At 44.0% G+C, this 144179-nt stretch overlaps 2 protein-coding genes and 1 long non-coding RNA gene across 4 annotated transcripts; 1 reads left to right on the top strand and 2 right to left on the bottom strand.

Annotated features, from left to right (window-relative positions):
• Positions 1 to 22001: 22001 nt before the first annotated feature.
• Positions 22002 to 34684, bottom strand: LOC111849423 (noelin-3). Its single transcript, XM_023822272.2, has 6 exons — positions 34342 to 34684; positions 27456 to 27599; positions 25049 to 25204; positions 24174 to 24393; positions 23616 to 23722; positions 22002 to 23412 (listed from the first exon to the last, which is right to left on the bottom strand). Exons 1-6 carry the CDS (start codon positions 34408 to 34410, stop codon positions 22735 to 22737), a joined length of 1374 nt encoding a protein of 457 aa, XP_023678040.1. The 5' UTR covers positions 34411 to 34684; the 3' UTR covers positions 22002 to 22734.
• Positions 34685 to 35093: 409 nt separating this feature from the next.
• Positions 35094 to 37461, top strand: LOC111849406 (uncharacterized). Of its 2 annotated transcripts, XR_002839516.2 has the most exons (4): positions 35094 to 35203; positions 36053 to 36141; positions 36251 to 36477; positions 37057 to 37461. It is a non-coding gene; the product is annotated as an uncharacterized lncRNA (long non-coding RNA). The 2 variants fall into 2 exon arrangements; XR_002839515.2 differs by having other exon boundaries at positions 36053 to 36477.
• Positions 37462 to 55561: 18100 nt separating this feature from the next.
• Positions 55562 to 139703, bottom strand: col11a1b (collagen, type XI, alpha 1b). Its single transcript, XM_023822278.2, has 67 exons — positions 139305 to 139703; positions 131467 to 131631; positions 130084 to 130297; positions 127627 to 127789; positions 117720 to 117845; positions 115354 to 115455; positions 114575 to 114670; positions 111990 to 112280; positions 110395 to 110460; positions 110051 to 110092; positions 109681 to 109743; positions 106950 to 107024; positions 106364 to 106447; positions 105623 to 105679; positions 104358 to 104411; positions 104134 to 104187; positions 103615 to 103668; positions 103299 to 103352; positions 101251 to 101304; positions 101118 to 101162; positions 100539 to 100592; positions 100405 to 100449; positions 99570 to 99623; positions 99068 to 99112; positions 98549 to 98602; positions 98067 to 98111; positions 97704 to 97757; positions 97577 to 97621; positions 95016 to 95069; positions 94400 to 94507; positions 94062 to 94115; positions 90911 to 90964; positions 89707 to 89751; positions 89552 to 89605; positions 89401 to 89445; positions 87047 to 87100; positions 86632 to 86685; positions 84544 to 84597; positions 83963 to 84070; positions 82678 to 82767; positions 81557 to 81610; positions 78855 to 78962; positions 78279 to 78386; positions 77369 to 77422; positions 76952 to 77005; positions 76186 to 76293; positions 73182 to 73235; positions 72967 to 73020; positions 72737 to 72790; positions 72116 to 72169; positions 70651 to 70758; positions 70449 to 70502; positions 70004 to 70057; positions 68832 to 68885; positions 65291 to 65344; positions 64349 to 64456; positions 64078 to 64131; positions 63944 to 63997; positions 62913 to 63020; positions 61528 to 61581; positions 61400 to 61435; positions 61228 to 61281; positions 60733 to 60973; positions 60090 to 60202; positions 59881 to 59949; positions 59127 to 59360; positions 55562 to 58299 (listed from the first exon to the last, which is right to left on the bottom strand). Exons 1-67 carry the CDS (start codon positions 139417 to 139419, stop codon positions 58153 to 58155), a joined length of 5442 nt encoding a protein of 1813 aa, XP_023678046.1. The 5' UTR covers positions 139420 to 139703; the 3' UTR covers positions 55562 to 58152.
• Between the last annotated feature and the right edge of the window lie 4476 nt (positions 139704 to 144179).

The following is a 144179-nucleotide window of genomic DNA, read 5'->3' as shown; positions in this document are numbered from 1 at the left end:
CATTACCTGTCTAGTGAAAGTTTTGTGAAAATCGAAATTCTCGGAGCAATTTCATTTCGTGCCATCGCCTTATTTTGACAAGGGCTGTCGCACTCGTTTCAGTGCCACCTGACTGGCACGTCACACCAGATACACCAACCTGCCGCTCAGATTAATTTACGGACTTTTCTACGGCAACTTCCTGTTAGATAATAGGCCTAATATAAAGGCACCTATCACCGGAAACGCCACAGGTTGCACGTTTATTACAAAACGACAAATTACGAAGCTGAAGCACGGACAATCCAATTGCATTTCAAACTGTCAAGACAGGCATACAAACGAGCACTTTAGTAAAATACTTAATCTGTAAATGCTCAGGATTGATTTCCAGCGCATTGATCTTGCAGACTCCTGAAAGACTCACTCCCAATAACACTCGTAGGCCTACATATTCAGGATGTAAGGCGAAAATACAACAAACGCCAGACGGGAAACACTGACAGCTGTCGGGAACTGTCAGTTTGCACAGAGCAACTGATTATCTGAAACGTCTCCAAGAAGATTTATAAATCACCCCGTGTGTGCAGCAGAATATTCTAATAGAGCAATTTAGGTTAGGACGTACGTTTACATATACTAAAGCATTACCCTCGCTGGACACGAAGCGGCACCGTCTGGATTACATGTCCTTAAACATATTTTAATGTACAATCCATTTTCTCATGGTTGATTTGTCCAAGCACTCCAGTGTAAACAAACTGGAAGCCCCTGGAAGACGACAAGCCGGTCGGAATTTCATATATACTTCAGCAGTAAGTGAGATAAGACTGCTCCATAAACACTAATACAACGCGTTTGAACAACAATGCTAGTAATACTATTGACATAACAGCTGGATGAAATGGAGGATGCACAGGAGATTATTTCAGCGCCAAACATTCCAGTTTATATACTAATATAGCCTACTTTAACAGGTATACTTTACTGTAGACATCAAACTTTCTATTTCCTTTTCAGACGTATGTCAGTATGCAGATAATTTAACTGAGCTATGTTTTAAAACTTTCATATACTTAGAATAATGTGTCAAAATGTTATGTTCTCCCAAAGAAGCATTATCACACATTGCATTGCTTTGGACGCACATTACAGTAAGTGCCCAGATTACAGACAGTTTACTAAACTTTCAAAGATCAAAACGGCCTTTGGTAGGCTACAACCTGGAATTACTTCCTATCCGCTTAATATTGTGGTCCCTGTACATAAATCGAGAGAGGGAGAAAAATAGCTACTCCATCAGTATATCTGAAGAAAAAAACACTTCAATAAAATGTTTTTTTTTTTAGCCTAAAAAGCAGTATTGAACATCTGTCACCAAACACTGATCTAAGGATGGAAACTATTTACTCATGTTGGATAAATAAACAAACGGGGGGAAAGTATTCTCTAGGACACACTCACTCAAAGTTAATTTTAAGGCATCCTTGGTCAGTTACCGTAAAGGCAGCTTTAATGCTCCATCACGATAAGGCGGCATTTACCTCGAAGAAGGTGACCCTGCTCATGGTGCGCTCCCCTCGGATGTCCACTCTAGAAGCCCCCCACGGCCGATCACGCCAGCCCACTTTCCTCTGGACACTTGGAGCGCTGTGGCACGACCTTCTTACACGTCGGCCAAGGGGATGGGGGGCGGGGGGGATCTAGGGAAGAGCCGCCGCAACTGAACTGAAAAGCCGTCCAAGAAGGTGTCGGGATTGTGCTACGTTCAGCAGCAAGTAAAGGGGCGGCTTTCTTCTTTTCTCCGCAGTGGGGCTGGGGGGGGTAACCTATATAGTGCGCAGTTTCTTTGGGCATATTCACTAAATTAGCGCTGACACTAATTTAACATCAGCTGGGAAAAAGTCATCTCTTGGTATTAATCAATGTAGCGCAGGAACGTTTCGTATGAGAGCAGAGAGAGTCACTGCTTTTTCCCGTCATAATGCATTTACAGACACGTCGAAAGTTTTGCGCAAAATAATTATTCTGGGATTGCGCGTCTGTGTAGTGGTGTGTCAGCACACTCCATACGTGATCAGTATCTTGCAGGTAAATTCAGCTTGTACAGGAATATGCGACTGACGTCCAATCGAGGCTGCTCCGGGCCTGGGATAGGATCCAGGCTCTCTATCACCCTGCACTGGACAGGCGGCGCTGGAAAATGGACGGATCGATGGATATTAATACGCATACTGTTGCTGGAAAATCAGAACAAATTCTCCAGCCCAGTTAGGTTAAGCCGGCAAGTGTTAGTCAGTAATCACGGACCATTTAACTTAGGTCAAAATAGTTATAATCGATAGAACCAGTATGACGTATTGATTTTTTAAAACATGCAAAGCATAAAAAAGGGGCATCAAATGTATAAAAACTGACAGAAAATACACAAAGACAGTGGCTAATGACGTAAGCATTATTACACAAATATAAGTAGGCTATTTTATTAGATTAATTTCATAGCCATATATCGCATTTCCCACAGTTACGCAACAAATACAATAATTACAAAATGCAGTTGTAGCGGTGTCAGCAGTTCCTCTTTTTGGCACAAAAAACTGCCAAATAGTATCAATCAGACAAGAATTGATAGTGGCTACTTTAAGGACAACTGTGAAGTGCAAAATGTAACACGATGAGATATTGTCCCGGAGTATGAAAAAGCTAATTTGAGTCCAGAATCGGTCATTAAAAAAACGGCCAGCAAAACAACAACAGATATTCGCTCAACGAGGCCCAGGGAAAAAATTATGACTTTTGGCCCGCGAGCCTGAATAGCATGAGCGGTTTCAATGTCTGGATGGATGGACTTTTGGATGATCAGAAAATTTTGACTTTTGTTGCCACGAGATGGCAGCATCTGTGAGCAAGGTCATTAATGAATAATGCAAGGTTTCTTATGAATGGTGGGCACGTCATCTCGGTAAGCATTAAAAAACACAATAAACCCCAGATGTAGAAATAATTGTTTGATGCAGATAAAACATCTGTTTAGTATAAACACAAATAAATGCAGGGAAGCTTATGTTTTGGGGTTCCAATTTTGTGTACCTGTAATAGGATTAGTGTTTCATTAATGGAAATCTTTGTTCATACATGCACACACAAGTAGAGTAATTGAATTCAACTTTTTTAACAGAAAAATTGTGTACCCAAAAACATACACGAGGTTAACTCAGAAATGTAGTTTTATGTTCTTGCACAAAGACCATGGAATATTTTGTCTATTGTTTCAATATTATATATTAAATGGGCAAACATAGTAAAATTCATGGAAAGTACAATATTTTTCATGGATGGCTGTATGGGTAATGCTGTAAACTCATATCGCCAGCGCTGGTGGTTAGAATCACACCCTAATTCTATGGACAGGTTTCCACTAGGCTTGAGCAAGACAAGACCAGTCTGGGAAACAACTGGGAACACTTTACTGGACCATGAATCTCAATACAAAAAAATCTAATTGAAGATTAAACAAAAACCGCAGATCTTTACGTTTAAATATTTTTTTTTAGATGGCCATAAACTAAGAATGATCTTAACTAAGAAATAAATGATGTGTCGATTACAAAGGAATGGACCATGACATAAACATTTGGCAGCATCATTTTAGGGGATGTATGCATTATTTAAAATACTCTTGGGTATCCATGTTATAGCCGGTCAATTATTTTGCTCCAGTTGGCCATTCCAGATGGATGATGTCATCGTCAGGCCGCTAATGCTGAAAGCGTCGACTGTACATTTATTTCAGCCAATTTACGTACAGCTGACTAGTGACGTCACACGCCCCATTTATTCTGACAGCACTATTTGTAACGTCGAGAGAGAAAAACAAGTACATAATGCCATTTTGTTAGGAAAACCTTCCCAAACAGTCGCAAAGGCTGATGAGAAATACTATGGCACCTAATTATTCTCATTACGAGGGTGCCGAGACTTTACTGCCCCCCCCCCCAAAAGGTCTCAACCACCCTAAAGTTTGCAGCCATGTTTGATAGCGGCTCCTGCAGCTTCCCTTACTGCCTTGATGGATGTGTTTAACCCTCTAAGGTTAACTTCTTAAAAAGTCACACGTCAGCTAAGCTGGGCTGAATTGTCATCCCACATTAATTTGGCTGTTGTATACAAAATTAACCCATATTTGGTGAGCAGTTTCATTTGTGCCATGTTCAACACAAAATTGCTTAACTTTTATCTTTTTTTCTTCGATGTGCGGTAAGATGCTGATGTCCTCACCACTGTCATCGAATTCTACTTCACTGATGCACCGCTGTTGTCATCGAACTCTATTTTTTCATCATTACTGTCATCATTTTCGACCCATTCTGATATTAATTTAGCAGCATTTGCAGCTGAAAACTTTTGAGACATTTTACACACAGATTATCTACAGCAGCAGATGTTACGGTATGCGATGGTTACTGATGGTTTAACATCAGTCACGTGACCGTGCACCAAAAAATAAACAAAGGAGAAATATGAAAGTATGTCAAAATCATCTAGGAACAGAAGGACCAAAGCGTGTAACATAGATCCAAAGCTGTAATACGCTGCAGTACAAAAACGGGCAGTGGGGGGGAAAATTCAGCCCAGGTTAGCATCTAAAGGTTAATAGCATATTTCATGCTTTCCAACGGCCTGTTCTGTCACCCACAAATTAAAAACAACTGAAGCTAGGGTTAGGATTAGAAAGGTTATGGTGTTTTGAGGCCTGTTTCTATGAGCAGGGCAACTGTATAACGGGAGTTTAGCTTGACAGTTTAGCTCGATTTAATAGCGTATTTCATACTTCCCAATGTGCTGCTGCATCATCCTAACTCTCCGAATTAGGGTTAGCCAGCTGAACCTAGGGTCAGGTTTAGAATACTCATGACATCAAAAGGTGTTTCAGGGCTGTGTGGACACAGAAATTTGATCTTTTCAAATCAGATTTCAGTGATATGAGGTCCTAGATCAGACATGTATCTAATTCATGGCTGTGTGACATTAACGGCAATGTGTTTTGCCGATACGAATGCACTGGGTACTGTCGTCACCAGCCGGCACCGGCAGCTGGTAAAATAACAATGGAAGAAAGACACATCTGTAAGAAAACGTATCAATGTGCGATCTTGCAAATCTGACCGAGCAGAAAATTTGAACTGGACCCTGCTGGAAAAAAAACAACATAGACCAGTATGAATTCCAGGCTGGTCTATGCTGGTTTGGTGTTGGTTTAGCTGGTGAGCCAGTATAGGTGTGCTGGTCTACCAGCATGGTATTGCTGGTGAACTTGGATTACCATTTTAGCTCATGACATATTTATGCAGCTAGTATTTGCAAGACCTTGGCAGGTGAACTTCATTGTTTATTTCTAAGTATAAAATAAATGAAATACAAGAGAATTGCAATAGAAATGTTTTGACATTAATAAGATAAATTGCTGTCAATATGGCCGAACATGCGTTATGTATATTTAAGGTGGCACGAACATGCGTTATGTCTATTTAAGGCAGCACGGATCTTGCAAGTAAGACACTAACTTCAGCCTTGTCAAAACCAGAGGATGGCTGTAAAACTCAAGAGAAACCCAGGAAAATCAGGAGTGTTGGCAGGTGTGCAAAGCTAGCCAGGCCTCAGTGATGCACGAGGGACCAAAGCGAATGCTTTAATTCAACCCGACTGTGATTCAAATAATATCAATAAGGCAAAAATGATGACCGACCTGCTTTTTTTATTAACCTTTGGGTGACTTTTGGATGCTTACAGTTTTTTTCAGCTGACCCTCCCGCGAATTAACCGAATATCATTACAAATATTTTTGTTTGACTCGAAACCATTTCCACCCGCCTATTTCAGAACGGCCCATGCATTCCTGTTAGATCAACTGGATTATTGTGGAGCCAAGCAAACCCTTTGTAGTGATCACAGCTTGTGTTACAGGATGATACTACAAACTATTTTCAGCATAACATTAAAAAGGATCACAAAAATCCTCAAAGGGGCCCAGTGTCAATGTTTAAAAACATTAAATAAATACCAATATACCAATATCCCACCCAATGTTTAAAATATACTGTGATATTAATTTTTGGCCAGACAGCTCAGCACCAGTTTGAAGCAATATCCATAATTCCAACTAGGGACATACTGTAACTGTAGCTGTCGTAGCTGCTGCGTTTTTGTAAGCTTTTCCCTCCTAACGACCTTCGGACAGACTGTTTTATTGTGATGTTCAACAGTGACAATGCCAAGAACAAGTGAACCCCTAGTATGATAGACCATTCCTGTTCTGAACATACTTGTTGTTAATCATGTGATCACTTGAAAGCCTTACAACTATATAGAGTCATTTTATGAATGTCTTACTATACACTTCTAGAAAAGAACTTCGTTACTGCAATGTTGGCTCACATACATTGTAATTCTACTAATTCTGTAAGTATAGACCCTAATACAAGTGTGTAAATTTAGGCAAGGTGCAGCTGTTCAGTATCTTTACATTATGCTCCGTATGTTTGCAGAGTCTGCCAGTGAGAATGCAATGGAAATTCTGTATCTCCAAAAGTTGATGAGGTAAAACATATGTTTACACTTCCAACTAGAAGCATAGCTAGGTAACATAAAAACCTAAACATACAGTACGTAGAACTAAAAAACCTCTGCACCTGTGTGTATTGATTAACACCCCAAGTATGTTTAATTTGTGTGCATGTGTACAATGTAATTGCTATGGATCTTTGTCAGATTCACTTGGGAGGAAGTTGAAAAGAATCCTGGTCTAGGATAAAAAATAATACTTGAGATTCCTTGTTTGCGAAGGAGCTGGCCGTGGCCATCTGTCCTTACAGGGAAGACAACAAACACAGAAAGGTAAGATATCCCTGGCATGCAGGCAGGCAGGCAGACAGGCAGACAAGCAGACAGGCAGGCAGACAGGCAGGCATGCAGACAGGCAGGCAGACAGGCAGGCAGGCAGACAGGCAGGCATGCAGACAGGCAGGCAGACAGACATGCAGACAGGCAGGCAGGCAGGCAGACAAGCAGACAGACAGGCATGCAGACAGGCAGGCATGCAGACAGGCAGACAAGCAGGCAGGCAGACAGACAGGCAGGCAGGCAGACAGACTTTATTGAACCCACAAGGGAAATTGTAATTTTCTTGTTACTGTTAATATTGTTACTGTTATTTATTATCCTTGTTTATTAAATATACATGCTGTTATGAAATTCTTCATTTTGGTACGCATACATGATATGAAACACTAATATTTTCATGTGTCAAAATACCAACATTCACTGTGGTTGTCCAGCATGCAAGCAGCCCACCTTGGGTAGCAGGATACCATCCTCAACATCCAGTACTGCTGACCAGCATCCAATCACCAGCCACCCATGCTGATCACCAGCATCCAGTCACCAGCATCCAATCACCAGCATACCAGCACCAAAACACAACACATGCTGGTATTGCTGGTATAACCAGCATGCATCATGATGGTCATGCTGGTAACCAGCTATGTTGGTCTAGGCTGGTTTTTTTAGCAGGGAGAAATGAGGTCTTCAATGTGAATGTATCCAAAGATGCAGTGTGTGCATTTGTCGACATGCTGTGTTACCACTTTAAGGCAATACAAAATTTAAAAATATATTTACAGCTAACGGTTAAAAAACACTTAACCGATGTCATTCTTTTTAGTTACTGCAGAGGCCAGAGTTGAACGCCTGAACAAGTTACAACACCTTCACCAAAACAAAGAGATTTAAAATCTGACACTAAGCCCTTTAAAGAATGCTATTATGACAGTTGTAATATTTGAAATTTTGCATTTTAATAATACAAAAAGAGATTTTTGCTTGCCAGTGTTAAATTGGCAGGGCAGAAGTAGGAGGGGCAATTTGGGTGAAAAGTAAAGTGGGGTAACAGAATCTGGATGCAAAAAATGGGTATCCTTCTGTAGACACTTGGAGCAATGCGATTTCACCACGTAAATTGTTTAAATGACATCTCCCCATCCAACATTATTACGATATTTTTAGTTCAGCCGGCAATAGAAAATGGAAACTCGCTGGTTCCGTTACACCATGATGTTAATGGGTTTTAGTTATATCAGGAGGCATGTAGCATTGTTAAGCCATGATGTTTTTCTCTCTATGCACTGCAAACCAAAATGCAGTGTCATTTGTAAAGGGGGAACAGGTGCATGTTGATGCTTTTTGGAGTTGTGGAGGGGTGACTTCTGTTGTTTTATCCATGCTGCTGTGACCACTCATTCCATGCCAAGGTAGCAGTGGTTGTCCAGCATTTATTGGTAAGAAATTTACTGAAGAAACTGAATTACAGCTTCTGTAAATGGCACAGACTGAGCCTAATGGGGCTAATGAGGGGGTTATAAAGCCCCCTAATGTGCCCAAGCAGCAGAATTACGAGATCTTAGCTTCCGCAGTCACATTTCTGCATATTATACATTCAGTTTTCACAAATGGACCTTCACCCTGCTGTCTAGAATCCAACTACCCTAAGATCTGCAGGGGATCATTGAAGATAGAGTCTAATAAGACAGATTATGCTCTTGGTAATATTTCAGGTTACATTAACCTGTGACATCCATTAATCATTTACATTAGTGTATCCATCCATCTTTACCATCCATCTTGGTCCGGATTGCTGGTGGGTCTCAAAAAGCACCAGAGACAAGGCCAGGGTACACTCTGGATGGGATGCCAACCCACTGCAGGGCACACATGCCCACAATGTAAATGTAAATATGTGACCGGATTTGGACTGCAGGAAGTAACCAAATATGTAGAGATAGAGGACATGCAAACTCCGTGCACACATACATGTAGTAGAAGTGGGATTCGAACCTACAATCCTAAACGTGTAAATCATCAGCACCCCATTTGTTAAATACGACCTCCTTAACGCGATGTGTTGAAGGGGGTGGGGGTGCCCATCATTGCCTGCGTCATGCTTTCCCGGCCATCGGGGGGCAACAGCATCCCTTCATATTGTGAACTCACTGCGCCGCGATTCATGTTCGCCTTATATGTATCCCCGGTCCATTCAACCTAAAAGCACATGAGACGCGACCTCATCAGTAACAAACAACTTCGTTAGTGTGCAAATGTTCCCCTTGTGGCTGAACTGATAAATTTCAACCTGTCAAGTTCCCGAGCAGCACAATTTCACTATAACGATATAACAAAGACATATCAAGTTTAATATAAGGTTTGCAAAAAAAGAAAAGAAAGAAACCGTTTTTCAATTGGGCCAAGGCTGTCAAAAATGTCACTCTATTTTGAGGTAAAATTGGAATAAAACGTCCTCATGGCTGATCAAACGTTGGAACCATATCGAGGGTCTTTTAAAACTGAATTCTCCCAAGCCGGAGAGAAATCTCTGTTCAGGTTCGCCTGAAGACATCATTCCGACCATAAGGAAAATAATCGAGACGATCGATAGGATCCAATAGGCATCAGCCGGCTTCGGCGTCTCTCTCCGGCAAACCGCGGTGTCGCGCTGCACTGCGCGGCGGGATTAAGACGCGCAGTGGGCTGGTCAGATCACAAGCTGAGGGTTAAAAAACAAAAATCTGCTCCCATTTAAGTATTTATTCATCGCCACTGCAAATGCGACATGGCAAAACGGTGACACCACTAACATGATTAAGGAAAATAAATATGTTGCGACAAAACGATTTAATTAACTACCGTTTTACAGTTAAGTTTGATTGCAATCAGTGGTAATGCATTGGAATAATCTCAGCATTAGCTGAGGAAACTACCAGTGGACCATTTCAGTTGGGGGGGGGGGGGGGGGCAGACAGGGGGCATTTGTTCTGTTAGGGGGAGCAGATGCGTTTTACCTTAATGTCCTCAAAGTATTACTTACACTAGATTGCCAGCATTAAGAAGCAAAAGACAATTTTGAAAACCGATAAGTTATTTATGCAATGCTTGCAGTTATATTTTTCAGTTTTTACAAACATGTAACTGTGTGTGCAGGGGCGGATTAAGGTGTACAGAGGCCCCTAGGCTACAGTAGTCTGTGGGCCCCCCAACCCAGCCCCGCTCCGCGCCAATGGGGGCCCCCTTGCAGGCTGGCACACGTGGGGCCCCTAGGCTTAAGCCATATCTAGCCTGTGCGTTAATCCGCCCCTGTGTGTGTGGGACCCTTGAAGTTTATGAGCCCTCTGTTGGCCAGACAGGGGGCATTTGTTCTGTTAGGGGGAGCAGATGCGTTTTACCTTAATGTCCTCAAAGTATTACTTACACTAGATTGCCAGCATTAAGAAGCAAAAGACAATTTTGAAAACCGATGTTATTTATGCAATGCTTGCAGTTATATTTTTCAGTTTTTACAAACATGTAACTGTGTGTGGGACCCTTGAAGTTTATGAGCCCTCTGTTGGCCACAAACAGTCACTACACTAAGCGGGGACTGGGGGTGAAGTATTTGGGGACTCAGAAACAACAAGCCTGTCTGTGGTGGTGCCCTCCCCCCCCCTCCAGAGTAAGTTCAGCCCCCGTACAATACCTGAACGGCACAGGGAGATGGCATTTGACAACGTGACGTTGAAGTCTGGGAAAATGCATTGCCTAAGCAGTGCCTCTCATGGACGTGACGCTGAAGACATTCCCGCTATGTTCAGCTGGGAAGGGTGGTGGGCGTGGGGGGGGCGGTCATAGAACAGCAACCTGGATTCATAGAATACTCTGAGAAATGTGATGCCTTCTCATTCAGCACAGCAAAAGTGTGTACTCGTATATCATACCTCAACATATATAATTTATTTATATTAGCTTATTTTTCCAGCACATATGATTTTTTTCCAACCTTGGCTTATAATGTCCTTGATGTCTGGTTGAACTGAGACCTAGTGAGTAAATATTCTAATTAAGTGGTACATGCTCAATTAAACCCTTCCCAAGTGACCAAGGAACTGTCTCTCTTAAACAGTAATGCATAATTACGCTTAATGAATATGCATTAACTAAATGCAACCAATATACTGTGTGCTGCAATAGTTTTTAAAAATGATATCATTAGCACTTAGCATAAGTACTTACCTTAGCATGCATATTTCCGGTGGAACATTTATCACAAAGGAGTCGAGGGCAGACGTTGGGGACAACAAAGAGGGATTTATTGCAAGCAGATGGGGGCAGAGAAACCAATCAGATCACACGGGGGGGGGGGGGGGGGGGGGTCACAAAAAAAGGATGTAAGTTACGGGAAAGACTCGTGCATAGAAACATTATAACATTAACATCGGGACTAGGGAACACAGGACTGGGAAGCACTTGTTATATGCAAGATTGGCGGGGGAGCAAACAAGAAGCAGCTGGAGTGATTAACAGGGACGTGACGCAAGACAAACGATTAACAGGCGTGGCCCGTTTGGGCTGTGCTAGGAAGGGAGCAGGAGGGGCAGAGGGCCAGGGCCTGACAGCATTATGGGGAAAACTAAATTTCTATGCGAAAGAGTGCGACAGACGTAACACGTTCTGCAACAAGCAAATAGGCAGGAAACATAACTGTGATCACCTCCATTGTTTGGTGTTGCTTTTTAAAATAAGGTTGTTAGTGATTCCGCCTGAACTTTGTAAAGCTCTGCCTAAAAAAAGGAGAAGATACGGTAACTAATGAGGACTGACAGCTAGCATAATGAGATCTACTCCAATGAGATGTATTAATAAATGAGAATGACTGTGATAGCCATAATTGAAATGAGTTCCAAATTAGGTGGGTTTGCGTATTGCGACTCAACCCGCCGGAGCGAACTGTACAGCCTTGCCTGGCGCAAATTATATTTTATTCTACTCCATAGTTAGGCTTTTTTAAGCTTCATAATTTTGGTAATAATTATTTCCAGTATAATGTAGCACATATTACCCATCTATGTAACCAGTAATAGCATGTCCTTTTCTCTTAGCATTGATGTTGAACTTCTGTGAAGGCGGGAGAGTCTGTCAAGTAAATATTAAAATGCCAGAATATGTAATCAAGGATACAAATTTTGAGCATGAAGTAACAAATATTAGATAAAAATGATGTAGGGCTTTATGCACATGTTTTAACATTACTGTATGTGGCATAAAGCAGTCCTCATTCCAACCCTCCCGCCCCCCCGCAACGAGGATTGAATTTCAGTTTCAAAGAGGCAAATAGATGGACCCGGATCCAAGGTTTCCATGGCGACACAAATGTTTCACCCCTTGAGTGCCATTCATACATTTAAAACGCACACACATACACACATAAGCATGCACAGAAAATACAATCAAAGTGACTAAACGAAGTCCCCCCCCCCCCCCCGCACTTTGGTGAAGCGCTTTCCTGCTTCTCCCACACACAGAACATCAATCCCCTGTTTTTTTTTACTCTCCCTGCAGCTGAAAGGGAGAGATAAAGGACAGAAACAAACAACGACAAACACGGGAGCCGGGCCCTTGAAAAAGAGGGAAAAAAGAGCAAACTGTCAGGGAATTGAGTTTGTCTCCTTCACAGCCAGCCCCATCCAGAAAGATATCGGCCCTGTTTTGTTTACAATAGTGATGAGGGCTGCAAAAACAAAAGGGCAGTAAATCTGGCATGAATCTCTGCCGGTTTCCAGGCCAGAGGGTGCTTTGTAGCAGGGAGGTGAATCGGGGATGCTTCTTTGCAGCCATCGGGCCCAGCCGTTTCTCCCCGGAGCAACAGTTCGCCTCCTCCCCTGCCAAGGTGCCGTCACTCAACTGGCTCCGCAGGGACGGCGTGTTTTGAAGCCAGGGGGCGCCATACCCGACAGACGCTTGGCTCAACACCTGACACGCCGTAATGGGATTGGCGGGAAGCACGTCAAGCCCCTCTCCATTGTTTTCTGGGTGGCGCAGTCCTGATTGGCATAGCTTTTACTGTCCCGGCCCACGCTGGCGGGGCGTCTGCCGGAGCGACGGTGTTTAAGCTCCATTCATATGGTCACAGCCGGTTCCTGCTGGGTTCTAGTCCCTGTGTTCATCCTCAGCCCACAACCAGAGCTTATAGCTGTGTCATGTCACACAATTCTTATAGGATCCCTGTATTTGTTTAAACTCCATAAGAACGGATGAAAACCCCCACAAAAAAAATGAAAAATAAATAACATTTTATGCTCCCCCCCATAGTAATATAACCATTCCTTTCTGTCATCGAAAGAGTCTTTGTGGGACCATCATACCATCACATAACATGTCAAGCTCGGCAATTATAATGATCCGAGTGCTGATAATGGCAAAAATAAAGAAATAAAATGATTGGCACAACATATTCCACCAGCTGAAGAGGATGGCATTTACCGAAAAGATACTCCGATAAAATAAATAGCCTCTTTCGGCCCTGCGGAATAATTTGGAGAGATTGCTTTTCAAATTAACATGTTCTGCGCATCTACAGGGAAAAAGATGTACGCACTCAAGAGAACAATTATGTGGGAATATACAGAAGATAGAAGTCCGATAGATTGCTTTCAGTGACTTCAAAGGAATGTTCTAAAATCATATTTTTTCCCATCTACAGAAATCTGTGTTAATTAGGCAAGATTTTGTGCTCCCAGGCCTCAGTGCTGCCATTTGTAAGAGAACATAAACAGAACTGTTGTACGACATAGACGTAAGTTAACTAAAAAATTGATGGCACCCGGCAAGATATGTAAATTGTGTTAATTACTAACACTTCATTCCACGGATTTTCTTGGTCTGAACATGTCAGAATGTTCTGGAGGGCGTTTGTTCTGCTTCAGACTGGAAACAAGCAAATATGTTTTATAAGAGTCAAGCGGAGTGGAGATAATGGCAATGAGTTTAACTGCTTTTAGAAAGAAATTAATAGGTAACACTACTTGATGGGGCGCAAATAATACAGTATTATGCTATTACTTATGTAACAAATGAAGTCTTAGTTACATACTGATTTCATGTTAATTCATCATTAATGAATCGTGATGCATCTCCGGATGCAGTTACTATATTTGTTACTATATCTGTTAATTCTGTAAACCTTTGTGAACTACTGCAGGAACTACTGAAGGAAGAAGTAAAGAATAACACAAGTGATGTCGTGTTTGTTCATCATTTCTGAGTCGTGCCGCATCTTTTATCTCAAGTAGCGATTATATTTGTTCGTGATTTGTTCGTGATTTGTTCGTGATTTGTTCGTGATTTGTAATTCAAGTTACTAAGTATTTGTGCCCCGTCAAGTAGAGTATTACCAATGAAATACAGTATTTCTTCACTCCTGAGAGGACAGAGAAATAGTTGTGGATTGCCTGCTGCAGAGTGAGCCTCCCGCACGCGTGTGGAATATTCCAGTAATGGAGGGGGGAAAGTTTCACCCCACAGACACTGGCTGGGACGGCCGGCTTTCATCCTACACGGTAGCTTTGTTGAAAGTGACACTTTGAGAGCTCACTGACTGCAGCACCACTTCTGTAAGTAATTGCCGATGGGGGGATAATGAATGAGTGTAGGAAGAAGCACGGCAGGCTGACAAAGCCCCTCTTTCATCTGCCTGACAGGCGGCCGGCAGACACACGCATGCGTAGACGACGAGCTCCTTCGCATGGACCACTCAGGACAGCCCTTCCAGGTCCGAGGCGAAGCAGCTGTCTGGCGAGGGAAGGGGAGATGTTTCTGGAACGGCCCATCTCATGGATCGAGGACCTGGGTGCGGGGGGGAGGCACCCAAGGCCAGGTGACACATCATTAAGAATGCAGCAATGACCTAAAAACTGTCAACGAGTAATTTAATGGCAACCCCTAAAAGTTTATAAAGAAAAGCCTGAATTATATGTGTGTTCTTAAAAGTTTTTAAAAAGTAAACGGATAAGTGGACATAACTTTATGCCCCCAAGATGCCAATTACTCCCAAGCAGTTGAACATGCACCTCACAGTGTCCCCACGTGTTGAGCTGAGCTACTGAACTCATCGATTCCTGCCCAGAAAACGGCAAGGTTAGATAAATTAATAAATAAGTTAGTAGGAAACCAAAAAGAAAACCCCTTTGAGCTCAGCCTTCTGAACTAATTTTTCATTGTTACTCAGCCGTTTAGAAATCAGATTCCCGGCTCCTTTTGTTGTGGGGGTATTGAATTTCTGCACAAATATACGCACATCTGAATTGGGTGAAGTTTTGATCTTAATTGCATGCAGAACGGGCCACTGATTCTTTATTTCAGAATTTGTGTTCCATTTAGTTCGCCTCGTTTTGAGATCATTGTACTTCTGTCTGACTTCTTTGCTCTTACGGTCAACCCTCACTGTTGTAAGATTCCGGTTCTCCTGGCTTTCTATAGAAATGCTGGTTAACCTGACTCACTGTGGACTTGATAGCTGCTGTGATGTATCAGTCTGACTGGTACTGTAGACGGGGAGTTTGACGCTTCAGAACACCCTCTTGGCAAGTCTCCACAGCCAACAAGAGATTCTCAGCTGCTTTCTTTGGCTGACTAACTCCTGTTGTTATGGATCTTCCTATGAGACTCACAGCTGTCAAAATCCTCACACTGTGTATTCCGGGAGTCTCCTTGGACTGACTCTGACTCGTGTCCTTGGTTCACATAGAAGACGCTTTTCCTAACAACACATGCTATTTTCATAATTCTCACAACCTTTCCATCAGATCACTTCTATTTATTTCCTGTTAATAATAATTAATATAATTAAACGAGTCGTTGTGGTCAGATAGAGAGGTGTCCTTTCCACTTCCTGATTTCAGACCCTGGATGTGGAGAAAGCTTGGTACCCTTGGCTTAGCAGTTGCCCCCGTTCATCTGCTGGAGAACGCTTATGGTTTGTGAGGACAGTGAGACATCGGTTGAGCGATGGAGCATAACTGTCTTTTTCTGCAGTGACGAGCTTTTGTGATGAGCCTCGAGTTGCGGTTTATCGTTTAATGTCCACCGTGACCACTGAAGCTGGAGCCACGGATCACGGTCATGGATCAATCCTCTGGCAGAGAAATTACCAACTGCAGAAACTACATGAAAAGTTTCTATTTTCATCTGCCACAAACATGGAATGTGCTGTGTATGATTTCCCTAATAAGAAATAACATATCCTTTGTCTTATTTGTATGCATTTTTGCATCCATCATGCAATTTATTACTGATAATAATATTACTGTCACAATGTCATTAAACATAGTGTGGCCCAGATTTTGAAGTATATGCTCTGAATTCTCTTTAGACTACTTTTATTAAAACCAAGAAGCCTAATCCGAGCATTAATAACTTATCGAACCTAATACCTTTTTATTACGTATTAAAGGCTGTCTATCTTTTTTCCATCCAGCAATATCTGTGATCTGTTTCAGGTCAGCACCACCATACTGAATCGGCACTTGTCAGAGTAACAGGTGACTTGGTCCTATTCTCTCACTATAGTTGTGTCTTTGAGCTTCAGGACCTCTGATATGCTGTAATTGACACCATCAGTCACCACAGTTTTTTGGACAAGCTATGAAATCTCGTTCTCAGTGGACAGGTATTTTCATATCTGTCAGACCATTACTGTTTTGTTCAGGAAAATTATCATTTTTTGACAGTCAGGCATGGACTCCAGGGCTCTGTTCTGGGATCATGACTCATACCTCTGCATGTTATTTCCCTTGGGAATATTATTTCAAGAATAGTATTTAAAACCAGCACCATGCTGGTGGCCCACAGCTCTATGTACAGGACAAACTTAAAAGTTAAATATTTCCTTAATCCTGAAACCTGTGAAATAAAAGCACATTTTAAACTGGGTGACATTTTCCTACTGAACCACGGTAAGACAGAAATGATGTTAGCAGCCACGAAGTTATGTAGACATACTTTGCTGTTACGACAAATAAGACTCTAACAACTGTCTCCAGCATTAAAACACCCAAAGTGCCTTCCTTTCCCTCGCGAATTATAGTTAAGCTCAGAAAAATGTTGCCCATAAGCAATGCAGGAAATTCAGGCCATGCAGTCATTACCTCAGGACTAGATTATTGTGAAGTGCTGCTCTCCGCTATAGCAGAAATGTTCCCGTTCATTCAGAATGCGGCTGTAAGCAGTCTTACTTGAAATGTAATGCGTGAACATCAGTCCTCGACTCGCCTCTCTGTGCTGGATTCCTAGATTTTACAGTAGTGTATAAAACGCTGCTTCTCACTTTAAAACCCTGACTTGCAGCAGTGAATTCACCTCACCTACACCCAAGCCAAATTACTTCCTTCACAAGACTCTGATTATCTCGTCACACTAGAAGTTAAGGGCAGGGCCCACTCCTGCACAGCTCCAGCTTATAGAATAATCCAGCTGCTTATGTCTTTGATTCAAACACACTGTATTTGAGTTTAAGGTAAAAACCTACCTGATCAGTCTCTCCTGTTGCTAATGGTGCAGAGCTGAAGATTGGTCTTGACCACAGAGCTGTCTGTGAGCCAATCACAAAGTGCCATCATTGACACGTTGCATGCCACTCTATGGCTTATTTTGGTTTGCTCCCTCGCAGGTTGTGATCACATGATCACATATGTCCTTATCTTTTATTTAGGATTGTCAGGGTTCTTCCATATTACATTTGGTTAATGGTTCATGTAAGCAAACTAGTTATTGTCATGGAACTTGGCTGATTTTATATCCGCCTTTCCTGCCTCCCACTTGGGACTCATGCGGACAGGTGGGTCACTGGGCTTCCACCATCATGCCGTTCTTATCTACTATTACATTCTATACCATTACATTATATACTATTACATTCTATACCATTACATTATATACTATCACATTCTATACCATTACATTATATACTATTACATTCTATACCATTACATTATATACTATCACATTCTATACCATTACATTATATACTATCACATTCTATACCATTACATTATATACTATTACATTCTATACCATTACATTATATACTATCACATTCTATACCATTACATTATATACTATCACATTCTATACCATTACATTATATACTATTACATTCTATACCATTACATTATATACTATCACATTCTATACCATTACATTATATACTATTACATTCTATACCATTACATTATATACTATCACATTCTATACCATTACATTATATATTATTACATTATATACCATTACATTATATACTATTACATTCTATACCATTACATTATATACCGTTACATTATATACCATTACAAATGCCTTTGTTATTCCTGCTTCTTATAAGCTCTTCTTTCCCGGTTAGTTGCACAGTTGCCAATGTCAGGGTGTAATTTTCAGTTTTTCTCTTTTTTTTCGTTCTGTCAGTTTTCTCTGGAAATGGTCTTTCTTTCTTTCTTTTCTTTTCTTTTCTTTTCTTTTCGTGAAGTGCTTGTGAAAATGTCCGATGCCAAATATAACACCACTGATAAAATGCAGAAACAAGGTCTAGGTAAAAGGAGGCAGAATTTAAGTGAGAATTGACAGTACAATATTACACCCAATACTGGGGGGAAAAAACTTTTTATAAAGTAATAAAATATTTTTATTACTTCAAAGCAAACCTCTGTTGTTGTGGTCTGGCCTTTTCATTAGCCTCTTGTCTGTAATTCTGACATTAATAAAGTACAGAATAAGTAAACGTCACATAGACATATTTTACTTCACTGCAATCCAATAAATTCTCCTAGTTCTTCTTGGGTCCTTCTTAAATTAAATAAAGTATGCTTAGTCAATTTAGCCCTTAGCAATAAAATAGAAGTATGAGTTTGGAACGTGTCATCTGTCATATATTTTGACATCTATGCTTGCAATCTCACATTAACAGGCTGTACTTAAACTCTTCCTCATTTTGCCAATAGTTAGTCAAGAACATCCAAGTCTTAAAGTACATTAGTAATGAGCAAATTTAAATTTAAATATCCATATATTATGTTTTAAAACATTTTTTAAATCTGACTAAGCCAGACAATAAATATGACATATTTTTTCAATATCCAACCACAAAAATGTGTATAATTATAAAATTGTGAAATATGTAGGAAACTATTGGTAGGACTGTCTTTTGTAATAAAAGGGGGTATGTATAAGGACAGGAGGAAAGAAGACATTAATTATAGATTCATGCAACATAATGTCAAAAGTAGTTAGAAAATGGATGGATGAATGGATGGATGGATGGACATTCTTCTTTGAATCAGCTGTTCTGTAAGGACTTAAATTACTAACTTCAACACATAAACTTTCCACACATAGTCAGCTACAATCTCATTTTGACAAATGCTGTTATCTTTGTCCCATTCTATCTTAGAGTAAAATATTCATTCACCTTTAATAACTTAGTAATATGATATAAATTCATAATTTCTTATAAAATCATTAATTCTAAACCATCTTAGGCTCTTTCCTGAAATGAGCATTTAAAAAAAAGTTTTTTCTTTCCAAAAAAAAAAATCGATTTTGACGTGAAATGGAAATATATTTCAAATTGCCGTATAGCAGTTTTCAAATAGCGCTTCTGATTATGCTGCATAAGTGCTTCCCCTGCGCATATGACAGGTGAAGAACATGTGGAAAAAAATGGAATAGAAGAGAATTTTATTTACATTTTTTTGTACTATTTTTTTTCTTGTTTGGCAGCGCAGAATTCAGTTTAATTGGCATTTTAGGTCTGAAGCCTTAAGATGGAATGTTTAGTCCTTGAATCGTCTTTGGAAAGAGGCATTTGAACAGAACTAAAGAATAAAGTAGGCCTACATTTAACTAGGTATTCATTTTCAAATTAAAATAAGGTGTGAACTCTAGGGTGATCGGCTCAAATCTCAGCCCTGCTCACTGCGCGTGGAGCTGCAATATTCACCTTGAGTTTGGCTGAATCTCCTCTGGGTCTCCTGGCATCCTTCCAGAGTGCAGCATGGGGTGGTTTGGCAGGATTGGCGCTCGCGGGGGGAGCATGGACCGCCTGATGCCCTAGCATCGTGCCCAGGCAGCACCCCTGGACCGTAGCCAGAAATGAATTTTGAGGGGGGTCAGAACTTCTTATTTACTGCCAGGCCTACATGCCTGGTCGGGATCAAACAAATCTGGGGGGAGTCAAACCCGTAATTTTACTATGTGGCTATGTGCTTGCTGTCCCGCGTACTTCCTGGTTTTCCTGCGCTGGATAAGCAGCATAGAAGCAAAATTACTCAAGCAAGAAATATACACATTTGTCAAATAAATCTAATTTTCTATAGGTAAAGTTAATTAGTATTTTGCTATTTCCATTATTACTGTGCTATAAGCTCTAGTCATGTAATTTTACCTTAACGATCATTTAAGTTTGAAAGTCATGACAAGTTCTTAGTCACTTCTTATACATTATATTCTGGTCTGTTTTCACAGTGTGAATAATTTTATGGACCGTCACCCTGCTTTGACACCGAATCTTTAAAATTTTACGGAGAAAAAAAAAAAAAGAGAGATATCATAGCATTTCTCTTTACTCTCATCCTTCGCTTACATGAGTTAAGTTGTTTCCTTGTGAGTTATTAAAGTGGCAAAACGAGAATGAAAATTAAATGAGTGCAGCGATCAAACTGAATTAAAAATGTAAGGCTTTTGTAATGTTGTGCTTTAGGCATAAGATGTTTTAGCCCTCTGTGAGACTGAATATAGTGAAACATTTACTTGAAATGCAAATCAGCCCCCCTGAAAACCTGTCCTCTCCTTTGTTATTACTGTGAATATCAGCTGCTGTACATACTTCATCCTCTGGGAGAAGCGGAAGGTGTAGAACAAGGACTCGGGGTAAAAGTTTTGCATGATAATAAGGGGTTTCTGAATATTTTTTGACAGGCAGCCTCACTCAAATCTCCATTAAAAGTGCATTGTGGGTACAGTGCCTGTTTTTCATATACCAGTCCTGACCCAGCAGTCCAAAACAAAATTGTTTCTTAAGATGGATGCTTGTTACCTGGCACAAGATTAGGCAAGACAAATATTTGGCCATTTCCCCAGATTCGCGTACCTGGGTGTTGGAGGCTGCAGAGTCATTATACTATAAGAATATACAAAGGAGACTGGTCAGCCAGCAACATTGTTGTTATTCAGTCAGCGCTATTTGGGAATATTCTATCATGCTCAAAGTAAAAGATCCAAACATTGATATTTCTTTAAAATTAAAATCAAAATCCATCCATCCATCTTCTGTAACCACTTGTCTAATTCAGGGTCACAGGGGTTCTGGAGCTTTTCCCAGAGGCTACGGGCACAAGGCAGGGAATAACCCAGGATGGGGTGCCAACCCATCGCAGGGCACACTCACACACCAGTCACTCACACACACCTACCTATGGGCGATTTGGTAACTCCAATTCACCACAGCGTGTTTTTGTATTGTGTGGGAAACCAGAGTACCCAGAGGAAACCCCACAATGACATGGAGAGAACATGCAAGCTCCACATGCACAGAGTCACAGCAGAGACTTGAAGCCTGGTCTCAGGGGTCTGAGGTAACAGTGCAAAGCACTGCAGCATCGTGCCGCCCCGGAGCACGATAAAACGCAGCCATTCCTATGGAACAGCCATTGCTTGTCAAAGAACATACGGTGTGTTGGGAAAGTTCCACCATGCAGTGGCGTTGGCCCAAGACAGCTGCCTATGTGCAGTGGGATCGTTAACATTTTTCCTGATAACTGGTGGGTGACCTTTCCTGATTAATGATAAATACCGTCGTATGATTAAGCCCCCAGTGGCAGTGAACCTCTCCGGCCAAGAAGATCCTGAATTACAGGCCCGGATATCTGTGATCTGAGGGAGATGTCTTTCACTGTTTCACGTTCGGCTTCCCAGAGCGGAACACCGAAGAGACCTCCCCGGCTCGGCTGACGTGAAGTCTTTACTTGGCCACTAAAGCGACGTCCGCTTTGCAGCATTGCTCTGTCGCTGCTGTAAACTTGTCACACTGAGCCCCTGTAACCCCTCTTTACAGTGAGGTGACGAGCTGGATCACCCACGACAAAAGGCGGGAAATAAAACACAGACAAACCAGGCCATTTGACCCTGTTCGTTTTTGAGTATAATAGATAACCAGAGGAATGTAGGTACAAGGTAACGAAACAAACAAAGACTTAACATTTCACATTACGCTTTTTCTTTCACCAGCTTTTTGTGTGTGTAATGTCAGTGGTCAGGGTGACAAAGTCATGAACACATTCAGCTGAGCATGACAATATCTATTCACTTAAAATATCTCACATTAAAAAAATATACTCTGAAATAAAACTGAACAGTGTAATGGGAAACACACACAAAATAATACCATGTGCTATTTCATATTTTAAAGTGGTTCAACACTTTAAAAAATATCGGTATTATATTCTGCATTATATTACCTCTGACAGTGGAACCTTATGAATTTCTTCCTCAGTTTGGCAGTAGTTTCGGGGGCCAATAAATGTTACGTACAAATAACAGAAATATAGGCCTACTGTTATAACTGATAAGATGATTTGTTTTTACATACATGCATACAATTATCTACAACCAAACGCAGTAAGTCAGATGTTCCATTGCAATGTGTAGAAAACAACAGTAAATGTATTTAATTGGCTCTATAATTATAACATATTGCATAATTTTTTACAATTCAGTTTTTAATGTCCTTGAAGCAAACATACAAAAGGGATTATTTTAAAGACTGACAAACTGAATGAGGTCTATGTTGGAGGGGAAAATTAATAAATAAAATTCCATATGGACTCCAAGGAAACGACCAGGAGCGTCAGCCTACGAGTCATCGGTGGTTTTGATGACGTGGAAGAGCGTGACGTTGAAAAGCACTTGATGGCCATTATTCCACGCATATAGCGCCCTGTCCCTGGCGTTGTAGTCGAGCATGGAAATGTGAAAGTACTGGTTGTGGAAGGGGATGTCCGTGTACTCGTAGGTTGATGTCTTGGTAGAGTAGGAGTAGTAGACTTTGGCACCAGTCAGGTGGGAGTTGGTGATGTAGAGCGTACCGCAGATCATGAAGGACTCGCCCGCATTCCTCTTGGAGTACTCTGTGTTCCACGTCTTCAGGACCTCCAGGGTGTCGGGGTCCAGCTGGCTGATGACGACGTTGCCGGCGTTCTGGTTGGTGGCGTACACGGCCCAGAGGCCCAGCTCGTCGGCCATGAGGTCGATGTCCGAGAACCCCCCCCAGGTGTACGGGTAGACATTGTGGAAGCCGGCGTATTCCAGTGCCCTTTGGGTGAGGATCTGGCCTGTCTCAAAGCTGTACTTCACCATGATGTTGCTCTGGTATTTGTTGTAGTACAGAGAACCATTGTAGACCACGTGGTTGGTCCCGGCCCACTTGAAAGGAAGGTTGTAGGTTCTCGACTCTACTCCAGAAATGAAGTCTGACATAGATTTGTATTCACGGACAATCTTGTTATTGGTGTAACTGTCCATATACCAAACCTACATAAAATTGAATAAATATTAAATCTCTTTAAAAAAAATTCTCTACTCATAAACATAAATAGCAGAGGACCCTCAAAACAAACCAAATTACATGCTCCCAGTTCGTCAACATACACATAAAAAAAAGGTAATACCTTCTACCAACTGAATAAGAGAATAGACATGAAAGGTGATGCGGCACTAAAATACACACAGCTTACCCTGTTGTTCCTGTACGACGCCTGTGGATCAGTCATCCAAGCTCCAAATCTTGTGCCAGACGTCTTTATTGTTACGGGGCCTGTGATTTTCATTAACTTGCCACATGCTGTTAAGAGACCAACATAATATTTCACGTCACGCCATGTATACACTAACATGCATACAAATTCCTAGCATTTCTATTATATCTTAAAATTATATGGTATGGCTATGTTCTCAATCCTTCCCACCATCTGTCAGTTTTATGCATCTTCCTCCTCCAGATATTTTCACAATACTGTATATATTAAAATAACCATAAATACTGTATTGTTTGTATACTGACAGCCGGCCCTGCCTCTCTGTGTTCAACATAGCATCTGTTTCCAGACAGCTGGGTCTGTTCCTCATCAATATTAATGTTTCCTGTATTAGCATGCTTCCGTAGCATGCAGGCTAACAGGACTGTGAATGTTGGTTGATGGCTTTATTATATGCTAATTTAGCTCGAAGTTGCTACACATTCCGGGTTGCACTTCAACACCTGCTCCCGCAGAAGATGGAGGGGAAGGCCTTACTGAGTTTGCTCATGCACTCCCTCAGCCTGGTTTCCAGACTGATGACCCTCTGGTTGAGCTCATCGTAGTCATAGGCGCCGATCTCTTGCTGGATGCCTGTCAACACGGCCGATAGGTTCCGGATCTCCTCTTTGAACTGCGAGATGAGCCGGGCGTCTGTTTTGTACTGCTCCAGGACGGGGATCAGCGGCTGCAGCTCGTCCATCTTCTCCTTCAGCTCCTGCCGGCGAAACGGGGCGGTGAGTCTGACACCGTGGGTCGCTGGCGAGTTGACCGGAGCATGCTTCGGCGTCAGACCTGAGGCTTAACTGATCAGTTTACAGGGCTGGCCGGCTGCTCAGCTGCGTCAGTAATGTGTGCAGTGATAGAGCACTTCCCCACATGGCTCAGACAGCAAAACAATCATGTTTCAATCTATTCCTTACCCGTGAAGTCAAACAGACCATCTGATTGGAGGTCAGGGGATGGCCTAATATTGCACAGTAGCCATAAACTACCTTTCTTTTTCAAAACCATAAGTGGCAGAAAAGGATTTGATCAGAAAGTTGCTTTATTGCTTTATTTATGTGTTGAATTTGTCACATTTTCTACACTGCTTGTAACCAGTGACCTATAAAGGTGATTTCCAGGTGAATGATCTGAATTTGTCTGTATGACTTTAACTTATCTGCCAGATTTAGACAACAAAAATGTCCAATACTGATGCAATTCAGTGTGTGTCAGCATTTCGTTTGAATGATCAGGAAAAGAGTCTTAATCTTAGTGATATGCACTGGGATGACCTTGCACTGGGATGACCTTGCACTGGGATGACCTTGCTGTACTATTAACGACAATAGCAGAACTGCAGCCAGTTGAAAGCAGAAAAGACTTACTTGGAATCCTTTAGTCATTAACGTTTTCCTGTCGGCCTCAATCTGCCTGAACTTTGTCCTCAGTCCTTTCATTTGGTTCTCCATTTTCATGACGTACTGAAAATCCCGCTGTGTCCGCAGGTTCAGGACTTCTATTGACTGTGACATGTTCTGTACCTGTAAGATACAATGTTACTCTATGTATGTATGTATGTATGTATGTATGTCCAGCTTTTGTAGCTACTTCTGCATCATGAGGAGTCAATGCCCGGAAGCACCAGGGCGCCAGTCCATTGCAGGGCAAAGCAATTCAAAGGCAGCGGGTCACATAACTGGTCCGTTTCTGGCGGAAACCTACAGTATGTTGAATAGGCCGACACAGATATGCAAACTGCCATCCCAGGAGGGATGAGGTAATATTGTACCCACAGAACCACAACACTGCTCATGTTATATAATTACTTAGGACTTCATAAAGAAAAATCCGTGAATATAACAGCTATATATTTTTCAAATTATCTGTTGGATTCAAAAATTTCTTCCATCTGACATTTATTTTAGCTTAAGGTACAGTTTTACTCATCGAGCAGTCCATCCATCTATTATAATATAATATATCTGCTTATTGGGTAAAGGCTGTAATATTCCAGAACCTTCCGACGTGAGAGTGGCATGTCAGGTATGGGACAGTTCTCTGCGGGGAAAGCCTTCACTCTCTCAGGGTGACCAATTAATTGGAAGCGCATGTTCTTGGACCACGGCAGTAAACCACACCCACAGAACTGGGGCTGGACTCAAAATAATGATCCTGAGATGTGAGGTGTCAGCGCTGCCTGCTGAGAGGCCGTGCCGCTCCCCGGTGTTCAACTCTGCAAACCGATTGGACATTGATTGGTCAAAATCCACTCAGATTTCTTTAGCTGGGGTGACAAGACAATACAGTGACCAATTAGGCTCTGGCAGGCATAACTTCAGGTTATTTTGCAGCTTGAGGCCTATAGACTCTAAATTTTTATGACTTTTCTGGAATTTTGTAAAAAGGGGAGATCTGAGCATCTGACACACATGGCCACCTGCATCAGTTTAGTGCAAAATATTATATATCCAGTTACACTAGTGACAGGTTGAATAAAACGTGAGGAAACCACTTTGAAAACTACATCTATAGCCCATAATTTAAAGGGGACCCGCTTTGCTGCTCCGAAAATCCGACTTGGATTTGGTAATTCAATCAGCCTCCCCCTGGAGATTCAGCACGGAGCCCACGGTGCCTCACAGGGAATTCCGCAGCGGAGATCGCTGTAGGTGGCCCCTCCCGGTGCCTAGGGATTGGTGAACGCTACTGTAGGTTTTCCGTCTCGGTTAAACTCTTAAGCATCCACTTAACTGACTTAATCCCCACACCTAAGTGAACGTGGGCGCTCCCTCAGCACCGGTGTCGATAGCATGTTCTGAAAATTAAGGCACTTTTAAGTCTTCAGAAACTCACTGGGCGAGTTTACTGTCGACATAAACTAAAAATCTAAATTAAATCAACACCTTCTTTAGAGTGGCTTTATATCAATTTCAGTTTGCCAGATGCTGATCGTGGCTTGCTGGCACAGTGGTTAGCCTTGTTACTCCGGAATCAGGGTTCGAGTCTCCACTTTGCATGCTTCCCCCATGTCATCGTGGGGTTCCCTCTCACAGTCCCAAAACATGCTGAGGTTCATTGGAGTTGCCAAGTTGCCCGTAGATGTACCCTGTGATGAGTTGGCGTCCCCATCCTGGGTTGTTGTTCCCTGCCTGGCACCTGTAGCTACTGGAATAGGCTCCAGACCCTACATGACTCTGAATAGCAAAAATGGTTACAGAAAATGGATGGATGGATGGTTGGATGCCAGGAACTGAATTATAATGACTTTTCAGGGGCTTTGGTGTGTGACTCAGTGAGCTCGGGCACTGGGCACTGGGCACTGGGCCTGTGATCAGAAGGTCACACACCAGGGTTGCAAGGCTGATTTCACCACCCGGCGCCAGAGCAAGGCCCTTTACCCACCACTGCCCCTGGGATTGGCGCTCTCAAAAATGTAAGCAGCTCTGGATAAAAACATCCATCCTCTATACACACTTGTGCTATGCAGGGACACATGGGTCTGGAGTCTCTCGAATGATACGGGTCCAAGGCAGAGAATAACCCAGGATGGGGAGCCAACCCATCGCAGGGCACACTGGCACACTGGCACACCACTCATGGACAACATGACAATTGCAATTCCCCCCAGCATCATTTTGGATACATATAGACAAAACGTAAAAATGTGCTCAATTGTTCTTTTTAGATGGTAAATGTGCATGATTTGGGTGAAAACCTTGAGCCGACCTCACACATGGTGTGTGTGTGCGTGTGAGTGTGTGTGTGGCTGCGCGCGTGTGGCTGCGCGCGTACCTTCTCCAGCAGCTGCCGGAGCTGCCGGCTCTTGGCATCGCGGGAGCAGAGGCCCTGCTCTGGGGCCACCAGGGTGCAGAGGCAGCGGCCGTCTGCGTCCTGCGCCGAGCTGTACACCTGCCAGCCCTCCTGGGGCCCGATGGTCTGCGCAAACGGACACGCCTGTCAGCACGCAGACACGTCCCAGTCCGCCAGGGCCCACCCTGGGCAAACAGCAGCGAGACGCCCTGCCATGCACTCAGAGAGTGAATTCCATGGATGGATGTCAGGGAAGAATCCATTATATCTTGGAACGAGTTGATTTCACTCAGGCATATAGTATATCAATCACAAAGTCATTGCAGATTCAGTAGGCAGCTACGGTATTCCGTCCTCGTCGCGTACAAGAACAATAATAACATTAACGACAACAACAATAATAATAATCAGTGGAGGCGGAAGGATTCCAAATTGGGGGGGGTGGGGGGTGGGGGCTGGGTTCATCAATGAAAATAAGAGCAACCCTGTTTAGCGTAGAGTTTCACAACTAAACAAAACGAAGCTACATAAAATAACTAATGCATATGATGTAATTACTTTGTTTGATGTAGCACTACGTCTTCCACAGGTGTACAGTATGGTCCACCCTCGCGCTTTGCATGCGCAGCTATTTGGCCTCAATAATGTGTGGATTCATATTAAAAGATAAGGAACATGCTCCTGTTTATTTGGGGGTTGGGGGCTGCTGTTTTTTGAGCCGGGTGTCCCCCCCCTGACCCCCATTTCCAATGATAATAATAGTGATGATTACGCCACATCCTCTGCATGGTATTTTTAAATTCCTGTGGTCCCGAGGACTAAAAGTGCCACAGTATAGCAGACTGAAGTGCCCCCCGGCGCAGTCTGAAGTCTTCGTTACTGCATGAAGCGGCGCTTTCTGAGTATGATTGAGGACCTGGCGGCTGTGACCCTCCGCCCGCTCGGGGCACACACCTTTCCTGCGACTCCTAGCGGCCCGCAGTGGCAGGGATCATCCGACGGTGCCTAAACGATCCGATTAAGGAATCTGATGCGCAATTTAATCACGCATTTCGCTTTCCTATTGTGCAGTTCCATTTAAATACAGGCTTATAAACAGCCTACTTGATTTTTCTTCACCTTAAGTCATTGATGTATGTAAATGGAAACTGACCCATGTTGTAATTTCCCAGTGATTACAGCACAGAGATCTTGATGTGTTAACCCACATCTAACTTTAGTCAGTCATCGCAATAAGAATCTAACCTTATTTCCAGCTCTGGTGACATGTTCATTAGTAAAAGCTCACTGCACCCCAGTATTGGGAACTGTTTGTTCTCACCTGCTCCAAACTCACCCCAACCCAGTGAAAATCACTCCGACACTCCAGGCCAAACATTTTAAGAAAGCGCAACTGCTTAAAGCTAGTTATTTGAATCTGATGCAATATGGCTGTTAGAGAGGAAAAGGACCTAATGATCTCCACCATTCTACTGCGGAACATCCAGCTTCATCAAATGGCAGGAAACATTTGTATCACCTTATCCACTGGATGGTAAACACCCATTTTATAGGGGTGAGGAAAAAATGGATCATACATATAAATAAATCTGTAAAAGGGCAACAAACAAAATATCCATCAGTCATCGATCCAGCCTGCTAAGGTAGAGAGAGCGAGTATGTGCCGGTGATGATTCCTACTCCATCAAGCTCTCGGTGGGGGGGCTTCCACCAGCGATCTCCTCTTTTGTAAACATTAGAGTCCGGGGGCCGTCTCCACATCGACGGTAGCGGGCAGGTGATTCAGTGGCATGCTAGCGTTACAGGTGCTACAGACACGTTACCATCAGATATTTGGTTGATTGTGAGTGATGTAACTCTCAGTAAACTCCATAGAGCCAAACCAAATAGATGTATAATAATACACTGTTCTGGGACATATCTCATCACGACTACCCATGCAATGGCCTTTCTACACTTAGCTTACGCCTGATGATGAAATAACAATGAAGGAATCACTACGGCTATCATACAGACTAACACCACTACTCCTTATGCAATCAAGCATTCTTCTCCTGTTTCTAAAAATAATATTAATAGTGGAAGCATTATTTATGTGATAAAGAGCAGTGTTCACACTCTGCTTGAGGTCTGACCTGTTAGGGTCACTGTACGCAACGCAGAAGCACAAATACTCTCCAACGCTCATCTATTCAGCCAAGTACTTCAGCCATTCAGTTTGGGTTTGGAAAATGCAACAAAGAAACTTGTCTGTAACAATAGGCATGAAATACCTGGTTTAATTGCATGTTTCAACAGAAATATGGAGAGTTACACCATCTATATGCTTATCCAGTACAAGGAGGCCTGAAGAAACACAAACTGTGGAACCTGCAGAAACTGTGGAGCCTGCACAAACTGTGGAGCCTGCACAAACTGTGGGTAAGTTAGAGGCACTGATTAATCTGACAGTTAGAGGAATCTCATGTAACTCGGGCAGAACGTGCAAACTGGCAGGTTTCGAACCCCCAACCCTGGGTGTATGAGACACACGTGCTAAGCAAAGCATCACCATACCAACCAACTGTTCCATAATCCCTGTCTATATTAATTATACTTCTACACTAATCCAGTTTAGTGAGCTACATGCATAAATGTGAAAAAGCCAAAGTAGCACGAGCCCCTTTTAAGGTGCTGCTGATGCCCACACCCTAGTCTGCCATTTTCTAGGTTTAAAGTTCTAATGTCAGTGACAGGTTCCATAATCCTGCCTTGTTCATCACGCGTGAGCCTTGTCTGCTCCAAGCTAAAGGCAAACCAGACACCAATTACAATCTACGCTTATACTCAATATCTATCTTCAGAAGCATGATAATCTATGCTTTATCTGACAACATGATTAACAGCAATGTGCAGCTCCTTATACATGAAATTCTGGAAAGTTCCCCTACAGCTTTCTACCTGCTATGAGATTAATCTGCGCGAATTGACTTTGCGTCAACGCGCAGAATCATCACAGTTCTTTTGGACTTGGAATCTTCATATACAAACGTGTGCATTATTCATTAAAACAGATACCTTGTTTCCAAGAGTTTCCCCAATCTGTTTGCTCAACAATAAAAATAAGGTCAAAATATAAACATGGTGCCTCGAAGCTGAACCTGAATGGATATCCTGAGACTGTGCTTTTGTACATGAGTCATTTTCATGACATGCTTGTTCAGCTGGTATGACACGGTGCTGAACTCCTGCCTGCATTTTTATTTCATACCAGGAAAGCCAGATGTCAGAGAGAATAAAGATTAGGATTGAAACCAAAGGTAAGACTTAGTAGATCTGCTGACAACACTTTGGCAAGTGGATCAGTTTTGCCTGAACATCACAACAAATATCACAATGTTACCATGCAATATTTTATTGGAGGAAACTGGCATATTAATCCATTAGGAACCAACTTTGTTAAATCAGGAGTCTCCCTCCCTCCCTCCCTCCCTCCCTCCATCCATCCATCCATCCCTCCATCCAACCATCCATCCATCCATCCATCATTGCTTATTCAGTTCAGGTAAGCCTAGAGTGATCCCAGAAACACTGTAATTATTTTAAGGTGTTATGTTCCACTATTTCATATTCCCCAGGCCTGGAATTGTTTTCATGGTGTCATAAATAAATTGACATATGCATCCATGATGTTATTACCTATGGCAAGAAATATGAATGAAGATTCATAAGAGTGCTGCCATGTTGGCTCACACCACCAGGGTTAGGGTTCAAGTCCCACCTCCTCTGGCATGTAGTTTGCATGTCCTAGCATCTCTAAATAAAAAGAAGCCACAGTGTGTGTGTGTGTGTGTGTGTGTGTGGGTGTGGGGGTGGGGGTGGGGGGGGGGTAGTGCTCCAGCCTGCCTCCCCCCAACCCTGACCAACCTAAACAGCTGGAAGATGAATGGATTCACATTAGATAAATGCAACTAACTAAAGTTATGAATCCACAGATTAATTATATTCATAATTATATACATGCAATTCAATTAATATAAGGGACATCAGTCAGGGACCACAAATACATTGAGAATACCGGTAGTATATTCAAACTAATACTTGCCCTTCACCTTTTCATGGTGTGTGGATACAGGTATCATTTACAGACAGAACTGCATTGTTACAAGCCTATGCAATTTTTTTTATATGTGTCAGGAAACCTATCATCCACTTGACTTATATAATACAATAATGGAGTAATATTTTTAAGGTGACACAATCTATTTTATACCCTGTAGTGCACATGATGGGGGGAAATTTATAACCCACAAATAATTGTATTTTTTCCCCCTTACACAAGGCTAGGCATTCAATACAATGCACATGAAACCTTAATTCCAGTTTATCACGTTAATAGCCGCGATGACAGATTTCCGTATTACACAGCCAATTCACTTGAGGATACTTGAAAAACGACTGACTGTAACTTAGGGCCCCGTAAGATTTTTTTTTATTAAGAAAATGCACTTGCACATCAATTAATCCTTTCAACGGCTGAGAAATGAGACCCAGCACACACTCTGTATCACTCTTGTTATCTCACTCTTTTTTCCCCCTTAGGTGAAATAGTTTTTGATCTTAAGACCAAGTCCACATAATTATGTGTGATACTGCTGTACTAGGTAAAACTAAACTGGTTATTATGAAGTTGTTGACTGGTTATTACAATTGGTTAATAACTGCCTGTGCAACCAAAATATTTTATATGTACACACACACACACACACACACCATATATATGTAAAGACACACACAATATATACACACGCACACACATTTATATGAACATTAAAAATGATCACGACCTTTGTTATTCATTACACTCCCCCTGCACTCACTGCAATCGTAGGTGGATCACATGATGCATCCTAGTACCAATCACATCTTATAACTTATAAACAACTGTGCACTATGACACACCTGTGAGGAATTCTGTGCTACAAACCAATGACTTCAGCAGGCAGCTCTTGTCTTACAGCATCCTGTCCTAGACGATTTTTCAGTGGTTGCCTATAATTAGTATTTTAATTGTACCAAAACAGCAGAAACACTCTTCAGAACGCGAGTCCCTTTATTCCTCTGTGCGGAATGTTTTATTCCTCTGTGCGGAATGTTTTATTTCCAAACGCCTTAATTTTTTTCCTCTATTCTGCAGCCGCATTATAAAAGCCAATTTTTAGCAACTTCGGCTGCTCTCAATATCAATACTCCAAGAAACCAGGAAACAGTTCCACTGTTAAAAATAAGATACTACAGTAGACAATACTGGAAACTCCACTAGGCAACACTTAACTAAGCATCCCGGTGGCGAAAAGGTGTGTTTCCTACATTTCATACAACCGTATTAGAGATTGACTGTAAAACTGTTGGGATAGGCACCATCGTTTCGGAATGAAATTTTAGATATTTTCCACCTTAGCGGTTGTGAAAAGACAAGTTTGTCAAGGTTCCGTCACCAAAAAAACAATGATAACGACAGCACACAGGTAATTATAGTAATTAGCACCACTATGGATAATAATTATAATACACTATGTGAGTCATAAGTGTCAGAAAACTACTCTGATACAAAACTTACTGATACATTAAAGGCAAATTTAAAAACAGTTCCCTATTTGCAAAACGCCTCCTCCGTCCGCTGAAGCAGGCTCTCTGTATTTACGTCTAAGTGGTTTTATATGTAGTTTTTTTTCAGCACCACGTTGTGGACAGCTCCATTGCGCCAAGACAACACTGTGGCAAAGCACGGGCGGGAGCAAAACAGACGAATGTGGCGCGGCATAAAATGCACGCCGTGTCGCCTAAGTGCGGCGTTATACCCGGCGTGCAGAGTTAGGGCTGACCGTGTGGAAATGAATGGAGCGACTCTCGGTGGGTGGGTACCACTGAATAGCGGACACTGGAGAACTGAACTAGGAAACTTGTCCGCAAGATCACGGATAGTCTACTGTTGCAAACATTTTTCCGTCTATATTTCTGATATGCATTCCCAACCGATCAGTCATACATATTTTTCCAAATATAATCACTTACTGCTTCCTAAGGGAATACATACGAATTAATAAAATCTTGCTTGAAGCAGAAATGCTTTCGTTTCTGCCGTGATTTTTTTCATATTCTAGTTCATTACAAATAAAACGATTACTGTTTACTCTTGTAATGTATATCAAAGGAAATGCGTCACAGAGCACAATGCATAGAAATACTTACCAGCAGCACTGAACATTGATTTGACATGAAGACCTTGACTATGAACATAAGTGCTACACAATTCGCGTTTAAATATTTTCCATGATTAAAAACGAGAATGTTGAAATGGGAAACTATTTCCGATACTGTCCTTTTCAGCAACCGCAATTTTGTAATAAAATAAAAATACACCTCGATCTGTTGGGTTTTTACAGAGTATTGCTTGCTTTTAGTTTACGTGTCCTATGAACTGTATGCGCATATAAAAGAATATCAATAAAATGTCATTACACTATATTTAATTGATTAATTATTGCCGTCACTCCCAGGGCATATAATTTTGCTCTCATCAACGCACGTGAAAGCCTGTTACGTATACAAATCAACAATATTTAAAACATAACCTGAATATGTGAACCATAAATCATTCCGAAATGATGGTGCCTATCCCAACAGTTTTACAGTCAAATTTGTTATTTATTGCCATCTGGAACAAAAATGCGGATAACTAGGATATTACCTTCCAGCGCTCATTGAAACAATTGAAAACACGGCAGGCGTTATCACTTTTTAATTCGCTAGTTTATTTAGTTAACACTTTTTTGCGAGTCAACTTATGTCAGCGAAACGATGAATGGAAATCGTCGAGGAAACTCACCAGGGAAGGATAGCATCCGAACAGCAACATTAAAAGAAGAGGATTCAGGACCCTAAATAGCGCCCGCATTTTGTCCAAAGGCGGTTTTCCGTCCGAGCTTATTTACTCGCAGCTTTCACTGCGGGAGCCGGTCAGTGCAAAACTACTGCACTACGGTGCGTGATCGAAGCCCGCCAAGGATGAAGAAGAAGAAGAGGAGGAGGTAGAAAAAGAAGAAAAAACTAGCAGCCACACGTGCATTACCGCTCCGCAGGCTGCGCGCTGTCGGCAATGCGGACGCGCCTCGTTACGCTGTGCACAGAAAAGTTTCCAGCAAAGGGGATAAATCTGCAAAAGGAGACGATGAAACCCGAACGGAAATGACATCATTTGGCGTTTCACTCTGGTTTTAGGAATAGATCACCATTATCGATAAGTAATCCCTCCCTGATCTGCATGCTTACACGCAGACGCACGCGGAACGGCTAGCAGCGCTTTTTGATTAAAATACTGCCGTGTGTCTTATCCCGGCTGCTGGGACAAACTCATTACACTAAATTTAGTAGGAGTTAAAATAACATTAAACCTATTAATTTGTGCGCAAAGAGCAATGACTAGTCAAGAAAAATGGAATTATTTTCTAAGCCCAATTCCCATATACAGTGTATGGATGCATTTCCTAATATACTCCACTCAAGTCATGATACCACAGAATTGTGTACATCTGAATATCGTGATAGCAGAAAAAAACGGTTGCAAGGCTAGGCATGTAACAATAATGTCAGCATAGTTAGGGCTGCACTGAGGAACAGTGCCATTATTTAAATATTATCCGTAAACGTGTAAGAAACGAAGCTATCTGTTTTCAGTTCAGCTGTCACAGGTGAGCTGTCTCCTAGTCTTATTCATTGATTTGTAATGTTGCCATGAAACTATAAACAAGATTAACATCTCGTCACCTGCGGAAAATTGTATTCTTTTGCACTGATGCCAGCGGAAGGGGGAGGCGGGCGTAAACTGCACGTTAAGCGCGCCGGGTGGCACCTCGGCCATCTATAGGGCGGCGAAGCCAATTTCAATTCAACTCAATTCGATTTATTTCTCATACGGCGCCTTTCACAACAGAGTCCCACCGAGGCGCTTTAAATGGGTGCGTCGTATTACACCACAGCATCATTAAGAGAGAATGAAGACAGTGCCGCAGTTTATAGCATCTTAACGGCAAGGCGGGAAGGGACATTTACATCGATGTATTTAAGGTATTTTCTTTTCAGCCCAGATAGCTTTTTATGTACTTGTTTATGGAGCCAGGGCTTACTATGTTCACTTATACCTTCTACCACTCTTTGGTTGTGTGATTATACATCTGAAAAGGAAGAAGGGAAAACCTGCGAGTTTTACTTTAAATACGGAGCATGACTGGAAGAGAGCGTAGGAAGTTCATGGGGGACCTGAGCTCAGGCGGCACAGGACTGGGGCAGACCCTGGATGGATGGCTGTGCAGTTAAAGACCCATATTCCGTCACTTCAGGGAGGCAAAGTTTTGGGGGAGTCGACAATGCTGTTAATTGGCATGACCGATATTGTGCATATGTTCTATGCTGGTACTTTACACCTCTACATAAGAGGTTTGTTGGTGCCCGTAGGCAAAATATAGGTAATCTGTCCATCAAATATATGCATTAACACATAAGGTAAGCATTAATTAAAAATTTTTTTTTTTGCCCAACAGGAATTGCATGCAAGCATCAAACTCCATGCATGGTCGCGATAAATCAGATCCTGTTTCTGGGACACTCAGGCAACTAGCTGGATTGTAGGGTAAAGGAATTACAGGACATTCACCCAATGCATAGCAACCTGCTGCCCCCCCCTCCCCCCCCAAAAAAAAAACACATTCATAGATCTTAGGGAAACCTCATCTGTATAGGCCAGAGCAAAGATCCCCAAGAGGAGACCGTAATCATCAGAAGACCGACATCATCAAACAGGGTCTCAGATGTCACAACAGGAAGGTACCCAAAAGCCTACCTTTATCTGACTTGTAATGCAGCAATGACCCAAAAACCTCTGCAAAAATCAAGCTGAGGCACCTCTGAGGTACACTCCAGCAAGGATGCACACCTCTATCTGACTGACAATCCTCATCGCTAACAGGTGAGACTAATTGTTTTCACTGCATCACAAACAACTGCACCACACTACATGATTAGCAATAAAATAACACACGGTTTATAACTAGATATATTTTATATCTGCATTTATTAGCATTGCTTTTAGTGGTTTAGTCGATGTACCATAATGCAATTACAATCTTAGCATTCCAATGTACCCTAATCATGTAATTAATGTGTATATTTCAAACGTGGGCCAGCAATATGTCTGACTTCAGCGGTTCGTCACCAGTTACATTAGTCATCCTCCACAGTACGTTATATTCAAATAAACAACCATAGCTGGAGCCTAGATATTGTTATATGAAATGCATAAGTAGCCCGAATATAGCGTGATAAATAATAGAGTGGCGATGCATGTCGAATCAATACAGCTGAAATATTTTTTGCGTGGCGTGTGGAATGAGAGCAGGCTGTGGGTGGATTTCCCGGAGATTCCGGCTTGGGGGTGGGGGTGGGGGTGGGGGTGGGGGGGTACCCCAGGCAGAGGCTGTCGCGTGACAGCATGGCGGGAGCGTTCTTCCAAGCTGTGATTTTGATGTTGCTGATTCTGTGTTTGCAGGCAGCCAAGGGGAGGGCGGAGGGGGGATTCCCGTTGCAAGGTGTCCACCACTCAGAGCCTCCTGCTGTGATGAGACGCTTGTAAAAGGAAGCTCCCGGATTTGATCAGTCTAATTATACCTGGTCCATTGACACAATTATCCAGCGACAGGCACCCAGTTACACTTATTTGGTGAGATTTCCTCGTTCTCCCGGTTAAGCCGTTTCCGTTTTGACCGACTCCCGCTGAAGCTGTCTGCATCACGCCCCAGATCCTGCTCACGTGCCCTTTCACATACTATCAAGCACGCTACACAGTTTGAGTGGCTTTCCCACTCAAATCATACCTTTTTACCTCTGTTTTGGGTTGTGTACCTCTGTGTACCTCTCTAGCTCATATTCAAAAGGTCAGCAACAGAACTTAGTACAAAATAATATCAATAAAAATAACGACAATGACTGTCAAGAGGAGTGTTTTATTCAAGTCAATTTACAGTTTTATTGCTTTGAGACTGGAGATTGTGCTGAAACAATACAGATGAAATACAAGCTAAATCAGGGGTGCCAGACTCCTGTCCTGGGGGGGGGGCAGAGCCCTGTACATTTTTGGGTTTCCCCTCATTTAACACACCTGATTCACCTCTGTGCTAATTACCGGACAGATCTTGAGCTGAACCATTTGTGGGAGGAAAAGGGAAAGAACTAAGCTACACAGGGCTCCGACCCCTAGGACTGCAGTTTGACACCCCTGGGCTAAATAAAGTTCATTGTAATTGTATTTGTAATTGTAATTCTAAACACCAAATGTAAAGTTTCACTAGAAGATCGACACCTGGGAGATGGACCAGCAGCCTTTTGGTCCCAATTCTGCTCCCCCGACCTGATAGCTGAACCCCCCCTCCCCTTTACTCGTTGGGGGTTCGCAGAATTGCTGGATATTGGGAGACTGCCTGGTCGGGGTGGAGTTCAGCCTGCCCCCCCCCCGAATAGAGCAGCATTCAATTTGTCTCACTTCTGTCCTTCAGCTCCTGAGAGCGCTGGTGAGTGTATGAACTGCCCGCCTTCTGGGCCTAGTTGCTCAGCAACGCCCACTGACGACACCCGTTTGGGAGTTAGGAAATAGTCGCCGTGTGCATTTCATTACTGCAGATATTCACTATCTCCGCTGCCTGAAAGGCTTTTGTTCTTATGCAGAATTCGCACTGCCTGCTAATTACAGTTATTTTCCACATCTTTCCTGATAGAGGCTTTTTATGTATAGATGCCAGTGCAACTCTAGCTCTTCTTTTTAACCCCTCGCTACACCGATTGATGCCTTTTTTTTTTTATCACATTCCTTTTTGTTTTTTCAACATGCCACCAAACTTCACGTGACGCTGTGCTCTGCCTTCTTTGGGATTACGCTGGAGCGTTTTTCTCAGATCTATACATACATATATATTTTGTCCCCTTATATTGATCTGTCAAATTTGCTGCCACAATATACTCGATTTATTTAAAATTACAGTTTATTTCTGAACAGATTTAGAAAATGACTTCCATCCCACCAGAGCGTGTGTATGTATTTTTCCATTGTCTGGGATGCAGATCTAAATGCCAAACCTTTTTTCTGATCTCAATACATAACTTGCAACAAAACTCTCCCCTTTTCTTAGGGACCATCTTTCTGATCATTGCAGACTCATGGTGCCTTTATTGCAATGTTATTTGAGTGCTCTATAGACTGCTACTCCCGCTAAACCCTTTTAGAACTAAACACCATATTTTCTCTTCCAACCTGCCTTTTCTTATTGTGTAGAATCGAAGTGTGCAGGTGGAATCTAAAATCCGCTGTGTTGCATTGCTTAGTCATAACTGCATTCTCCAATAGTTAGTTAGTCATACCTGCATTCTCAACACATGGTCCAATCCACCCGTCTCTGCCCCTCATTAACAGTCCACATCTCAAAACACGTTGCACCGCCGAGCTCTCACCCCCTTCCGACTAAACTTTAAGATATCCCCATCCCCGGTTTGACTGTGGAGTTTGCCCAAGTACGCTCAACAGAGTTCATTTTAAGGGTCGATAATTTGACTTGACGTGTGGGCGGGGCCAAATGCCTACCTTACAGAGGAGCCCTGTCAGAGAAGGAGCCGTACTTAAAATCTGACTGTTAAAGGTGTCCAGTAAGACGTCCCAGTGAACATCCTACAGAAATCCAGACAGACACCACCCACACCAGTATATGTCATTTTTACTTCCCTTTGCTTTCTGCATGTGTAGCCCTACCAAAGAGTAAACATCCATTTCGGTGTGTTCCGTCCTCACAATTAAACGACGGAGCCCCAACCAAATGAAGCCCCCTCTGTTTGAAAAGACCGACTTACCGAGTCATACTGGGGGCCTTCTGGCTGTGCTATTGAGCACTGAGTCAGCCCTCGTTATGGTATTATTATTAACATTAGTATGATACACCTCTTAGACATCCTTGCCAAGCATTATGACTGGTTAAGGACACGGCTGATGGTTGATTTTTCTTTTCTGCGACTTTACCTAATTGTCTGGCTTCCTAAGCTTCCTAAACACAAGTTGCATATTCCTATGTATCCATGACCCAAAACGGGCAAGGTTTTAATCAGAACACTTAAATCAATCAAGATATATGGAAGTCATTACATTCCGGACATGTGGCTGGTGGAGGGGGGGGGGGGGGGGGCAGAGAGATCCTTTATTAATGTTTGTGCTCAAATATTGAAGCTTGCCAACATTATTGAAGTGTTTTCTCGCTTGAATACAATGCAGAGTAAATGTATATGTTCCAGAAAGCTCCTGGCTTGCATTTCTGATGGCAAAGTGCTATGCTACTGTGTCATGATGTGTCTGATGGCCCAGGACCAGACGCCTAACTGGGGTCCATCAGAAGCTGGTCACGTCTCTTTGTCTGGCGGCCAGGCACAGCTGCCGACTGCCACTGTCTGGATTCATAGGTGTTTCCTCGCGGAGACAAGAACAGTGTGAAGAGGGGGGTTGGGGGGGGGGGGCTCTCCCTCATTGCCAAGGAATGCTACCCAGTAAATAAACATACGCCGCACAAACGGCACGCTGGGTGGTCAGTCATCGCTCTCCGTAGCGTTTTTGTAAAAAGTGCACCTGTTAAAATCTTTCGAGGTTGTCACTGCTGAAAATCTTCAGTTCCACCCCCCTGGAGTTGGGGGGTGCAGGTAGGTGACAAATAAAAAAGCACGCACTGGCTCCTACTGCAACAGAGAGGGGGCCTGACTCCAGTGACCAGGTGCAGTTAGAGGCGGGCAGGCTCGTGCTCGCTGACTCCTCTCCTGTTCCATACGTCCATGTTCCTCAGAGAGAGATACAGATGCTCCTGCCTTCTGGGGACCACATCAGGCATCTTTGGGCCCTGATCTTCTCTGCTGACCAGCCTTAGATCCCCAAAAAACCCTCAAAGCCAATAATCCTTTGTTCCTGGTATTGAATTTACCTGGGCTGGGAGAATATTGGGCCAGCAAACAGGAATATGCTCCAATGAAACATTTATCAGACAAAGTGTCTGGATAGGAAATACTTTAAATTACATCACCGCAAGCTATTTGAATGGATATATTGTTGGATTTATTTCAGATTTTGGGAAATTACATGCATTGGCCCCTGTGAGTGGATTACACATTGGGGTAAATAATAGGGGAGCGGGTTGTAACCTCCCACACGTAATGAAAACGGGCCAATACGACCCCCGGATACCCTCAGATGGGTAGTACCCTGTGTAGCTGCATCACGGCCCGGTACAGGACTATAGAGAGTGCCCTGTGTAGCTGCATCACGGCCCGGTACAGGACTATAGAGAGTACCCAGTATGGCTGCATCACGGCCCGGTACGGGACTATAGAGAGTGCCCTGTGTAGCTGCATCACGGCTCGGTACAGGACTATAGAGAGTACCCAGTATGGCTGCATCACGGCCCGGTACGGGACTATAGAGAGTGCCCTGTGTAGCTGCATCACGGCCCGGTACAGGACTATAGAGAGTACCCAGTATGGCTGCATCACGGCCCGGTACGGGACTATAGAGAGTGCCCTGTGTAGCTGCATCACGGCCCGGTACAGGACTATAGAGAGTACCCAGTATGGCTGCATCACGGCCCGGTACGGGACTATAGAGAGTGCCCTGTGTAGCTGCATCACGGCCCGGTACAGGACTATAGAGAGTACCCAGTATGGCTGCATCACGGCCCGGTACGGGACTATAGAGAGTGCCCTGTGTAGCTGCATCACGGCCCGGTACAGGACTATAGAGAGTACCCAGTATGGCTGCATCACGGCCCGGTACGGGACTATAGAGAGTACCCTGTGTAGCTGCATCACGGCCCGCTACGGGATTATAGAGAGTAACCTGTATAGTTGCATCACGGCCTACGACGGGACTATAGAGAGTACCCTGTGTAGCTGCGTCACGGCCTGGTACGGGACTATAGAGAGTACCCTGTGTAGATGCGTCACGGCCTGGTACGGGACTATAGAGAGTACCCTGTGTAGCTGCATCACGGCCCGGTACGGGATTATAGAGAGTACCCTGTGTAGCTGCATCACGGCCCAGTATGGGACTATAGAGAGTACCCTTTGTATCTGCATCACGGCCCGGTACGGGACTATAGAGAGTATCCTGTGTAGCTGCATCACGGCCCACTACGGGACTATAGAGAGTGCCCTGTGTAGCTGCATCACGGCCCGGTACGGGACTATAGAGAGTACCCTGTATGGCTGTATCACGGCCCAGTACTGGACTATAGAGAGTACCCTGTGTAGCTACGTCACGGCCTGGTACGGGACTACAGAGAGTACCCTGTATGGCTGTATCACGGCCTGGTACGGGACTATAGAGAGTACCCTGTGTAGATGCGTCACGGCCTGGTACGGGACTATAGAGAGTACCCTGTGTAGCTGCATCACGGCTATGGGATGGTACGGGACTGTAGAGAGTACCCTGTATAGCTGTATAGCGGCCCGGTATGGGAGTATAGAGAATACCCTGTTTGGCTGCATCATGGCCCGGTACAGGACTATAGGGAGTTCCCTGTATGGCTGCATCACGGCCTGGTATGGGACTATACGGAGTACCCTGTATGGCTGCATCACGGCCTGGTACGGGACTATAGGGAGTACCCTGTGTAGCTGGATCACGGCCCAGTACGGGACTATAGAGAGTACCCTGTGTAGCTGCTTCACGGCCTGGTACGGGACTGTAGAGAGTACCCTGTGTAGATGCGTCACGGCCTGGTACGGGACTATAGAGAGTACCCTGTGTAGATGCGTCACGGCCTGGTACGGGACTATAGAGAGTACCCTGTGTAGCTGCATCACGGCCCGGTACAGGACTGTAGAGAGTACCCTGTATAGCGGCCCGGTACGGGAGTATCGAGAGTACCCTGTTTGGCTGCATCACGGCCCGGTACAGGACTATAGGGAGTTCCTTGTATGGCTGCATCACGGCCTGGTATGGGACTATAGGGAGTACCCTGTATGGCTGCATCATGGCCTGGTACGGGACTATAGAGAGTACCCTGTATAGCTGCATCACGGCCCGGTACGGGACTATAGAGAGTTCCCTGTGTAGCTGCATCACGGCCCGGTATGGGACTATAGAGAAAACCCTCTATGGCTGCATCATGGCTCAGTACGGGACTATAGAGAGTTCCCTGTGTAGCTGCGCCACGGCCCGGTACGGGACTATAGAGAGTACCCTGTGTAGCTGCATCACGGCCCAGTACGGGACTATAGAGAGTACCCTGTGTAGCTGTATCACGGCCTGGCACTGGATTATAGAGAGTTCCCTGTGTAGCTGCTTCACGGCCCAGTACGGGACTATAGAGAGTACCCTGTATGGCGGTATCATGGCTCAGTACGGGACTATAGAGAGTACCCTGTGTAGCTGCATCACGGCCCGCTACGGGACTATAGAGAGTACACTGTGTAGCTGCATCATGGTCTGGTATGGGACTATAGAGAGTACCCTGTGTAGCTGCTTCACGGCCCGGTACGGGACTATAGAGAGTACCCTGTGTAGCTGCTTCACGGCCTGGTACGGGACTATAGGTAGTACCCTGTGTAGCTACATCACGGCCCGGTACGGGACTACAGAGAGTACCCTGTGTAGCTACGCCACGGCCTGGTACGGGACTATAGGGAGTACCCTGTATGGCTGTATCACGGCCTGGACGGGACTATAGACAGTACCCTGTGTAGCTGTATCACGGCCTGGTACGAGACTATAGAGAGTACCCTGTATGGCTGTATCACGGCCTGGTACGGGACTATAGGGAGTACCCTGTGTAGCTGCATCACGGCCTGGTACGGGACTATAGGGAGTACCCTGTATGGCTGTATCACGGCCTGGTACGGGACTATAGAGAGTACCCTGTATAGCTGCATCACGGCCCGGTACGGGACTATAGAGAAAACCCTGTATGGCTGCATCATGGCTCAGTACGGGACTATAGAGAGTACCCTGTGTAGCTGCGCCACGGCCTGGCACGGGACTATAGAGAGTTCCCTGTGTAGCTGCATCACGGCCCGGTACGGGACTATAGAGAAAACCCTCTATGGCTGCATCATGGCTCAGTACGGGACTATAGAGAGTTCCCTGTGTAGCTGCATCACGGCCCAATACGGGACTATAGAGAGTACCCTGTGTAGCTGTATCACGGCCTGGCACTGGATTATAGAGAGTTCCCTGTGTAGCTGCTTCACGGCCCAGTACGGGACTATAGAGAGTACCCTGTATGGCGGTATCATGGCTCAGTACGGGACAATAGAGAGTACCCTGTGTAGCTGCATCACGGCCTGGCACGGGACTATAGAGAGTTCCCTGTGTAGCTGCTTCACGGCCCGGTACGGGACTATAGAGAGTACCCTGTATGGCTGTATCATGGCTCGGTACGGGACTATAGAGAGTACCCTGTGTAGCTGCGCCACGGCCCGGTACGGGACTATAGAGAGTACCCTGTGTAGCTGCATCACGGCCCGCTATGGGACTATAGAGAGTACCCTGTATGGCTGTATCACGGCCCGGTACGGGACTATAGAGAGTACCCTGTATGGCTGTATCACGGCCTGGTACGGGACTATAGAGAGTACCCAGTATGGCTGTATCACGGCCCGGTACGGGACTACAGAGAGTACCCTGTGTAGCTGTGCCACGGCCTGGTACGGGACTATAGGTAGTACCCTGTGTAGCTACATCACGGCCCGGTACAGGACTACAGAGAGTACCCTGTGTAGCTGCGCCACGGCCTGGTACGGGACTATAGGGAGTACCCTATGTAGCTGCGCCACGGCCTGGTACGGGACTATAGGGAGTACCCTGTATGGCTGTATCACGGCCTGGACGGGACTATAGAGAGTACCCTGTATGGCTGTATCACGGCCTGGTACGGGACTATAGGGAGTACCCTGTGTAGCTGTATCACGGCCTGGTACGGGACTATAGGGAGTACCCTGTGTTGCTGCGCCACGGCCTGGTACGGGACTATATAGGGAGTGCCCTGTATGGCTGTTTCACGGCCTGGTATGGGACTATAGGGAGTACCCTGTGTAGCTGCGCCACTGCCTGGTACAGGACTATAGGTAATACCCTGTGTAGCTGCGCCACTGCCTGGTACAGGACTATAGGGAGTACCCTGTGTAGCTGCGTCATGGCCTGGTACAGGACTATAGGGAGTACCCTGTGTAGCTGCGTCATGGCCTGGTACAGGACTATAGGGAGTACCCTGTGTAGCTGCATCATGGCCTGGTACAGGACTATAGGGAGTACCCTGTGTAGCTGCGTCATGGCCTGGTACAGGACTATAGGGAGTACCCTGTGTAGCTGCGCCACTGCCTGGTACAGGACTATAGGGAGTACCCTGTGTAGTCGCGTCATGGCCTGGTACGGGACTATAGGGAGTACCCTGTGTAGCTGCGTCATGGCCTGGTATGGGACTATAGAGAGTACCCTGTGTAGCTGCATCACGGCCTGGTACGGGACTATAGGGAGTACCCTGTGTAGCTGCGTCATGGCCTGGTACGGGACTATAGGGAGTACCCTGTGTAGCTGCGTCATGGCCTGGTACGGGACTATAGGGAGTACCCTTTGTAGCTGCTTCACGGCCCGGTACAGGAATCACTCTGCTTCGGACCGCAAGACCCTGCAGCGGATAGCGAGGACAGCAGTATAGACCATGGGGGCCTCCCTCCCCTCTATCGCAGACATTTACACGTCACACCGCATCCACAAAGCCACCCGTACTGTGGACGAGCCCACACACCCCTCCCACACCCTCTTCTCTCCCCCTTCTGTCTGACAAAAGCTTCCGTAGGACACGGGCCTTCAACGCCAGGATGGGAAACAGTGTATTCCTTCTGGCCAGCAGACTTCTTAGTCAGAACTGAATCATAAACTGTACCCCCCCCCCCCCCCCCCACACACAGACACACACACACACATTCATTATGCAGCAACAGAAAAAATTAAGAGACCACAATTTTTTGTTTCACTCATTTCTCAAATTTTGGGTGTGCATCTGTGGATAATTTATATAATACAGATGCTCCTCTACTTGAGATCGAGATATGTTCCAAACAGCCATTCGTAACTTGAAATGTTCGTAAGTCATTATTCAATATCATTTTAAGGGTATACGGAAGTACAAGGAACTACGATGCTGGCAGTACGCACGCTATGCTGCTGGTGCAGCAGGAGTAGCGGCCAAAATACTAGGCGGAATTGGTGCGCAGAAATAAAAATGCCCAATGAACACAATTTGGACTTACAGTCCTCTTCGTTCATATGTCTTAAAGTTTGTAAGTTGAAAGTTCGTGAGCAGAGGAGAGTCTGTATTATCTGTGAGTTTTTTTGTTAATATTTTGTTCCAATCTCCAGCCTGGCTCTTCCTGTCATGAGTTACGAGGCATGGACCAGGGATGCAGGCAAAGGAGATAAGGACTGGGGTAAGATAAAGGGGTTTAATGGGCAAACGAAGTGGCATAGGGAACAAACAGCATAACAATACACAGCACTACAATGACAAAATTAGGGAAGCAAACTCTGACGTGGACTTAAATACACCAAACTAACGAAGACAACTTGAAACAGCTGATAAACACTGGGATTCCACATGAGGTTAACGAGGGGGGCGTGGCACAGGAGGATCGGCGCGATCGGGGTGTGACACTTCCTGCTTCTCATTAATGATGAGCTTCTTCCTTGCTTTATGGGGCTTCAGTCCTGCTTCTAGGAGCCTGATATGAACTGTCCTAGCAGTGCTCTTCACACCTGCACTTAATGTTTCCCATTCCTTTTGAAGGTCACTTGATGTCATCCTCTGATTCAGAGACACTGCCAGATAAGTTAATGGTCATCTCTGGCATTACTTCCGCTCCCTTCCTGTCTGGTTTCTGGTCATTCCCAGTGTCTCCTGCTTCACCTTATTCTTGTGTCCTGCTGTCTTACAAACTTTGAGCCTGGAAGCATCCTGCTGCTCAGCGTAGCCTCTGCCAGAAGAACCACAATTAAGCCAGGATATAAAAATGCAGATTTGTTTGAAAATATAGAGTGGTCTCTTAATTTTTTCCATGACTGTTTATACCCTTTACGGTGCCACTTTTTATTAATGTTATGAGGTTATGAATGGTTTATAATCTGGTTATTAATTAGGTTGTAACACTTTGTAAATTATTAAACCATTTAAAACAAGTTATAACAGTTTTCTTTTTATTAATGAGTTACTTTCATTTACAAGAAGCAAAAGGGAGCCTTGTTATAAAGTGGTGCCCCCTTTATTATATACTGTCCTGTTGCTGCTATTGTTTGCACAATTATTTATTGCTGTCTACCTGAATCTTGCATTTTGTTGCAATTTCTGCTGCTAGAATACAGTGTCTGTTGTAATACTGTATTCATTCAAACTAGAACTGCTACTGCTTTTGCCGGCTGCACTGTGTCGTCTTGCCCTGTAACATTGCATTGTTGCCTTTGTGTTTATGTTGCACTCTCTCTGCTCTTCTTGCACTTTGCACAGTGCTGTCCTGCCTGCACTTGTGCAGTTGTTTCCGTTTTTGTTCTTTGTGTTGCCCCATGGTCCACACGTAACAATGTTTCGTTTCACTGTGTACTGTGTATACGGCTGAAATGACAATAAACCTACTTGACTTGATTCACCTTCCTGTAAAATAACTAATTTTACCTGCAATCATTTTCTCCCTGAAGAAATTCTAACAGCATATAGACGCTGAAATGTTCCAGGCAAGAAAAAAAGGGAAAAAAAAATCAAACACCAGAAAGTAATGAAAACGTTATAGTTTGTGTAGGTATGAAAAGGGGCTCCATTTTGTGGATCAGGGAGATGGTGAGAGTGGAGTAAAGTACAATGCGTATCCTTTTTAATTTTAACAAAAGGTTTAGGTTTTTCTCTCCCTATGGAGATGTTAATGGTTGTAGAACACCCCCTCACTCTAGATATTAAGTAGAGACTTAACACAATGTAACAGAAAAGATGTGAGCGGCCAGAATTGTAGGCTTCGACTATAATGGGTAAGAGATCTTAAGGCGGCAGCTCCCTGAGGACATGACACCTGTCTTATAAACAGTTGGCTCACTTTGTCACAAAATGTGCATTAAGCTACTGGCACCATGCCTGATAAGTCATTACATGAATGAAACTTTTAAAAATCTAAAAACAAGACTATTTGATTTTGCACCTTAAACGTTTGGTAACGCTTTACATTCAGTGCACCTTCATAATGCATTCATAGAAGATTCATAAGCAGCATGCACGTACACCTTAACATCCTAACATCCCCTAACAGCTTTAATATACATTAATAACAAACATTACATGATTATACAATTATAATGTTCGTTATTATTATATATTGTTTGTTATTAATGTATATTACAGCTGTTAAGGGATGTTAGGATGTTAAGGTATACATACATGCTGCTTATGAATGTTTTATGAATACTTAATGAATCCATTATGAAGGTGTACTGAACGTTTTATGAATGCAATATAAAAGCATTATGAAGGTGCTGTTAATGTAAAACGTTACCAAATGTTTAGTCTGGGAGAAAATAGACACAGGGCTTGTTTTTTAAAATTTCCCATTCTTATATAAACTACTTTTCCAGGAGAACCAAATAGTACGGCTGTCTTCGCCTCACTGCCTTGCTGATTGCATCTCAGGTCCACATCAAGAAAATATGGATTGTTTAAATAGTCTTAAATCAGATACTACATATATCAGGTTTCATGCCCAGGAACGAGAACTTCAAATAAAGAAACTGGAAGATTATATAAGGTTTGGGAATGAGAAACAGATGCACTAAATGAATGGCATTATTACCTGTTCGCTGTCTGCACAGCAGAGCCTCCACACCTCAACCAATCCTGCTCTTTTACGTGAAATTTTATAGCAAAAAAAAACACAGGTAAGGCACATTTAAAATAGTAACATTCGGTTGAGCTGTTTGTGATCCTAAACCGGTACCGACGGTTACCGTTAGCAGTGATTGTGCTCAAGTACTTAATCATATCAAGTTGAGTTGTTTGCCCAATGAGTAGACAAGTAGTAGCTGGGTCAGATTGAAGAACCCCTCAGAAGAAATAAAAAAAATGCCCAGGAGGTGTCCTGCAATTTGATAAACACCAGGCCATGTCTATACAAGAGTTTATAACAGACATGGTTGTTGTGAGGTGAAACATCAGAGCTATGAACTTATATAAGAGAATAGCCTGTATTTATACTCCACTGCTACACGGTCACTTAAAATTCCTGTCCATTTCACAAGCTGGTACGAGTCGTGTTATGTCCGATAGTTGGCAGGTATGATAAGAGCAGAAAATGACCCGGTGAAAAGGAAGCACTCAAACCTGCATATTTCCAAGGTGCATTTCAGGACAGCAGCCACTGAGATAAACAGCCGACGGTGGATTCATGACAGGCAGTTTAACGATATGTGTCTGCAGTTATTCAATCATGTCATATTAATTGCCCACAGAAGGTTCTACTAAACTCAGCATTTTATAGCATTAATTATGCACAGTGTCAATAATCAAAATATGGAGCCATTCACAATGCAGACTCCCTATGTGGAGGGATGGATGGATGGATGGATGGACGGACGGATGGATGAGCAAACCACAGGGCAGAGGAGTTCGCTAGCCACAATGGACTGGGAAAACTTCTTCAATAGCTTGGTGCACATATCAATAGACCTGACCTGTGCCTCCTCAGGAGGTAGAGTCTGCTCTGGCCTTCGCACAAGGTGGCCATGCTGCTGTTCAGGTAGATCCTCCTGCACTGGTAGCCCTGCTCCAGGTCTCAGGAGCACCACCTCCAGCGCCACCTTTGTCTTGCTGATGCTGCATTGCAGGTTGTTCTCTTTATGCTACAACGTCCTCCACTAGGCCTCTGTACTCTGACTCACCTGCATTGTCGACGCGCCTTATGACGGAGTCGTTGTCTCAGATCTTCTGCCAGGCGACACGAGTTGCTGATGTACATGAACCCTCCAAACTGATCTGAATTACAGGACAGTAGATGACTTTTTCTATAGGAAACGAGAGGATCAGTTCTGCACATAGCGCTTAGCTATATGTACCAGCGATATGCAGAATTAAGATGTTAGATGTGTACCCTGGGGGACACTTTGTCATTCTGCCTTTTCCCCCTACTCAACAAAAATTGAACCGCTCGTTTGTGAGCGAGGTTTTACGTTAAAAGATTAGGCAACAATCAATTTACCCAGTCTAATTAACTGAGCCGTGAGCTTTTTAGAAATTGCATTAGTAAAACATCAATCTTTCCATCATCCAGTAAACAATGATTCAGATGTTAGAGCATATTTAGAGATGTAAATTATGGGTTAAATGTTATATGGCTCATAATTACAAAACAGTTTTGCTGAAGTTTTTTGGGGTTCCTGCTCTCAGGAAACTTGTTTTGTTTGTTGTTTGTTTTGTTCCTGTGTGAGTACAGTAATGAGCATCTCATTTGTTGAAGCGAATCGCCACATGTGCCCGTGGAACAAGCCGCTCCCACTGCATGTGCATGAAATAATTAGAGGTGTGACCAGACGATCGGTCACCCAAGTGCAGTAACTGGCAATCGGGCTGCACAGTACCGAAAAGGATCCCCTCGTATCAACCATGGCTTTGAAAGGCGAGGGGGGTGGTTTGGGGGGGGTTCAAATTTGTTATGCAAGCTCACGCGGCTTGTTGACAGTTGCCCGGGACATTGATGGGGAATCTTCCAGCCCCCCCTTAAGGCTCGTTCAGAACCACTTTTGCTGCATCTCTGATCAAAGTTCTCCAAGGTACCCTTGAAGTCTCTTGTAATGGTTTGAAAGACAAGAACGTAATGGAACCCTACAGTACGTCCGTTAGCAGGAGCCGTATCTTCAAAGCAGACCGAAGAACACTGGCTAAATACAGTCGTTTCGGTTCATTACGACTCTAAAGTGATTGCCAGTGTTAATGCACAAACAGAATAAACTCGAGAAAAGCACCTTAATCATTTCTACATGGATGTAAATTACAGGGCTGGGGGGGAGTAGATGGTAACCCCCTCCCCAATAATTAAATCCAGCCAATACAGAACCCTAGACCCCATAAAAGGGGTGGAGACCTCAAACCCCCTAAATTACAACCCAAAGTTACACCCTTGCATTTCTGCTATAGGTATTAGGAGATAATTAAGAAAATGCTTCTTTTAATTGTGTTACTGTCTATCAAGAATCCACATACATTGTTGGAGAATCACAATGATATCTCTGATTCTTATGAAAATACACTACTTATGAACTTTCAAATTATGAACTTTCAGACATAAGAACGAAGAGGACTGTAAGTCCAAATTGTGTTCACTGGGCCACCTAGTACGACTCCTGGCCGTTACTCCTGCCGCGCAGCGGCGTAGCGTGCGTACTCCCAGCATCCTAGTTCTTTGTACTTGCGTATACCCTTAAAATGAATAACGACTTATGAACATTTCAATTTACGAACGGCCGTTCGGAATGTATCTCGTTTGTAAGTAGAGGAGCGTCTGTATTACATACATATTTAGATACATTTATAATAGCATAAATGTAATATTGATTATGGCCTATCTATATACTGTATTTAGAAATATATACTCTTTATATATGTCTATATATGTATAGATTTTGCAGTTTTCTTAGTACATTTGTGAATTTCTGATACTAATAATTCTTTCGGTGAACTCTTGTGGGTCTTTGAAAGACCAAATGCGTGATGCAAAGCTACGCTAAGCTAAGTCTTAAAGCTTTGACTGAGATGCTTTAAGAGTCTCGAGCTATAAATTAGTAATTAAACTTCAGCAGATGAACGGGTGTTTGAGTGCTGGCTTTTTAAAGACTTAAAGGCCGCATGCAATTCAAAGCCAAACTGGATATCATACATCTTCTTGGTTCTTATTACAATATACATTGGGGGACACAAATGCTGGAACCAATGTATTATTTAAAGATGACAAATAAAAAAATATATTTTAACTTCATAACATGTTAATATTAACGTTATTAATGAAACATAGATTCATTTTCTTGTGTCTTATTTTCCAGGCGATTTTCAATTGTGCCTGTATTGTTTTAGGTTCAGCTGCTGCCAAATTGTAGCAATGACAAATTAATGTTTCACCCATATTAAAATAAAATTTGCGAGTGATCTGTTTAAACCTCCGTCCACACCGGTGCGCGGATTAATGTGGTTGTCATGGGAGACGAGTCATTGTAGTCGCTCACAATGCAAACGTGATCCGCTTAAAAATAAAGACGGGCCAGGCATGCTCCTGTCCGCAAAACACGAAGCAGGGCTGGAGATAAATATGCTTATGGACGAGGCGTCTCCCAATCCGCTGACCCAGCATTTCCAAGAAACAGACAGAAAAGGTTAAGTGGGGGGATTGAGACCCCTGGTAAATATTCACCTGCCATTTACAGCGTATATGAGAATCCAATAAACAACCTTGGTTCATATTAAATTTTGAAAATATCCGTCTTTGTGTAAAACTGGAGCCTCCTGTGCTATTTAACATTTCCAGAGGAAATTTGAACCAGCTCCTTTGCCATAGCAACTGGTCTTTAATCAGACTCTCTCCTGTGCAACCCTGAATATATCGGGCTTGGTGTTTTATGGTCTGGTCGTTTCCTGTGTAGCTTATCGCCTCAGACGTGCTTGTCAGAGGATCTGATACTTAACAAATAGCAGAATCTAAATTGAAACCGTTCGATTTTACTAATTCTAATTGTGCTTCCAGCATGTGCCATTACCTAAAATACACGAAGGCCTAACTTCACCACGTGCTGCCCTTAATTGCTGGGTTGTCTGATTTTTGTCCAGAAATAGCTCACAGTTCCAGCGCTGGATTTTTAATAGCAGAACTCCTGGTTTAATGTTACTGTCTGTTCTATTGTCTTAGTTTTACTCCACTTACATCGTAAACTCATGTTGTTACCGAAAATTCGTTAGCAACGCGTAGCTTTTGGGGATCGTTTATATTTCGTAAGAAGTTTCATGTAAAAGCAAAGGCCTATTTCCATTCTCCCTGAGTGATTAGTGAGGAATGTTAAAAACCTAAGGAATAGGAAAATATTAATCTGATAATTATCTGGTTCATAGTCTGGATAACAGACGGGCCAGAGGTGTCTAATGCAATTACTCACACCTTTCTGGGAAGAACCATCAAACAGCATCAAACAGTCATGCTTCTGTCAAACTCTCAGCCACTGGAAGAAAAGATGAGAACTGAATAATTAATTAAGAATAAGAGACAATTGTTTGGGTTAAAAGAAGAGAAAGGGAAAGACGATTTTACCTATAAAATTCCCGCCATGAGAACTTGACAGGCCCCGTTCCCCCTGTTTTTGCCAAACAGTGCGGCCACACCGACAATATTTTTGTTTTGTGATCTCAGCTTAGCGCGCTTCATGCTTGATATTCTGAGAAAATGACTGGGATGATCTCCAAAGTGATGTGAGTAAAACAACAAACACCTACATCGCGATGACTGTTCTAGCTATTTAACCCATAAGTGATATATGTGATTCTTAATATGAACACAATAGGGCCACACCAAGGCTTTTGTGTTCTAAATGGCAAAACAATCAATTTGGATAGTTATCCTTGTCACTGCTTTTCCGTCAAGGTATAGTTTCGCAAAGAGGATCGGCCCCAACGAAAACCTTTGGATATAAAAAGAGTGAGTCATACTGCTTGAACGTGGTTTGAGGTTGGGCCATAACCTGGTGTGGTGATTTTAACACGATTGCTGTCATTATAGAGCAATGCATCTCATAATACAGCCTCTTGCATGAAGGGTCAGCAGCATATCGACGAAGGGAAAAAAAAATCGGCAGCCTTTCTACAATTACAGCGTGCTGATTACCGACACATTACCTGTGGGTTCATGCTGCACAGCGGATGTATTTTACGAGAGCACAGTTTGGTCCCAGCCATCATTTGCAAGCAGTAAGTACGACAACATCCCTTCAAGATATTAGTAATAAATTCGATTCATTTTGCCCCATCGAATTAAGCAACGACCTGCGTGACCTATGTTCGTAAACAGAGTGCAAGAGGTCTCGAGTTTTAATTTCTGCTAACCCGTTTAGCTGAATTTATTTTTCAGTGGTTTATTGATGCGCTTAAAATTTTTCCAAACTAATTATAAATTCATTCAGCCAGCACACTATTTAAACAGCCTCATGTGCAAATAGACACCTAAAATTGCATTTTCATCCTTGCATGCTTAATAAGCTAACATGTGACACTGGTTTTGTGGGTACATTCTTTGCGTGTTCTTTTTGCTTTTTTTCCCCCCAGAAACCCTCAGTACTCTGGGGGAAAGGATTAGGAGGGGGCAACTGAAAGTTCCAGAACATGACTTAAAACATGAAGCATGTCGGCCAGAATCGTCTTCATTTTTTACAAATTTTAGTTCCACGGTTGACTAATTGCAGCCTACTCCCATGATCCCACAAGTTGATAGCTGCCGCCACTCTGAAGGTACTGGCAGATGTTTTCAGGGTTTACTTCAGTAAATCGTGTCCTCTAGACATTCCAGCAGAGTGGATTTCACACTGGCTTTTTTACTCATTGGGTTTCTTGGACTGCAGTTTGCAGAACAATAACTGGCAACTACAAGAATACGACGCAGAAGTGGAATTATGACAGACCTGCGAGGAAGGTTGTAATTCATTCTACACAGCCCTAAACGCACTGGATTGTGGCCAGTGACAGATGTGCTTTCTAATTACTTTTTCAATTCATCCTCACTTAGGATTACCGAGCTTCTAATTGAGCACATTTTAATGCACACTGTTGCTCGGGTTTAAGCACACAGCATGACGAGTAACAGAGGGGAATCGTCCATCATTGATAAACTCACGACGGGTATCGCGTGTAAGATTTACCTCCTGCTCTTTGCTTTGAGTAACCACCAGAAACAAGTCCAGTATCAAATATCAAGGAGACAATGAGGAGAAATTAAACTATAATACTATAATGCTGAATGTTAAAAACTCTATTCACAGGGAACAGACAGACAAACAAGGGCTAACCACTGGAGGTCTAACATGACAGAGAGAGGGAGAGTTTGGCTTTTGGCCAACCAGCAGAACCATATACTCCAGCAAAGGATTACCTGAGGTGGACCTTCAAAATAAGGTCGCTTGAAATCCCACACACGCTAAAAATCCCATTAAGCCAGTGGTTCTCAAAACCAGTCCCAGAGTCCCGTGTATGCAGAGTGTTTTGTCCTAGTTGAACTCTCGATTATTTAGGCCGGTGATTAAATCCTCACTCTCTCCACCATGACTTCAGAGGTGTGTGTTCACCTGGAAGAATGTTTCTAAAAATAATTTATTACTTAATTTCTAAATTATTATATATTATTTTCTAAATAATTCTAGTCAATGTTGGTCCAGAAGCTACAAATCCAGATAAAAAATTTGTTTCTAACAACCAGTTGAGTCACTGTGACTGTGACTATATTTAACTGGGTGGTAGAAACAAAATTTTGGTCTGAATTTGTCGTTTCTGGACCTGAAATGCCCAACACTGATTATAGTTTACATTATGAGTAATTTCTTATCAAGTAGACTTCATATTGTCCTTCAATAATACAAGTTGATTTAACAATTACATAGCTAATTGGTTAATTTAGATTGAATTCATGTGCTATTGTTCAAGGTCCAGAAGTGACTTAAATTAAGGTAATGCCCATTTAATTTAATTTGCATATTCTTACATTTAATACTATTCCTAACTCACAAGGTGCAAAACCCAGATCAAACTGTCATAACTACACATTTAAGCTTTTAGAGGATGGTTGTGGGCAAAGCCAGCATGCACTGTGGTCTCCCAGGACAGCTTTGAGAACCACTGTATTAAATCAAATACATTTTGCCTGTCTGAGTTTAAAAATATATATGCCATTTTCCATCACGAGGCTAAAAAAAATGGGAAAACAGAAATGGAAAATAGACTTTTCAACGCAACTTTAATACACTGGAAGTATAGATTGCCAGCAGGTATTCTCCTCTTTATCTTTGTAATTATGCAGATAAAGTGGTCATCACCTGCTGCTACGTTTCACATCCATTATTTACCATCTATAACATAATTGAGGTTTGAGTGAAACAACGTTACTGCTAAATTGGTCTAAACAGTGCTACATGGTGTGAAATTTCAATAATTCCCGTTATCTTCAATAAACAAGGGTGTATTGTTACGGTAGCTGATTGTATAGTCATAAGTCATATTGGAATGTTTGATATTAAAAAGCTGTGATGGCTTGACGTTTTCCCTTTCATGTCCCAGGTGTTTACCTTAATATTAAAACATTTTATATTACATATTTAACAAATGTAAGGTTCCGATATATATTACAAAAAAAGCTGCTTTCATTAACAAGCGACTTGTAACAAAGGCATTATACCGGTAAAATACAATTATCAGACAGCTAATAAATTGACCCATTTCCATTCCCTTCAAATGACAGCCCTCATATGCAAAAGTTTTCTTTCTTATTTTTTAAACGGCACAATTGACAGAGCTTGCATTGACATGGGCTCAAATAAAAAGAAATTATGGATGTGAAAGAAAGCAAGAGGATGTTTTAAAATTTACATCATTTACAACTTCATAAATAAGGATGCTTTAGTAAACTGCTAAAAAGTCTAAAAACAGTCAAGGCCTCCACCAATACTCTTGCTTTACAGTTAGTCGTTCATTTCGATTAACATCATTTAATTTAAAAAAAAAAGTACACCAGCTTCTTAACACATAATGCTGTTAAAAGAGACCTGTTTAAAATAGTCAGCGTCAATGAGACATGAAAAGGCATGAAAGACGGGTGTAACAGCTATTCAAGAAATGGTTTCTTTGGTTTAAAAAGGATGGAAAGTCAGTTTTAACAAACATACTTCAGTTGAAATCAATTTTGTGAATGACAAATGAAATGAAATAAAAATAATCACAAACACACAAAAAACAACTTTATATAATATGATCCCAGCACTGTCCAATTAATTTTATCAAGCAAACACAAAAAATTTATTTCAAGTTTTACATATATTATGAAATAGTTACACAGAAGGATTTTTCAGAGTGAAAAATGTTTCTACTGTGATGGCAGCTATGAGACAGTATTACGTGAATAAAAAACGAAACAAAAAGGACTTTAAATTTAGGAGACAGATCTGGATAAGATCTGGGTCAGTTATAGCAAATTCTGAAGAGAAACGTACCAGAATGGCAACTTTGTAAGGAAGAATCACATGACCTAGACATATTATGTCATCGATGGTCTTATTTTGAAACCAGAAATACGATCTAAAGTTAATGGTCAAATTTAATTATTTAATATTTACTTAAGTCATCTTTTTTTTTTTTTTTTTTTTTACAAAGAAGTAAACAATGCACACATCCGAATCACTGTTTTGAATCCAGTTTTAATATTCGAAATGAACCAAAAAAAAAAGCACATTAAAACATTTTCTTATTTTAGTTACAAAAATGGGTTACCTAAAAGATGTAATCATTGCATTCACAAATCTAAAGATAAGAATTTTCCTCTTGAGAAATTCCCCACCCCAAATATATACTTAATCGCTTAACCAAGGTATATACAGAGTACAACATCGTTGCTTCCAAACAGTTGTTGATTGACTGAGGTAAACCGCCAGGTAAAAAAGAAACAAATACAGCACCCATTGTACGATAAACAAAACCTTATAGAACTACTGTCATCTCACTACAACGTTACTGCCCCCCACTCAGAACGGTATCTTTTGGCTTGAACGCTGAGCTAAGACAAGCACAGAGCTTTTGTTGGTCTACTTGGGCACGCATAACCTTGACGAGCGACAGTGGGCCTGTTTTTGGGGAAGGATCAGGTGAGACCTGAAATCCTATGACTTGATTTGAGAATTAAACACACTTTTTGTTGCCTGACAAACAAAAAGGAAATGGATTTTAATTTATAACAGGGGACTGAAGTTATAAAAATGTTAGGCTTGTTTACTCCTTAAAGGGTATTGTTTTGTACTAAAATAGTCTGTTATCTGTCTGTCTGTATATATGTATATATTTATATATACATATATGCACACATGTACATATATAACATTCATTATAATTACGAACCAAATACATTTGAAATACATGCACCTTTTTAAAGTGAATTCAGTGGATTCAAATAATAATAACAGTTTATGGAAATACAACTATGTAGCACCTCTTACTCTGTTCACAAGCACCTTTGTGGTTGTGGTTGTTTCTTGTACAGCACGTGGAGAAGACAAAGGATGTAGCCAAGGGGAGAGGTTTCCGTTCGTCTGAGGACCTCCTGGAGTTGTCGCTTATCCCGGCAGCCATTGTCCATCACGATCCATAACAGGTTTAAGTCATGTGATTCTGGCCCTACAAGGGCAATGAGTGTTTTATAGGTAACGCATACACGGCGAGGCACTCTCTACACCGCTCTTAATGGAAACGTGCAGGGTGCGTGGACGGGGTTGGTGGCGCCACGCTGCGACTTCCGCCTCGCCGCTCTGTGTCTTCGTGTCGGTCTAGCCCATGAAGCAGACAGGCCCCACCTCAAAGCCAAACCTCTGATTCGGGTCGCCGAAGTCATTTAGCATCACGTCAATGATTGGCACCTGATCGATTTTGGGAGTGTTGATCTCCATCACCGTCTTTCCAAAGCCCTGCCTCAACTATAAGAAACAAAACATCACGGTGATGACGTGAAAGCCACAAAATACGAGCCAAGAGCAGCACCGTCTACTCAAACGTCAAAGAGACGGCTACCCATACAAGCTACTCTCAGCTACTCATTTTGCAATTGAATAAACAGTAAGATACAGATTTGCTGTATTCATCGTGGGGCACTGGAAATTATTTTTATACTATTTGAATCCTCTTTACTGATGTAAATTCTGCCCAGTTAAGTATATCATTTGTATTTTTACAGTATATTATTATTTGTCTTTATTTATTTATTGTAAGTATGCTTTATTATCAGAATCATACTAGTTTTATTATCTCAGAGGAAATGTCTTGCTTATGTGACTATTACTATGTAACCGTTGTGTTTACAGACCTGCTCTACGTAACGAGACCTATTGCAGAAAAGTAATTCATCTGTCCACTAATTTTCTGAAACCGCTTGTCCTATTCAAGGTCGCACCATTCAGTCACAAACCTATACCTACGGGCAATTTGGTAACTCCAATTAACCTCAGCATGTTTTGGGACTGTGAGTACCAGGGTAATGAAATAATAATGAAACAGGGAGAACATGCAAACTCCACACACATGAAGCCACGGCAGAGACTGGAGAGACTCAAACCCTGGTCCCAGAGTGCTAACCACTGTACCACCGTCAGAAAGTTATTTTTTAATCAAATAAAAAATATATCCCATACAGTACAAAGGCTAGTTGTTATCTTAAATTGTGAGAAGTTAGCTAAGATTCAAAGAAAATTCATTGAGAATTTTCAATTGCAACATCCGAGAATGAGAAAGAGAGAATTTTACATACTGCACAGCCATCTGAGACGGCGTGGATATAGGGGTTGTTGTCGTGAGACATCTCCTCGTCGTTGGATCCCAAGAACCTCAAAGCTCTGTCATAGCTGTTCGTCTTGGTGTCATGCCAGGCTACAGACTGCTGGCAGTTGTAGGTGAAGTTCTGCCGGGCTGAGGCGCTCAGCAGTTTCAGGAAGGTCATCTGGACCATGTTTATCGTGTTGTCCTCAATGTCCACATATGAGAGCTACGGAGACGGCAGGTGACACAAAAGAGTCACATACTCCAATCCACGCATGTCTGTTATTAGGCATGAACAGAGGGTGGTGAGCATCATGCTACATGAGGTGGAAAGTCCAGGTCCAGAAAGTACAAATCCAGACCAAGATTTTGTTTCAACCAACCAGTGACTACTTTGAGACTCTTAGTATTCAATGGCTGGTTGAAACTAAAACTTGGCCTGGATTTGAACTTTCCACCTCTGATAATGACACATGTTTCCTATATCCATAGAACTGTATATCTAAGATGCATTATTAAAGAATAATGTTGCCTTCGTGAATGAGTTGCTAAACACACTTTGTTACCATTCTCCTCCTTGGTCACTTCATGTACCTCCATGTGTGGTGGAGAACTTTTATCTGCAGCTGTCTGTAGTCCTTTTCCAGTAAGTAGTGATTATCAGCTGTTACAAAGAATGGCCTCTAAATACATGGGGCACGCTCTAAGATGGCTCCGGAAAGAGAGAGTGTCCAACAACCACTTACTATTTTACCACGCTTAAATTCACTGAACCACGATCCTGGAGCCTCTTTTGGCCAGGAAGATAATCTGACCTGTTGGGAAAACAAAAATCAAGTCAACTCGACTGAAATTTCGTAATACGTACCTGTAACTAATACCGAATTCTGTATTCCTGGTGTTTTGCATATCAAAATGAACAGAAGCTGTGATAAATACTGAGCGTGTTACTCACTCCAGTAGACTTCTTATCAGGGTAGATGCAGGTCTCACCACCTGAGGTGAAGTTACAGTACACTTTGAAGGAGTCTCCTGAGCAGCCTTGGTTGGGATCGATCCAGTATTCTCCTGCGAATGATGTACACGCGTTACCTTTTGAAATGAGACCCATTCAGCGTGAACTGAGAAGCCACATCACAAATTACTGCTATAGCTAGTGTAGTGCATTTTAAATTCCTGGTCATGGGAGTAATTAAAAGTCAAGTATAACTGCAAACTAAAAAAAACTCATATGTGAGCAAGTTTGGTCACGGTCATTTGCTGAAACCACGAGTCTACTCAGTGAGTAAGGCCGCTGTGATCAGAAGGTGGCTGGTTTGAAATCCACAGTCGGCAGAAGTGTCACATGTCCGTAGGGCTTTTGAGCCAGGCCCTTAACCCCCCCCCCCCACCCCACCCCATAAAAATGCTCCAGGGATGCCATATATATTTGTGTATCTCAAAAAGAAGAGCAAGATGGGATGTGTGAAAACAAACACATTCCAAAATACCTGTACTCAGATGCAATTTATTGTGCAAATTGGAAATGAAGCCTCATTTCATTTCATTGAATGCTACACTAGCCAGACTCCTTTCTAACCCTGAATGTCCTCTCTCACCGTCTGGGAAGTCAGGCTGGCTGAGCTGTAGGTCTTTACAGGTTCTGGCGGGGTTGCCCTGTGTGCCCAAGGGGAACTTCAAGCGCTCAACATCCTGCTTGAGGTTGTTGAGGGAGCTGAAAATATCCTCCATTCCTTCTCCATAGTCCGCCATGGCCTCGTCGCCCTGGACGTCGGACGACCGCCTGCTCTTTTTCTGGTTCTGGATCGGTAACGGTTGGATGATGTCGCCAGGCGGACCCTTTGGTAAACCAGGACATAAGGCAAATTACACTTTCCATCCCTCAGATAGAAGCACAGATATATGAAACTCCTCCAGTTATGTGTTCTGGACTCAGTATCTCATTTTTATTGTGCATAGCCTCATAATACCGAAAACTAAAGGCTAAAGATGGGACATTTAGGGTTATGAGTTGCTTGGAAAACCCATCTCTTTGACAAATAAAAGACTGATACCTCCCAAAATGAATCTAAACAACTGAACGGAACACTCACAGGTGGACCAGGCGGCCCGATCATTCCCGTGTCTCCTTTTTGGCCAGCAGAACCCTACAAAAGCACAAGGTTACATCACAAGTTAGGGATCATTCCTTTTAGATAGAACCCTTACATGAGCGTCTGGAATGATTTTCACACAAATGAGGAAATTTAATAGTGTAAAACTCACTGTTGATCCCTTGGAACCTTTTGGACCTTGGGAACCCTGAAAACCAAGAGGAGCAGCCATTGATATTGGTCTATGGAGAACGAACTTTGTTTGTGAAAATCGTAATGGACAGCAGGAACTCGACTTACAGGCAGACCAGGAGGACCGGGTGGACCGAGCGGACCAGAAGGACCAGTGACTCCCTGCAAACAGGACAAAAGACAAATATGATCTGTGGAGCTGAAATGAATCTACCTTTTTGTCTTCAGAAATTTCTTTCCGTGGCAACATATAAGCAAAGGACTGTTGATAGGAGAAAAAAAATGTGCCCATAATATCAATCAATAAACATCACAGTAAAACTCAATAACAGAATACAGTGGTACCTCAGAGTTCTGATCGAATTTTCCCCATAAGAAATAATGGAAAACCAATTAACTGGTTCCCGGCCCCAAAAAATGACACCTAAATATGTTTTTTTACATAGCATTTAAACACAAAATGAACAGGATAAAACAAGAGCATTTTTTTTAATGGCTTCCAAAACGATAAAGAATGTACACCAACACTACCCCTGCCTTGCCTCGATCGTCCATTCCTTCTGTGTGCCACGCCCCCTCGTTAACCTCGTGTGGAATCCCCGTGTGATCAGCTGTTTCTGGTTGTTGTCATTAGTCCTATGTATTTAGTCCGCATTTCAGTTTGTTTCCGCAGTCCGGTCATTGTAACATTATTGTGTTGTTCTGCCTGTTCTCAATTAAACCCCCTGTTTCCCGATCGCTTGAGTCCTGTCCCTGCTTCCCTGGGCCCTGCTCGGCAGATCATGACAACTCCAAGCCATGCCCCAACACTGCGCCAACACTAGACTATGTCATGCGGTCCATTGTTTATTTTTATTATTACTCTGTATTCGTTAATTTGTTCGTAAATCGCAAACTTTTTGGTTGGAATATTTGTACAACTATTGTGTAACTTTTTGATAAGAAATGGCTCCCAAAATTATATAAAGTACAGTGTATTACCTGATATTTTCAATAAAAAAGCACTATTACCAACAAACGATGCTATCACAGCGAATGCGAGGCTGAGACTGAAGCGTTACCCTTTGTTTCCGCTGAGAGACGTGCCGCGTGACTCATTTCCCCGTATGTACAAGTTATCTTAGGTGGGTTCACGGTTCGACTTCTGAGATTCAGACCGAGTTCTAGGTCATTTTTTTTCGAACTGGTTGGTTCGACTTTTAAGGAATTCGATTTCTAATGAGTTTGAGAAAACTAAAAGGCACTAAAAAGCATTTTTATAAGGCATTGATTCAGTAAAATAAGTTTAATTTTTTAATGTGAATTTACCATGTAGCACAAAAAAATAAGCACTATCCTTGAATGCCAGTTCTAAGTGTTGACAGGTTCTGGTTAAATATGGCTGCCTGTCTTGTAGAATTTCCCTGCGAATATACACGCTGAGATTGTAAGAGGCGTGAGCCGGTGTCGGATTGGGTGCAACAGGCCGACCGGCCATTTCATTTGTCACTTACGCCATCTCCCTTGGCCCCTGCGGTACCTTGCTGCCCAGGCAAGCCACGGTCTCCCTTCTCTCCCGGCTCGCCGGAGGGCCCGATAAGACCGATTAGACCAGGATGGCCCTGGGAAAGGGAAGACAGACAGGGAAAGCTGGATCAGGATTGAGAGGGAATACGAGTCCCAAAATACGGAAAACGAGCTATAGGACATCCAGGGATAGCAAAGCCATCTCCTGTGCTAGATGTTCTTGGCACCAGGTTGCTCTGGCTGAATTAATGACAAGTAGGGTTGTCACTAGGGTTTTTTTAAAGAGGCTTTAGCCCCCGCCAAATTATCCTTTGCCCCCCCCCCCCCCCCAAATAAATGTACACTAATTTATTTAAATAGTGTGTTCTCATTCCTTTTCATTAAAATCAGCCCCGCCCCCAATACTGGCAAGGCCGCCCCCCCCATACATAAATCTCAAGTGATGCTCCTGATGACAAGCTTATTTCAAAACAATTTTAATGCACTTTCACATATAAACTAGCTGCCACACTATTAAAAAACAGCACTCAAGTAAAAACACATTTGAGGGAAATTAGACATGATAATAATCAACAAAAACAACCAATTACCCTGAGCCGCTATATAGCTGAAGGCTAGGAAGTCCAAGGCAATCTTTGTCATCGGTGCATTTAATTTGTCAGGTTTATTTTTTGTAAAGAGCACGCTGGGACTGACGTCACGCAGTGTCTATATTGCCTGCAGCGGAAATCTGTTTCGACACCTGCCACCCAACTCCGATTCTCTCCACGGACAAACGATACTCGTGATTACAGCCAGTCTCATTCCGAGAGCAAGAAGATGTCACTGTGTGAAAGCATTTTGGAATCACATGACTCGCACGTTTCTATGGCACCGGTAGAGGTGAAATGTGGCCGATGCCACTTTAAAGCACATCAATGCAGCCAGACCTGATGGTGCGAGGACACTTCAGTTTTTGTGTTACATGTTCCAAAAATCAGATAAAGAAATTCTACAAACATTCAAAACAACATCTTACCTTTTCACCCTTTGAACCAGGGTCACCTTTCAGGCCTGGGAGTCCAGGTGGACCCTAAATAAAATATGACACTCAGCTGACACTCTTCAAAAACAGTCGGCTCTTGCTGATCTGTGGGGTATTCCACTTCTTACCAGAGGTCCAGGAGGCCCGTCTTGTCCAGGAGAACCAGGGAGTCCTTGTTCTCCCTGGGAAGACACCTCTCATTATAATTTGAATATTCATGCTAATAACAGTCTACTGCACAACCCCAAAATGATCACTACATAATAAATATGTGATAAAACACCAACATCACAGAAAACCTTTTTAGGTTTTCTGTGAGCAGATACCGTGAGCAGAATTAGCCTGATGTGTTCGTGCTTATGGGTAAATAAAGTTCCGCAGCGTCGAGAGATAACTCACCACGGGCCCGGGGATTCCACGCAGACCCTCCGCACCGGGCTTCCCAGGGGGGCCCTGGGGGCCAACCGGCCCGGTTTTGCCCGGCGGTCCCTCTGCTCCAGCTTCACCCTGAATTTACAGGGGTTGAAAATCAGAAATAAGAACAGATGATAATTTCAGGATTCCCCTATTTAAGTGCAGTTTCTTTCACCCATCAATATGACCCAAGACTATGCAACAAAGGAGAACGGCAGTTTGTTGTTTAAAAACTCAGTAAAGCCCCATTTTTTACCATGCTGCTATCTAAATATGATGTGGATGTAATCTACTTCCAAACAGAGCCACTCCAATTTTCTTTAATAGAACAAAGCCAAAGTTTGTAATTGCGATGGATTTTATGCCAAACTGCATGGACAAATTTAAGGGAGGGAATAAATGATTTTGACAGTCGATTAAAGCCATTCTTACAACATTGAATCTGCTTGGTTCCATCAAGAATAAGGCTGTTTCAAGGCTTCAAAACTACACGAGGTCTTAAAAGAAGACCAACACCCCAGCGTCATCGTACACAAAGCTTCCCTGATCAAAACCAAAGCTTTCTGTCACACTTGTTCCAGAACATGCCATGTCCATAACAAACTGATTTCCTGATTTGAAATTTATTTCTTAAGTTAGAGCAGAGCTGTGTCCTTTTTTCCCCCAAACCGTTGGTTGAAATTAATTTGGATGGACATTGATGAGTTCATTCTGTGGGCAAAACCTGTTGTCTGCACTTGAGAGCAGAAAGGATAAAGCACTTTGAACTTCTGATATGACAGCGTGATGTGAATGTCGACGCAGAGAGCGACCCTGTCTGTTTTGCATTTCTCCGTGGCAAACTGGCTTTTATAAATGAAATCATCAAGATGAGCAATGACTTGGAAGTTTATTAATATGCAGGTAAGTCCGGCTCTAGGTCATTACCTTAGCTCCCTTTTCTCCTTGTCTCCCCTCAGCTCCGGCCATTCCTGGGGGGCCCTGGCAATGACAGCATAACCACATGACTCGTAAGTACGAACAGCTCCGCCCCCACACTCATGAGCAGTGTTCTCTTCACAGGTCAACGGGATACCAAGAAAACCATTTCTACACCCACTGAAGGGCTGAAGTTGGTTTTTGAGACCAATTAATATGCCTAGGTATCCTCTTCTAGATTTATGAAGTATTATAACTGTTTGGATAGAGTTCACTTGGGGTTTTGGGTCTTTACACTTTATGCCATTGTTGATAATATCCATCCATCCATCCATCCATCTATCTATCTTCTTCACCTGCTTGTCCTAGTCAGGGTCGCGGGGGGTCTGGAGATGACCCCGGAGCATTGCACTGGTCCCAGAGGATTGCGGAAACACTGCTAACCACTGCACTACTGCACCTGCCTGATAATTTATCATTAAATCAAAATTTACTCTACTTCTGTGACTTAATCTTTGATGTTTTAGTTGGTTGGCTTGGTCATCAGGTCTCATACAGGACCCATGAAGGTCTCTGCAGTTTGAACGTGGTAACCGAAGTAAGCTTCAACACCTTGCAGTGAAACTGGCTGGTTAAGGCAGCAGAAGATGAAGATGGTGCCCTAGGTGGCCACAAATGTTGCCCAATGGGTTGAATGGCACTGATGGCGGTATGAGTACTTTCAGATGGTTCTGACATGAGTAAAATGTATTCAGTTTCAAGAAACAAACAAGACAAATTACTCATTCTGTTACATGATCGGTCTCTCGACAGCAAGCAGAGTGAATCAAAAGAACGAAAAGCACTATAAGCGAAATTGCTCAGAATTCCATTCGGCTGGAAGTATAATCAGCTGTCAGCCCAGATTTGCCTGGTAGACGGCGCCTCGGAGAGGGCCCTGCCATTTCGGGGGTCAGGAGGAAATAATCGAATGGCGTGCAGAGTTAGACGAGAACGACACATGCTACAGCGACCGGAGGGCGAGGGGGCTTTCACCACGTGCCCCGTTTAAAACGTTTCTCTGAGAAGGTCTTTCAGAAAAGCTTAATAAAACACTCGCGACCTGCGGGAATGTGTTTCTCACAATTCTGTATATGTCATAAACTGGTAGCATTCTCAACTGCAAATGTCAAGTGCATTGAAATGACTTTAAAATACAAATGGATGGACACTCATAATGAAAGAAGTGCATTATGGAATCAGTACTTTTTGCAACAAAACACTTTGACCAGTATTAGCTAACCCCTTCTGCATAATATTGTATTAAAGCATCACATTCATATGTGTATGTTGGGTAACACTTTACATAAGTCCATGTTTTTAGCAATTTATAAACACATTCACAATGCAATATAATGCATTCATAAAGCATTATAAATATTACTATAAATATTTCTAAAAAGGCATAACACATTACAGCCATGTTTATTATGCATTATGAGTGCTCTATGAAGCTCTCATGTATAATATTTATCAAGACATTCATAATGCATAATTTCCATGGCAATAATGTTTTTTTTAGAAATATTTACAGTCATGTTTATAATGCTTTATAAATACATTATAATGCATTATGAATGTATTTAACAATTACTCATTAGAATGAGAATGTAGTGCCTGAGGTTGGGACACAGGGTGTGGTCCCGTGGTCTCCTCCAAAGGAAACACACATCCACATTCTGCTGGTGCTCAAACACACAAGCAGAACCTGAGACTAATTGGCCGCCCGTAACTTTACAAGAGGTCACTTGGTCACCTTTTTATCGCCCCTAGTATTTTAACATACTCCCACGCCTCAATTACAGGCCCATTTTGTCTTTAACACATCCCGACTAATTATGTCACGCCGTAATGCAGATTCAAGTAATACGGATACGGAATAATTTTAAAAGCGCGGCATCTTAACTGACCCCCCTGGCGCCCAGGCAGCGATTTCACCACCCCGCTGTAAATGGGCAGGGATACAATGGCGATACACAGAGAAAGTTGGTGCATTTCCAGTTCCTCATTCAAAGTAGAAAATGGACTTTAACTTAGATGCATTAATTACAAGTTTATAGTTTCAGAAGTTTTAAAAGATGAATAATGGTTCCTTTTCTTAATAGGCGGTTCCAGGGCTATTTGGAACTAATCATAGCAGATCTACATTATTATTATTATTATTATTATTATTATTATTATTATTATGCTGTTTAACTTGGTTGATACAGCTTTACATAAAAACCCCAACGGCAAAGAGATAAATGATCCTAGAACAAAATACAACTAAATAATGAAAATTTTAAAAGCACTGCCTTCTATTCCAAATAAGATCACGGTGAAACAGGAACTATTGCTTTCATCAACGCCAGCAGCGTAATGTGATTTTACCTGAAGATACAAAGGCTTTTTTTTTTCTTCTTCTTCTCTCTGGTAGATGAGGGCTCAGCAGAGGCGCTCAGGGTACCGGTTCCGAAATTGATGACTTTATTTCCCCTTTCTGTGGTGGAGGGGGTCACGGCTTTTACATTACTGTCACTCAGCCATCCCCGATCAATATTCTATTAGGAAACGATCTCTGTATGCCATCCTGAGTACGCTCACACCCAGATGATGTAAATGAGTTTGGGAGAGGCTCTTTGTCTTTTTAGTGCGTTTTCAATTTCACGCGTAGATTTAATATCAGGAGCCCTGTTTTTTTTTTTCTTCGTTCCATGCTTTTGAATTACCTTCATATTCGTGAGTCGTTTCATGCTGCGGCTGTTGTAAGTCTCCAAGGCCGTCCGCTCGCTCTCGTAATGAAAAGCCATCACGCCTTGGCACTACTCAGCTGATTGAATTCTATATACAAGTCTTGATGATCACTTTATCCTGCTCGATTTTTTTACGGAAGATTATGAAATTTAAATTGAAATGGTAAGTATTCACACTATTTTTTTAAGTGCTGTATATTCAAAAATAACGAGCAATAGTGAAGATGTTTTACTTTTTCAAATAAACCCAACTGATGAACTTTACAAGTAATATCCTACATTTTACATTATGATTATTAAGACTAGCATCACGTACTGTGTGATTGCCCGTGTGCGAGTGTGAGAGCCCGGTGCATGACTGGCATCCAGTCAAGGGTGTCCTACAGCCCCTGGCTTGGTGTGACCCTGCACAAGGTAAGTGGTTTTGGAGGATGGATCAACTGGTGAGCGGATGGACCACTTAGATATGATGTAATGGACATTTTATGTAATTCAGTGTGTGGCTCAGCAGGTTAGGATTTTCTGCATGTTATCAGAAGGTCGTTGGTTCAAATCCCACAGTCAGCAGAGTGATTTCACCATTAGGCCCATGAGCAAGGCCCTCAACTCCCAGCTGCTCCATTATGACCCTGCTTCCCGTATTGTATATGACTTTGGCTGAACGTGTCTGATAGACAAGTACATTTCAAATGACTTAACAGTGTTCAATTGCCAGCAAGAATTAACACCTACAATGGTGACTGGTGAGGGGTTCTGAATTGACCCTCAGGGATACTCACCCTCTTTCCAGGAGATCCAGGTGGCCCTGCTTCTCCAGAAGGACCAGATGGACCCTATGGCACAACAAAGAAAGCTGGATCACAGCATAGAGTCACACAACTGTTCTGCCAATAGGACGCTAGATCTATATTTAAAGGGAACAGCACAGGGCAGGACCGCCGTAATGCTTATGAAAATCATGTTCTTCACAGAAACTAACAGCGTCGGAAACTTTAGCTTCAGGCAGCCGCATTGCAGTTTGCTGCCATATTGTTCTGTAAGAGGGGCTGAATTGAAATTTGCTCAGGGCCACATCTGTAGTTTGAAATACAAGGCTCTATACCATGTTTAGCAATTACAAAGGCTACAAATGACAAATTCAGAGCAAAAAATATGGTATTATTAAACCTGGCTGGCATATTGACTATGCTCCATCTTTGACACTGTGGCCATGTGCAGTACTGTAGCTGTAAAACAAATAACATGTATAATGTGTGTGTAACATGGTCTTTCTTAATAAGGCAGCTAATTACGGCAAATAAAGGCATCGATTTTTTGCAGCAAATAAGAGCACACAGCAAGACGCATTTGGTATTCGCTCCATGAGAGTAAAAATGGCACGTCGGCACACAAGGGGGAAATTTGTATGGCATCGTGTGAAGAGCATCCTAATAATCGGACACCAACATGTGCAAATAAGCACAGGAATGGCACAGAGCGCCGAACAATGACCACTGAATTGGCATTAGGACTTGGTAACAAGAAATGCCAGCGTAAACTTCCTCGAGCTATTAAGCTACTTAATTATAATTACACTGGCTCTGGCTATGTTCCGGAATGTCAGGCGGGGGAGTTAAGTATACAAATCAATGCTGCAGAAAGAATGATGGCACAATTTCGCTCGCAGATGTAAGCGGTGCTCGTATTACTGTCCGTAAATACAAATCAAAACCACGCACTAAACGACGGGAAGTAGCTATGCCGTGTGATATCAAAAACATGCTCCTGTTTTTAAGAGTTCAATAACATTTCGATAAATGCGAAGCATTAGCAAAACTTCTATAGCTAGAGACGATAAAAACAATCAAGTCGGATGCAAAATGGAGAGAGAGTAATTAGACTGTGCTGTAGGGTGATGTAAGTACTGGTACGCTTTTCCCCAGTGATTAAAGCAGAACGGGAATACACTCACAGGCTGACCAGCATCTCCGTCTTCTCCCTTTTCGCCACCCAAGCCGTCGATACCCTGGACATGTAGGAAACGCAGCACTCAGATGATTTCACCGCCCTGATTCCTAGTGAACTATGAGAGGTGAGAACTAAACTGACATTTGTTTACACCAGGACAATATGCGTAACACTTGGTACAGCTAGATTTATTGTGGTCATATTGTGCTCGATATATCGTGATGATTTTACAGCCATTGGACAAAAAGGCCCAGAACTTACATACACATTATAATCAATGTTGCTTTTAAGCAAAATAGTATTTAATAATAACTAATAACTTCATATACTAGAACACATCAGTTTACTTGTATATTGCTTTGTGCTGAATAGCAGATTCCTAAATTAAGTAAATAATAACTATGACATAAGGCAGTGAATAAGTCTATCTTTTTTTTTTTTTAACTTACAGCAACACCTGGTTCACCAGGGGGACCGGGGTCTCCAGGAAATCCAACTGGACCCTATAGTCAAAAAGAACAATCAGAGATCGGTGTGCAGGCAGAAAATCCTCTTTATTCACATCACATTGACGTCATTCCTTCTCATAGTCCTGGAATGTGTGACATCACTTGACCCGGTTACAGAGGGGGAGTCTTTGTAGGGACTTACCGGGTTGCCCTTAGGGCCGTCATCTCCAGGGGGGCCCTTGGGACCAGCAGGCCCAGCAGCACCGGGGGGGCCTGCCTCTCCCTTCTCTCCCCTCTCCCCTTTGGGGCCCTGCGGGAGAGTAACAGCCATCAGCAGGGGGTCGTGGTGAGCCGAGGTTCACCAGGGGGTCGTTTTGGAGCAAAGACGGGGGGGGGGGGGGGGGGGGGGGGGCGTCTGTGAGCGTGGAAAATGGTAGCTTTAATGTAGAGAAGGGGGCAGGCCCATTTGCTAATTTTCAGGGGCCCAGCCACTAGGGGGAGCCCTTGAGTGTGTGGGAGTGGACAATTGTAGAAATGTTTTGGGGGGGGGGGCATGAGTTTGTGAGTGGGGATAATGGCAGCTTTGGTTTGGAGAGGTGCCCCCGCCATTTCTTTGTGGGGGCCTGGTAGTAGATCCATGAGGTATGTGTCTGTAACCACTGGTATAGTAGATACTGAATCCTATCCCAAAGGCCGCTTGGAAATAAATAAATAAATACAACCATCATGCTGTATTTAAATTTCTTCTTCAGTTACCCGAGCAAGACTAACATTAATGGATGTATGCTTTAGCTACATTTTCAGCACTCCCATTAAAAAGATGTTGTGCAGTCACTGGGAGAGTGATGACACTTAAATTGATTACCCGGCCCACTGTACAGCCATCAGCACACTAAATGATACAGATGTCAGAGACACCGCGTCAATACGGCCTGATTGATCAACTGTCACGCCAAGATGGCCGACTTCACAGGTCCCGTCAGGAAGATAAAAAAAAAACACAAGGATTAATGTGGGAAACCTACACGTAGGCACAAGGCACCAATGTTACCTTGTGATTAATATCCCTGTGGCTGTTTTCGTCTTAAAATTCAAAAGTTCTCCGTGGATGTAAACATCATCCTCGATGGAATACCGAGAGCCATCTTAGGCAACGTTGGTGCCTGAGACTGATCTTCTACAGACTTCTAAAGCTCGTGGCTGTTTGATAACACGGAGCAGGCAAGGCACTGATAAAGAGCCCCGCTGCGATGGTACGTGCTGATTTACCGAGGAGGCTCTGTTTGTGGAATTAAGCGATGGTTACAAGCTTTATTCACTCACAGACACACATAGCTGCTACATAAACATAAACACACACACATGTTTGGGTTCATATTTTTGTGGGGACCGTCCATTCATTTCTACGGGCAAAACCCTAATCCCAAAAATGATACCCTTAACCCCTACCCAGCCCTTAACCAAAAGTAACTAAACAAAAATACAAATTTTGTAATTTTTGGTTTTTTGATTGCAGTCACAGATTTTTATAAAATGTAGTCTCCTCTTGTGAAGACCGAAAACACAACAGCTTTTTTTCTGCACTGAGGTGATAATCGGCCCCCATGACGTAATATATACATGCCCCCCGTCCCACCCACTGTCCTGAGCATTCCTGAAAGGCTTACCCCAGTTCCTTGCTCTCCTTGAGGTCCAGGGTTCCCAGCTTCACCATTCTCACCCTATGGGAGATCAGAGACGTACATTCAACATCTCGGCCCAAAGGCTGAGGCCAGCGTATCCTCTGCAATCACCCAGGTGCAAATAAACAAATCGCTCCGTGAAAGCAATGCTCTGTGCGAATGCGAGTCGATTCCGTAATAACATAATTAACCTGTAATTATTATGGATAAATGCGCGAAGGCGAGGCAATTATCGGCATAATCGGATAGACGGCGACCGCACGCTTTTCATTTCAGAGTCGCTTCTGCGGACAGATATGCGGGGGCCATTAAACCCCGATGGCTGGGTGGTGTTTAAAGCAATGGCAGAGCGCATGATTGGGGTAACTGTAAATCAGACATTAATAATGTCTGCGCCCGGCTCAGGCAAAGACAGCAGAGGCAATCCTGGTCCTCACACCGGCTACAGTGAAGACCTGACTGGCTTACATACAAGGGAGCGGCCCGCCCGCTCAAGCCTGACGACAGGACACTAATAATTTGTGCTGCTTTATTCTATATGATTATCCGGTGGGATTGGATTGGGGGGAAGGGGGTGTTAGCGGGGAGGGAGCCATAATTGCTTACCTTTTCTCCAACTCCGCCCATTGGCCCTACGCCTCCGGGTGGACCTGGGGCACCCTGGCATTCAGCAGAAAGAAAGTCATCAGAGGCCAGGAAAGGAATGAAGGGAATAGAGAAAGGCAGTGATGACAAGGGCAACGCAAGGACCCCAGAGAGCACAAGCAGCAGCGATAACGATAATGATAACAAAAGACAAAAATAATAAGAATTCAGGAGGAGGCGTCGACACTCACGTCCGCCCCGCTAGATCCTTGCGGCCCTCTTGGTCCTGGGGGGCCTGGGGGACCCTAAAGTGGGAACGTCGAAGGGCGAAACAGTTATGCCAAGTCCGACAATCAACCGAGGGCTTAACAGACCCGTCAAAAGAACTGTCAGTTTCTGCAACTCCTTGAGGCATAGATGAAAAAAAGGCGATTCTGAAATATATCTGACAAGCAGATCATCTCACCATTGGACCGACATCCCCGTTTTCGCCTTTCTCTCCTGGTGGCCCGGGAAGACCCTGCAAGAGAAAGGGCATGTGTCTGAATAGCTAAGAGGAAACGTGCGGATCCAGCTTCAGAAGTCGGGAACGATACGGCCGGTGCTGAGATTAATAGGAACCATGCCCCCAGCTCGCCGAGGCCTCGGGCTCAGGCCGCTAATGCAAAAATTACTTTCATCGTGATTCGATCATGCACTGTGATACTGAAAAATAGGCGTTAAATGTTGCCAATTAATTTCCATAACTACATGAGCTATCCGTAATACTCCTGGCTTTCCTGCTCAATCACGTAGCTCTGCATACTTGGTGATGTAACATTAACGGCCCACAGCCCTCGGTCTTCCAGACAGCTGTCACTGCCGTGCATACTCTTACACGGAGAATCAGACGTGTGTTCAGCAGGTCACGCATGAATGATGCTCACAGCAGGCGTGTTTAGCATGATCATTTTGAGTATGAACATGCAACAAAGAAAAACAAAATCACGATTACCTCATACTGCTAGTTTCAAGGAATTAAATCTAAGAGGATGAACCATTAGCATACACTAGGATTTAGAATTAGTAAGAGTTTGCGTATAATTTGATGAAATTAGTTAAATTGAGATTAAAAAATCTGAAAAGAAACATCACTGGATAAATTAAAATTAAGGCAAATCGGAAGAGAGATTGACAGTGTTGCAGATTCTCCATGGTCATTTTACCCCATCTGTGCTATAACAACTGTGCTATAACTAATCTGGAAATCTTAATCTACTTGTCTAACGACCTCCCTGGTATTAATTGCTTTTTAGCGCACGATTTGACAAACACGCAGTGGGAATATTGACTGCAGGCCTGAAGTGAGAGTCAAACCATTTTCAGAATACAAAAATATCCCTCTGAATCCACCTCGTCAATGACAGACCACAGTCTGCAAATAACCAACATAGCTGCAAAACAGATACAGTTTAGAATTTTTTTTTTACAAAACAGGGTACCAGAGTTCACCCCATTCAACCCACATTCCAGCTACGATATGAGGAAACCACTTTCATTTTACATGTATGGTGTGGGTGGGGGGGGGGGGGGGGGGTGTGTGGAATGGCACATGTCAGGGAAAAACGAGGGAAATAAACAAAGTGAAAGCAGGAAGGAGGTGATGCTGATGGAGTTACCCAAGGCTCAGAGACACGGTCAGTAATTTCCTCAGATTGAAAGGAATAGACTGCTGGGCCATATGGTGCATGGTAGGAAATATATAACCGCCAGACCTTTATTAAATGTAGGAAAATATCTGGCACTCTGTGTGCATTGTCTGTCTCTCGTGTTTAATGCGCACACACACACACACACACACACACACACACACACACACACACACACATGCACACACACACACACACACACACACACACATGCGCGCACACAGGCACACACACACGCACACACACACACACACACATGCAGCTCAGACAGAGGCCTGGGAGATGAACCCTCTCCGTCTGTTTCCTGCTGTGTTGTAACACACATTTATTACCCCGGACAGATTTCCCTTCATCACCGCTGTTCCTCCTTCTCCTGCAAAGTCACCGCTGTGGCCGAGAAGCGAATAGCTTATATTTTCAATACCATCTGATATTTACACTCCCCGGACCGTAAAACAAGCCCCCCTCAAATGCCAGATCCCCAGTGGCTACAATTACAGTGCCATTAAATGCGAATTCCAGCCCCCCTCACAAATAAAACTCCCTCTTCACCCTGATAAAAAAAGATAATTAACTAGAAGTGTAATTACAAGAAACGCTAAGTATCCTATGGCTGATTGCCAGCTTGGGGGGTGGAGGGTCATCCAATACAATTATTGTAGTCAGAATAAAAGTTCATTATGCCCAATTAAAAGTCGATTTAGTCAAATAACTTAGTGATCCAGTAATTTTATTACACAACCGTTTCAACTTCAATACGTGTCTAATTAATTAAAGATACACAATTATGCATTTTCCTGGGTTTCTCAAAACTCCAAAAGTCTTATCAAGATGCTAACTTGGTACGCAGTTAAAGCGTCATTCTGCTCGATCACAGTCGATCAGCTTTGAAATCCAGGGCCTGTTTTTAGCCGACAGCTTAATTGGGCGACGCCCACTCCTGGTGCAGCACTGACTGCTTCTTCTCGCTCCTGGTGCAGCACTGACTGCTTCTTCCCGCTCCTGGTGCAGCACTGACTGCTTCTTCCCGCTCCTGGTGCAGCACTGACTGCTTCTTCCCGCTCCTGGTGCAGCACTGACTGCTTCTTCTCGCTCCTGGTGCAGCACTGACTGCTTCTTCTCGCTCCTGGTGCAGCACTGACTGCTTCTTCTCGCTCCTGGTGCAGCACTGACTGCTTCTTCCCGCTCCTGGTGCAGCACTGACTGCTTCTTCTCGCTCCTGGTGCAGCACTGACTGCTTTTTCTTCCTTTTGGAAAAGCTGTACACTGCGTGACCCCTCTGTACAGTCAGTCGCCCTTCCCATCAGAAAATACTGCACGTGAGCGGGCCGTAGTTAGAAATACTGGGCCCCCTGACAAAATATCACTTTGGGCCCCCTTGCTAGGGTTTTTCCGAGCAAGGGGGTACCGCCTATATTTTGCCAAACAGGTGGGGATGGTGGGAGAGGGCGGGTAGATTTTGCTGTGTGTGTGTCGGGGGAGTTGACAACTGTAGATTTTGGCACCCATAAAATGCTGGACCCCCGGAACGGTCTCCACGCCCCCTCTGACAGCCCTGTAAGCGAAAGGTGCTCCGGTGACGCTGTGATGGTTGGTCAAGTCGCAAGTGTCTACTGCCAGGGGAAAGTCGGGGCATTTTCACTGCGCTGCACGGCTGAAATGCATTAGGGCCCTCTGGTGGGCTGTAGCACATTTTATTTGGTTCAATCCCCAGAATACTTGTGTGGCTGAATGGTCCCTGTGAACTAATGTTTCCATTTCAAAGCATCACGGCGAGCTCACCTGCAGTCCAATCGGACCCGGCAGGCCGGGGAAGCCCCGAGCTCCCTCATCTCCCTTCTGGCCGAACATGCCCTGCTGGCCACGAGGCCCCGCCTCCCCATCTGAACCCTGGGGGAGGAGCCGAAGCACAAAGACACCACAAAGCCCAGTGTTAACACACAGTACTGGTGTGTTTGCCCGCTGATGTATCGGGATCGGGAATGTCTCCGGCACCATTTACCAAAAACCAAGCGCATAATTGACCTTTGGATGACCTGTGGTAATCCGATTAATTAGTCCATCTCTACTCAGTCAGAACCTTCTTCTCGGTACATGATTCACTGCGTGAAAGCAGCATAGAGCTCTACGAGGCAGCATGCCGCTGGATCGCCACGAATGACGGGTAAGATAAAAGAGGGCCTCATGCTGGTGTCTGATAATCACGCTACGCAATGTTTTCATGTCTCTTTCGTTTAATGTCCCTGAAAATGCTCAAGACATGCAATATCTTAATGGTTCGAAATACATACGCTTATTTTTGCTTTGCCGGCCTGTACCGGGAATCGGTAAAAGCAGAGAGCTCTAATGCAGTTTGTTATTCAAAGTATGCAGCTTCGCTGTGCGATTAATGTCGGGTAATATATTTCGCCTACTGTAGGTATTTATGAGTAAAGCTCGCATCTTCCCTACATGCTACATATCGGAGCTAAGCTAGTTAGCTATTTGATGGACCCAGTAGAGAACGACTGGTCTGGGCAGGAGGCATGTGGGAATCGCAGGCACTTACGGCAGGTCCCGGTTGGCCGATGGGACCCTGAAGTCCACTGGGACCATGGGGACCCTGGAGAAAACAGAAGACATATGTACCATGAGCAATGTCAACATCAACCCTTCAGTAGCTAATGAACAGTCTGATGGCAAATGTCATTTGATAAAAATGGAAGATTTTTCTGAATGAAGCACTTGGTGACAACATACGGACTTTAAGTCGACATAACTTAGCTATATATATTTTAGTAAGGAGACTGGGTGCAAGTCACATTGAAATTGGGGGGAGGGCAGGTGTGTGACTCTATGCCTGTGAGTGATGAAAGGTCACCAGGGTCAGTGAAGTGATGTCATCATTGCGTGCCTGACCCTGCTCCCTCAACCGTATGTCGCTTGGGATAAATAAATGTTGAAACATTGAGGAAAATAGCCTCACTTGTTCTCCCTTGTCTCCCTTGCTTCCCTTCTGACCCGGTTCACCAACTTCTCCCTGGAAAAATAAAACAAATCGGCTATCAGATGGTGAATAAATAACTGATCTCCTGCAGACCCGCAGACTGGGATCCTGGGGAATCTATTGCTGTAACACACAGGAATCTCCTGTAGGGAATCCAGTTGCGCAATTCAGTAATAATTATAGGCATAATTATAAGCAACATATGTTTCGGTGGGAAACTGTAAGATTATAACAAAACGACGGGAGCAGCAAGAACAACAACAACAACAAAACATCAATAATAATAAATAATAAATAATAATAATAATAATAATAATAGTTACAATACAGATGTGTCACTGGGGCAACACTGGTCTTCTTTTCCGCCCCTTTTTAATTCAGCTGGCTGCAGTCAGTCACTGTTGATGTACCAATACCTTGTGGCTATATTTGCCATTAAATGGTTACCAAGCTCAGATTGATTAATGCCATTACCGGCTCGGAATATGCAGCACAGGACATGACATGGGATTCAAATGCCAGGTGCTAGATTCTAAACGCGTAATGGTGCACTTCACAACGCACGCAGCAGGTAGTGCCGCAGCCCAGGCCATGCTGAATAAAGCCGGCTGTCGAACCTCCGGCCCCATTGAGGCAGACGGTTGTTTACCAGGCCGAGCGGTGGCTGAGATAAAGTGGAAGGACGAAGTCATTTCAGTACCTTTTCAGATGGTGACGTTGCGTATCACACAAAAGCATGATGATAGATAAGTGACAAACGTGTGCTTCTGCTGCAGATGGTCTCAAACAGCCACCGAGATGATGATTGATTGTAACTCCGTTTTGCTATTTTTTTCATAGTTGTGACAGTTACTCTTGACGTCCTGAAGGGGGCGATGCGGTGACTCACCTTGTCACCGTCCTCTCCGGGAGGCCCCTGAGGTCCGGCTGGCCCTGGGAGGCCGACAGGGCCCTGGATGCCATCTCGCCCTGCTGGTCCCATTGGTCCTTTCTCACCCTGCAGCCAGAACAACGCAGAACGATGATCAGTGCTGAACCACAATCTCTAACTGCTGTCCTGTCTCGAGGTTGATAAAATGCTTCCAGCAGCATTTATCATGGAGCTTACTGGACTGGACCCACCCAGGAGAGATCCGTAAGTCCCCAAGGTTATCTGCTGCTACCCAGCAGACTAATTTTCTATTCTTACATCGACACCAGCCCTGGCGAAACGGTAAAGTTCTGTGTGGACCTGCCATCCATACATGCAGGGGTAGATCCTGACATGGGCAAGATGGCAGCATCTTCACAAACCACTAGTTTGACACGCATGCGTCCGAGGCAAAGCGAAACTGGGTGAAGGTGCCAAGGTGGGGCAGTGGTAGCGCAGCTTGGCTAGGGCACCAAATGGGTTTCGACCAGCATGGCATACGTGAGCGATTGTCTTATCAAAGACTCCGGCAATGGTAATCCACGGGAAACTCACCGGACCCCCCTTCTCTCCGGCCGGGCCTGGGGGTCCCTGTGGGCCTGTCCGGCCAGAGAGCCCAATGGGCCCAGCAGGTCCTGCTGCTCCTCTCTCCCCTGGGGACCCCTGTGGAGGAAACGGGAACATCTCAGAACACCTCAGACCGAAACAACAAGCTCTTTATTCCCTCGTCCGTTACCATCTTCAGTGGTTCAAAATAACTTTTGCTTGTTTTTTAATTGCTTGTTGTGTTGTCCGATGTTGTGTTATGTATATGTGTCCAAGACAAGTTTCTGTTACTTTGTAGTAGAGAAAGTTTTCTTGAATCTTGAAACGGCAAAAGTTTCGGACAAGTAGGCCTACACAATAACAGCGGCATTGGGCGTTCACTTTCTGTCGTTTCCTTCAAGCAAGGAAATGCCCGATTCGACTTTCGTGGGGTTCTTTTATGAAGGACACAAATTATTCATGAGAGAGGCCGTCATGTTCTCGTTGACCCTTTCCCTGTCATTTATACGTCTGGGCAGCTGATGAGTCATTCTCTATTCCACAGATTGCCCGGTTGTTAGATAAATGCCAAAAATAGCTGGCAAAAAAAAAAAAACACGTTAAAAAAAACAGGGTTTTGTTTGATCTCAGCAGGACCCTCGACATTCATTTCCACACAGCACATTGACCGAAATGAATATGGCCATCTCGCTCGAACAATCCAGTGCACAAACACACCCCAAAGAGGACATATTGATTGAAAGCTTCTTTTATTAAAATCAATTTAATGTTTATTACCCAAAAGCATTGGCTCTACCATGGTGTCATTGTGAAGCCTGAGCCTACCTAGTTGAGTAAAACAAACTATTACAGAATCCCAATATCACCCACGCGTTTATGTAGCATGCTACAGTAGCATTTACTCATAAGAATTAGAGTGTGCCTGACGATCTGCCTGAAAATCAACTCCCTGTATGTAAAATTGACTGTTTTGGTGAGGTGTTACCTCACTCTCACTGGTCTATAATTCGTCTGAGCATAACATATTTTAGGTCAATCAAAAAAATAAAAAAAAACGAAAATGGATGAAACCTCTTTACATTTCACACCTAAGGAGGTGAAATACAGGTTGGATTTCAGGATTTATTGAGTTTAGCTTGAGTTCAAAAGAGCTGGACGGTGAAAGTTGAATGTTCACTGCGACCCTGTTTTAAAGCCTACAATTACACGGGCGGTTTAGTAAATGACTATATGCAAATGCAGCAGCGCGAGTGGCTGGAATGAGATTAAGCACACATTAAGGGCTACCTGCCAGCTAACGAATCTTCAGCCGATCTCATCTTTAATGCATGGAAATTACCACCCATCTGATTGCGTTGTCATTCCTGGCTAGGCGTCAGAGCATGTTAAACACCTTGAACGCGAGCGGGACATCCGCTGAGGTGTGGGAATGACGCTGGGGGGGTCGTGCCATGAGCATGAATGTGAAGATGAGGTATGTGGAGACATACCCATGCAAACACAAATATACTCAAATTCTCAAACACACACACACACGTTCAGACACACATTCATTCCTATGGGCCTCCTGTCAGTGAGTCAGTCACATTTGCCACCCCTAGTTTCCAGCTTCTGCTGTCCGACTGGCTGTTGGCACATGTAATTTGGGTGATGCCACCCAACAGCTCAGGAGGCCACAGAGTGACTAAACAAAATGTGCCCTTGTGCCCCTCCCAACTACTAGAGCCCAGGTGGCAGTGTGACACAAACAAATAAATAAATAACACCTGAGTATCTGCCCCAGGTGCCCAAGTACTGTGTGAATAAGTGCCAATCTATCGCTCTGCAATTTACAGCCAGTCAGAATACATAAATACATGACGAGCCGCGTCATCCAGCGGGGGGCGCTCACGTGATGTCACTCATTCTCGCTTGTTATCTCATCTGCATAGCTTATCTGGGTGTCTCCCGGAGGGCCATGGAGGTATGACGTACCAGAAAGTGTTTCCCGATATAGAGTCAAATTGTCAGTATTAAAAATAGCTCATGGGAGTTTTACTTACATAAAAATATTCTTAAGGCAGAAGGAAAAATTATTGGTTCAGAAAGATAACCAATCAGATTGTAGTGGTGGTGGGTCTAAGCAACTAGAAGAGGCGGGATCAACCAATCAGTTATCTTGGTCCCTCCTCCTCTAGTTGCTTGGACCCACCACCACTACAATCTGATTGGTTCTCTGTCTGAAATCATTTTTCCTTCTGCCCTCAGAACATTAAATTGCCACAAGCTTAAAAAAAGCACAATTATGGGGTGTCCACGCTTATCTGGGTTTCTGGAAAGGCTGAAATCAGTAGATGGTGCTGTTATAGTTGAGCTGGTGCTCTTAGAATAACATTACTGTCACCTTAAACCTCTCTTGGGACCTACCAAGGGTGAGATGTCCAGAGACGGTAATTACATCCCGTCGCATGTGTTTTTCCAGGATTGAATGTCGAAGGTGCCTCTTACACTTTTAAAGGGGATCAGGCCCCCCTCTAGTGCTGGCTTTTATTACTGTGCTCCGGAGTGATCCGCCGTCAGGCCATCTCTGACCAATCGTGACACTGCAGCATAAGGTGCCGCCTTCTTTCAGCGTGGAGCACATACAAAATTTTGAGTGTGTTTGGTGTCCGCCGACCATTTTTTTTTTTTTTAAGATTAGCTTCTGGTAACCAAGGTAACGGAGTACTTACAACTGGGCCAGGGGGGCCAGGTGGACCCTCTCCCCCCTTCAAGCCGCCTGGACCCTGCAAAGGAGAGCAGAGACGTGTTTGAATGATCAGTATGATCCTGAATTCCCCTTCAGCCATACTCCCGTCACTGAACACCAGCTAGTGCCCAGGGCTCACACCGCATGCCTCACACCAGCCCACTCACGTCAAAAATAAATCCCAGATAATGGCTTCATGGCGTGGCCTCTCCCATAAACAGTTGCGCTCAAATCTCGTCCCAGTTTAACACGCTTGCAGAGTACAGCCAAACCCGAGGCCGGCCCATCTCTATGTCTAGGAGCATTCGCATTTGCAGGCCCGTCGCATCTCTGCAGTGCTGATGAATCTGCAATAAAGCGCAGTCGCTTGTGCCGTCTATACCTGGAACCTTCTGGCTGCACTTGAGCCTAGTTACTGCCTGTTTTTCTATGTTTACAGGCCTATATTTTGTCCCCTCTTAGAGATTCTTTAACAAGGACGCGGAGATCGCTTGGGGGGGGGGGGGGGAATCGCTGGGTTGGGGGGCACAGAGGATACTGTCCCCCCAAAGACCTACCACACAAGATGCGCTGGGTAATGAGGCTCTGTGCCTTCGCGTGGCGGTAAATCACAGCGCAACAAAATAATCAGGACTGTGCACAGAAACTCTGACCTTGGCTTTCATTACTCAAGCACAAACATTTGTTTTCCATTGCGATGCATAGCTGGTCATGCTCCTGCCGCAACATATAATACAAAAAGGCCATTATTGTCGCTAAGTCAAACAGCTCTCGCCGTAGCATGAATCTACTTCATGTTGAGTAATGCTGAACGCAATATTTTCCAGCTTATCTAAATATTACAATAACTTTGTTTCGTTTTTTTGGCAATATGATTTTCCAAATAACCAAAACACAATAATACATTATTACTTGTCATTATTATTCATGCATGCATACACCCATCACATAAACACTAATCAAGTCTTTTTAACATGAACTGAAGTTGTAATTTTGACTTTCTGTTTGCTTCAGTTCACCTGTAGGGAAATAAAATGAAATGGGGGAAAAGCAAACAGCATGTCTTGCTTTCTTTTGAGTTTGTTCGGGGAAAATGTGACTTACCGGCGTTCCAGGGAGACCACGCTCTCCAGAAAATCCTCTCAGACCAGCAGGACCATCCTTCCCAGGGCCTCCCTGTGGTCCAGGATCACCCTGAGGAAGCAAAACAAACCACGGTTCAGGTACCAGCCATCAAAGGAGGGTAGGGGTGTCGGCCATCTTGGAAAAGGCAGCCATCTTAGTGGTATTCGTTATATTTTGGTAGCAAAACTCAAGCTGAAGTATATTTCACATTTGGCTCATTATTGAATGCGGATCATGGATCGATACAGTGTCTCGGTGAATCGACAAAGTGACTCGCTGCGAGAGACCAAACCATTTAAGAAAGTGCAGACTGCAGAAAATGTACATTTCAAGTACAGTTAGTCTACTAGCATTAAATAATCCCACGGAGATGAGTGCCCTGTTCTTGTTACTGTCAAAGGGAAAAGAACAGGATGTCTGTCTAAGGATGGCTAGCCCAAAGAAGACCGAGAAATGACATCGGGTCTCTTGCCAGCTTGTCATCCGCGTGCTCCTGGACTCACACCACCCGTGCGCACTGAAGAGTGGCATTTTGCTGGCTTTTTAGTGCCAGAGTTGATTAAAACACCTTAGGCCCGGGAGGGATGAAATGGAAGCGTGCAGACAGGCAGGAGAAGTGGCACAAAAAATAGACCCAGATTTAATATGAACGCCCTTAAAGGGATCCCTTCCATCTCTCTGAAATTTCTCTCCACAGCCGATCGATGTTGGGAAATTGAGTATTCCGTGTGCCATAACTCGTCGGTTTTTCTGATCAGATTCTGGCCTTAGCCACAGACAATGGCAGTTCTTGTTCAGATTTTCCTTAAGGGACACCTTACATCTGACAACGGGAGCATGAAAAGGCCCTGTGCTCGGGGCAGGCGGCCTACCTTTCATCTGACAACGGGAGCATGAAAAGGCCCTGTGCTCGGGGCAGGCGGCCTACCTTACATCTGACAACGGGAGCATGAAAAGGCCCTGTGCTCGGGGCAGGCGGCCTACCTTACATCTGACAACGGGAGCATGAAAAGGCCCTGTGCTCGGGGCAGGCGGCCTACCTTACATCTGACAACGGGAGCATGAAAAGGCCCTGTGCTCGGGGCAGGCGGCCTACCTTACATCTGACAACGGGAGCATGAAAAGGCCCTGTGCTCGGGGCAGGCGGCCTACCTTACATCTGACAACGGGAGCATGAAAAGGCCCTGTGCTCGGGGCAGGCGGCCTACCTTGCATCTGACAACGGGAGCATGAAAAGGCCCTGTGCTCGGAGCAGGCAGCCTACCTTGCCCCCCTCTTTCCCTGCAGCTCCAGGGAGACCTTGTTCCCCAGGTGGGCCTGGTGGTCCAGGGTGACCCCTCTCCCCGATTGGTCCAGTCTCTCCAGTAGGACCCTGTTGAATCAATACAGGTCAGTAACTGGTACTGGACAGAAATGCCATTATGGTAACATACACTACTGGACTGTGGTGAAACTTGAATTTACCCCCAAATACATCCAGGATAATTCTCCTGGGGTTTAGAATAGAAGTGCATTGCAAAAAGTGATTTGGTGGTTTACAGCATATGTATTAAGGCTGTTTTAATGCTAAACAGAAAATAGAATTTTCCCTGAAAGTCTCCTGGAAATAAATGTTTGTGCCTGTCAGGTAGGAAATGGAAACCATTAGTGTACGGGGCCATAATATATTGAGCTTTTTCTTAGCTATAAGAGACGAGTGACAAGGGAACCTTAAGTCACAAAGTTAATATGCTGTTATGGTCAGATATGGGGTTCTCAATCACAAAAGTCTTCTCATTTTACAGACCAACATTCCGGATCTGAGTCTTGTTCACCAATGATGGTCTGGAGCGAATTCTAACCTACCTGAGGTCCCACCACACCCCCAGGCCCAGGAGGACCAGTCTTCCCTTGAAAACCCTGGAGAGAGAGAAAAGAACAAGTCTAACATGACGACCCCATCATTCAACTATTTACAACGGCATTCTGGTTGTCCATTAGCAGCAGCCACCAAATGGATACTTTAAAGTCATGTGATTTTCCATCACAACTCAAATGTGTTTTCTTTATGCATAATTCATGCCTGGTGCTGCAATTAACTTCATTTTAATTCATTCTGACATCTGATAATTCTGCTGCTTTAAATAATTCCAGGTCTCTTACGTTTCAGTACATTTTCAGTAGAGCGAAACCTTGTTTTAAATCTCTTTTTTGTCCATGCTATATTTATTTCGTAGTGGCTCAGTGCATTAGCTCTGTTGCTGTGCACCTCTAGCATTGAGGGTTCAATTCCCGTCCCCATGGTGTAAGTGTGTCGTTTGCAGCTTCTCCATGTGATACAAAGGTTTCCTCCTAAAGTCAAATGATATGCATTAGGCTAATTGGTGTCTCTAAATCAGCAACAGCTTTATGTGCAGTGGTTTGCATCTCAACCAGGGTGACCCCAGTCACATCCCCTATGCTGCCTGAGATAGGCTCCAGGCCCTCCTGTGTCTCTCTGCTGGATAAATGATCAGAAGATGGATGGATGTATTCATCATGATGTCTTTGAGGCCACATTTCTTCATCTCAGTTCAGGCCCTAAGGCACCTGGACAGGAGAACTTTGCACGCAGAAGCAGTTATGCAAAGCACCCGCCCGTTCACCTCGACTGATGAGGGCCATTAATTTTACCTCGTTACCCGGAAGTCGAATTAAGGACTGTTCATTAACAGGAAAACTCAACACGCCGGTGAACTCAGAGCAAGGAGGAACCTTTCAGTGTGCGCTGCTGTCTTCCTAACAAATGCTAAAACAGCAGTGGATATATTTTATATAAAGCTTCCTGCTTAGCACGCTACCTTCAGAAGTACAGTGCTTGGCTCCCATACAAGAAAGCACAGAAAACTCCAGGCTATTTTGAATAAATTATGAACAGAAATTTGAATTTATAAGGAGGAGAAAACTCATATACCACAAAGCAGCGGCCAAGAAACCAATCAAGCCTCCTTCATATTGATGACAGATTGTCATCGGCCTCTATGTAGCAGTTTCACATAAAGACTTGATAAAGTCTATTACACAAAGCGTCGATTCGGCCGTTATTATAAGACGTCCAAAGTGTTCTCGTTATTGATTAGGAAAAATTACAGTACAGTGACTACAAAGAGGCTCGAAGACTAGTTATTATGCTAGATGTTGTGGTGAGGAGACAATTACTGCTGCCGAGCAATATTTCTTACTATACTGAAGCATTTGTGATGAAATAGACTAATTTTTCATGCCTAAAAAAGTCAATATCTGACACAGAAAACTCTCACAGCTGTTTGCCCACTAGTCCACAGTTCAGTCCATAGCGTTCTCCATGAGCTCTGCAGGGATTCCTGAAGCTTGAGGCCTATCCCAGGACATGCAGGCCGGCAGGCTATGGAACACCTTGGACGGTGCTGCAGTCTTGTTAGTTCATAAGACACTAAAAATCTGCTAATGAGGCATCATTAACCAGCAGGGAGCAATGATCTGCTAGTTATTTGGGAAGTATGGCTATATAATAGCATGTTTATCCTCTCTAAATGTATCTAAATTGAGAATAACAGCCTGGCAAGAGAACTGGATGAATGCCTTTTACATATATACAATAGAAGTAAACAATTTCATTTAATGAAATGGCTTCAGTGTAACCAACGTTATATCCTGAAAAATTAACTGAAAATCTTTGCCTCTTTGAAGATTAACTTGCAAAAAAAAAATCAGTCAACAACAAACGGTTTGCTAATTAAGGTCTCCTCTCAAAATGGTTGATTACGCAAAACAAATGTCTTGTCTCCATACTAAGTTTGGTAAACTGTTATAATTGACCTGTAGGAGATACCCTTATCTGGTGCAGGAAACATTTGCAGAAGTTTAGCTACAGTAAGCAAAGTAACAGGTAAAACAGCCCTTAGAAGACAGAATCTTGCACTGTCGGTAACTTACGGTCTCACCACGCTGTCCTGGGTGGCCAGGCAGTCCATCCTTCCCAGGAGGTCCCTGTCATCACAAAGACATGCTTCTTGATAACTCATTGACATCTTTGCACTTCAGGGGCTGACAATATATTATAATATGTTGCTACCATTGAAGAAAAAATGACTAGTTTCACCTTTTGATATCTAAGCATTTTGTACTATACAGTCACCCTAGATATGAATGAACAGATACCTTCTTCATAAAATAAATTCCAAAATACTTCTAAAGCTACCCAACATCTATACAAATAAACAAAGCCACAGCGTTTTACATGGATACAGATCTCTTGACCTACTCGCTATCTGTGCAAATAAGGTGTGTAACAAAATATCGGTTTGTTTATACTCAGGATGAAATGGGACCAAAGATGGAGGAGACTCACTGGGGGTCCTTTTGGTCCTGGGAATCCAACGGGTCCCTGTGGGCCTTGCGGCCCCTGGAATGCGGAGACCAGAAATCAGGCATGAGAGTTGGGCACTGGAAATAGGACCTTTTAGTGCATGAAAGCCTCTGGTGTGTGTGTGTGTGTGTGTGTGTGTGTTGTGGGGGCAACTAATCTCATAGCTGAATAAAACATGCAGGGCCTCATCCGTCATGTTGTGAAGTTGAAGAGATGTCTGCGATGAGCCCGACTCTACTGACGTGACGTGGGTAGGAAACTGTGAGCTCCAAACGCTTCAGAAGCCTTTAGGAAGGTTTCTCTAAGATGAATAAAACTGGAGTGTCAGGACAATGGGCGGACGCATACTCGGGTAACTTCCTGCGTTCCGTCGCCCATTATTTTTTATTTGTTTTTTGTTTTTTAATCCAAAGAAATGCACACAGATCCAAGTCTTACCCCAGCCGGCACATAGCTAGATATATTTGCAGAGGAAATTCACGTTATCTTCCCAGTTTAAGTTTACAACAGTCACCTCTGTCTCAGATGACACCAGCAAGTTTAAAAAGGTATACTGTAACCCCATCACATTTACCATGGTTAGGGTTAGGTTAGGGTTAAGTTTATGGGTAAGGGTTAGGTTTATGGGTTAGAGTCAGGGGTGGACGATCCTGGGGAATGTGCACATGTGCGAATAATCATATCTTAACAGTCTGCTAGCCTGAACGATAACATGAAAAGTCTCATTTCTATACAAACTGTACTGCACTGTACACTTTGCATGTCAAATTACATTGTCGTTTCTTATCTAGACTTCCATCTGTGAGTTTCTGTGATCTTTTGCCAAGGTTCAAAAATATTCCCGTTTAATTGTTGTTTTATATATGTTTTCTACATGCATACATTTACCCAGCCACATATCCATCCATCCATCCATCCATTTTCTATACCCACTTGTCCTATTCAAGGTCCTGGGGGGTCCGGAGTTTATCCCGGAAGCTACAGATGCCAGGCAGGGAATAACCCAGGATGGGGGGGGGGCAACCTATCACCCACCAGTCATACACACAGCCCACACCAACATGCGTTTTATAATTCTGAAGGTCTGTTCCAGCTCTGGCTTTAGTTAATTATAGCATCTTACCACCTGTAAATGGTTCCCTGGCAGCGCCCCCCAAGTAAGATAATCGTGTCACTGGGCTGGGCAAAGCAAGACGAGTTACGGCCCAAGCAGAAAATTGTTTTTTCCTCAGTGCCATGATATTGTTGCCATGCCAGGCAGCAACCCTTAAACACAAACGACCGCTGAAAACATCGAGAGGGCTTTGCTGATGCTTATCACAGAGATATGCCTGCCCACATCCATTGTCACATCACAGTCGCTAGTCCAGGTGCTGTTAATTGAGCCCAGGGATTCCCTGTTTTAGGGCACGGCTTACTTCATTGAATAAGGTTGCATCTGAAAGCAAGTTTTGGTGTCTTTCCTGTTAGCTGGAAAACTTTTTGTTCCTTCATTATGTCACTCAATTGATTTGTCTAACCAACAGTGGCAAACATGGTGGCAATTTAACAACAACAGTAATTGCTCTGCAGAACAGTTTTTTTGCATCAATTAAAATTATACTTATTTTTAGAAAGCAAAGAACGTAAAGATCTTCTCTACTAAATTGTTCAAATTCAATAACACAATGTCCTCTTCAAAAAGTTCAAATGATTTATTGCATCACCCACTAGATTTGGAAACTCCCTGATTCAATCAACGACAACAATGGCATTTGCTGCTAATGGCATGTTTATGATCTGCTTAACTTCTTTTCTCATATTGGTAAAGGGCAAAAGTTTTAGTGGTTCAATAAAATAAAAGCCCAAAGGTTTGAAAAGTACTCAAATGTTTCCAATAGTAGGTAATGGAAAAAATTCATCATGGAACGTGGATCTGAAATTCAAAGGAAATCATACCACTGTCTAAACCTTACATCTGACCTTAAATATGTGCTGAACATGAGAACAAAAATGTCAGAAGTTATATAAAAAAAATGCAGTTCAGATTGTTTTTTTTATCTTAAAAGCACCACAAAGCCTATATTGTTCCTCTCTGCCCCTTTCATCAGACTCCCAGATATCAAATCCGAACTAATAGTTTCCAGAAGTAAACAAGAGGCTTTCCTGTCCTCATGAGACATCCAGAGATTTGTTAGATGGGATCTTGTGACTGCATCGGGTGCTTGTGCAGCTCGAGTGGAAAAACAACTGGATTTAATTTTTTTTTTGTAAAGGCCTGATCTTTTTTCATGCCCCCTTCCATGACAATAACAAAGCCGCCCCCTCCCCCCCAAAGAAGGTCAGGGGGCACTTACCCTTTCACCGGGGCCCCCTGGAGGGCCATCATTGCCTGAAGTTCCCTATGCAGAGAGAAGGGAGATGGGGGGGGCGATTAAGATCATGAACTTGGGGGCAAATACGGCTCAGAACCAGACAAAACCCGCTCCCCAGAAGGTGGCATCATACCTTGAGGCCTGGTTTTCCGGTCGGGCCCCTAGCACCGCGGGCTCCACGAGGCCCCTAGAACACATAAAACAGAGCTCGGTCTAGACAGGTCACCTGGATAAAGGCATCTAAATGGATTTAAAAAAACCCGGCAGAATAGTTCATTAAATTATTACCGTCGGGCCTCTCTGCCCTCGTGGCCCAGACTTTCCAGCTGTGCCCTGAAAAGAAAAAATAAAACAGAATCAGTAATAAGAATTATGCTATTTACATGAGAATCAACTCGGCATGAGAATAAACCGGCAATTTATGTCAGACATTCTATAGGTGAGACTTTTGTTTAGACTGCACTCCTGCTCGGGAGAATGTGGCAAATAGTCTCCCAACATTTACATGTTAAATCCCCTGAAGGCAACAACAACTTTTACAGGCATGCTGTAAAAGTCCTCTGTGTACGAATCCAGTGTCAGGGGTTATTTTAACTGAAGCATCATATTGTCTGGCATTTTGTGGGCCTTCCACATGGAGCCGATCAGAGCAAGCAGCCACACGAACGGCTTTCTCCATGGGTAAAGGGCCCCGGGCCCCGGGCCCCCCTTTGACCTGTGTTTACGACATCTGAGAGCGGGGGGCTGGACCGTCCGCGGGCTGACATTTTACACCGTTCCATCGGATCAGCCCGGCTCTCTCTAACAGTTTACAGTCGTGGTATTTAGAGCAAAGACCACTTGATGCAAGGCAGAAAGCTTGTCCTTGACATTTCCGGCGTGAATAGCCCCAAGTGCCTGCGCCTATTAGCGAGAACATTAATGTCCATCCTCCTTTTTTCTCAGGAGCCAGGATCTTTTCATGCTTTCAGTAAACTGGGCTAAAAAAAGACTGGGGGGGAAAAAGAGGAACATCAAGATCGAGAACATCAAGATCGAGAACATCAAGAGGCAAACAAACTCAAACAAAAAGTGGCAGTTCAGGTGCTTTTCCCGCAAAATCCGTGCTATTGAGTCACGTTCAGAACCAGGGTGTGTCACTTTAAGCTTAAAAAAACATGCGGGGGTTCTGCTGGAATAAACTGACCTTCATTGGGGATACAATTAATATCAGTGTCAAAAAGACAGCGAAATCTCTTCGGACCAAGAAAGGCTGGGATGATAGTCAAAGGAGACATTAGTATTCTGAGCTCTTAATCAGTGCTGAGATCCCTTCAGATGTTTCCTTCCAAAGTGATTGTCACTGATTGAATTTAAATAGCTTAAAAAGAGGACAGAGGAAGGAACTCATTGTAGGTACAATCACGGTGGCATCGGGACCTCAGTGGACTGAGAACTCGCGATGCTGACAGGATCTCCGCGCTCTTTGTTTCGCCGGCTTGGCATGCCGTACCCGAGTTCCTTTCTCTCCGTTGGCCCCTGGGAATCCTGGGAAGCCGGTGGAGCCCTGCAGACAGAGGAGGGGAGAGCGTAAGGGTCGCCCCGGGCTCTCTTTACATTGACTAATCAAATACGACGGTGATGCATAAAAACAAAAAAAAGGTGCCCCCTACAGTCTGAATATGCGAATTTTGTAAAAATCAGAATCCAGATATTGAGTGAAGCATCTGCACAGCAATGAAGTGGCAAGAAATTAAAAAGTATTCATGAACATCAGTGCGTCTGTCTTTATGAGCACTCCCACATCAGTGCGTCTGTCTTTATGAGCACTCCCACATCAGTGCGTCTGTCTTTATGAGCACTCCCACATAAGTGCGTCTGTCTTTATGAGTACTCCCACATCAGTGCGTCTGTCTTTATGAGCACTCCCACATCAGTGCGTCTGTCTTTATGAGCACTCCCACATCAGTGCGTCTGTCTTTATGAGCACTCCCACATCAGTGCGTCTGTCTTTATGAGCACTCCCAAAGCAATGAGTGCATCTTTTAATTTTAACACCAAATTTTGTTGACCAAGAGAGGAAGTGGGGTGGGGATTCACTTTATTTTGAGTGAGACACCCAGAACCTTAACATTTAATCATTAATCATTCGTATAAAAGAGGTAGGTGCCCCCCCCCATGCATCTGCAAATAAACACAATGGCATTTCTAAATTCATAACAAAAAATAAGATTAATACAGTTAAAATGTACAGCCCCTGCAGACATCCAGGAGCGCATCACTGCAAATTTGTTCACACAAAAAGACTGTAGTGATGGAAAGAGTTCTCATGGCAAATCTAAATGCCACTTTTATTGTTATAAGGTCAATTGGCTGACGATGGTACAAATTAAGGTCGCTCAGTCATAATTGCAACAATTCCGAAAAACAGCTTACCGGCGTATTTTCAATCCGGATTGCATGAGAAAAGCATTAAAGTCATCAGTTAAATGTTTTCACGTGAATGCAAGTGTCCTGTTTTTTGTTTACTTTAAGTCCTTGTCTATAGCGATCAGCGTCAACTGCATACCCTGCCAGCCGCTATCTATTACACTCAGACATGCACACTACTTTAAGGCTCCCACCCAGGAGCATTGCGGGTAAGGCACACACTCCTTTGAAATTTATCCAAGCACTAACTTTTTCAGTCATCTGCAGGTTGGCCAAGCTGCCAGTGCCCATAACGCCCTCTAGGGGACGCTTATATAACAGTCAACTAGGATTCCAATCTCCCCACCATTCCGCTCCACGGAACAATAACCCTAATTACGTTCCAAGACGCCTACATACATGTACTCTTTATTAATCAATTATTCCCCTTGATAGTTCTGCTTCACTGCTTGCTAACCTCTTGACAAACAAAACTTGCTCTGAGTTTTTACATACCGGAATTCAGCCTCTGACCCAAATGACAGCCTTTACCTCTTGGGCTGGTAATGATAGATTATTACACGGATTCTGCCATGGTCAGTCCTCCGTCTTGACTAGTCACGTCGAGAGGCGTACCCCTGCAGCCAGGAGCCGAATGTTGAGCGGGACGGGCAATGTAGAATAGGAGAGGGGTATATAACAAGGGGCCTGTTATCATCTGATACCCTAACCCTCGTTATAAACCACTCCTACCCCTTGTGATAAACCCCTCCTACTCGACATTTCCCCTCCCACTCGATATTGCCTCTCCTACTTGACACTTGGCTCCTGGGTGCAGCAATATATACTTGGTCACGCCTGCCGATCACTAGGAGTTTGTCATTCCGCTTACGGCAAGAAATGATTTCCTTGATTGAGCCTCAGGCGTTGCGTAACTGCCAGGGTTTGGCCAGAAGCAACCGACCAGTGACTTGTGCATAGCCTGGAAGGCTGAATCCAGAAGGGAAAGGTTAAGTATCTAGAGAGGTCAAGTGAACACAGGACAAAGCAGGGAGACCAATAACAGCGTGGCTGTGTCGAACAGGAGTGAACACGACAAAGGGACAAAGGACATGCAGGTTAAGGGTCACGATATCAAGTATGTAAGTTATTCTGACAATAAAGAACAACTGAAACAATAAAAGCCACTTCAAGAATGATCACAATACACCGTACACTGGCTAGCTGTTAGTGCCTAGAAACATGCAGAAACCAAGACAAAAAACAGCACCCTCTAGTGGACAGGAGGATGCCCTACAGGCTGTAGTAATATAACCATCAATAAACACAGTCAATGAACAGTCAATAAAGGCTATAATCTTGATGAATTGTATCTATCAGCTGAGTGGCTTCCATGCAAATATATCATTCTTGGTGTTTTTACAGTATCCTCTGCAAGCGTGCTGTAAGTGCTGGCTAAAACTAAACAGAAACTAAACATACCAGATTAATTCAACCAATGCAGTACATCAAATGTACATTTTACGCCAATGCATGAAGATTTTCATTCCAGTCCAGTCCAACAAGCTTCTGCTCGATCCTCACACGATCCATCTGATTCTTGAATAGTTCTGAATTTGACCTAAACCATTTTTGGTGTTGCAAGAGCTACAAAATGTGCCAACCGATGGCCTCCGAGGACCAGAAGTGAATATCTGGTTAACCAGAGCTCAGCCTACAAACCTAACTTGAACCAAAGTGTTCGGTTACGGGACTAATCTGTTCCATAAAAACGCCCTAGTGGTTTTGGCTGACACTCCTCGGCAATCTCATGGCCTGTGGCTCTTACGGGGCCACTGTTCCTAACCCGACAGCTTGGCCAGACTGCACTACAGAGAGACCCATAAGGACCTTTATTTAGCATTATCACAACTGAGCTGAGAAGAAAAGGTCACCTCTACAGGACTCCAAAGTCACCTCTACAGGACTCCAAAGTCACCTCTACAGGACTCCAAAGTCACTACAGGACTCCAAAGTCACCTCTACAGGACTCCAAATCACACAGTCTGTGATAACAACAACCATCATGAATTATTCTTTTGATAAGGTGAATTAATTATACGTTATAAAATTTGTTCGTTTTGAATTAATTATGTACAGTTCAATTTACCCATTTATGGCTCATTTTTGGAACACAGAAATGTGTTTATCTATGCTAAAAGGTAATTAATTTAGCAGCTATTTCATCCATGCACTGGCTAATTGCATCCGCTTACCTTTGGCCCTTGTCTTCCTGGGTAGCCGGGCAATCCTGGAACACCCAGTTTTCCCTGAAAAACACATATTTTTCAATAATACCAAATAAAGAATATTTCAGAATTTAAATAATTTAAATGTGTTAAATTTGTCTTTTGAACATATTCATTACTCAAGAAAACAGCTGATGTGGGTTGTAATGTAGCAAATTGCTCAATAACATATCTGTTAACATTCCTATGTCCAGCCCAGCTGAAGGCTAATTTGAATGGTTATAATACACCGTTCATTTCGTGTTTGGAAACAGATGGGCTCCACATTCAAGATCTGATAAACAGATAGAGGTTCCAGAATGTACCTTCTCTCCAGCCAAACCCACTGGTCCAATGTCCCCATGAGGGCCCGAGCGACCTTTGGGGCCCTCCGGACCATCTTCGCCTCGGTGTCCCAGAACACCATTCTCACCCTGCACAGAAGCATCACAGGGGCATAACATGCAGTGTCCCATTAAGAGGGTCAACTCAAAGCTGTCAATTATTTGTGCCAGTTATACATCACAATGTGATCATTTCATTCATACTATGGTGGATGCAACTAAACCAAGAACAAACCTTATTTCATGTCTGGAGTTCGCCTGCTGCTGTATGATTCTAATCAGAGTTCATGTCCAATCCCAAGCAGAACTTGTGTCATATAGATTACTAGTGTCTGCTACATTGTTTTCAAGCAAATAAGACTGTGAAACAAACAGGTATTTCTTAGCTTGTAATATACGGAACATAATTGTCTTTGAATGCATGTTAAGGCCTGGAAAATTTAGATCGCCTGACAATATTACTGTGCTTCTGTGGATTTCCCCGTCAAATGTAGCCCCACCTTGAGGTTAAACGTAGCTGTATTTCTGTAACAACGCTAAGTTCATGCATACTGAGCAAACAGCAGAGCTGTCGTGTTTTAGACGTTTGGGGTTTTACCCGATCGCCCTTGAGGCCCATGTCGCCCTTGAAACCAGGGAACCCATCCTCTCCCTAAAACCAAGAAAGGAGACACAGATCAAACGGGACAGTTCTCCTTCACAAGTGTCACCAACGAGACATCACAACACTTAGACAAAGGAATAGCAAACGCAAAGCGCAAAAGTGTACGTTATTAGGCAAAAAATTATCTTGCAGAAGATTGAGTAGTAGTTAAATTATGTGAAACAACATAAATTAAATCACGTGACCCTACTTTGCTGCAAAATGATTGACATTCCAGACTGAAGAGTGGATATTAATGTTACTCTTTTTGTGACTCAATACTGACCTCTGGATGGTATCAACAACAACCAACGAAAATGTTTCAGCTGCTTAAGAAAGATTTGAATTTCTCAGGGAAGATGGATAAAACAATAAAAAATCCTTTAATGATTCTGAGATGGACTTAAAGGGCAAAGAAGATATATAGATGAAAAATGCATCAAAAGGGGGTTACACTGTTGAGAATCCAAAAGGGAAGTAAAACTGCCACCTGCTGGTGAAGACTCAGATTACACCCAGTAGAGGAACGGCAAGGAAACAGACAAAACCACGTTTTCTTTCTCAGGACGAGGTTTAGCAAGGCACTTGGTCAAGCTCTTACACTGAATAATGTACGTCCGATCTTGTCGCATTATCTGCAATCACTGCCTTACATTTAAAGAACTTAGTAACGGCATACAGCTAAATTTCTAAAACTCAATTATTATTTTATCCTGTAAAACAGGAGCAAGTGCCAGGAGATTATAAATAAGCTGATTTTCGTAGCTACTGTTTTTTAAGCAACCCAATTAAGTAAATTAGGTATAAATTATTCAATATAACCAACTAATTTTTTTAAATACTGGGTTCAAAGTAGCACAGTTTTCTGTAATACAAATTTAAAAAATCCAATGTCAAATTGGTTAGAGTAATTGAGTAATTAAGAGAATTATTCATGCAAAACATATACAGGCGGACATAAATAAAAGTGCATAATTTTATACAACGATAACATCTCTGGAAGTGAGAAGAGACCCCAGCCTCAGTCATTAATCTCAACTAAAACGCTCCAGCACAAAAGCAGCCACAGACTCCCTTAAATCCGACAAGTTATCCGGCTAAGCAAGAAATTCTACTTCATGGAACACCTCCTCGACCTTTGATTCAACGGGCAGTCAGCTGTCTCCCTGTCCATCCTGGACCTGCTCCAGCACATTTCCGGAGTTCGCTCTTCCCCCCCGCCCACCGCCAACACGCACGCCGTCCCCAATCGCTGACTATAGCAGGTGTCCCTTAAGTTCGGTGACTCATCGCTGTCTTGCAGAAAGGCACCGTGTGTAAACACCGCTTGCTATGGGTGGAGACGCCTGAAGGAAAGACGTCACGATGGTGCAAAGATCAATGCATATGAATATAAACACAGTGCTTTCAAGCTGCTTTTTAAATGGTCATGGCTGACCTGATGTAATGATAATCAAATGGGCCCTCAACAAATATGGTATAGTGCAATACTGTAATAAACATATACTCAGAAAATGTATTCATAACTAAAAATAACTGCACAACAATAATAAAGATCTGACTGGTCTAGAGGAGTGTGACTCTAGTGTAAAAAAAAACAGGGCCCTCAAGTTTCATCAAAAGTTTGGAGTGAGATTACATCTGTTAGGGGTGGAGCGTTTGTCTCACAGTCAATGCGTGAGACTCGAGAGCCCTGGAAAATGCAGATTTTAAATACCTAGCAGTGTAACAGATATTTGGATTGAGGACAGCTTTGGCAAAAAGCAACCCTGACCAACCAGACCTAAGAGTCCAGCTCATCTATTCATAGTTAAATTGCCCCTTTTTCACTTTGAAACATGCTGCTTTTCTGCTTGGCGACCCACATTACTAAATGTAATGGGACCGCACCCAGTCTGCCAGCAGGGCTGAATTCCTTGCATTTCGCTCACGATGACACTCGAAGCTGGTGTCTTCCCCGTCAGCGAATGTACGAGTCGACAGGAAGGATGTCGGGCTTGTTTTGTTCCTGCCCCGAAAGGTTTCAAAACCTGAAGGGTACCGTGAATAAAGAGAACCAAATCAGGCCATAGGCTAAAGGGAAACGACAGTGAATGGGCTGGAAGAGCAAGGGCTCATGGGAATCAGGTGGTTTGGCCCCTAGTGCGGTGCGTGTACAGCATAAAGCGCTAACCGCTAACCTAATGCGAACGGCGATCCCCAAAGCCATCTTGGCAGGGCCGTCTCCTTCTAGTCCCTCCCTCGCCACCAACTCAAAAAATGCGATTACAAGAGCTTCACGCTCACTGGGAAAATGGCCCATGGGGCACATCTGGGAGCCAAGCGGAAAGAAAGATACGGCCGGCCCTCCAAAGGAAGCTGGGCCGGAGTTTTGTCACTGTAAGCATTAGCAGCAGATGCCGTGAAACCTTTCGTGGAGCGATACCGACTCCTACTCAAACAATTCTCTGCACGTCTCTTCGCCGACTATGGGATGGTTACTGGGAGCCAGCGCTAAGGAAAACGGGAGTCGTTACCTTCTCGCCCTTGTGGCCCTTGAGCCCGCGGATGCCATCAGCACCCTATCGCAAAGAGAAGATGCAGGTTAGTCGCGGAAGAAGACAGACTAAAGTCATGAGGGCGGTAAAGTCGGAGATGCCGTACCTTCACTCCACGGGGGCCTGGGTAGCCAATGGGACCATGAGGACCACCATGTCCCTTAAAATCAAAACCACAGAGTGATCAGAATGGTGTTGGCTCAATCTCATTGGTTCCCTCAAAATGTCTGGTTAAACAGGACCAATTGCTCTTCTCCCACAATGTGTTGAGGAATCCGTCCTATTGGGAGAGGCCTTTCTTGTGTAACTTCCCAGGTCTCTGACACGGTGGTTTTGATAATGCACCCACCAGCTGACACCAAGAGCGCTAACATCTGCTTTTAGCCGCTAAGGGCCTCCATTAGCCATTAGCCACAGTCAGTTCCGTTCGGGACGTCCTGCTGGCAGACGTTACACACAATTCACTCACCACAGACCCCTTCTCGCCTGGTGGTCCTTCTTTCCCCGGGTGTCCCTGCAAACACAATGATTTATTCAGAGGAGAGTAGAAAGCATGCATTTGGAGACTGTGGATAGGAGTGCCGCTCACATCCGACGAAGCAGGAAGATATTCCAGATTTATATGCTTTAACCAAGTGCTATATTTTGTAGGGCTATAAATGCACAAGGAGGAAAACCTGTCCGCTCCATTAGCATTCATTTTCTAGGCAAACCAAAGTTCAAAAATAGGAGCAGATCGAGGCACGAGATTGGTATCATTATGGTACAGGGAGAGTGAACATGACAAAGATGGATCTTTTAGTATCAGGGAGCTGCAACCCCCCCTCCGGCTCCATATTAAGCTGCATTTTCTTTAATACTGATATGCCACAGCTGCTGTTCTCGCCAATCTGGGTTTTGTGCCTGGCAGTGTTTAAGGTGTCAGCCCATTTAGCGCGGGGTCACACTCACAGGGGGACCGTCGGCTCCTGCCAGGCCAGCCAGGCCTTGCTTGCCCAGGGGACCCTGGACACAGGAAAAGGAAACAGCAAAGGGTCAAAGGTCAAAGCCGGACGCTTCTCGTGTTCACCCTGAGGACATGTAAATCTTCAACGCTTCAGCAGAGCGGAGAACGATGCCGCAGAATAACACAGATCTGAGGCTAGATTAAAGTTACGAGAAGGAAGAGGTGATAACCATGTCTGTGACATGCCGGTGCTGTCGGCAATACATCATCCCTGACCACTTCAGCTGTCTAAGAACTGCAGACTAAGCTTAGAAACACATGTGCGCTGCCACCTATATTAGCTTAGCTTTTAGCATGCACGTGTGTGCGTGTGACCACATATATGGATCTGTGTGTTTATGCAGATATTTGACCGTAGTTTATGGCCAAGAACTTAAAAACGACAAGTAGTTAAAGTCATCAGCCTGCAGATGGTGAGAAGTTGAAGGGAGAAACTCAAGTCTGAGGGAAAGTCAAGGACTCACTTTTTCACCTGGGGGACCGATGGGGCCTTGAGGACCAGGAAGACCCTGCAGAGCAAAGGGAGGCAGAGAAGAGTCAACGCTTTGCACGCCGACACATGAATTTGGGACAGGAGTGAATCGAGTTGGGGGGTTGTGACCTACTCGAGGGATGGGAGGGGTTGGGGGGGGGGCTGCGATTCACAAAGTGGCGATTGTGCTTCGTGTCCGTTCCGTTTCACCGCGGCAGACGGGGGGGGCACGCCGGGTAACCTGATCCCCCCCCAACCCTCTAAGGGCACCCTTCGCTACTGGAATTTCAGATGCATTAATAACATGCTTTCAGCTGAGCTCCCCCCCCCCCCCCCCCCCCACTTTTTTCAGTGACAGGAGCTCCATCCACTCCAAGAAATTCCATGTGCTCCAATTTAGCACACAGGAGGCCTGTAGGAAAAGTGGGAATGAACCCGCAAACCATCATTTAACACTCAGCAGGAAGCAAAGGTTCAACATGCGTGACTCTCACCTGAGCTCCAGGGATTCCTTGCTGGCCAGGAGGCCCAGGTTCTCCATTAGGACCCTTAAAAAGAGATCAAACCTTTACACCTTATACTGTTCCTCAGATCTGCTGTTGGTAAAGATCCCCTGACTGATCATAACTCCGAGTGACGCTTAGCGGCTGAGCGGCTGCTGCTTGTCAGATCACCGCGCTTTTAATCTAAAGCACCATCCACAATTGGCAAATCGTCCCCTTATACAGCAGGTTAATTACTACAGCAGTTCTGGTTCAATGAGGAAAACTCTGAGGACCCGCTGGGATCCGTGAAGCAGGGTCACATCTGGTGTTTATTTTCTAATAATGTAACCTACACTGAACATTCCGGGTTTTGGAACTGAAACAATTTGGCCACAATTCCAGCTCATAATCCATTATGGCACCTACTACCCGCAGCGCTCGTGGTCTGCTGTTCGATGGCTCTCTACCCAGTGGTAGGACACCAGGGACTCTCATCGAGAGCTGACACCAGTTCATGGAACGGTGTCCCCCCCCCTTCAAGACTGTGGAGCTACTTGCAGGGGATTATGGAGGATGTGACATCAGAAATGGTCAAAACTGGTGACCTGCCAGTCAAGCCATTAAGCCACATAGGTCGCCACCCAGGATGCCATCTTCAAGATGGGGGTGGAGCCAACAGTGAAGCTTGCCAGGGGTGCCACATGGGCTAGAACTGGCACTAATGACAAAATTATTCAGAACAGGATGCCTGCGTCGTTGCGAAGGAAGACTTGGGAATTTGCAAATAGCAGACATATTTCAGACCATACCTTTTCATATGTACCAGAACAATATGCATTCATACCATGTTTCCTTTCGGACCAGCAGGACCATCTACACCACCAATACCCTATGGAAACAGACAGAATACATCACCACGTTTGCTGTCTCCAGTCGGGTAAAATTATACTGTAATGAAAGATACTTGAAAACTCGTACAGGCTGTCCGGGAGGACCAGCTGAACCTCTGGGACCAAGCAGGCCTCTTGGACCCTGGCAAAGAAACAAAAAGCTCATATTATAAAAAAAAAATGTCAAAAACAGGAGAGACGTGAATGAAATGTGCAGCCTGCAGCAATGACATAGACAAACTCTGTTGATGCCTGCAGAACAATTGCACAAATGCGCCCTCTAGTGGCTATAAAGCTGCAATAGCAAAAAGGTTCCACTCTTTCACTGGGATGGTTAGGTTCCACAATGAAATGTGAGGCAACTCCAATGCATTTGCTTCAAATCTATGTTTTGTTCATCGCAAAACGGGAAAATTATTTCACCAGTCTGGCAGCACGTTGCCTATTTCAAATCTCAAATGAATTATTGATTGATTTTCCTTATTGTTTTTTTTCTTTGCTAAGGAAGACATGTATAAACATGATGATGTGTAACAGAATGAATGAACAGCAATGCATCTTTGTTTGCCTAAAAGTAAGTGAGACTATGTTTGTCTTGAAGACAGTTGGGTCAAGCTACATACTGTAGCTAAGTATGGGCTGTTAATGTGGTTAAGGAAGCCCTTACGCTGTCTCCTGAAAGACCCCTGGGCCCGATCTCTCCATCCTCCCCCTGCAGACGCAAAGAACAACATCAGCCGTAAAACACACACGGCTCTGATCATCACATATGAGCCGTCTGAGAAGGGATCTGCACTCACTCTCTGTCCATCATCTCCAGAAGATCCAGGGGGGCCAGGAGGGCCAGTGTCCCCCTGTCAGGCCCGGGACGAGAGAGAGAGAGAGAGAGAGAGAGAGAGAGAGAGAAATGCATGATTACCATTTCTACCAGATTAAGCTTACGGTGTCATTTAAGATCATAACCTCTATTTTAAATCCCCCCTCTTGAAAGCCTCGTTGGGCAGAGTTGTTGAGTTGTGCCATGCAATTACCCAGGATTAGGAACCCAATGCAGTGGCTTGAAATATCTTTCCTATGATCTGAGCCCCCCCCCCCCCCCCCAAGAAAGCTCTAACCCTAAATTTAGCGACGCCCCGGCTGGGTCATTTCAAAGGGAAACTGGCGGCGACGACGCTACCAATTATAATGCCGTGGAGGCCGGCGGCTACAGCGGGAAAACATATAGCCCAGGATGGTGCCTTGCAGTACATAAATGAGCCCCCACCCAGCTAGGTGGCGGTAATGAGCCGAATGACATCCTTCACAGGCATAAACGAAGTCATCCCGGACGTGAACGCGGCCGGCTGTGAATCCTCCACGCTAATGTGCAGGTCTCATCACACCACAGTTCAAATACCACCCTCTGATTCCTTTCAATGAGAAGAAAAGTAGACTTTCAATTGGCCTTTTGGAAACAGGATTTGTGATGTATTTGTGTGTAGACGCAGTTCCAAGATAAGACTCCGTGATTTATGTCTGCTCTAAAAAACACTAACACTGCTTCAACGGATAATGAGATGAGAACAGTCAGAGCTTAAGATGATGGTTTTTGTGGACTGTGCTGAATGGAAACCATCAGCGTAAATCCATGAGCAAATAAACACTTATTCCAAGCCGCTCATTTTTGATAGATAACTTTAATTTCTATGCCACCGCTTAGAATCTCCGTCTGATGACAATAAACGCCCGGCTTTGAAGGCTAAGCCGGCTCTCAGTAACCCTAAATGAAACTGTCATCCACTCAGTGCCGAGGTTCTTAGAAGAACCAGATCTGTTGGCCTGCGGGATCGTGGTTGTGGACAACCGCCCCAAAATATATCTATGCATAATACAGTAAATAACCCCACTCTGAATTGTCCCACAGATGTTCCATTGTTTACCTTCAAACCCTTAACATTCGTAATGAGTTCTTATTGGAGACACCAGATCCGCTCTCGATGCCAGACTCTACCTCATTGATCCATCCTTATGTTTTACTCCTAATCCGACCGAGGGCCACAAGCAAAACCTCATGTGTTTTATTTTGCCATTTATTTCAAATTCCCTAAGAGACACAGTGGTACCCCAATAAACAAATGACGTATTTCCCGCTGAAGTGAGTATTTTGTAATTCTTCTCATTGGAAGCTAACTGCTTCCCTAGAGAGGGAAAAGTAAACCTCTCAGCCTTTCCTGCCACACATTTGGCCTATTAAATTGTCTCTTCTAATTTACAGGAACTGAAGGTAGGCGGAGTTTGATTTCAATGCTGCCTTCAGACCAAATAAAAGCCACCTTACATCAAATCAGGGAGGGGGGAAGTCATCACTGAGCTCAAAAACCAGGCGCCGGAAGTGCCTGTCAAGGCCTGAGGATGAGTGACCGTCATCTGTTTCACCTTGAGAATACTCACCATACCTGTTTAGAATCACCTTGAGAATACTCACCATACCTGTTTGGAATCACCTTGAGAATACTCACCATACCTGTTTAGAATCACCTTGAGAATACTCACCATACCTGTTTGGAATCACCTTGAGAATACTCACCATACCTGTTTAGAATCACCTTGAGAATACTCACCATACCTGTTTGGAATCACCTTGAGAATACTCACCATACCTGTTTGGAATCACCTTGAGAATACTCACCATACCTGTTTGGAATCACCTTGAGAATACTCACCATATCTGTTTGGAATCACCTTGAGAATACTCACTATACCTGCAAAGCCTAAGGCTGCCACCTCACAGACTTCAGAGTGTCTGCGCTGATCGGCAGCACAAACCTACTGCCCCATGCGTTTCTGACGAGTAAAATCCTCCACTCACCCTGTGTCCCTTCTCTCCAGGCAGGCCTGGAAGTCCGTCGAAGCCTCTGTCGCCCTGTGAGATGCAGGGAAATATTAACGTTCAAATTAATAAGCCCATCACACGCGGTCTGTTACCACAAATGACTCGGCTTCTAAAGTAGGCATGATAGAGGTTATGGATCATATTGAGAACCAACACAAATAGAGTAAAAAAGCAAACTAATTATTAACCAGCAATACTGTTGATGGTATTGCCCTTATCTACAATTTGGTATAATGCATGCAGGAAGTCACAGCAAGTTAGGTATGCACTTTCGCAAAAGGATCCATCCTACCTTCCCTCCTGATTCTCCTGGCATTCCTCTGGCCCCATCTGCTCCAGACCGACCCTTTTGGCAAAAGGAAGAAACTCAGACGCAATGCAAAGTGTGACAATGATCTTTTTAAGTAAATGAGCTGTGTCTGGCTTACAGTTCACGTTAAACTGAAACTCAGGCAAAGTCATCGAAGCGTAGACAGTGGAATTCTGTTCCTATTATCACTAATAAAAGATGAAGGTAGCATGTGAGTACTAGATTTTCATCGACACACGTGTCAGATGTTTACGATGACAGATTGGGTGTCGGGTGAGCCGGCTGACGTCACAGCAGAACCAAAGAGGCTGCCTTGAGCTTTGAATTAGCATCCCTCATGGGCGTGATTAACGAAGAATTACACAGGAAGGATTATTTTTATTTAGGCACTCCCTTCCCATCAGCCATAGCTGGGAATCGCTGAAAAAGCAAGGCTTAATGCCGAATACTAGACCGGAAGGCCAAAATGAGTAAAAAAGAAGGACAGCAAAATCGACGTACCCTCTTTCCAGCTTTTCCAAGTTGTCCTGGTGGACCTTGGGTTCCTCTTGGACCCTAAATGATGTCATGTGTTTAACATCATGTGATTGGTCAGTGATGGTGATGACAGACCCTGCTTCCATAATAGCCATGATACACAATATGTGAAATACTCATAGAGTAACAATCAATGAAAATCACTTCTATTATGTGAAGATGGTGGTCTATGGGTGCCTGAGACTCACCGGGGGTCCATGATCGCCGCTGTCCCCTTTGAGGCCAGGAGATCCAGGGCCACCCTAAGAGCAAGAGAAGAAGGTCCAGCTTCAGAGGTCTGCTGAAGTTTAGAGCAGCAGAAGGCCTCCTGGGATTCAGCCCCATCTCCTTTCAGAAGCACGGCCAGAATATTTAACCTCTGTTCCAGCTTTCCATCATGCATACATTACAGCAGGGGACCACGCACCCCTTTATGCTCCACCGGAAACTCGAGTCCAAGCTCCATTCCTCCCGTTAGTCACAATGACAGCAAGCATCGTGCGAGGAATGGACTGGCACAAGCAGACAGCAGGTGGCGACATTAAGTAGGCTGGCGATGATTTAACGAATTCCATTAATCGACGCCATAAACACTTCTGGCACGATCTGTCCAGCTATCACTTATCACAGAAGGCTGCAATAATTTCCTATTCTCAATATAAATGATAACTAGGTGTTATTATATATCGGTGCTGTAGAAGATATTTGTTTGTTCTTTCATTTGTAGGAGACGGTCGTTGCAAGTTATTTAATCAAAAACTGCGGGGCCAAACAGAAAATTGAAACAACAAACGAGCAGCTGAAAAAGGAATGAACTGTGTTACTGGTCTGTCCAAATATCTCATGCTAACTGGTTATCCAGATGATTTTATGTACATCTGGTAATGTAGCATCAAAGAGAGAACCTTGTTTTTGTAATAAAGATAATAAAGCATTTCTGAATTAATATCACCCAATATATAATGGAAAGCAGTCATGGGTAACGCGATCAGCCATAAAAACTCAAACTATTTTAACTATCAACAGTAATTGCCGCTAGTTTCAAATGCTAGGCTTAAGAGAAAATGGAAGGGAGAAAACATGCAACTAGAATCTATTGATTGTTGTTTACAGTCACAACAAGATAGCATCGCTGCTAATCAGGGTATTAGCATAGGTAAGCTGTACAAGCACAATGGAATGTGGGTTGAGATGGATAACCAGAAAAAACGAACAAGCGGAAAAGCAACAGCAGAGCAATGGTCCTAAACCAAAGTAAAACTTTACTCCATCATAAATTATTGACATATGAAAATGACATTTGCGGCTATCGATGCCTGTTTCTCTACACCGAGCCTCGTCTTCTGGCCGATGATCTGTGACGTGCGGAGGAACATGGAGAAAATCTGGCTTTCTCATCAAGTCTGCTGTGAAAAGGCATTTGTGTGTGTGTGTGTGTGTGTGTGTGTGTGGATGGAGGGAACGGGTAACTCACCACCGGCCCGGACCTGCCTGTGAGACCCATCGGTCCTGGCGGGCCTCGCATGGCAAGCTGGGGTGCGGAAGGGGGGGGGGGAATAGGGGAGGAAAGAGGATTGTAAATAAGCAGAGAGGATACAGGGCACAGAACGGCAGCATCAAGACTGAGCTGCCCCAACATGCCAATCAAAGTCTGCACCGCCGACGGAGCGTGCCGATGAACATTCAGACAAACGCCGAAGGACGTCAGACATGCGCTCGTCTTTCCCATTCTCCTTTGCAAACACATTTCCGTTACAAAAGTACCAAACGTCCTTTTCTCTTAGCTAAGTGGTGAACAGAAAGATACTGGCACTCATTCCAGGGTTTCCAACTCTCACGCATCTGGTGTGACCCTCGTACCTTCAGACTCATGCAAGAAGTCTTACGGCAGATCTACATTATAATCCGAAAATTAGCTACATAAACAGCGTTAAGGTAGTTTGCAAACCCTACAAACTACTTACCACGTAATAAAACTGTCACATGCATGTAAATGCGTGTGCATGTGTGTGTTTGCTGACCAAAGTTAGCGGCCCTGTCATTCACACGCCACCGTGGCTTTGAGACAGTACGCTTTGGATAAGCCTCAGCCGCCTCCCGTGACCACGCTTTGAGGGTCGGATGCTGAACGGCCGACAGGAGGAAGTAAAGGCCAGTGATTCAGGGCCGTGCCAAAGGAGGTTCATGCCCCCTCCCCTGGCGGAAAGGCACTTACCCTGGCCTGCGACAGGATGGCTTGAGCCTGAGCCTCCTGGGCCGACACCACCGGACCTTTTGAGGCATCTCCCCCGAAGCGGAACTGCCGGGTCACAGGAGAGACGTTTCACTTCCTGCTCAGCAGTGCAGTGCGCCGCCCCTCCTCAGCCTCCTCCGCCAAACGGCATCCCTGCGCTTCTGAAGCTAGCCTTTGTTTTCCCAGCATTCCCCGAATTCCAGCACATCTGGGGAGCCCCCCCCTGTTTTCCGTCGCTTTGAGCCCGGTTTCTCATTTTGCTTTTTAAACAAATCCTAACACTGGATCCTCACCGAGAGCGGAAAGTCTGACCCAGAGAAGCCAGCGGCCGGCAGCAAGTTTATACCGCGTAAATAGCACGCGTTGTACGAAGGCATCATTACCACCAACTATTTAACTTTAAAGGGGGGTTGGGGGGGGGTTATTTCACAGAAATAGACAGGCAATCAGAGACACCTTTTCACTAATAATGATCTGAGACATGGATCTTGGTCAGGCTGACACGTCTAAGTACGTCGATAGCAAGGCGCTCTGAACCGGTAACTCAGTGAGTAAACAGCAAACATACCGGCAACATCAGCATGGTACCTGGTGGACCTGGGAGCCCGTCTGCCCCAGGGAGACCAGCCCGACCCGCAGGACCCTGGGGGAGAGAGACAGAGATCAGACATCCATAGATTCACATTCAGTGAAAGGCAGAGGCTCATACAATCAGGCCATTAAAGAGTTTCCTTAATGGTTCAGCTTGCGTGTTCAGAATAATAGGATGTTCCCAGCTGTGGACAGTCAAAATATGCTCATAATCCATTGAACAGGAGGTTTTAGAATGTTTGTAAATATTTTCTGTCAGCCATATTCAGGAAAACATACTGATTTGTTTAGGTGCTACATTGCACTCTCTCAGCATCCTGCAGCTCCAGGTGAGTAAACCCAAGTTTGCCGAAGTTCAAAGTTTCATTCAAAATGGGTATCAATGACCAATTCATCTCTTTTTGCTGTTCGCACTGCAGCTATTTGACTCCGCCACTCCGCACCACTAAACACATGGGATGTAAAGCATATTAAAGAGGATGACTTTTATTCACGGAGCATACAGTATTCGCTTGATTAAGAACGCCCCAAAAAACGGCCCCATTCAGATGGTAAGATTAGCTGTCCCTGTGTCTTTTTTTTCCCTCCAGGTGGAATGTGCACATGGTTGGGATGGAGCACACTGGCATTTTTCAGCCTGGGGGCCGACCGTGTTTACAGAGTAGCCCCCGTTGGCCACGTTCGCGTTGCCGCACTGCTAAACGGCCTGTTTGTAGGCAGCACTGTGTCTACACTGCACAACCAACAGCCAGCCAATGGTTGCTTTGTATAGGAACCTTCAGCTGGGGGGGAAGTTAAAGTTACTCCCCAGGGAGAAAAAAAAAAGATGGAAGACGTATAAACCATGTATATATTAACCGAAAAGCTAAACAAAAGCACAGAGCGGTTTTAGCATCCGGCTAATTGACAATAAATCAGTAAGGATGAGCAAGAATCTCAACAACTGTAATATTAAATTAATGTATGACGGCAAGTCTCTTGTTTTATATTTCCTATGAGCATGCAGCTGTGTAGAATATAAATATACATATAAATTGTGTTAACTTATTGTTTATTAAGTATTCGATCTTTTTTATTAATAATGTTGGACTACAAGATTCAAAATAAAAATTGGAAATATTATTATATGCGAAGATATACCTTAGAAAAACAGCTAAAAATCTGTTCAGCAGGCCATTCCTGCATTTTCTTTCCTCAGGCGATCTCAGTCTAATTGTTTCCATGTGTTTTCTGAAAAAGATATTAAAGCAGACTGCGCTCCTGGATAGGAGACGGCAGACGGGATGCCATCTAGCGTACACGTGCTCCGAGTTGCTATGAGAGGCATGGACATTCTGTCGGAGTACCAGAGGTGCGCACAACTTCTGCACTGTGAAACCGACAGGTAAACAGAACTCAATTCAGCCACCCGCCAGTGTCCCCCGCCCCCGCCGACGCCACCCAGAGAGTCCTCAATCATTTGCTTTGGCCCAAGTGCCATGGAGAAAAGTCTGCTGCTTGAGAAAATACTACCTCCATTTGGAGTGGAAGCTTCCCTTAAGGGTTAATCCCCCCCCCCCCCCCCCCCAAACCAGCTCTAACAGGAGGGAGGGTACAGCAGCGGGCTGGAAAAACAAACAGCCACCCCAGATCCTTGGGGGGGGCCCAGACATCCCAGATTTCCAGCAGTCAATCAGGGCCGCCGCCCGCATTCCTCCGAAATCAGGAAAAGCCGCCAGAATGGGGACTAATTTCCACAGGAGAGCATCTCACGCCCAGACCCCGGAAGCCACAGCGCGGGGACCCCGGGAGTCACAGCGCGGGGACCCCGGGAGTCACAGCGCGGGGACCCCGGGAGCCACAGCGCGGGGACCCCGGGAGTCACAGCGCGGGGACCCCGGAAGCCACAGCGCGGGGACCCCGGGAGTCACAGCGCGGGGACCCCGGGAGCCACAGCGCGGGGACCCCGGGAGCCACAGCGAGTGCCGGGATCAATGCAGGCGGCCATTCAGGCCACGTCCCAGCGCTCTTTGTTGTGCTAATGAAAACAGCATTTCCAGGATTCGGTTTCCTCGACCCGGCGGCCATTCCCTCGTCATCCCGAGATGACCCACTCAACGAGATCACCTCCCTCCAGAAGGCAAGGCCACAGCTCTGCCTTTCCAAACTACCCAAACTCCATCTGGAAAATGCGTGACCCAACAATTGAGGCATCTCTTTTTTTCCACTTCAGGATATCCGTCCTTCGACATCACTGTGGAAAACACCAGCCTCTTACTCAGTTACATAGAGCCTTTATTTAAATTTTATGGGCTGCACAATAAAACTGCAGGGGATTTATGAAGCTGTATGATTGTGTCTGCGAGCCGTTATGTTCATGTTTATTTATAAAATGCTGAATAAGATTTTCAGGCCTGGAGAAATCATGAGCTAGAATGGTTTCTAATTGAGCTCTATGTGCTATACATGTAGCATGTGAGTCAGTAAAAAGAAAAACAGCATCCTTTATGGCGGAATGTTATTTTGGTGCCATCCAATAATAGTGACAGACATAGTCACAGCTCACAGGCAGACACACACAAAAATTACAAGCCTATAAACACTGAAGGCAATCCAAAAAGCCATTTAAAGTCAGGCCTCGGAACAGACCTCCATGCATTTTTTTTATATTTTATTTGAAATGGTCACCAGAAGCTGACAGGACGCAGGACTTGAAGAGCTGTACTCACCCTTTCTCCTGGATCTCCAGCTGGACCTGGGGACCCTTGTAGACCAGCAGAACCTGGAAGACCCTGGAAATAACCAAAAAAAACAAAAAGTACGGCACAGTCAAGCTACTGTGCTGCAGGAGAAGGCTGTCCAAGTCCCACGGCAACCGCTGAAGAAAAAGCCACGGGGGGGGGGGGGGGGGGGGGGGCTGAGGGGTGGATCGGTGGGGTGGGGGGGGTGCAGACACGGAAACTCTCAAAATTCATTCCGCATTGCAGTGATCACCCTAATAGCTGACAAGGCATCTTAGCCGTCATCTAAAATGTTCAAATAGAAAAGAAAATGGGCTTATTTCCTTTGTGAAAACATCAAAAAGAAGGCGATACTTACAGCCGGGCCTGGAGTTCCTGGGGGTCCTTCTACAAGCATTCCCTGAAACCATGGAAACGGTAGCATTTATAAGAAGTCATAAATGTCCAGGCAGAATACCTAGGAAAAATTATATTACCCCCCCTGTTGTCCCCATAAAACCGAAATGGCGACTCATATCTGCATATACAATGCTGATAATAAGTACGTATATGCTTTATGATGTCCTTCCAAAATGATATTTACATGCTAATGTTACACATAGTCAGAACTGTGTCACATATATCTATTCGCATTTATAGGTTCTAGGATTATAACGATGATGATGATGATGGTGATGATGATGGTGGTGGTATTCGTCTTACCGGCTCAATGACAGCTGGTTCACCCTTTTCCCCCTTTTCTCCAAAATAGCTTTCGCCTCCCCCGACCTGAAAAACGGGGGCCACCGTCAGTTTGAAGTTCAGTATATCACCTTAGAAACTGCAACATCAGCAAGCGTCATGCACATGCAGACACGTGGGTTAGTACAGGGGATTCCGCAGACATAACAAGGGAGGAAGATGAAGAACATCCTGTTAGTCATCTCCTCGAGGCCGACTATCTACCCCCGCCAGCTTAAAACGGCATTTGCGTGCGATGGCTTACAACGCAACACAACTGATCGCTTTCCCCAGATGCAACGTTCAGTGGGATCACAACTTCAACATCCACGAGCCTGAATGTGTGCTGCCACTACAGACATCAGCTGACAGACTCTACAATACAGGAACCATCAACTTCAGTGTTTCCCGATTGAGGAGCTGCTGACAGACCATGTTTCTGCTCCTACCAGGAGCTGTGAGGGAGCAAAAATGAGGGCTGTCTGACTGGGAGGGAGCGAGAACATGAACGGTTTGTGTGCCCAAGGCCAATATTGGGGAACACTGTATATTTCTGCTGAAAAACATCAACAGATCTCAGATCAAAATGTCTCTCCTGTATTTATAGTACTGTGACTCTTCTAGTCAAAGCTAAAAAAATGACTGACAGGAGAACAGACCATTGAGACGGACCTACAGCTCTTAACTCAGCATGGAAGCTTATCCATTACCTCACAACCTCACTAGAGATACACTGATGTCAACTTGTGTTCTCTGTAACTTTAAAAAAATATATAGACTAGAGCCTGCTGCTTGCGCTTTGCGATTCTCCAGAAAAATGAATAAATAAAACCTCCAAATTCATCACAGATGGGCTACGGTAATGGGTGTTTCAGCAGAAAACAGATATGGCCTGCTCAGATAACCGTCAGCTAATCATACTGCGAAACGAGGTCAAGGCTGCCCAGAGACCTGCTGCAAATAAAATGGCCGCATGCTTTCTTTGCTTTGGTTGTTGGGTTGACGGCCATTTGACTTTCAAATAAAAACTAGCGCATACCGAAAGAAAGGTTGACAAGATGATGGGATGCTGAATTACCATGCTTAGACTGGAAGCTTGGAAGAGAAAAAGTGTAGCATAGTAAAACACTGATGTTTTTGTGGCCTAGTCCTACGCAAGAGTCTGTCTGAAGCAACACATTCATGCTCTTGGTAATTTGTATGCCAGGAGGTGGAACTAACCAAACAGATACCTCCTCTAGTCGCTTGGACCCACCTCCTCTACAATTTGATTGGTTATCTCTCTGACCCAATCATTGTTCCTTCTGCCCTCAGAACATTTTTGTGTAAGTAAAACTCTCACGAGCATCAGCTTCTCTATCATTGTGGCATGTTCTGCTATAGCACTTGAATATTGAAGTTCACCCTGAGAGGAACAGTCTGGTATATGTTTAATAGTCCATTAGCATAAATATCACCCCTTAATATACAGAAAAAAGAAAACATGACATGTGGATAGAATGATAACTCTAAGCCCTGTAATGGGAAGTACAAACATGGCGACATATACCAACTGCATGCTGGGAAACCATACTTACATTGCTCTCGGTATATTCGGTCTCTGCCGGAACACCAGGCCCAAACTCCTCGTGTGTGGATTCAGTAGGCTTTGCCTCCGGCCCGAAATAGTCGTCGTACGGCCCATATTCGTAATGCTTTTTCCCAAACTCGTTAATATCAGTCTCCTTCACGTCAAACTCCTTAAAGTCATACTCATCGATTCCCATGTCCACAATTTCCTTGGTTTCCATGGTCTCCGTGGCAACCGTAGGCTCCAGACCAACCTCGTCCCCTCCAGGTACATAGTCCTCATAATGTTCTTCAACCGCCTTATTGTACCCGAGTGTAGAAGCAAAGGGTTGAGCGTTAGAGGGAACTGTTAGTTAAGCAGTTTAAAGCATTGACTTATCAGTTCAGTTTCTGCAGTTATAATATATGTCAGGAGTGACACATACAAAATGCAGTACAGATGCAATACCTTGTCATATGGTTTGTGTACTACTTGGCCAGTAGTGTTTAATTGAATGGATTAATCTCTTGGATAAATCCTTTGCCCAAACATTGATGGTCCAGTTAATGCTGATATTACACATTACTCAAAGGGGAAACCTAAACTGACTGCACAACAGAGGTGGAAAGTTCTGGTCCATAAGAATAAAAATCCTGACCAAGATTTTGTTTCAGCTAACCAGTTGAGTTTTCTGTGATTATGACTCTTTATATTCAGGTGGCTGGTTGAAACAAAATCTTGGTCTGGATCTGTACTTTCTGCACATAGACTTTACACCTCTGCTGCACAATAATGTGAAGAGCTTATTTTTATCATCGTACATGTGCACATAGTAGAGGGTTTACGGTAAAAAGGTGTACTTAAGATACACCCACCATCATCGAGCTGCCTGCGGTCATGCTGCATTTGTGTGGTCACACTGCTACAATGCGGTTTTTGGCTGAGAGGCACCACAGATTTATGAAGGCCTGGTCATAATTCGTCATCCTGAGTAGCATGGGAACTATGACGCAGTTACAGAAAACCCAAGCACATGAAGAGCTGGACCCATGGTGAGGCCATCAGCTCACCACACATACTACCGTAGTGCCGTGTGAGTAAAACATGTGAAAAGAGAGGCTTAGCTGCTTTGGTCAACCATGGGTAAGGCTTCCCTTCTAACTGGAGGAATGAAATTTGAAAATTCCTCTAGTATACATGCATCTTAGCATCTTCCTGCTAAGTCCTTCACCACTCAACAAAAAAAGAAGAAGTTGCCTTAAATTTCCCTGTAAATTAAGTATAGTAGTAGGTTTCTCCAGTGTGAAGCTGCATATTCCTCACGTTTAGCTGGCTGTCACACTTCACAGTAAAGAAAGTCACATCTGCCTATGTCCATGGGACAATGTTCGGTAATGCTTTACATTAACTGCACCTTCATAATGCTTTTATATTGCATCCATAAAACGTTCAGTACACCTTCATAATGGATTCATTAAGTATTCATAAAACATTCATAAGCAGCATGTATGTATACCTTAACATCCTAACATCCCTTAACAGCTGTAATATACATTAATAACAAACAATATATAATAATAAGAAACATTATAATTGTATAATCATGTAATGTTTGTTGTTAATATATATTACAGCTGTTAAGGGATGTAAGGATGTTAAGGTGTACTTGCATGCTACTTATGAATGTTCTATGAATGCATTATGAAGGTGCACTGAATGTTCTATGAATGCATTATGAAGGTGCACTTAATGCAAAAAGTGTTACCCAATGTTCCAAATAAAAGTTCATGACCTTTTGGTTATGTAAAATACATGAAATCACATATGCAGACAGACAGCTACGCCTGATTTCAGAGACCTCAGACAGTTTTTGGGCTGGGATTGCCCCAGATGACACCCCCCACAAAAAAAAAAAAAAAACTTCCACTGCACAGAGTGGAAACATAAGAAAAACTGCGAACCCAGCAACTTTATGACGAGGTTTATTGCTGATACAGCTTATCCTGTTCATGCAGAAAGTCAAAGCTTAAGTCAGAAGAAATCTTAAAAATGTAAAATATTGAAATGTACATTTAATAGTGAAACCGGCATTATCAATAGTGACCACTGACGTGTGACCACTGACGTGTGACCATTGTCTTGTCCTGAGCTTGTTTCGTGTCTGTACCCACTGTCTGCATGGAGCACTGACAACCGGACACAAACTCCCTGTGATCACACCTGGCCAAATAATCCCGATTCTGATTCCGATTAATTGACCCTTCTAACCTTACCCATCATTCACAAAACAGCCTAAAGCTGAGAAAATTTACCCTTGAAATTAAACAGTCAGCTAAAAAGTTGAGTCATCAGTGAGTCATCAGTTTGAAATTTATGCCTCTATAAGTAAAAAGTGTATAGAAAAAAATATGAGCATTATTTTAGTTTGATGCTAAATACTGTTAGCATGAGCTGTTGGGCACTACCGTCCAAATGACAGTGAGGCACAGAACAATTGTTCCGAATTGTCCTGTCTCTGTCATTTCATACCATGCACTTCCTCATTTGAGCCAGTCGTCCTAGTTGCCCCCGTAGAAAAACATGGAACTTAAAAGTAAAAAGTGGAATATTTACCTTGTCTGGCTGCACTGTTTCAGGAGGTGGGGTCGAATAATCCTCTACAATCCCGAATTCACTCTCTATATAGTCATCCCCATCGACACTTTTTGGCTAAATTTAAATTCAAATTGAAAGGAAAGAGGGAAAGAGTATTAAAAGTCAAAAAGGACGATACACAAGGCACTTACTGTGAACCGCTGGCACCTAGAATGATCTACACTGATGTACGGGGCTGGGCTGGGGGTGGGGGGTGGGTGGGTTAGCCGCGGTTGAGGTTATCATCAGAGATTTTCCTGCCCCTTTCACAGGAAAGATCTTGATGCTACGTTCTGGTCTATCGTTACCCCTAGACCGAATGCCGGCCTTGAAGGTGCGGTTGCTTGGTAACCGGGCATCACTTTCTTCTTCTTAGGTGTAAATTTTCTAGCGGCTGATTTTTTTGCGGCCACCATCTTGGGTGTGGCCTTAGGGTTTGCCGACTTTCTCGTTCTCTGCAGCTTGCTGACGGATTTACTTTTCCTTTTCTGGAACAAGTGCAGTAGAAGAACGAAAGGGAGACAGCATGAGCGGGTGGGCGCTTTGGGGGGGAAAAGGAGGGGCAGGCGGCGGCATGAGGCGGCCAAGGCCGCACCTGGCCATGAGGGCAGGAAGGAGGCGGGGCTATGGGCGAAATGAGGCCTGACTGCAAGGATGTGGGGCGAACCGGAGATTCCAAGATGGCCGACAGGTGAGACGCCACGCAACAGTTCGGCCCAATGTTTACCTCGGCCGTTATTTTTTATTTTTTTCTTTACCTCAGGTCCAGGATACTCCTCTTCTGTTGGGGTGGGCATGGTTTCAGTTAAATCTTCATAGGGATCATAGAATTCAACGTATTCCATGTCATCAGTAGTGTACTAGATCGTGAAGGCAAAACAAGCCAATCACAAAAATGTTAGCATGGGAACAGAAGCAGAGGAACAGTGAATATGTCTACCAGAAACGCAGACATATCACCTACAAACACGATTCCATTTTCAATGCAATCGGCAAGTATTTTACATAGCAAAGCATTGAGCCTCTTATTACATTAGATTGTAATTTTATGTTTCAGTTATATTTAACTTAAGGATTATTGTCATGAGACAAAAAAAAACAGGACAATTATAAAATTGTCATCAGAAGATATCTACCTAACTTATATTTGTTTTAAAATCAAGGACAAAGGCTCCACAATGCTTTTAAAATATCTTAAACGTTCATTATGTATTTTTTATTAGTAATACATGATGACGTGTTTGTTGAAATATATATACAGTCGATCATATTTCAACTAGCAATATGCGTTAATATAATCAAGGAAGTCCTTACAGAGTGGTTTGTGAATTTGTGTTTTGTGTATTTCAATTTCCTTCCCCCCAACCCCCCCCCCCCAAATATATACAGTTTCACATGATGTATGAGAAGTCTGAGTTTGCCCCCCAGGCATCAAACAAACTCTGCAGCAGCTGTGTACTTAAATCTAGATACGGGGCATACAGGAATTAAAGTGGCAATCAAGGCATTAAACAAGCCCTTTGACCCCAGAGGACTGTCATCAGATCTGCCTTTGTGGGTCGGAACTCTACTGGTACCATATGTACAGATCTTTAAATTCATATATACATATACAAGAAACAAGGGCCCATTTCCAACAGAATTAATGTGTCCATGACGTGCATTTAAATGTTATTTTGTTCTGTAAGTCCCAGCAGCAGAAGTTGCCTTTATTTGACAATAAATGCCAGGAACTTGTTTTATTAAACATGCAAAAAAAAAACTTTAAATCCGCTATAAAGAATGATGGAACCAATACAGAAATGGACTAAGACATAGAGGGGCACGTATTTGTGCAGGCAGACTAGAAATACCCAGGGTCCATTTTTTTCCTCATTCTTTTTTTCTTAAAAAGCATCAGCAGTCAAAACAAAAGGAAGGCAGATTAAGTTAGCAGAAGACACTAGCTATCTACCAAAGACAAAGATATATTAGTCTCGATAGAACAGCAGAGCTCAAAAAAAAAAACTCCAGGTCTGATGAACTGGCTGTCCTCTGCTGGTTCGCTTGCAGAAAGCAGCATGGAAGCAGAATCCAGTGGAGAATCTCCGTTTATGTAACGTTCCTGCCAAGGCTTGTCGCCACCAGAGGAATGATGGATGGAATATCTGATGTAAATGAACTGCTCACTACTGATCACACGCCTAAGTCATACCTCCGCATGTCATGTGGCCCACTGCCGGGTGACATTGTGTTTCGCTAACTCCGTTAACGGAAAAAAACGCTAAATTTTCACGTAGCTTTCTTAAACCGGCAAATCTAGACGAAGGTCGATGGAAGCACGGTTGCTTTACCTGTCCCAACGGCATAACCTTAGTCCGTGCAATTTTCCAGTTTTCCCCTGAAATATACCACATAGCCGTTTACGCTACTGATGCATTTAGCGACGCAACATCTCAACGGTCTGTCGATCCTTTTGGTACACCGGGATCTCTAATGCGAGCCGTTCCGGAGGGCCACGGAGTCTACGTTTTCGTTTTGCCCTCGAGTCGGAGAGGAGGGGAAAATCTGTAGAAGCCATTAGGAGAATAAATCATGAGGCGGCTCCAAGGAGAACTCCGACTTCACCGAAGAACATTTTTTCCAGCGTGAGGTCATTAGCTATTTAGTGAAATACTATAGGAAAATGGCAGCCTGCTTACTGCTGGGGTTCCAAAGCTCCAGACTCAGTCTGATCTACTGTATTTAGATTACGAAATGGACTACTGAGTTAGACCCAGTGAGACTCCTCTGAAAAACAGCCACTCGACTTGCCGACGGCCATAGAGGAAAGACTGAAAAACACCTCTGAAGTTTCAGAGAAGCTTGATCCCTAATTGGTCCATTTGTCCGGTCAAGTGATTGCTGTGTGAGAGCCGATAGGATGCCAGTTCAAATGAGTTTTTTCCTCAAACATGGTTGTATCCGTTCTCACAGAAGACAGACAGAGTATTTAGACACCATTAACTATGCTGGTGCTTTATACTGATGAAATATTTGGAGCATGTTAGACCACAAGGTGTCCTGGGCCCATAGGCTGGGTTTCAAAAGGAGCCATATTCCCTTCACCCCACCCCCCCGGGAGGGACAGACGGCGCACACTAACCTCTTCCTCGGGTTGCTGAGCCTGTGGGGTGTCGCGATGAGGGGTTTCACAGTCTGGGCTGTAATGTTCACAGTAGTCGTTAGCGGCGCGGGGATCGGCCACGATCAGCAGCTGTTGGATGTCACCCTGGGAAACAGCAAATCGGGTGGCATTTACACAGTGACATCATCAGGAATCACTTTCCAGGGCTGAATCAACATGATTCATGAAAAATGTGTACAGCACAAGTTTTAAGTTCAACCTCAACACCACAAAACATGGGCGGATGAATCTTTAATTAACCCAGCCACTTTCCCCCAAAAAAATTATCTATCCTCGTTTAATTATAAGTTCCCTGAAGTTAAACACTCATTACTTTGTCAGATTGATGGTCTCACTCACTGAAGTTAAAACCAGGCATTCGCGGTCAAGTGCTCTGTGTATTTATTACGTCATTCGATAAACATTTGGCTGACCCTTTTTAACAAGTAATTAAAGAATAACCCTGTGCCCACAGCCATATCAAGAGTAACCATATTTAATAACATGTGTATGATTAAATGGCTACAGACGTCACCAATTGGTTGATATTGATACATCTAAAACTGAAATTTCTGCTATATACTATCCAAAAAGTGATTGAATCACTAGGAAAGAACTGCATTGCTATTAAAATGCTGCCTGCAGTATTAATGTAAACAAAAACCAGCTTAGAACCTCACCGGAGTTCATGAGCCGAGAGCAGCAGGGCTGCAGTGTGGTTTCAATTTGTCTCTGAATTTAAGCAATTGAAAGTGGAGTTGATACTCGAGGGTTATTTAGCAAAATTGCATGTCAGCCGGGGTTAGGTGTAAACATATCGATACGCAATGAACGAATAAGACAAGGATCATTATTATCCAAACAACACGCTCATAACGGCTATAAATGATTCTAATGGAAAATAGCCATACTTTGTTCATCTCTGTGGGGATGCTGGGTAATTCTCTGCATCTGCCATCTTACTCTCCAAGACACACATGCGTATACAGAGAGAATGTTCTGGGGTCAGAGAGCAGGGTCTACTGGCTTCCAGTACCCCTCGAGCAGTTAGGGTTAAAGGTCTTACTCAAGGGCCCAACAGCGAATGATTATTCAGCCGCTCCAGAACCTTCTGCACACGAACACAGACCCTTAACCTGCTGACCTGTGAGCTACACACTGCTGTATTCAGTAACCAGCATGAACCCTCAATGGTTACTTAAGTCGACAAACCAGCTGCCAGTACTAGTTGAAGCCCATATGGCGCCCTAGGCAAGCATCACCGCCAGCACCCCCCCAACCAAGACAAACTAAAACTGGTTGGCTGAGTTGGCGCCCCCTCAGACGATGGTGCCCTAGGCGGCCGCCTATGTCAACCAATGAGTTAAGTCGCACTGCCAGCTGCCTATACACATACATTTGCTTTATTCAATTCAATTCAATTTTATTTATATAGCGCTTTTAACAACAGTCATTGTCACAAAGCACTCTACATTTAACCGGCCAGAACCCCAGCAAGCAAGCCTGAGGCAACAGTGGCAAATAACAACTCCCTCTAGCAGGAAGAAACCTTGAGAGGAACCTAGACTTGGAACGGGACCTCATCCTCCTCTGGACGACCGGGAAGCATGAAACTGCATTTACCATATCACCATACAAGACAGCACATTATAACTAGCTACTCATAAAACGTGCCTCCTGGGTTTTGGCTGGTAAAATGGGGAAACCAGACGGCGTAGTGGGCATAGTAAGCAGGCGACGTCTCCTCGAATTTATTTCAAATTATATGAAGAGTGCTTCGAGTAATGTCCATTAAATCTCTTCATAGCTCACGTTTCACTGCACAGGGCTGCTTGAACGGTATTGGGAGGGTCGGGCACATGATCTTAGCCATAAGAACATTTGAAGAAGAAATTAGAGGCACTCATTGTGTTTTCAAGGGCCTGTCGGATGGATTTACCCGGAGGAGTGCTCGTCTTGGATCTTTTCCGCCGCTACAGGGAAGGGTAACGAACTAAAGCACAATCGCAGGGTTACCTTAAGGGACCCGAAGTTACTCCAGGGACGGGGCAATGTGATGTGGTAACAAACAGCATGATGGCAGAGGCCCCAAAACAACAACATTTTAGGACATACAGCAATGCGGTATGGTTCAGATGGATGGGGATCCCACTACGTCAAAAATGCAAAGGAAGAATGCCTCACCGTTACGTGAAATCTAATTTGTGGGCATCAACATCTCCACATCAGACAACGAGGAACAGACGACTACACACAAAACCAAACTTAAGCTGTTTCCTACAAAGCAAGGGAAGGCTTTGTTTTTACTTATTTCAGGAATGCAAAAAGGAAGCAATTCCTTTACTGATTAACTCAAGATATACCAAGAAATATTTAAACAGAAACCCTTTCTTATATTAAGGTCAGAATGTCAACAGGGAGATGAATTATTCTATGTAGTCTTCTGTACGCCTACGAAGATGATTAATGAAACTTCTCTGCTCCCAATTGCAAATAACTGCTAAGAATTTCTTTGATGTTTGGCAGGAAACACAAGAGGGATAAATCATACTTCAGACTACCTGAATGTGGCAGAGATCTAGGTCTACTGGGAATTTACAGAGCATGTATCTAAATAAACAAGAAAACAAATATATAAACAAATACATCCATTTTCCATTTCCATTTGTCCTATGCTGGTCACAGAGAATAACCCAGGATGGGAAACCAACCCATCATAGGATATACACACAAACACACGCTTACAGACACACACACAGACAGACAGACACACACACACACACACACACACACACACACAGAGGTTTGTAATTATATCTATGTGGAGACTCTCCATTCATTTCTATGGGGAAAACTCTAATCCCAAGAACAGCATCCAAAAAAAAGGTTTTTATTACATTGTGGGGGATATTTGGTCCACACACACACACACACACACACACACACACACATTTTGGTAACTCCAATTAACCTCAGCATGGTTTTGGACTGTGGGGGGAAACTGAAGAACCCGGAGGAAACTCCACAACGACACTGGGAGTAAAACAATAAAACTGATTAATTGATTGAATGACCGATTAGCATTTGAATTACAAAGAGCTTAAATAGATGAGTGAGTCATGAAACACAGCAAACAGCCCTTACTGCTCTCTATGCAGATACATTTAAAAAATCAACACTTAGTTCTCACTTTATATTTATATTGCGAGGGATTATCCCCAAAATAGAAGGAATCTGCCATTCTTCTGATGAGTCTCAGGTAAAGACCAGGAAGAGCTGCGGCTCATCAGAAGCCAGGGAGGATAGAAAACATACTGGACAGTAGCTCTGCAGGACCGGAGTGGGAGACCCCTGCTGTACAATGAAGCTGAAGACCTGACACAATCCATCCACGCCATTTCCCAAGACAGTCCATAAATGGCAGTTACTGCATCTTCAGTATGAGATCACTCTTAGGAACGCTTATTTTAACCCAGCAGAAAATCAAGACGTTTAAGTATTTCAGCAAGTTTGAACAACTTGTCCTCTGCTATTGCTACATTGTTTCATCACCCGTTTTGTAAAAAGTTTACTGTATGAATACAGTTATTACTTGATAGTTTAAAACCACATTATAATAACATATGGTTTATTTAACGCAGGCTCAACACACCGCCTAACAATGTTTACAGCTATTAATGAGAAATTGTTTGAATACATGATTAGTCCAGACAGCGATCACAAACTGTGAGGGGGGGGAGGGCACAGAAAATTGCCAGAACAAACGCGAAACCTGCGGCATTAACGGGCATTGCCTCACCTGACACCCGTCCATCTCCAGCCGTTATTTACGCTTTCGACTGTCAGGATAATTACTTTGCACACATATAACCACAAATCTACAGGAACGCCGGGGAGAATTAATGAAAGAAAAAAAGAAAGTAGCGAGCCATTAATAATATTCTGCTGCATTATGAAATTTTACAACTATTTTCCAGATCGGCTACTGCCAAGAGCTACAGTTTGAGGTGGCAGTATGGGCACCGCTGTTGGGCTTCTGGGAAGGGGAGGGCACCTTATGGGCCCCCCCCCCCCCCGTATGGGCCTGAAAGCAGCCCTGCTGGACAGGAACGTCCAGGGCAAGCTCAGCCAGGGGCAGACTGATGCGTAGGCTTGCCTAGGCTATAGCCTGGAGCAATGAGCCCCAACTGTTTCTCCTGGGGAGCCAGATTCCACTAGTAACACAAAGTCAAGGTCCACTGCCCCCCATAAAATTTTCTGACCGTAGGTTGGGGGGATCCCCACTGATAAAACTTCCTGAATGGGGGAGGGGGGGTCTCAGACAATTAAATTTGCTGAGCATGGTTGGGGGTCCTGATGATCGATCATGTGGTCCAGATTTTGGATGTGTTTCGGACTGACCCCTGGCCCCGGACCCTAACAAACAACTGGGCCCCACCCTCAACAAAAACGGAGCAGTTCAACTTAAACTCCTCCCCTGCTTGGCAAGATTACCGCCGGCACCCCAAGCGCTGATGATGTCATATTGTTTCATTCTGTTTCGTTTCTCTTTTGGCTCAAAAAATAGCTCAAGTAGCCCACTAGGAGAAGAGTAGCCCCCCAGATAGACCCTCAAATGGGCAACACCTGAATGCCCATGCTGATGTCAGCCTAGGGCCCCCCAGTGAAGTTAATCTGCCCCCATACCTCCACTCTGGTCATATGTACTGTCAGAGGGAGAACCTTGAAATGGTTTCTGGTGGAAAGCCTCTGAGGGCACCTGCTCCAGGCCAGGCAGCCAGAAACACGTTTCCATAACAGGGAGTGAGAAATGAAGTGCAGACTGTTAAATTAGTCATTACCTGTTTAGGCCTTTGCTCACCGTTACATATAGAGTCTAATTGCGATGGATTGTCTTTGATGTGAATTGATGCGAGGAGCTGACCTCCCCTTTAAGAGAGGTAGGTAAGGTTATCCAGGGGTCGGCCGTGGAGGGGGACATGACATCAGAATTCAGGTCAAAGGGCCATCTGGATGAAGGATGACTTAGAAGTGGCAAGGTGTTAGATTTCATTTTACAATATAAAGAATATAATCACTTTAACACGTAAAAATGCGAAAATGGAGCAGAAACTGAATCGCTTTCTTTCGTGAAGATAAACACATGTGATCACGCGACAGGATTGAACGGAGAAAGAAAGTGACCAGCAGGCTGGGATACAGGGGATCAGCCCTGCTTGGAGAGCCAAAAGACGTCAGGCCATCGGCACGCCCCGCTAATCTGGGGGCGGTGAAAGTGACACACGCTGTTAACCTGCGCGGAGCCAGCAGGAGACAGCGAGAAGCGGGGGCTTCATGTGATGTCGATTTTCCAAATGCCGCGGCTTCCCAGGGCAGAGAGCGGATGGGGCGCCTCTTAAAATAACGGGGGCGAGCCGTCCCGAATATTAATGGCGATTCCAGGCGGCCGGTCACAATGCAACACTTCAGCCGTGTTTCTCTTTTTATTTTTTTTCCAGCTGAACAATCCCCCACGACTTCAGGAAAACGCTAAAGTCAGCTCAAAATTCGTTCAGGCCCCCGTGGGGCGCAGTGAAGGAGCAAACAGGCCCGGTATGAGAGACAGGGTTGGAAACGGGGGAGGGGCATGGAGGTATGCGGGGGTATGGGGGTGGAGGGGGGCGCGGAACATCCGAAAGAACGGGATGAAATACAGGGGTGTGATGAATAGTCCGTCTTATTGGGATTCACGGAGGCGGGGGCACTGGGGGGCGGGGGTAGGAGTTTGAGCATCAAGAGAGTCTTTCATTAATAACCACACCATACCTCTAAGAGGTGCACACGCAGCTGCACGACGATGGGGGGGGGTGGTGACCAGATGAGAAGCGATGGCTGTTTTTCCATCAAATCGGGAGAACAGCCACGGACTGTCTGAGCCGCTCAGAAACACGTGGCTCAGCAGCACTGGCAGCATCTGCTCCCGTAACTCCGGAGTTTGGAATCGCTTCGCTTGTCAGAAAGGAATTAGGCAAAGAAAAATACGCCGTTTACTGTCAGATTTACCCAGAGGTTATATAAATACAGCGGCATCGATCTGGAAATCCTGCACGACGAGGCAAAAACGTCACCCTGCTCGGTGCCACCGTCTCCAAAAAATATTGACAGACTGATGCCACAACCTTACATGCTTAGCGTTGCATCCCGAATAATCCCACTGCGACCACAGGGCCAAGATTTAGCGCGTTCAATCCAATTCCTGGCAAGCGCGACACTACTGTTACTCATCGACAGCGCAGGGGGACGGGAATCAAACTCTTTGGCTGGAATCTCCCTTGTTGACTGGTGGGGGGAGGGGGAGAGGAGAGACGGTCCTGGGGTTATACGTCTTGTGGGTTTAATTTAGAAAGACTCCACCCGCCAAGTTCTTGGTGAGTTGCGGTATCTTTTAAGCAGCTGTGGGTAGCAGGCCGGAGGCGGGGAAAGAAATAATCCTAGACCAATCACGTTTTCTGCTGATTAATCGCCACCCACAAGACACCAGAGCAGAACAATGACAAGATTCCTAAACCAATCACATTTTTTGCTGATTGATCTCCGCCAATAAAACACCAGAAGAGGGGAATGAAAAGAATTCTAAACCAATCACATTTTCTGCTGATTAATCCCTGCCCATAAAACAGATTTCTCACCTGGCTATATCATTTTCCAAAAGGTGACATTTATGAGAAACGGGTATTAAAGTATTGCCTGGATCAATAATTGTATGTACTGCTGTGCTTAAATTAAAGGATTATGGGAGGCAGAGGGGATTTAAACCAGGCACACTGTTACAGACCATCCCTGCTCATGTCTGGATGGCGTAATATAAGCCGTAAACGGTGACTATCTCATATTCTTGTTATCTATTAATCCATATGGCTTTCATACTGCTTATCAAGTATAGAGTCGTGGTGCCAGATCTCACAAATCACAGGGCAGGAGGACACCCTAGATGGAATGCTGCTGTTACGCGAAATAAAGCAAAAGAGTCTAGCAGAAGGAAGACTACGTGATTAGGAGAGGGAGTTCAGTAGGTGTCCCCAGCATTGTCCAGGAAAGAGAGATGAGCAGCCACAATACCGGCCGTGTGGCGACACGCTATCAGCCAACGGATGAGCCAGTGCTGCATCACTCACCGGGAATGACAGCACTCAGTGTCTGAGTGACAGAACCCCCAAATCCAGGGTTCTCAAAGTCCGGATACCGACTGAACCTCAAGTTAATCCAGATTCAGCTGATAGCGTACCTTGTGAACCAATATGGCTAACCTAAAATGGCCTAGCATGGTTTGAAGCACAAGAATACAACGCACTACCACCATCAGAGTAAGGCCAGTCCTGTTCTCCCAAACTTCTCCTCCAGGGTTATATATCAAATATGCATGCATGCCCGCAATCATTTCCATTGAAAACATATTTTCAATATTTGGTTAAATAAAACAAGCGTTTACGGTAACATGTTGTGATGTATTAATGCTTTAAAGTTTTTAAGAACCATTTCAAAATGCAATTTAAAGAAAATGACTACATCAATTGGCTTAAGACTGTCAAGAACGATTACTAAGATCTACTCAACACTTACTCGATTTTCCCCAAAAAATTGAAATCGTTTCCAATACTGAGATACACAGCAGATGTTTTCTGGGGAGATAAATCAATAGCTAGCCTGATCCAGCTGGAGGTATCAGATGCAGCCCTTCAGTCAGCCACAGGTGCTGATCTGTCACGTGTGGCGCATGCAAAGGAACTTCTGGGACTCGTGTGCCCACTTGCCTCTGTCCTGTTCTCCTCAAAAGGGCAAATGGGCTCCTTAGCTCAGGCCCTTGAAATGGTAGAATATACACATACCGCACAAATCGAACCTCTGGCCAGATCTGAAGAGCATGATGCGTCAAAGCGTGCCAGCTTAAGCAGTTCAAAGCCTCAACCAGTGTTTGCAGCAACCTTCCAAGACGCCAAAATATTTGTTGAACTGATCACTAGTACACCATGTATGGCTAATTGATGCCTCATTAATTAACTCAGCTGATGCTGTGGTGTCCCAGAGGAGAGGTGTGGGAACTTGCTTTTAGCGGTCCGAGATATCAGCACCTTCTTGGAGACGAACAGAAATTCCTGTTAGTGTTGATTGTGTTACTCTTAATTTGCAGATGTTCTAATGTTAAAAGGTGTTTTTTCCTGAGCAGTTTTTTCTACCCAGAAAACCAGTTCTTTACATTTTCTTTGCCCCCGCTCCAAGACTTTGGCACTGTGCTGTACATTTTTATTATGGTTTTCTAGCAAAATACCAACGTACCACGAACAGAATAAAAAAGATGAAGGCATTCCATCTGCCGCATATCCTGCCTCGTGATGTGTGCATGTCTGGCCCTGGGCCAGTAATGACTCAGCACAGAACAAGTGCTCATGAGCAAATGGATGGATAGATGGATGGATAGAAGGATATATTTCTTGCTTTTTCTCATTTATTCTCAGTCCTTCTTCATTTCCTTAGTGAAGCACTTTCATCCAAAGGATGGCCTTTTGGATTTCTGACAGTCATTACAAACAAAAACACTGGCATACAAAGAAAGACACCCCATAAAATGTACCCCCCCCTCCCCATACAAAATACAAAACGTTTGCTTACTAATCCTGCGCTAAATCCAGATCCATCTCTTTGTAAATCAGAAGTCACAATCCATATTCATCAGCTGCACAAACTGCTACACCAACATCACCACACAGACGGAAACCATTAAAAATCCAGTAATTAACTATTCTGCAAAATGCACTCCAAGCCTCTAAATTATATGCACGTCTTTAGAGCCATTCCCCATCTCACCTCAGGAAAGTCCCATTCTCGGTGTTTGTGATTAAATTCTAAAAGACTGCACAGTGGAAAGTTCACATTTTGAAGTGGCAGCCAAAGTGGGCAAAGATCAGCTGATTAGTGCACATTTCTCACGTTTTAGCCACATGTGCCGGGAAAATACCAGTGTAGCGAATAAGCAGTCAGTGCTGGGGAGGGATCATACAGAAGAGCCATTTTTAAAGGGGACTAATCACCAAAAAAAAAAACAAGACAGACAAGCAAACAGAATACAATGTACTCAGGAAGGGAACATGTTCCATTTGCAAGCCCATTGGCCCGAACTCCAAACATCATGACGACATTTGGAAGGACACACACTCATCCTATTGACTCAAAGTACCACATTGTCCATTAAATTCATTTATCCATATTTTTCATTATACATTTTCAGGTTTATATTTTTTGCCATTTTTGTTTCTAGTCGAATTTTATTATTAAATTTATTAGCAATGCTTTCACTGCTAGAAGCGAAACTGAAGCCCTAAAGGCCTCTTTTATAATATACAGGACAATAAACTTCTGTCCCCTACTATTTTATTTGACGTCAAAACTCCAGCACGTAACAAACGAAAAGGCAGCTCATATGACGGCAGAATAACTATAAATCTGCTATTTATCCGTCAGCATTTTTCAAACTCCTTGAGAAGCTCGTTTATACTCATATAGCTGCTCAGAGCACATTCAAGCAAAATCTGGTCACCCCAGACACCTTTCTCCGGCCTAGCGATCAAACAGCGTCAAAGACATGCATTTCACTAACACACAAACATACACACTGGCAACAAACTAATATGCAGATATTAATGAAACTGGATTCATGTCAATGACTAAGAACTGATTAAAAACTGACAAAAATGAACGAGAGCCATAACTTTTGACTACTGTAGCCCAAACTGCAGTGAAACAAACGATGATAAATGATTAGAACAAAGCAGTTTATATAGTGAAAATATATTGGTCAGCCTGGCAAAAGTCTATAAAATAAAACGTCACAAAGGCCGACCAAATCCGGTACCTCAAAGACTTCGTCATCCAGGATCCTGGTGCCGAACACGGTGATACCGTTGGTGCTAACGACTGGGCGGTCACTCCTCCCGAGGGGTTTGGTCACCTTCTTCTTACAGTCGACAAAGACGGTCACCGTCTTTTTCTGGACGCTTATGGCTACCCGATGCCACCTGTGTGGAGAATGTAGGTAGAGGAGAAGTGAGAAGAGAGGAGCTTAGAGCCTGATCTAAACCCTCTTTTGATTGAGGAGTAGAAGTAGTGGAATATAAGAGTTTTACATTTAAGTTCACATATTTGACAGACACTTTGGTCCAAACCTTCACAAACATGAAGAAAGCATTGGGGCGGGGAGGAGGGCAGGCTGGGATTAAGGGTCTTCAGCTGACCCCGAGATTTGTACCAACAACCTTCTGGACATGGATTCAGATCCCTAACCTACTGATACACATTCCATTCCATTACAGCTCTATAGTGAGTGCATTAGACAAAATTTAACAAAAAGAGTCTTTTTAATATATTCATGCCTGAATGAAAAAAAAAACATAATACATCTCCTTCCCCATGTTTCGTGCTTCTAAGACCTGTGAAAACTGTTCCTCTATTAATAATCTACGTAAGTTGCGCCGTGGTCCTACAGGGAAGCTATCTTGTGCCAATAAATGTCAATAAAGCCCACTTGAGTAGACTTGACTTGAATTGACTTTCCTTCAGCTCAAAAGCGAAGATAAGTGCTGTGTGTCTGTGAGCACGTCGTCAATCACGTCATCAGCTAAGCTGATTTGGGCTGGGACTGCGCCGGACAGGCCCTAGCCTGGCCCCTGATTCGCGGAGGTTCAGGTGAAAGAAATCCTGCCCGCTTCTGGGATTAGAGATCACCTCTCATTTCACACGGGAACAAAAGGCGGCGTGCAACCTCCCCCGAATGAATCACCAGTGGCGACAGGGACAGAACAGACACTTAATAGGGACACAGAAGAAGTAAAAGCACAATACCAACTTTGTCTCCAGTAGAATTAGGCTGAATTTGTGTGAAATGCTTCGAATCAACAGAGACTGAAGTCATATGATTAACATTATAATCTGACAGGAAAGTAAATAATTGAGCAAAGCTATTCGTTTTTTTCTTGGCTCATCATACAACATGTGACATTTTGTGAAATATTTTGACACCAGCAGTCAAAGCATAATTGTTTATTGCTAAGCTAACTCATTAAATCCAACAGATTTAACTGAAAACAGCCACACTAAACTAATCCAGTCAGAACTCCACCCAAATACAATATATATTCAAAATAAACAAATTTATCGTCCATCAGGACTAACTCCATCTCCGAACCATGAGATGGGTTATACATTCACGTCTGCATTTCTTGAAAAATGATTGCTTGTATTTACCTTTACCGAAAGAAACGTGGACTTGTAAACTAAATTTGTGGATGTTTTTGTGTTCACAGAAAATTCAAAGCTACATAAAACAATTCAATAAAACTTGCCCATTTCCTAGTTCACAAAAACTCAATTGTTGTTGCATCCTTATAGAAATCAGGTGTAAATTTGCCCGCTTGAAGCTGAAACTAAAAGTGTCACTAGCTAAATTCAAAATTGGCACTAATAGTAGCTTAAATAATAAGGATTTGAACGTTATTTAATGGACGTTTATTTTCCTTGGGCATGAAAACAAGTTTTTGCAGGTTTACTGATGCCAGAACAAAATTAGCGTATATTTTAAGCACACGTTCATGCACTATTTCATGAGTAAGAACACCTATTGTAGCATATAAAGAGTGTGGAAATAGCAGCATTGTAGGGGTCAGGTCATGTCAGTTTGCCTTGTTTAAATCTACACTGATTTCTGTTCATATACTGATAGGGTGACAGTAATGTGATGTAATTCCATATGCATTAGTAACCAGGAGAGAAGTCTTCCACCACCTAATGAAAATGAAACCTCAGAATCTATATTTAAACTATTCAATCTAGGCTCTGATCCACCCCCCCCCCCCCCATCCACCCTTCAAACAGGGGTTGACTGAGAATTAGGGTCAGCCCTGGCTTTTGCAGTCCCTCATGATAACTTTTGGCAAGCACAAAATTTTGCAGACCACCCCCCCCTTACATAGGCCCACTGGGAAAATGCCCAGTATACCGGAGGACCGGTTGCCTCCATGCCCCCCAGCCAGTTAACAACTTTACCCACTGACACCCCTCCAGTCGCCAACATGTACCAACCTTTGACCATAGCTAACTATGCATTTCCGAGCATGTGTTCAGTTTGTAAGGCTAAAGGAACACTCTGTGGGGAACACTCTGTGGGGAACACTCTGTGGGGAACACTCTGTGGGGAACACTCTGTGGGGAACACTCTGTGGGGAAGGACATGACAACAGAAGCTATGACCGATGCTGAATGACCGAGCGAAAATGACCGAGAACAGATCCCGCAGAGTTCTCCACACGTCACTTACTTTCCGTCGGCGAGGTTGATGTTCCCGAACAGAGGGTAATTGTTGGGGGCAGGCTTCCCATGCTGGTCCTCATACAGGAAGACAGGAGAGCGTCCAATCTCAACACCCAACTGCTGGACGCCTTGCTCATTGTACACGGACAGCAGGAAGGACTGGATGCCGGCCTTGGGTTTGATGGTCATGAGGATGGAGAAATCCTCCGGGAAGACTCCTCCTGGATATTAAAAAGGTTTGTTTGCAGTCCTTTCAAAGGTTGTGAAGAACTTCCACGTTCAATGACATTGGAGGTGCCGAAGACCTATAACGTTCTACTTTACACTGTTACTATCAGCTTCCTTCTAGGTTTCTATGTTATTTCATATTTCAAAATACAACACGTTTCTTTGCATGGACAAATTTTTAAAGTTTATAGTTCATTCCAATAAACCATTTAAGGCAATACTATTTAAAAGTCTAAAAAATTTGCATATATAAAATAAAAGCCCATGACAGTTGTTGCATCCAGCAGCTGACAGGATACTCATCCTACTTCAAACACTATTTACAGAAATTTCCAGCCCTGAAGCTTTACAGTTTTCAAGCGGTCATTTTCAGCCAAAAATCACAAGTTTAATTGTTAATTTAATCTGCTGCTATCCAGTATGTTATTTTCATTTTGCAGTGGCGCCAATTTGAACAGCAACCAACGCACGCACAGATACGCCCAGCAAAAGCTAATTTTAACTAAAATTTTGCTTCCAATAAAAGTGCAAATTCAACAAGCCTTTTTCGGCAAATAAAACAGTCCGAAAAAAACTAATGAAATAGATGAGACAAACAACAGCTGTCACTGCTGGAAGAATAAAAAATCAGACAAAAGGATGAATCTGTATAAAGTATGTATGAATAAGATAATGTTGATTAACTCCGATATAACAATTAAAAAATACTCAAGAACAATTCATTACATGAATTATAAATGAAAGACATTGTCTGTAAGAATCAGGGTCATCTGCATTATTATTTAAAATGATCTTGGTTTTCATAGGAATAATGTGACTATTTCAGAATAACAGCTGGCAAAGAACATGTCGTGGCAGCAGTCTTGAAGAAAAGATAATCAATGCTATGAAAGACCTTTCGTCTTCTGTGATGGACTCTATCCTAAAACAATAAATAGCAAAACGACTGTGGCATCCCAAGCGCCAGCTGTACAGGAATGAATTGACAGTGTTTGTTCTGAGAGAGCGAGAGAGAGAGAGAGAGAGAGAGAGAGAGAAAGAGAGAGAGAGAGAGAGTGAAAGTTGCAGAGCAAGGGAAAGGTGAAGTGAAAGTGAAGATGGTGAGGGTCATATTTGGGGAGATGTTTCGATGATGGGAGCTAGCATGGGTCAGTCAGATCACCTGGAAAGAGCTGCTTGGTCGGAGCGCTGAGCTGAGCCTGTTTGGCCACTCGGTAGGCTGTGTCCGGGCGTGACGCTCTCCTGTTCTCGCAGAATCCCGCCGTTTTCCTGACCCCTCCGGGAGAGCTGTGAAATTCTAGAACTTTCAGGACATCCACGGGTTCGGCTGTGGGGGGGGGGGGGGGGATAGGTGGGGGGGGGGGACAGTTTCAGTGTGTTTATTTGGAAAGTTGCAACAGGGGGAACATCAATGCGTGAGGTATTTCAGCCCAGCGTCTGCACATCAGACTGAAGGTAGATCCAGAATGTTCCAATGACTTTCTCCCAAGACTAACAAACAGTGCCCATCTTGTTATTACCACAATGAATACAGGTTAAAACTGACACTGAGCTTTTCATATTTATATATTATCTTGGTGTATTGTTCCATCCGGTCAGAGTTCATGAAACAACCAAAATCTGTATTCATATCACACTTGAACCATTTATTAAATAGCCCGAAACCCTCATGGCGAGGCTGGTTTGACAAGAAAGTAAAGGACTCAACAAAAGCCTCATGAATTGTAACTTAAGATTATCCAGAAGATACAATTTTGAGGTAATTTGAGGCATTTTCCAAGAGCACTCTATCCATCATCTAAAACATTATTTTCCACACTGTATTTTTTTAGGATGTGATAGGAAAGTGTCTATGATGAATAACTAAAGGACATTGATAATGGAATACATTTGCTTAGTCCTGTAATTTCCAATAAAAACCAACCACACGATCTACCAAGTTTTAACGAAATAGCTAAATGCAAATTCGGCCCACTGCCAAATGTATTATGCAAAGTCACAAAACCAGTACATCACATTATATATTTACTGTCAGCAATTACCCTTGAAAACAGGAACAACCAGCTATAAATTACACCATTACACACAATCAGACACTGTTTAGCTGAAGTAATATATTGTACTAACAGGTTCCCTGCAACCCTGTTCTGGATGAGAGGTGATGGAAGATCAGGAGATTATCGAACACAATATTATCCAGCAAAACATTACAGGACAAGCTCAGGATGAGACGACAAGAAGTCAGGCTAGTTATGAACAACACGACAAAGTAATCTCTCTTCCTCCAAGGGATTCAAGGTTGCCTGCAGAAGTCCATTATATTTCAGGGAATTCTTTATCAATTCAACAAAATTTCATTGTCTGGCTCTTCACTTGTCCTATAGCCCACAGAGCAGAGCAGATACAATGTAACAAATGCCATGTCAGCATATAGCCCTATTGCTATAGCCCACAGAGCAGAGCAGATACAATGTAACAAATGCCATGTCAGCATATAGCCCTATTGCTATAGCCCACAGAGCAGAGCAGATACAATGTAACAAATGCCATGTCAGCATATAGCCCTATTGCTGAGTTAGCCTAATGGAAATTCACAAGAAATTTCTAGAAGTCATCCAGTAAAACATACAGTTGGTTTCTTCTGGCTTGTATGTTTGGACAGCTGAAGTGGTCCATTGATTTGGAAATAGCAGGTCTACCAGTAAACCTGGTAATCTATGGGTGAGTCATGTAGACCACTTCATACCATTTGACATGAAACGATAACATCAACAGTTTTTGAATGGAATTTCCACTTGGGAAAGAAAGAAAAGCCATAAAAATAAATTCCAGCTGAATCACTAAAAATACAGAGAATAAACCTCTGAAATTATAAATGATGATAATGGGTTATAATTTACATAATACAGGATATGTGTAATGATAATTCATATCCAAGGGAGTCACCAAACAGAACTACTAGTCTCATTTGAAAGATATGTCTGTTCAGTGTAACTTGGCTTACTACACTAGGCAGTGCAAAGGACAAACGAGCTCCTCTGGACTTCATTTTGGTCTCCAGTTCCAGCAGTGGTGCCCGTAACTGGATTTCAGCAATGGAGACCTGCAACAGAGTCCTAACAATGGAGGCCAGCACTAGAGCTTTAACACTTGTCCTGTATTGCAGTGAATAGCTTCATTCTCCACATAAATGTTTCCCAATCCGGTCCTTAGGTTTTGCTCTCTCCCAGCTCCTGGTAAGGGAGCAAAAATGTGGGCTGTCTGGCAGGGAACTAGGAGGGAGCAAAAACATGGACCGGCTGTGGGTCCCCGAGGATTAGATTGGGAAACACTGCCCCAGATCATGCTCAGTGCTTCCATTAGGTTACCAATAACCTACTATATAAACTTTACACAAAATGAACTGACAAAACTATCCCACTTATATCAATTAAACAAGAGCTGTGAGCCACCAAACATTCATTGCTAGGAATTCCCAATATCTTGTGGGGTTATGCTGCATTCCATTTGCCTCGGGATCCGATTTTCGGATTCCGATATTACGTCACATCCGCTAAAAACTCGGGAAAACCGAGTCGGATATGTTCCATTTGCCACAGAAGTAGCAATACCATGGACCCATATGGAAAAAGCAAGATTTTTTGCTTAGCCGGACAACTTTTAAGGTACCTCAGTTTAAATGGCCTTTATCTTCGTTCACTTACAATTAACCCGAACTACCTTAAATCCGACAAATAATCCGACTAATCATGAAATCCAATTCTAGACCGGTTAATTGGTAGCCATTGTTAGCAATATCACTTGATAACACATTACGCGCTGCGCTTCACGTATAAAACTCCGTAGCAACACGTCCACAGATAAGTTGGACGGTATAGTGTGTGTGACCGATTTAATGAGCCAGAAATGAGGTGTAGTGCTTAAACAGGATAAAACTACAACTTTCCCTTCTGTTGATAAAGGGTGCAGCCATCTTCGATTCTAAACTCGGGATCCTCTGCGTTATCCGAGATATTTCTCGGATCTCCGAGAAACGGGAGCGCGCATGTCATCACTTCCGACTTCGAAACTCGGAATCCGACTCGGAATGGCCTCTAGTGGCCACATGGGGCGCAGTAAATGTAAACAATGTATCTGCATATTGGTTGCATTCTGCATATTGCATCTCATTGTTTCACCCATCATAATATCGCATAGGGCCAAATACTTTAAAGAACCAAGTCAAATACATTTACTGTTTTTTATATATAATAATTCTAATAGAACGCAAAAATGCATAATATGTTTATGTGGGACTGCAGCGGGATCTACTTATGCATCTTTGAGACTCATTCAGAAGCTCACAATATCAGCTAAGGCTCATCACCCAAAACGATACTGTCACTGTGTCACTTCAAATAAAAAGTGACTTCAGTAGGATGGAAATATAGTATCTGTGGTGACAACTTACCCCTTGAACTTCCTGTTTGATGCCACTCACTTCAAAACACAGCTGCTTGCCATCAAAAAACAACGAGGTACACAAGTTTGGACGACAAGCTCTCCCTGCTAGTGTCATGATGGGAACAAACTCCTTTGAAGGCCAGAACAATAATAAACTCTGTCCCTGAGGCCAGGCGCGGTACAGCACTCTTTGGATGGGTCTGCATGCACTTGGATTTTAGGAGATCTTTGGTTCCCTTTTCTCAGCAACCCTCTCCATTTTACACAAGGGATTGCTTTTTTAATCCCATTCAATTCCACGTACACCCTGGGAAAATATTTTAGATGGACTATAATGAAGCCTTTTCCAAACTTCTGATAGATCTCACAATCTTCTGCACACAAAGCCGGCCAATGAGAAACAGCCGTAATTGGAGGGCAATAAAACAAGCCATTTCTTCTGAAACATTTAAGTCCAAAATACCATAATGCATATAAAACAGATATTATGGTATCGTAAATGTTTCTATAGTTGTGTATTTTGACTTTGTTGCTGCACATGCTTACCGCGACAAAGGTCTGCAGCAAGCAGCAGATTTCCAAACTGCACTTCCAGCAATCACACCCATTCCTTTAATAGTCTATTTTAATTTTTTTTTGCCAAAATCTGTACTATGACTGGCATTAAGTAAAAAAGACTGATGGGGGATTGGAAACTACACATTTCTAGGAGAAAATGTGACCTTTCATGTAAATATCATAATAGAGAAATATTTCAATCTGGAACAGTATCCCGATGATGTCAGATGATTCTCCATGGAAGGTGAATCCAGGAAATCGTCTGGTGATGAACAAACTAGGTGGACTTTCCTTTTAAATCACTCAAAGCTGCTCCATACTATCAGTCTTACACAGTGAGAAGTGTCTTTTTAAAAGAAAAAAGTCTGGCATCAATTACTGAAATTCCTAGTGGGAAAGAAAATATATTGTAATTTATTGCCTTAGTAGACACAATCCATTGGGACAACTTAGCTCCCAAATCACCTATTTAATACGTAATTTATTTACTGACCTTTTACTTACGTTGTTACAGCTAATTATTTTGCTGGAGACTTGAACGCAGTCCCTTGATGTTAGGAATCGACGCTCTCAAACAGCTGATTTAATTCCTCCAATCAGAGACCTAATTACCAAACCGGAAAGTTCTATTTCCTAAGTGGAAGAATTCATGTCTGATTGCCTGGCACAGGTTCTTTCTTTCATCACTTTATAAAATACCTTGCCTACTGTACACCCAAGTAACTGGGAGCTGTCTGTAGGAAACGCTGATCCTGCAGTCTGTGGTTTTGCCAGAAGCTCGTTTAGGAGCCGCGCAGCATAGCCGTCTCTCCCCGGGACGCATGTTGAACGCATTAAGGCTCTGGCACCGCCGGCAATACGCTGTATCTCTGGGGGCCGCCGGTCGGTAAACCACACGTGAGAGCACGCATGTATCACAGCCCCAGCGCCAGATAAATCTCCAGTCAGACAAAAAACGCATTTAGTTATTCGGTTGTTGAACTTTAAAACAGTTGGAGAAAAAAACCCGTAGCTTAATCATACCATTTTTCCACCTAAAAATAATGTAATTAAATAAAAACGAAAAATGCCCATATCTGTTAAGAATTATACTAATTTCACAAAGGCTTGCATTGTGTTGGGTGTTTGAGCTATCAGTCTTTTTGACAGGACCACTGCAAAATCTACTCTCAGTGCCCGAAATCCACATTTCACACGGTCATGGATAAACAGAACTTTCACTTGGTGTAAAAGTATGCAGACATCTTCAAAGGGGGCAGAGGAAATGTTCCCTGGACACTTGCTTTTCGGCGCTGGACGCATGACACCGGAAGACTACTGGATCTTATAAAACTGAAGTAAACGTCTCTCTATGAGTCTCTGAACGTCTCTTCCACCTACTGCATGCATTCAGACCTCATATGTTCCAGATGTGCCGACTTGGCCAGGATGGAAAAACAACAGCAACATCCCGAAGCCATTAAAGAGCCGAGGGGATTGTGTGCGGTCCTTAAGATACCTAAATTGCTTTAAATTTACACCAGGTTAACACTTTACTTACACACGACGGTGTGAAATGTAAAGTGCCAAATAAAGGGCTGTCTTTACAGTGAGCATCCCAAAACAGTCAAGACAAATGTATTTTGGAAAATAAAAATTGAAATTACCTGAGAATGAGCTTAACTAGTTTCAAAAATGGCAAGTTTCATATCATATCTGTCTAAGCAAGAAAAAAAAAATTCCATTGTACCAAAAAAGGAGGGGGGTGAATGTGTGTGTGTGTGTGTGGGGGGGGGGGGGGGGTGATGACACAGGCAGAACAGGGCCTCATGTGTGTGACAGGAGTTGCTCGTTACCCACAAGATGTGTGAGGCATCTGAACAGAAAAAAAAAAAAATCCTCTATTTCATTTGCATAACACTTCCTCCTGCTTTGATTTAATACCTGTCATGTCAAACAAGCACATGCAAAACCAACACGAATGGGGACAGCGTGTCCCAGGAAGGGAGCCACGTCGTAATGCTTAAGCCATCCATCCTTCAAGGCGAGCCAGGGATCATTCCCCCCCCCCCCCCAAACCGACCATGTGTATAAAAACCCAAAAAGCGCCGCCAAGAAATAAACAAGCAAATAAGTAATAAAAAAGTTTCAAATCAAGAATCAAGAAGGATCCCATTCACGTGATAAGCTTTGCTCCCTGTACTGTGGAACAGTCAGAGCTTCAACAAGGGGGCTTTACATAATCTGTTCATATAGCTAACAGTCCAATGGGACTCAGATTGTGAGCATTACTGGGCTATCCTGTTTCACTGCCAAGGAAATTTAGGACAAATGTAAGGGTTCTGACAGACTGGACATCAGTGATTAAAGTATGAGAATTCCTAGGTGACAAACCAATATTTATCTACTCTCATCATCTTCTGAGGGAGTGAAATGCCTGATAGTGTCACTAAATCGTTATGCACCGACTTTCCACACAATGCACCACAAATTCTATCAAAAAAAAAAGGAATGGCAAAAATGTCCACATAGCCTAGGTAGACAACATTCCAATCGATATAAAATGACCCACTCTGTGAAGCTCTTAAAAACTATAGTCTACCACTAAATGAGCATCTATTTCAGAAAATATGGGCATTTTATTTGGGCAGTTTAGGGATTGTTTTTTTTTTTGATTGCAAGTAAAACAATGCCTACAGACTAAAACAAGGGTGAAAAGTGAAATTCCAGAAAAGGACGCCCCCCCCCCCCCCAAAAAAAAGACCACCTATTGGCCTTCGGTGGGGACCGGGTTAGCGTGGAGAAAGGGTTTCCTCTGGCCAGTTAAGTATTTGCATAATCAAGGTGCTCTGTATAACATCAACTTTCAAAAGGCGCACGATGATCATTTCACAGTAACGATCATGAAAAGTTATGTTGCATATATGCATATTTTTTTTCAGCAGCATATTGCAATAAGCTACACCATCTGCGCCTCGAATCTGTAGTGAACAACAGTGCAAATCGTAACTAGTGTAATTACAACCGGGATCGTGGTCCTTGGTTACTCTACCTTTCCTATAAGGAGTTTCTCGCTACGCGTTACTATGCAAACGACTTATTATTCTTTCCATGCATTTTGTCCTTCGTGAGACACCTTTAATTTTTATCTTAAAATCCACACAGCTCACAGGGCAGGTAGACAATCAAAGTAAGCACTGCTGTGTTTGTATTACTCTGCCTTTGAAATAAGACCGTTATATAACAACGTTAAAACTTCGAGGTACAAAAAAATTACAACTGTTGCAATCCATTACAAAGAGACTGCGTAAAACTACAACAGACATCTGTCCTCTGGCTGTGAGCCTCTTTATCTGCATCTTATTCCACCCAGTCCACACACACCTAGCGGACCATCGGCTCATACACAAGCCCTTTTTTCCCTGACCGCAAATATTAAAGCAGGCATTAAGAAAGTCCCCTCTCCATACTTCTATCGCACCAATCCGTAACATGCCATGAATCCCTATTTAACAGTCAGTAAAAACGACACCACCACTGTCACCCGATCCCTGCCTTATGGACTTAGATTATGTTTCGGTAAATTGTGAGAATCGCGACACATGCCAGGCAGTGGGAACGACATATATCGCAACATACTATCATATCCCATAAATATTCTTCAGGCTCCGAAAGCAGCGTGAGGATTTTAAAAGGTTAAATCCTGGGGTTACAATAAACCAGGTATTAATAATGAAAAACTCTTGCCCTTAGACCAAGAGATTGTGAACGACCTGTATTTCATACTCTAAACGTGTATTTTACGTTTTCACTTGAATGAAATGTCCTTCCTATGGCATCCTTCATCTAGATGTAGGCTACTTAAAAAACCAAAATTATCTTAATGTGATATTATCGTGTGTTAGCCGGTGTAAATATCATCATGTAATTGTATACATAATTTACACTCAGGATGCCCAGGGTTTCTCTAAAGCATGGTGAACTAAAAAGAAACTTTACTGCTCTTTACGCATTTCTTACCTGCTCTAACACTTGTAGCCTGCAGAAGGAAGGTAATAGCGATGGTTATAGTTAGAGTGGAATCCGAAATCCACCTTTTCGTTTTCCACCTTGAGGACCATTTCTGCATCTCCATGGTCGGAGCCCGCAGCAGCGAACAAAAAGCCGGGCGACTTTGGTAGGAAACTCGCTCCCTTTCCAACAATCCGAACAAAAAATACGTCACTGGTGCTCCTATAAAGCCATAAGTGAAAAAGGCGATCAGTCGGCTTCTCGCAGCGAGTCCAGGCCCCTCCGATCCTCCTTCCCGGTGCCCAGCCTTCAAACTGAAGGAAACTTGGGCTTCGGTCAAAATGCAGAGACCATTCCGGGTCCCAAGAAACGCACAGCCAGGAGGGTCGGGCGAGAGGCGTCAGCGATCCCGGGAAAACGACACGGGTAAAATCCGGCGATCACCCAATCACCGCGCGAGAAATTTGCCCGGGGACCCGCCCACCGGCTCGCTAAAGCCACCTTGTCCTCTCTTCCAAAAATTTAACTTTCCTGAAGGTGCCCTGGGAATTAAAAAACCGAAGGTGTATTACAGACTGAATAGTCACGTAACCTGATTTTTGCGGAGCCTCTAACTGATACCTCTTTTTATCATTGTTGCTGTTTTGCACAAGGTTAGTTGTTATCATTAGGTCATCTAGATTAATTGCGGATGTGTTAATGAAACTAGTTTTTCCATATCCTATTGCCATCACATAACCGAAACAAACTGTTTCATTTAAAGTCCCTCATTATCATTTAAGATCCATGAAGTGATAGCCTATTTGAAAAGATACACAATGTCAGTGCTTCAATTCGAATTAACCTACGAATGAATGAATTGCTGTTCCATGAACGGCCGAAGATGACTGGTTTTGAAAATTCGCATAAGTCAGAAATATCATATTATAAACGTTCACATAAAAACGTGTTTGATGTCACGTGCTGGGCAAACGTACTTAATGTTTCTGTTGGTCATAATTATGCAGTTATGCAATGGCGCGAATTGACAGGCTTGCTATGCAAACAGGAGCGCTTACGCTTTTCAGCCGACAAATATGCGTTGTTGGTTTTCCTCTTCACTTTCTGGTATAATATGTTTAACTTCTTATCCTAAAGTATATAAGCAGTGAGAATGCTCCTTGAGAGCGGGGCTTTCCTCATGTCGGCGTCCGTGTGTCATGCAGCTTCTCGGCGATTTGGGTGGTTTAAAGTCACAGCCCACCAGTAAAACAGCAGGATGGTTAAGTAAGGGAAGGTCCATACCCAGTCTGGATTTGGAGCCTGTAACCTTCAGGTCACAAAACCATTTCTTTAATTACTATGCTACCAGGACCCCATCATAATTAGGTACTTTAAGCTGAGTGCAAAGAACACCAGGGATTCAAATTGCCTCCTGTTTGCCAAGGCTGGAGATCTAAAGCTTAACCACAGTACCTACCTATAATTATCATGTATATATAGTATATGTACAGATGCCATGTTCTTTTTAAGTTTTTAACCAAGAAAGTTTGAATTATCTTCAAGGACCTATATCTTCAAGGCTATTGGAGGTAGAGCAGAAAAAGTGGTTGAATTAAGATCCCTTACAGGTTTGTGGATTTCATTCACCTACACTGACACACACACACACACACACACACACACACACACACACAAGCACATGTTGGCGTATCTATCTAAGGGGACCTTCCATTCATTTCTATGGGAGAAAGCCTAATCCCAATCACAACACCCATACCCTCCTCCCATCCCTAACCGTAACCATAAGTAACCCACCAACTTTTGGCGTTTTTGCTTCTTTGATTGAATTCACAGATTTTTATAAAATTGAGGTTATCCAAATATGGACCTGAAAAACTGTCCCCAAAAGTAAAGAAGTTTCAGGTTTTTCTACACTTTGGTCCTCAAATGTGATCTATGTAAATACACACACACACGCACACACACACACACAGTGGTGTATTCCTATCTTTTTGGGGGCCGCTCATTCATTTCTATGGGAAAAATGTTAATGCTAACTATGACAACATTAACCCCTACCCAGCCCTAACCATAACCATAAGTAACCAAACAAAATATGCATTTTTAGTTTTTTCATTGCAGTCACGGATTTTTAAAAAATAGAGTTTTCCCATATGGGGACCAAGAAACTGGTCCCCATAAAGTAAAAAAATGGGTATTCATCACGTTGTGGAGACATTTGGTCCCCACAAGGTAAGGCATACCTGGACCACACACACACACACACACACCTGTTTTTGCAGAAACTTGCATTTCATATGTATGTGACTCTCGGACACAAGACTCTGACATTAAAAACAGCAATTATATTAATGGAATTTCATTTTTCAATTTCGTCACAGAGTCACCGGCAGATTCTTCCAATCTGTAGAACAGACAAAGAGAAAGAATGGAGAATGAGAGCCTCCCTCCTCCCCTCCCTGACTAATGCAGTTTGAGTCTGGAGTCTTGGGGCTGCTGTCTGCTCAGAATGGCATGTGATCGTCATCCAGTCCCGCTTCTCATTATCTCCACTGCCCCGCTTCTCCTGCCGTGCTCCCACTACTCTCTCCTGCCAGGCTCCCACTGCTTTCTCCTGCCTGGCTCCCACTGCTTTCTCCTGCCGTGCTCCCACTGCTTTCTCCTGCCTGGCTCCCACTGCTTTCTCCTGCCTGGCTCCCACTGCTTTCTCCTGCCTGGCTCCCACTGCTTTCTCCTGCCGTGCTCCCACTGCTTTCTCCTGCCTGGCTCCCACTGCTTTCTCCTGCCTGGCTCCCACTGCTTTCTCCTGCCTGGCTCCCACTGCTTTCTCCTGCCGTGCTCCCACTGCTTTCTCCTGTCGGGCTCCCACTGCTTTCTCCTGTCGGGCTCCCACTGCTTTCTCCTGTCGGGCTCCCACTGCTTTCTCCTGCCGGGCTCCCACTGCTTTCTCCTGCCGTGCTCCCACTGCTTTCTCCTGTCGGGCTCCCACTGCTTTCTCCTGTCGGGCTCCCACTGCTTTCTCCTGCCGTGCTCCCACTGCTTTCTCCTGCCTGGCTCCCACTGCTTTCTCCTGTCGGGCTCCCACTGCAATCTCCTGCCGGGCTCCCACTGCAATCTCCTGCCGGGCTCCCACTGCTTTCTCCTGCCGGGCTCCCACTGCTTTCTCCTGCCGTGCTCCCACTGCTGTCTCCTGCCTGGCTCCCACTGCTTTCTCCTGTCGGGCTCCCACTGCTTTCTCCTGTCGGGCTCCCACTGCTTTCTCCTGTCGGGCTCCCACTGCAATCTCCTGCCGGACTCCCACTGCTCTCTCCTGCCTGACTCCCACTGCTCTCTCCTGCCGTGCTCCCACTGCTCTCTCCTGCCGGGCTCCCACTGCTCTCTCCTGTCGGGCTCCCACTGCTCTCTCCTGCCTGGCTCCCACTGCTCTCTCCTGCATGCCTCCCACTGCTCTCTCCTGCCGGGCTCCCACTGCTCTCTCCTGTCGGGCTCCCACTGCTTTCTCCTGTCCGGCTCCCACTGCTTTCTCCTGCCGGGCTCCCACTGCTTTCTCCTGCCGGGCTCCCACTGCTTTCTCCTGTCTGGCTCCCACTGCTTTCTCCTGCCGGTCTCCCACTTCTTTCTCCTGCCGGGCTCCCACTGCTTTCTCCTGTCTGGCTCCCACTGCTTTCTCCTGCCGGGCTCCCACTGCTTTCTCCTGCCGGGCTCCCACTGCTTTCTCCTGCCGGGCTCCCACTGCTTTCTCCTGTCTGGCTCCCACTGCTTTCTCCTGTCTGGCTCCCACTGCTTTCTCCTGTCGGGCTCCCACTGCTTTCTCCTGTCGGGCTCCCACTGCAATCTCCTGCCGGACTCCCACTGCTCTCTCCTGCCTGACTCCCACTGCTCTCTCCTGCCGTGCTCCCACTGCTCTCTCCTGCCGGGCTCCCACTGCTCTCTCCTGCCGGGCTCCCACTGCTTTCTCCTGTCGGGCTCCCACTGCTTTCTCCTGTCCGGCTCCCACTGCTTTCTCCTGCCGGGCTCCCACTGCTTTCTCCTGCCGGGCTCCCACTGCTTTCTCCTGTCTGGCTCCCACTGCTTTCTCCTGCCGGTCTCCCACTTCTTTCTCCTGCCGGGCTCCCACTGCTTTCTCCTGTCTGGCTCCCACTGCTTTCTCCTGCCGGGCTCCCACTGCTTTCTCCTGCCGGGCTCCCACTGCTTTCTCCTGCCGGGCTCCCACTGCTTTCTCCTGTCTGGCTCCCACTGCTTTCTCCTGCCGGGCTCCCACTGCTTTCTCCTGCCGGGCTCCCACTGCTTTCTCCTGCCGGGCTGCCACTGCTTTCTCCTGCCGGGCTCCCACTGCTTTCTCCTGCCGGGCTCCCACTGCTTTCTCCTGCCTGGCTCCCACTGCTTTCTCCTGTCGGGCTGCCACTGCTTTCTCCTGCCGGGCTCCCACTGCTTTCTCCTGCCGGGCTCCCACTGCTTTCTCCTGTCTGGCTCCCACTGCTTTCTCCTGCCGGTCTCCCACTGCTTTCTCCTGCCGGGCTCCCACTGCTTTCTCCTGCCGGGCTCCCACTGCTTTCTCCTGTCTGGCTCCCACTGCTTTCTCCTGCCGGGCTCCCACTGCTTTCTCCTGCCGGGCTCCCACTGCTTTCTCCTGTCAGGCTGCCACTGCTTTCTCCTGCCTGGCTGCCACTGCTTTCTCCTGCCGTGCTCCCACTGCTTTCTCCTGCCGGGCTCCCACTGCTTTCTCCTGCCTGGCTCCCACTGCTTTCTCCTGCCTGGCTGCCACTGCTTTCTCCTGCCGTGCTCCCACTGCTTTCTCCTGTCGGGCTCCCACTGCTTTCTCCTGTCCGGCTGCCACTGCTTTCTCCTGCCGTGCTCCCACTGCTTTCTCCTGTCGGGCTC

The sequence above is a fragment of the Paramormyrops kingsleyae genome, chromosome 21 (genome assembly GCF_048594095.1).
Source record: "Paramormyrops kingsleyae isolate MSU_618 chromosome 21, PKINGS_0.4, whole genome shotgun sequence".
NCBI classification, from domain to species: Eukaryota; Metazoa; Chordata; class Actinopteri; order Osteoglossiformes; family Mormyridae; genus Paramormyrops; species Paramormyrops kingsleyae.
The sequence above is the reverse complement of the archived record's forward strand: the minus strand, read 5'-3'. Positions and strand labels throughout refer to the sequence as shown.

Coding starts and splice junctions, on each gene's coding strand:
- LOC111849423 (XM_023822272.2), bottom strand. CDS start 34,410: ATGCGGGCGCTATTTAGGGTCCTGAATCCTCTTCTTTTAATGTTGCTG. Junction 27,600..34,341: donor TCGGATGCTATCCTTCCCTG/GTGAGTTTCCTC, acceptor CCGTTTGCGCAG/ACCATCGGGCCCCAGGAGGG. Junction 23,723..24,173: donor GGAGTGCATGAGCAAACTCA/GTAAGGCCTTCC, acceptor GTCTCTTAACAG/CATGTGGCAAGTTAATGAAA.
- col11a1b (XM_023822278.2), bottom strand. CDS start 139,419: ATGGAGATGCAGAAATGGTCCTCAAGGTGGAAAACGAAAAGGTGGATT. Junction 72,791..72,966: donor AAGGATCTAGCGGGGCGGAC/GTGAGTGTCGAC, acceptor GCTGAATGCCAG/GGTGCCCCAGGTCCACCCGG. Junction 64,132..64,348: donor GTGGAATCCCCGGGCCCGTG/GTGAGTTATCTC, acceptor GTGTCTTCCCAG/GGAGAACAAGGACTCCCTGG.